This window comes from Sapajus apella, unplaced genomic scaffold (genome assembly GCF_009761245.1).
Source record: "Sapajus apella isolate SASKATOON/1434 unplaced genomic scaffold, GSC_monkey_1.0 scaffold18, whole genome shotgun sequence".
In the NCBI taxonomy this organism is placed as follows: Eukaryota; Metazoa; Chordata; class Mammalia; order Primates; family Cebidae; genus Sapajus; species Sapajus apella.
Genome location: NW_022436958.1, coordinates 20,565,576 through 20,709,754, shown reverse-complemented (window position 1 = coordinate 20,709,754; position 144,179 = coordinate 20,565,576). Strand labels below are relative to the sequence as shown.

General features: G+C 36.2%; 1 pseudogene across 1 annotated transcript; it reads left to right on the top strand.

Annotated features, from left to right (window-relative positions):
• The first annotated feature begins 58,748 nt into the window (after nt 1-58,748).
• Nucleotides 58,749-107,655, top strand: LOC116557030 (annotated as a pseudogene). Its single transcript, XR_004271326.1, has 3 exons — nt 58,749-59,036; nt 102,478-102,726; nt 104,002-107,655. The product of XR_004271326.1 is annotated as a U5 small nuclear ribonucleoprotein 200 kDa helicase pseudogene (transcript).
• Nucleotides 107,656-144,179: the final 36,524 nt, after the last annotated feature.

Genomic DNA, 144,179 nt, shown 5'->3' with positions numbered 1-144,179 from the left:
CTGCTGCTGAAGAAGAAAATGTTTGAAAGCTACTGCACTAAATGAACATGGCCAGCATGATTTTCCAGAATGAAGGTTAGAAGTCAAGCTGAGGCATCACTCCCCAGAATTCATTATGTAAAAGGAAAACTTCTTTTCTTTGTGCAGTCATAGTTCTGAAATGAAAATGTGAATGAGTAAACACTGAGCTCCTACTATGAGCTGAGCACTTTGCTAGACTTTATTTCATTAAATCCTTTGGAAAGCCACATGAAGTAGTATTATTATCACCATTTTACTGATGAGGAAACAAAGACTCAGAAAGGTTATGGCTACCTATTCTGTGAAGAGCAATGCAATGATTTGTACCTAGATGGGGCTAACTCCACAGTCTGAGCTCTTATCTACTACTCATAAGCACTGAACTGCTTTCCCACTATTTGAAGATGTATTATTATGTTCTGAAATGAAAATGAAATAAAATATATAGGTAGATTACTTTTCAATTCACCTGGATAGACAGAGGCTACTGCCCTCCACTACTCCAGGAAGGCAGGATGAGAGAGCATCCACTCTGAAGTCTGTGTTAATAGTATCTTCTGGAGCTCGTTGGTACGCAGCCTGCTCGGTTGTTCACAGTGGCCTTAAAAAGATTCCCAAACCATGAAACTGTTATACATATTGAATGCTTTGGAATTGATATTCTGCATAAAAGTGTATGTAAAATTTGTATGGTTTTGATATTTTCCGTTTACTCAGATTAGTGTGTATCAATTTTGATTTAATGCACAAAAATGAGAGGCATCTCCAGTTACAAAGTATAAAAAAGCCAACTCTTAGAAGACAGAGGATGTTAATTTTAGACTATTTAGCTTGTTCCATGTAACATCATTTGGGAATATGGTAATCATAGCAATATTTCTTTTTAGATGCTATTTTTCCTTGCTTGTTCAACTCTAGGAAGAATTCCAACATGCCCTCTTCAGTCTTTTCTCTTTTGCCTTGTGACTGCTAAACCTAAAGATACTCCTACACCTAAAGATACTCATAAAGGTAGATGATATGCTGTCAATCTCCAAATAACATAAGGCTCACTTCCTACTCTAGGAAAGTATGCTAGGTAAACTAGGGTCGGATGGGAATGAGAACATTTTCTTCTTTCCCAGTCTGATCTAGGGCCTCTTCATTCATAGCGCACAATACACAATCATTTCCAAATGAATATCATCATCCCTGTTCAGGGATAAGACTGCTGTTTATCATGAACAGTTATTTCTTATGAGATAAAAGTGAAGTTAAATTTGGGACAGATTTCAGACTGCCTTATGTGTTGCGTTACTATAAGTAACAGCAACAACTAAAGGCCCTTGAATGCATACCATGTGTTTCAAAGTATTCAAACCTCATAATAAATGTATGAGTTATATATGATTATTATCCCCATTTTATAGATCAGGCAACAAAATCACAACAAGATTAATTAACTGCTAAGTAACTAACCAAGTTGGGATTTTAGTAACGTGGGGCTATGGAAAAATTCGAAAGAAGAGTGTGACATAGAAATGTAAAATGGGACTATCGGAATATTCACTTGGTAGAGATTATAAAATGAATTGGATGTGAAAAAGGCAGAGAGCCTGCCTAGGAGGCAATCTCAGAAACCAAGGCATGAATGAGGGCCTGAATGAAAAGCAGACGCCAAGGCATGAATGAGGACCTGAATGAAGAAGAAAGCTGTGTCTCAATATTGGAATGTTAAAGACAAAGGACCCAGACATTCATCCAAATTTCCAACTGAGAGAAGTGTGGAAAGATTAAGAACAGGGGGTGGGGGTGGGTGTTGCAGGAGAAGGAAGCTTGAAGGCAGGAGTACTAATAGTTGTAATCATGGTAGTATTAAATCTGAAATATTAATGAATAGCAGAAATCAAAGAAGAATCTCAAAATAATGGTAAATACTATAGTAGTCAGCTCTTGATATCTTGCTTTAAGCTTGCAAGTGCTCTTTAGTGACCAAATTTGACCCTTACTATGATAAATAATTGTGAACAATTGGCTTAAGAGGTTACCTGCATTTTCTTCCATATAATGTGTATGGCTCTGTGTGTGTGTGTGTCTATTTTTCACACCTCAGCTTCAAAATCTCTTTTACCTAGAGAATGCTGTTTTACAGAATTATGGTTCTGACTCCAGTGCTCCAATGTGCCTGCATGTTCACAAATTCTAAGTGCCTTGCAAACAGGGATTATGTCTGTTATGTTATATCAAGCACAGAGCCGAGCAACAGTAAGTGCAAAATAAGTCTTTATTTAATATTGATCTGACAGTATATGAGGACATCCTTTTTATAATGCAAACAATATGGAATCCACAGCAGTCTATCTTGTAATTTATTTGTTAAGTTGTATTCGATTTTCTGTGGCTAGAAACTGTCCCCAAAATGAAGCGATCTATAAAGAGATGAATAAGTTAACTCTGTAATAAAAATGGAGTGGAGGGGATATTCCTCAAGCAGAGATTGCAGGAGTGAATTCAGTTTCCTTATGATCTATTTGTGTTTTGCTTAGCAGCCAAACTGACTTTTGTACAGTTAAAGGATTGATTTTTATGTCTCCTAGGGTATAATTATTAAACTTGGTGCCCTAGTACAGAACAAGTGCTATAGAAAGTTCAAAAGGAGTAATGCAATATAGATTGAATTAGAATCCTGAAGATTTTATGAATTGCATTACTTAAGAAAATACTTTCTGTTGGCCGGGCGTGGTGGGTCATGCCTGTAATCCCAGCACTTTGGGAGGCCAAGGCGGGTGGATCACGAAGTCAAGAGATTGAGACCATCCTGACCAACATGGTGAAACACCATCTCTACTAAAATTACAAAAATTAGCAGGGAGTGGTGGCACATGCCTGTAATCCCAGCTACTCGAGGTTGCAGTGAGCCGAGATCGTGCCATTGCACTCCAGACTGGAAACAGAGCGAGACTTTATCTGAAAAAATACAAAAATTTAGTCGGGTGTGGTGGTGGGTGCCTGTGATCCCAGCTACTCAGGAGGCTGAGGCAAGAAAATCGCTTGAACCTGAAAGACGGAGGTTGCAGTGAGTCGAGGTCACGCCATTGCACTCCAGCCTGGGCAACAGGAGTGAGACTCCGTCTCAAAACAAAAACAAAAACAAAAACAAAAATTTCCTGTTGTAACGAATCTAAAAAAAAACATTGATTTTTTATTTAGAGAAGAGGGTGTGGAGATTGTATGGTTAACCTTTGCTGCAAGGCTGAGACACTTTCATTCAACTAAAACTCTTACTGAACTTTTAATGCTCAAACTTTGTTCAAACTTACCTTACTTTTTGAGGATCCAGAAATGAACATTATTGGTAAATAGGAAAGGCTCTTGACACTATTTTATTTCATCTCAACCTACAAACAGTTTCTTGCCTGAACTCACCTTGTTCTTATAATTTCTTGCTCTAAACAGCATATAACATCCTGACATTTTCCAACAACTCCCCTAAAAGCTATAATCTCAGGAGGCACATATTCTATCTTCCAGATTGTCAGTTATATCAAATGTATTCCATCATATAATGTGGGTTGTCAACTGTTCAGCCTACTGTGTCCATTTTCTTGACTTCCACTACCTGACTTCGAAGTCAATGTCACACATTTTATATTCGCTGTTGTAGTAGAACCCTATAACTGGTAAAAATTTCTGTTTTAATTGGGATGAGTAATATTAGTTGTTTAACAAAAGTCTGAATTTCAGTGACTTGAAGGTTTATTTCTTGTTACTCTTGTTACTTGTTCATAAGAATGATCCACTCCAGCACAATCAATCTACTTGTCCATGTGTCTTTCGGTTCCACAGATATTTCCCCTGTCTGATATTGCTTTTTCCTTCCTTCTATCTAAATTATATACTATAGAGTGGGGGCGCTTGTCACCCAGTTGTTTAGAGAAGCCTTAGACATGTGGATCCAGTTTTGTCTTTTCTTTCTTTTTAAACTTTTATTTAAGGTTCAGGGGTACATGTGTAAGATTTTAATATAGGTAAACAATATCCTGAAATATGTGTTCCAAGTTGCTTCCTTTCTCCGCTTCTATTTCAGGGATGCTAAGGAGTTGTAGATTTGATCTTTTTACATAATCCTAGATTTTTTGGAGGTTTTGTTCATTTTCTTTAATTCCATTTTCTTTAGTTTTGTCTGACTGAGTTATTTTGCAGAGCCAGTCTTTGAGCTCAACATTCTTTCTTTAGTTGGATCTATTCTGCTGTTGATAATTGCTACTCCATTATGAAATTCTTGCAATGTGTTTTTCAGCTCTATCAGTTTCATTCTTTCTCATAATGGCCATTTTCTCTATCAGCTATTGTATTATATTGTATTGTCTTTTTTTTTGTGGTCCTTAGCTTCCTTAAATTGGGTTTCAACATTCTCCTGAATCTCAATGATGTTTGTTCCTGTTTCTGTCACTTCAGTCATTTTGACCCAGTTAAGAACCCTTACTGGGGAACTAGTGCAGTTGTTTGGTAGAAAGAATCCACTCTGACTTTTTGATTTGGCAGAGTTCTTGGGCTGGTTCTTTCTTACATGTGTGGGCTGGTATTCATTTAATTGTGTTGTAGTTTGAGTACATCCGGTACATTTCTGGATGTTTTCGGATAGCCAAGGCTTTATGCAGGGTCTTTATTTGTAGCTACATTCTTGTCCTTGGTTTACAGAGGGGATATTAGTAAAAGTATTTTTGGTGTTAAGTTGTGGGCTGTGATCCATTAGATGGCACTTAAGTGAGTGCTGGCTGCAGATCTTGGCTTGAGACTCCTGGGCTGTACGCCATAGCTCTGAGCTTCCTTTCCTAGCTAAGAGGCAGCATGGGCAGGGACCTTAGCAGTGGTTGTGGCAAAGGGCCTTTCACTTATCTCTTAGGGTGTTCACCCTAGAGAGATGTGGAGCCGCTGTTAATGATGGAGGGTGTCCAGGTTCTTGGCGTCTTGAACAAGGAATTGGACAAAACACACAAACAAAGCAAGGAAGGAATGAAAGGTTTTATTGAAAATGAAAGTACACTCCACAGGATGGAAGTGGGCCTGAGCATAGGGGATTAAAGACCCTGTTACAGAATTTTGGGGAGTTTAAATACCCCCTAGAGGATTCCATTGGTTACTTGGGGTATGCCCTATGTAACTAGAGAGGATGAAGTAAAGTTACAAAGTCATTTATGGGGTACACCCTATGGAGAGGATATTTCCTGTTATAGCTTAAGTGTGAAGTGATCATATGTTCCCTGCTGCCAGACCCTATTTTCCTGCCTTACAATTATCAATTAGTGCAATCAACCTGGGATGAGGTGGCTGCACTATGGGCCCAGGCCAAGGTGCCCTGCCTGGCGACAAGCCAGTGGATAATGGAAGAGATGGACTGAACTCTTCTCCTTATGGCAACTGCAGCTTGCTGGATATGTGGTTAACAGACTCAGGGTCTTTGCTCTTTCCCAAGTCCAAAGACAAGAGGACAATACCATTGAAGTGGTTGCCTCTGGGAGTTGCTCCTCAGGGAAACATGGGGCCACTGCTACTGGGAATGTTCAGCCAGGGAGTGGGGCAGCTGCACTGCTGGCCCAAGCTGGGAGTTCTGCTTGCTGAAGTGCAGGGATTTGAGGGCTCTCCAAGGGGTGAGAGTCTTGCTCCTCTCCACATGGTGACTGTGGGATGTTGGAAGCTCAGGTGAAGCCTTCAGGCTCTTTGTTTTCCTAGGCCAAGGGCAGCAGGGGCAGAACTGTTGCTGTGCCATGGCAGTGGGGCTGTCAGTTGCCTCTGGAAGCCTCTCCTCAGGGAAACACCAAACCACTACCCATGGGTGTGTTCAGCCACGGGCAGGTGGCTATTCTATAGTCCTGAGCCAGGGCCCTGTTTGGTGAAGACGGGGGTGGGGACTCTCAGGAAACAGAGACTGGACTACTGTCTGTAAGGTGGCTGTGGTATGCTGAAAGTCCCAGTGTTTTGACCAGACCCTTGTAACCGCCCAATGGGTTCACCTTGCCTGCTGCCTAGACAGAGCTGATTTATCAAGACAGAGGAATTACAAGGGGAAAGAGTAATTTTCATAAAGTTGCCTGTCTGGGAGACCAGAGTTTTATTATTATTCAAATCAGTCTTCCTGAGCATTCAGGGATCAGAGTTTTTAAAGATGATTTGGCTGGTAGGGGCTCTGGAAGTTGGGAGTACTGATTGGTCAGGTTGGAGATGGAATCATAGCGGGGTCAAAGTGAGGTTTTCTTGCTCTCTTCCGTTCCTGGGTGGGACTGAAGAACTGGTTGAGCCAGATTACCAGTCTGGGTGGTGTCAGCTAGTACCTTGAGTGCAGGGCCTGCAAAATACCTCAAGCACTGATCTTAGATTGTACAATAGTGATGTGATACCTAGGGGCAATCTGGGGAGGTTCAGACTCCCTAAACCTAATTTCTTTCTTTTTTTTTTTTTTTTTTGAGACAGAGTTTTGCTCTTGTTACCCAGGCTGAAGTGCAATGGCGCGATCTCAGCTCACTGTAACCTCTGCCTCCTGGATTCAAGCAATTCTCCTGCCTCAGCCTCCTGAGTAGCTGGGACTACAGGTGCACGCCACGATGCCCAGCTAATTTTTGTATTTTTAGTAGAGACGGGGTTTCACCATGTTGCCCAGGATAGTCTCGATCTCTTGACCTCGTGATCCACCTGCCTCGGCCTCCCAAAGTGCTGGGATTATAGGCGTGAGCCACCGTACCCGGCCACCTAATTTCTAATCTTGCAGCTAATTTGTTAGTTCTGCAAAAGCAGACTCTTTCCCAGGCAAGAAGAGAGTCTTTCTGGGAAAGGGCTATTATCAATATTGTTTCAGAGTCAGACCATAAACTAAATTCCTTCCCAAAGTTAGTTTGACCTACACCCAAGAATCAACAAGAACAGCTTAAAGACTACAAGCAAGATGGAGCCAATTAGGTCTGTTCTCCTTCACTGTCAAAATTTCCTCAGCTGTAATTTTTGCAAAGGTGGTTTCACTCTTTGTTCCTTTCCCTGCTTGAGGGAGGTTAGGATAGTACAACTGCAACTGCAGTGGAGGAAAGATTGTGAGCTGTCTCTGGGATTTCCTCCTCAGACAAATGCAGAGCTGTCACCGACTGAAGTGTTCAGGTGGAGGAAGGGTGGTTGTCCTGGAGTCCCAGGCCAGGAGGCCCTACCCAGTAAGAAGTATGGATGGGGGCCTGCATGGAAAACAGTCTGGCTGTATTTCTGTGAGGTAGCTGTGCTGTGTTGAGGATCCACTAATCACTGTGCACTCTTCAGTGCCTGAAGGCTATAGCTGCAGGGCTTTGAGGCAGCAAACATAGCAGCTTGCCTCTCCCTCTGGGAGCTCCATCCCAGGGAAGTACAGAGCTGCTACCATCTCAAGAGCACTAGCAGGGTGTGACTACAGTCCCAGGTCTGTGGGTCCCGCCCAGTATGGATAAGTGGGATAGAGGCTCATATAAGAAGCAGTCTGGCTGCTTTTCTGTGGGATGGCAGCATTTTGCAGGGGATCCACACCACTTCCTAATCATTGCATACCTTCTGGTATTTGAAGGCTATAGTGGTAGTGGCTGTGAGGCAACAGAAAAGGCAGCCTGCCTCTCCTTCTAGCAGCTCTGTCGCAGAGAAGTACAGAGCTGCCACCAACCCAAGAGCCCAGAGTGGAAGTGGCTGGAGATCCAGGCCATTGGCACTTAGCCTGCAAGGTACAGTGGAAGTGAGGCCTGCCTGTAGTCTGTTGCTATTCAGCCTGCTGGATTCAGCTCCTTTCCTCAGGGTAGTCAGTGAAGCTTGAGCTCCCCTGCTGCTGGAGCTGCAGCCTGGAGATCCAAGACTCCTGGGACTCTGCATGTGCCTGAGTGGCAGCTCTGTCTAGACTCCATGTAGCTCTCCATGTCAGTCTGGAGGTCCCAATGGGGTGACTTCATTGGGGGATCACCTGAGCCAGTGTTGCAAAGGTCTGCAGAAGAAGTGTGGGTCCCTAGGGATTCTCACTCCCTCACCACTTCCCTGTGGTGGAGAAGCCTCCCTTGGCTCTGTGCCACTCTTGGATGGGTGGTCATCCTGTCTTGCTCCTCTCCATTCTCCATGGGTCGAGTTGTTTCCTTGATGAATCCTAATATGTCCACCTAGATGTTCCACTTGAAGATCTAATAATTACTCACCACTCTTTCTCCTCTCTGTGAGAGGTGCACACTAGTTGCTCTCAGTCAGCCATCTTGGCTAAACCTGGATCCAGATTTGATGGAGCATTGGGTGAAGTAGCAACTGTAGATCTCTTGCAGATCTTAACACATTTATGTCCAAATTCTTTAAAAATAGATGTGAACATCTTGTATATCCTCCCATTTTCTTTCCCTGCTTGTTCCAACATTTTGAAATGAAAGATGGATTAATTATTAAGCATTTTATTACTTTTATTCTCATAGAATGACATCTAACAGAAGATAGCATAAGGGCTTAAGAAGGGAAGGGCGATAAACAAAGGGAAGCAACAGATAAAAGCATGGCTTGTTTGCCTGACTCTTTATTCCAACTCTAAGCTGGACCCTCTAGTGCTGGACATGGTGACTTGCCCAGAGTATGGACTTAATGCATTGTCCTTGGGGAGTGAGGAGCACAGACTCTGAAGTCAGATTCTCATTGCTGTAATTCCTACTCTATGTTTCCATGAATCTTGGGCCAATTACTCTGAATCTCGTACAAAGTAGTTAATGTTTTTCTGCCTTAATCAGATTTTCTGAAAAACTGGGAAAATAAGAATGTGTAGATCATAGAGTTTTTGCATGAGGCTTAACTGAAATAATAAATGTTAGGGGTTTAGAATAATGCCTGGTTCAAGGGTGTGCTTTCAGTAAGTATTTAGTCACAATTTTAAGGTACAGCATAGCATAATGGTTGAAAGTAGGACTCTGAATCCAGGCTAACTGGGCTCCAATTCCTGTTCCACTCATTCCACCTACTTTCTCCAAGATGATGTTAACTTTTTATGCTGGTTTCTATGTGAAAAATATTCAACAAACATTAATATTATTATTGGATGATTACAGAATAAACTATTTAAAAGGCAGCATTCTAAGACGAGTAGTTAAAACAATGCTATTTCCTACATCTGATTTTGACTTTTGGTCTTGCTTTTTATATTGATATTAACATGAAATACTCAATTTGCTGTCCCCACTGCGTAAACAAAACAAGTCTATGTCTTAGTTTTCTTTTCCATTACTGCTTTCCCCTCCAACACATGTAATTCAAATGACAAGAAATCACAATATCAGGAGGAACCCATATTAAAACGTCTTAAATCTAAACACAGCAACCATTTCCCTAATTAGCCAAGTCTTAAAAGCAGAGTACTTGGAAAAAGGATGGATTGATACCATCTGACAAAGAAGGAAGAATTATATTTAAGAGCTTTGTTCTTTTACTTCTCACATTACCTAAAAGAAATAATAAAGTAAAATAACATCTCAGGAAACTGCATGGCAGTTTCTAATATGATAGACATTTAATGACTTCTTGCTGTTTGCCGTAGTGTTTCATAGTTTTCTGACAGCATAAAGCTCGCTTAAAGAAAAAAAAATATACCGCCACCCACATTTTGTCTGGAGTTAATATGTATTTTTCTACTTGTCAGGGTGTGGGAGGCTCTCGGTTTATGTAATTACAGCTTTCAAAAATCACTTAAATAGACATGAGCAAAGAAGTGAAATTGCATGTGGAATATTCGAATGACACTAAATCTGTCGGGTCTAAGGGATTTCTCTTAGAAAAACTGAGATGTTTTTCAACTCTCACTTGGATGGAACTGTGCTTTGCAAGAGCCTCAGAAACAGCTTTTTCATGTTGCTGACAATCCTGACAATGGTCCTGATGAATTATCTATATTAAACATGCTCCCAAGCCAACTGAATCCACTCTGTCAAGCAGATTTGAAGAAAAGTAATGAACTATGTCTTTCCCTGCAGCCTAGGGCTTGGTACCTCCAAGGAGATCTGGAAGAAAAAGAGAAACCCTGACCAAACTTGATACCGTTTTTCTTCTTTTCCTAGTGGGCTATCTTTTACCAAATTAAGAGTTAAAGTGTTAGATATAAATATGAGTAAGGAATGGAAAGCTAGGAAGAAATTGGGCTTGTATTTGTTAGGGGCAGGTGTTCATCTTTACTTGCCTCACTTACTTTTGAACAAGTAAAAAATAATTATAAGTGCCTTCTTCAATATTCTTTGTTTATATCTCACATTCTACATTTTAATATTTAGTTTTTCTATTTCTAAACAGCTTTACTTAAATAAAATTGATATACACTAAATTGCACATTTTTAAAGTGTGCAATTTAAGTTCTGACATATGTATATACCCGTGAAACCATCACCAAAATCAAGAAATAAACACATCCACTGCATCCAAAAGTACCCCCTTTTAATCTTTCTCTTCTACCCACCACTACCTTTCTGCTTCATCCCCACATCCCCCACATGACCCAAATGTCCCATCCTCTGGAAGCCTACTGCTCTCATTTCGGTCTTCACAGATTATTTTGCCCTCTTTATAATTTTATAGAGATCAGAATCATACAAAATGAACTCTTTTTATAAGGATTCCTCCAGGATAATTATTTTGAAATTTATTCATTCTGTTATGTGTGCATTTTTAATCTGCATTTCCCCAGTGACTAACAATGTTGAACGTCTTTTCATGTGCTTATTTGCCAACTATATATCTGTACAAATCTTTTGCCCGTTTTTTATTGAGTTGTTTGCTTTCATAATATTGAGGTTTAATTTCTATTTATAAATGTATTCTATTTTTTAAAAATTAACATCCAGTAAAATTAACTTTTTGGTGTACAGTTCTGTGAATGTTATTTAAATGTATGATTTTATGTAACTACCATCACAATCAAGATACAAAACAGTTCTATTACCCCTAAAAGCCCTTTCTAATGATACCCTTTATAGTCGTATACTGTCCCATCCCAACCTTTGTTCTATTCTTCATCACTACAGTTTTGTCTTTTCAAAAATATCATGTAAATTCAATTTTACCATATGTAACATTTTGAGACTGGCTTCTCTCACTCAGCATAATGCCTTTGAGATTCATTGAAGCTGTTGTCTATACATAGAGTGCTCCATTTTATTGCTGAGTAATATTTTATCATATGAATGTAGCACAGTTTATCTATTACTTATCCAAAAATTCTTGAATTGTCTCCAGTTACTTGTAATTATGAATGCTTTCAGGTACAGGGTTTTATAGAAAAATAAAGTTTTCATTTCTTAATAGAAAATACTTAGGAATAGAATTGCTTAGTCTTATGGTAAGTATACGTTTAAAATACGCTCAAAGAAGCTGCCAAACTCTTCTCCAGAGTGGATATACCATTTTGCATTCAATAATATATGAGCTATGCAGTTGCTCCTTATCACCACTTACGATGAAATGCCACTATACACCTGTAAGAATGACTACAGTTAAAAAATCTCACCATTCCAAAGATTAGAAGAAGATTCATCTATGACAAACCTATAGCCAACATAATGCCGAATGGGTAAAAGTTGAAAGCATCCCCTCTGAGAACTGGAACAAGACAAGGATGCCTACTCTCACCACTCCTCTTCAATATGGTACTGGAAGTCCTAGCCAGAGCAATCAGACAAGAGAAAGAAATAAAGGGCATCCAAATTGGTAAAGAGAAAGTCAAACTGTCACTGTCTGCTGACAATATGATCATTTACCTAGAAAACCCTAAAGACTTCTTCAGAAAGCTCCTAGAACTGATAAAATAATTCAGCAAAGTTTCCAGATAGAAAATTAATGTACACAGGTCAGTAGCTCTTCTATAGACCAACAGCCACCAAGTGGAAAATCAAATCAAGAACTCAACCCTTTAACAATAGCTGCAAAAAACAGAATAAAATACTTAGGAATATACCTAACCAAGCAGGTGAAAGACCTCTACAAGGAAAACTACAAAACACTGCTGAAATAAACCATATATGACCCAAACAAATAAAAACACATCCCATGCTCGTGAATGGATAGAATCAATATTGTGAAAATGACCATATTACCAAAAGCAATCTACGAATTCAACACAATCCCCATCAGAATACCACTATCATTCTTCACAGAATTAGAAAAAACCCATCCTAAAATTCATATGGAACCAAAAAAGAGCCTACATAGGCAAAACAAGACTAAGAAAAAAGAACAAATCTAGAGGCATCACATTACTTGATTTCAAACTATACTATAAGGCCATACTCCCCAAAACAGCATGGTACTCGTATAAAAATAGGCACATAGACCAATGGAACAGAATAGAGAATCCAGAAATAAATCCAAATACTTACATCCAAGTGAACTTTGACAAAGGAAACAAAAATATAAAGTTGGGAAAGGACATCCTTTTCAACAAATGGTGCTGGGATAATTGGTTGGCCACACATAGAAGGATGAAACTGGAGTCTCATCTCTCACATTAAACAAAACTCAAGTAGCCGAGTGTGGCAGTGTGTGCCTGTAGTCCCAGCTACTCAGGAGGCTGAGGCAGGAGAATTGCTTGGACCTGGAGGCAGAGGTTGCAGTGAACTAAAATTGCACAGCTGCACTTCTTCCTGGGTGATGGAGCAAGACTCCATCTCAAAAAAAAAAAAAAAAAAAAAAATCAACTCAAGATAAAGCACTTAAATCTAAGACCTGAAACTACAAAAATTATGGAAGATAACATTGGAAAACCCCTTCTAAACTTTGGCATATGCAAGGAGCTCACAACCAAGAACCCCAAAAGCAAATGCCATAAAAACAAAGATAAATAGCTGGTACTTAATTAAACTAAAGTGCTTTTGCATGGCAAAAGGAACAGTCAGCAGAGTAAACAGACAACTCACAGAATGGGAAAAAATCTTCACAGTTTATACATCTGACAAAGGGCTAATATCCAAAATCTACAATGACCTCCAACAAATCAACAAGAAAAGAACAAACAATCCCATCAAAAAATAGTACAATTCTCAAAAGAAAATATACAAATCACCAACAAACATATGAAAAAATTCTCAACATCTCTAATGACTAGGGAAATGTAAATCAAAACCACAATGTGATTATCACCTTACTCCTGCTAAAATGGCCATAAAAAAAAAAAAAAAAAAAATAGATGTTGGCATGGATGCGGTGAATAGGGAATACTTACATACTGCTGATGGGAATAAAAACTAGTTATAACAACTATGGAAAACTGTGGAAATTCCTTAAAGAACTAAAAGTAGGACTACCATTTATTTGATGCAGCAATCCCACTGCTGGGTATCTATCCAGAGGAAAAAGTCATTATAAGAAAAAGATACTTGCAGATGCCTGTTTATAGAAGCACAATTTACAATTGCAAAAATGTGGAACCAGCCCAAATGCCCATCAGTCAGCAAGTGGATAAAAAACTGTGGTGTACATACACAATGGAATACCTACCTAGCCATAAAAAGGAATGAATTAATGGCATTTGCAGTGACCTGGATGAGACTGGAGATGATTATTCTAAGTGAAGTAACTCAGGAATGGAAAACCAAACATTGTATGTTCTCACTCATAAGTGGGAGCTAAGCTATGAGGATGCAAAGGCATGACAATGACACAATGGACCTTGGGAACTCAGGGGAAAAGGGTGGGAAGGGGGCGGGGATAAAAGACTACAAATTTGGTGCACCCGTAACCCACTGTATACTGCTTGCGGGATGGGTGCACCAAAATCTCACAAATCACCACTAAAGAACTTATTCATATAAGGAAACACTACCTGTTCCCCAATAACCTATGGAAATTAAAAAAAAATTGGAGGATTGGAGGAACTAGAATTCTCAACACTCCTAATTGGAGTCTAAAATGGCATAGCCATTTTAAAAAGCAGTTTGTCATTGTCTGTAAAAGTTAACCATATAATTTACCATGTGAACCAATCATTCTACCCTTAGATAATTATCCAAAAAGAATGAAAGTATGTATCAATACAAAAGCTTAAACACAAATGCCATAGTAGTATTTTAGGCATTATAAAATGTATGCAGTAGTATCTGACTACTGTTTTAATATGCCTTTTGCTAATAGCTAATGATGTTTAACATCTTTTCTTGTGATAATATATCATCTGTATATTGTCTCTGGGAAAGTATCCATTTAAGTCTTTTGCCCATTTATTTAATTGCATGTATTATTTTCTTAGTGTTGAATTTTTAGAACTATTTATACATTCTGTATACAAGTCTTTTGTCAAATATGTGATTTGTGAATATTTTGTCCCAGTCTGTAGCTTACCTTTTCCTTTTCTTAAGAGTATCTAATCAATTTTTTCTTTTATGAATTGTGCTGTGTTATAAGGTCTAAGAACTGTATGCCTAACCCCAGGTCATAGACTTTCTGTTGTTTTGTCTTTTAAAAATTTAGGGCTTTTATACTTTACATTTAGATCTGTGATTCATTCTGCATTAATTTTCATATAAAGTGTCACACTTAGGTCACAATATATTTTTGTTTACGGTTGCACGATTATTTCAGCTCCATTTGTTGCAAAGGTTATCTTTCCTCTATTGAATTGCTTTTGCATTTTTGTCAAAAATTAGCTGAGCATATTTATATGAACTTATTTTTGGGTTTTCCATTCTTTTCCATTGATTTATGAGTTTATTCCTTCACCAGTATCCCACAATTATAATTATTATAGTTATCAAATAAGTCTTGAAATCAGTTAGACTGATTTCTCTCAGTTTATTATTCTTTTACAAAAATTGTTTCAGCTTTCTCATCCATTTGTCTTTCCATATACATTTTGGAGAAGTCTTGTTTATATCTATAAAAAATCTTTCTGGGATTTTGATAAGAATTTTGTGAAACCTGTATGTCAGCTTGTAGAGAATTGACACCTTTACTTTTTTTTTTTAACTATATAAGTTGTCTCAGACTTTATTATGAATAAAATCCATCTTCAGATGCACTGAATGTCACTTTTCTTCATAAATATGTGATCATAAAGATATGCAAATTAAAATAACATTGAAATACCGGTACATACCCATTAGCATGGCTATAATCCAAAGACAATACCAATTTCTGTATTAGTCCCTTCTCACGCTACTATGAAGAAACACCTGAGACTAGCTAATTTATAAAGGAAAGAGGTGTAGGCCGGGCAGGGTGGCCCACGCCTATAATCCCAGCATTTTGGGAGGCCGCGTTAGGTGGGTCACCTGAGGTAAGAAGTTTATGAAACTAGCCTGGCCAACATGGTGAAACCTCATCTCTACTAAAAACTCAAAAAATTAGCCAGCATGGTGGCAGGTGCCTGTAGTCCCAGCTACTTAGAAGGCTGAGGCAGGAGAATCACTTGAACTGGGAGGTGGAGGTTACAGTGAGCCAATATCACACCATTGCACTCTAGCCTGGGCAACAAGAGCAAAACTATGAAAAAAAAAAAAAATGGAAGCAGGAGGAAGGGAAGGAAGAAAGAGAGAAAGAGAGGGAGACGGGAAGAAAGGGAGAAAGAGAGGGAGACGGAAAGAAAGAGGAAAAGAGAGGGAGAGAGAGAAAGAGAGAAAGCAAGCAAGCAAGAAAGAAAAAGAGGTTTAATTGACTCACAGTTTCACATGGCTAGGGTGGCCTCGGGAAACTTAAAACCATGGCAGAAGCCTCCTTTTCACAAATAGGCAGAGGAGAGACTCAGTGCCAGCAGGGGAAATGCCAGATGCTTATAAAACCATCAGGTCTCGTGAGCACTCGCTTACTATCGCGAGAACAGCATAGGCGCCACTACCCCCGTGATTGAATTACCTCCACCTGCTCCTGCCCTTGACACGTGGGGATTATTACAATTATTACAAGGGCAGGACCAGGTGGAGGTAATTCAGTATCAGGTGGTCCTGCTCTTGACAGTAGGTATTATTATTACAATTTGGTGTGGATACAGAGCCAAACCATTTCACAAATGTTGGCAAATATGTGGAGAAATTGGAATCCTCACACACTGCTGATAGTAATCCATAATATATGGCCACTTTGGAAAGCAGTTTGTTTCCAGTTTTTTAGCTCTTACAAATAATGCTATAATCATTCCCTTACAAGCTTTTGTGGACTTAGGTTTTCTTTTATTTGGGGGTAGATTCATAGAAGTGAAATTGGATTGTTTGGGTAAGATTCTGTTTAGGTTTTAAGAAACGACACCTTTACTTTATTGAGTCTCACAACCCATCAACATGATATGTCTCTTTATTTACTTAGGTCTTCTTTAATTATCCAAACAGTTTTTGTAGTTTGAAGCACACAGATCAGCTTTATATTTTGTTAGATTTATACCCAAGTATTGTATTTTATTGAATCAATTACATCTAACATAGTTTAAATTTTTATTTGATGTTTGCATATTGACCTTGTATCCTGCAAATCTGCTAAGCTTACTTTATAATTTTGGAATTCGGGGAGTAAATTTTTTAGATGATTTCTTTTGGGGGTAATAGTGTCTTCTGTGAATTGGGACAGATCTATTTTTTTCCATTTAAAATTTTATGTATTTTGTTTATCTTGCTTGCCTCATTGCTTTCACTAGAATTTTTACTACAATGTTGAATAGGACTGGTGAAAATAGACATGGCCATGTTCCTACTCTTAGAATGAAAGCATTTGATTTTTTACCATCAAGTATGACATTGGCTGTAGTTGTTTCCTAGATGCCTGTTTTTTTTTTTTTTTTTTAATTTTTTAATTCTTTCCTCATGCTTGTGCCCCAAGTATGTAGTGGTATGTTTCTATTCTTTTCTTTTTATCTTTTGTGTATCTGTCGCCGGTTTCTTTGAGATTATCATGAATCTCATGTGTAAGTGTCACTGGTTTCTTTGAGATTATCATGAATCTTACATTAAAAAGTCTTATAGCAGCCTATTGTAAGCTGATAGCAACTTACCTTCAATCACATACAAAAACTCAATTGCTTCTCCCTTCTTATATTTTATGTTATTGATCTTAAAATTTACCTTATTTTATAATGCATTCCATTAACACATTATTATAGGTGTATTTTAAATATTTTGCTTTTTAAATTTTATGCTAGAGTTAAAAGTGATTTGTGTATCACCATTAAAGTATTAGATTATTCTGAATTAGATAATCTACATACATTTACCAGTGAGTTTCACATGTTTTCATGATGCTAGTTAGAATCCTTTCATTTTGGCCAGGTGCAGTGGCCCACGCCTGTAATCTCAGCACCCTGGGAGGCCAAGGCAGGCGGATCAGGAGGTCAGGAGTTCAAGACCAGCCTGACCAACATGGTGAAATGCTGTCTCTACTAAAAATACAAAATTTATCTGGGCATGGTGGTGCATGCCTATAATCCTAGCTACTCAGGAGGCTGAGGCAGGAGAATCACTTGAACCCAGGATGGGAATGTTGCAGTGAGCTGAGATTGCGCCATTGCACTCCAGCCTGGGTAACAAGAGCGAAACTCCGACTCAAAAAAAAAAAAAAAAAAAGAATCCTTTCATTTCAACTTGAAGAACTCCCTTTAGAATTTCTTGTAAGATAGGTCTAGTGGTGATAATCTTCCTCAGCTTTTGTGTGTTTGAGAAAGTCTTTATTTCTCCTTCATTTCTGAGGCAGAGCTTTGCCAGGTATAGCATTCTTAATTGACATTTTTTCCCCTTTTATTACAGCACTTTAACTTTATTATCACACTGTCTTGCATCCTATAAGACTTTCAACTGAGAAATACATCAATAGTCTCACTGCAGTTACCTTGTATTGATGAGTTTTCTCTTGCTGCTTTCAAAATTTTCTCTTTCTTTGACCTTGACAATTTGATCGTAACACGTCTCAATGAAGACTTCCTTGTGCTTAACTTATTTGGGGTTCTTTGGGCTTTATGAATCTGGATGTTCATTTTCCTTTCCAGATTTAGGAAATTTTCTGTTATTATTTTTTAAAGTAAGTTTTCTGCTTCCCCCTCTTTTTTCTTTACTCCTTCTTGAAGTTTCATAATACTTATTTTGGTTCACTAGATGGTGTCCCATAAATCATGTAGGCTTTATTTTCTGCTTTTTAAATTCTTATTTCTTTTGGCTCCTCTGACTGCATAATTTGAAATACTCTATTTTAGAGTTCATGAGTTTTTGTTTTGCTGGAACAAGTCTGCTGTTGAAGAACTCTACTGGATTTTTCAGTTTAGACATTATATTAGTCAGCTCCAGAATTTCTATGTGTTTTTAAATAGTTTCTATTTCTGTTGAACTTTTCATTTTGTTCAGGTGTTCTTTTTCTGATTTTGTTTAGTTTTCTATCTATTTTCTAGCTTAATGAGCTTCTTTAAGATAACTATTTTGAACTCTTTGCATCCAGTTCATAAACTTCCATTTCTTTAATTTCAGCCACTGAAGCTTTATTTTGTTCTTTTAGTGGTGTCACAATTCCATGAATATTCTTGTTCCTTGAAATTGTACATTGTTGTTTTCACGTTTGAAGAAGAGTCACTTCCTCCAGTCTTTTCTGATTAACTTCAGGGGAGAAAGACCTTCACCAGTAAACCTGGCCTGAGATTCTGGGGATCTCTCAGAGTTTTTCGATGAATGCACATGCTTCATTCCTCCTGTTTCTTCTTAGGGAGAATTCTTAGAATTGTATGACTTCTCTCAGTTCTGAAAAGGTAGGCCTGGTGCTGCGAACCTCCCATTTATTTTTTCTAGGGTCCTGATGTGTTTTAGGTTTAGCATCTTCTCCTAATCCAACAGCCAAGCCAGCTGCTGAGCTCTGCATCTGCTATTGAGATATGCATGCAGTCTGTGGAGGCTCACATGTGCTGTGTGGGATATCACACATGGGTAAGCATGAGCTGCTGGCTGTGAGGATGATGGTATGTTAGGTCTTAGGAGAATGCATTGATTTCCTAGGTGAGTTTTCAAGTTTTACAATAGGTCTTTTGATGGAGTCCATAAGCTAGTTATCAGGATCTGTGGGCAGCTGTTGAAGCATATCCATATCTTCCCAGAAAAAAGGAAAAGATAAATTACCTGCCTGAGAATTTGTGGTTTTTCTCACTTGATACAGAATTCAGACACTTTTAATTTCCCAAAGAGGGCTTCTCACACATACACTGTTCTTACAGTAATAAAGAAGCCTCTACTTGGTAGATGTAAATCATATTTCTTAGAGGAAGTGGAGTTTCAGCCAGCAATTAAGTTTTTAGTGGGCCCAGGAAGCTTCCCATGCCACACTTGTAAAGATTTGAAAATAAGCTAAGTGTAGTTCAGAATGAAAGCACATTTTAGGTCAGTGTCAAAACAGCAAAGTAGCTCTAGTGTCAACCTGTGCATTGTACCATAAAACAAAGTCAGTTACCAGAAGTTTTCTCTGTAGCTGCCACTAGAAGCTAATGATGACTAGGCCTTGAATGGGAGCATGTTTGGGAGAAACTTGCAATCTCCAAGAGCAGATTTGGAAAATCTTGGCACAATGACTACATACAGTTAAAAATTCTGCAGAAATTTCTCAAAAAGGGAGTTTAGTCCTTCCTCACTAAGGTTAATAAAATACAAAAAAAAAAAAAAAGAGATAGAGAAAGAAAACTAAACTTGAAATAAATAGGATACAGGAATTAAATAGCTGCAGACATAGTCATTCTCTATGCTCTCAGAAGGATAACTGGTTGATTATTAATTCTTAACCTTATTTCCTTTTGCTAAGTATAAGATTCTTCTCTGGAAATCAGGAAACCCATGTAGGTGATCAACTGAATCACTTCAAACTATGAAAAACTTATGTTCCCTATAAAATGAACTAACAGGCTCTTGATTTACCATTCCACCAAAAACAACTAAAAGCCAAACAGCACTTTTTAAAAAAATGATTTGCAAGACATTTGACCTTAAGAAACATGGAAAGTGATTTATATGAGATGGGAAGCAAAGAAAGTTGTGTCTGTCATTTTCCACCTATTAGTTGTGAGAGAGTTTCTAGGGTAGTGCATAAAAGAGAAACCGTACAGAATCCAATGGACTCACTGAGTTGACGAGTCTGGGGAAAACAATGCCTCTGGAGTTCACAGGGCAGATTACTAGAGATGCACAGACACAAAACTCTAGGGATATTTAGAGGATTCCCTTCACACATTGATCAGAGTATTGATCAGGGCACTCATGTGAAGGAATTATCCAATATTAGGGAAAGAATGACTCAAATAACTAGAAGAAACTCCATATATAGGGCTTTGAATATTGCTTGTTCAACCAGTGTCATACTGGAAAACCTCATAATTTATGGGTTATTGAGTATAATACTCAGGTGAGTCTCATTTTAGTAGTAGGAAATAAGAAACCCCAGATGAATAGATTATACTAAACACATCTTTAAAAGCAAGACCTGAAAATATGGCTTATAATGAAAATAAAAACCAATTTAAAAAAAAATTGATAAATATGGTTGAATTAGCATACAATGACAGGAAAACAGCTATTATAACCATACTTTAAATATTTTTTTCAAATCTAGAGGATATATTTAATATGTTAAATAGAAACATAGAAGTTATATAAAAAGAATACCCAAATTGGACTTTAGAGATTAAAGGCAGATTAGACATTGCAGGAGAAGAAATTAGTTACCTTGAATATAGATCATTTTAAAAAACCTAAAATGAAATACACTGGAAAAAATCACAAAAATGTATATAGATTATAAGTAAATAGTTGTGGGTCAACTTCAATAAGTCAAAATTTAGTTGGGGTCTCTAGAAAAAGACTGAAGAGAGAACATAATAGAAGAACAATTGAAAAATAATGACTGAAATTTTTTCTAAATTTAATAAAAATACAAACCTATACATTCAAAAAGGAGAACAAATCCCATGTTCAAGAAACATGAAGAAAACTATGCCAAGGTATATTTTAATCCTAATGCTAATTAAAAAAATAAGAGCAGTAAGAGAAAACATGAATGTTATGACCAAAATAGTTCTTGTTGAAAGCATTGCAAGTGAGAAGATAGGTCAGAAATATCTGTAAAATACTAGAATTCTATACCCATTGAAAACATCTTTGAAAATGACATATGAAATAAAGTTTTTTTAGACACAAAAAAATGAAGAAATTCATTACCAGCAAATCTTTCTACAAAAAAGTAAAATAAGTACTTTCAGTTAGAAGAAAAAAAAGATATTAACTGGAAATACTTATCTACACAGAAAATAATGATCATGAGAAAACATAACTACATGAAAAATGTATAAGAACTGTTTCTTATTTAAATATTTTAAAAAGGTAAATGAATATTTATAAAAATAACAATATGCAGTTTATAACATATTTAGAAGTAAAATGTATGGCAATAAAACCACACAGATTAAAAGTAACAAAATGAAAATTTACTGTGTTAGGCTTCTTATATCTTAAGTATAATATATCTTGCAGGTAGACTGTGGTAAGTTAAAGATGTACACTATAAATATAAAGCAACAACTAAAACAGCAAAGAGTTGTTGCTAATAAGCCCACAAGGAAAATAAAATGTAAGTATAAAAAATAATTAAGCCAAACTTTTTTTGGAAAAAGGAAAATGAGAACAAAGAATAGATGGAAAATAAAGAAGTGCCATGATACCAGTCTTAAACCCAATTATACAAGCAGATTAAAAGGGATGGTCTAAGCACTTCAGTTAATAGGCAAAAATTGACAGTTTGGATTTAAAAACAAGATCCAACTATATGCTACCTTCAAGAAACATTAAAATATAAAGATAAAATTATGTTAAAATTTAAAGGATAGGAGGAGAAATGTCATGGTAGCACTAATCTAGTAAGACTGAAATGGTTTTATTAATATCAGACAAATTAGAATTGAAGAAAAAAATGTTACCAGAGAATTTAAAAATAACTTCTTAATGATAAACAGATGAATTCATCATCATAAAAACATAACATTGGCACATAATAACAAAGCTTCAAAATACATGAAGCAAAACCTGATAAAACTGTAAAGAATAGAAATATCTACAGTTATAACCAGATATTGCAATATTCTTCTTTCAATAATCTATAGAAAAAGAGACAGCAAGTCAGTAAGAGAACAGAAAAAAATAAAAAAACATTATTTTTCTTAATTGATATTTATAGAATCCTACATCCAACACTATAGTATTCTCCCCTTTTTTTTTTTCAAGTGCATATAGTATATTTACCAAGATAGCCCATGTTCTGGGCCATGATACAAATCTAAATACATTTTAAAAGATTTACATTCTAGAAAGTGTATTCTCTGATCACAATAAAATTAAGTTAGAAATTAACAAAAAGATCTCTGGAAAAATCCTAAACAAAGTGAAACTAAATAATATACTTCCTAACATTGCATGTGTTGAAGAAAAACATTAAAAGAGAGGTTAGAAAGTATTTTGAATTGAATGAACATAAACGCAACATATCAAAATGTGTAGGATGCTAGTAGGCAATACTTAAAGCTAAATGTATTGCATAAATCACCTATATCATAAAAAAAGTGAAGTCAAATCAGTAAGCTGAGGATCAAATTTAAGGTATTAGAACAAGAAAAGCAAATTAAATTCAAAGTAAGCAGAAATAATAAGTATCAGAGCATAATAAATTAAATAAAATAATAGAAAAGCAATGGATAAAAATCAATGAAACATAAGCATAACTTTTTGATAAGAACACTGAAATTGATGAAATTTCTTGAAAGATATAAATAACCAAAGTTCACTCAAGAAAAAAAATCTGGACTAGACATATCAATTAAAGAAAATGCATTGTAGTTTATGACTCCCTCCCCACCAACATTAATAACTCTAGGTACAGATAGCTTCACTAATGTGTTCTAACAAACACTTAAAAAAGAAAGACTACTACACAAGCTCTTTCAGAAAATCAGAGAGGAAGAGAAACTTTCCCCAAACCAACCTATGAGGCCTGCATTAGACTATACCAAAACCACTAAAACATTGCAAGGAAAGTAAATGACAAGGCAATGTACCTCATGAACACAGATGCAAATATTCTTAAAAGAATTGAACAAACTTAATTCAACAATAGATAAGAAATACAACGCATCATGCAAAGTTGGATATATACCAGAAATGCAAGGTTGGCTTAACATTTGAAAATTAATCAAGACTAATGTCAGAAGATGGTGGAGTAGGAGATCCCATCCCTCAACCTCTCATACAAATGCTGACTTTGAGAACCTACCACTGATGAGAATAACTTTGTGGGAACCCTAGAGTAAAACGGAGAGGTTCCAGGACCCTAGTAGTGCAAAAAATCTGAGTGGACACATGAAGAAGGTAAGAAGAATAATTTCACTTTATCTGAGTCACCCCTTTATGATGAAGGCACAGTTTGGGGGTATTCTGCCCAGAAGACCACTCTGTCTTCCACACCAAGAACACTGAGAGGATCATGAAAGCTGAATCATCTGGAGGCAGGCAGGAGATAGAAGAAAGAGTGCAAACCCACAGCAACCTAGTATTCACAATGTCTAGAATATAATTTAAAATTATTTTAAATTAACATTATTTAAAATGATTCTCCAATAAAATAGACAATCAATGGAAACCAACCCTGATGTGCCCCAGATGTTGGTATTGGCAGAGCAGGATTTTAAACTAAATGACGTTCAAAGGAGTAAAGGAATATGTACTCAACAATTAAAGAAAAGATAAGAAATCTTAGCACAGAATGAAAAACTATAAAAAAATGGAAATTCGATAATAGATGAGGCCAAGAAGCATACAAAAAAATGCTCATCATCGCTGGTCATTAGAGAAATGCAAATCAAAACCACAGTGAGATACTATCTCATGCCAGTTAGAAAGGCAATGATCAAAAAGTCTGGAGACAACAGATACTGGAGAGGATGTGGAGAAATAGGAACACTTTTATACTGTTGGTAGGAGTGTAAGTTAGTTCAACCACTGTGGAAGATAGTGTGGCGATTCCTCCAGGATTTAGAAATAGAAATACCGTTTGACCCAGCAATCCCATTACTGGGTATACCCAAAGGATTATGAATAACTCTATTATAAAGACACATGCAAATGTATGTTCATTGTGGCACTGTTTACAATAGCAAAGACCTGGAACCAACCCAAATGCCCATGAATGACAGACTGGACAAGGAAAATGTGGCATATATACACCATGGAATACTATGCAGCCATAAAAAACGATGAGTTCATGTCCTTTGTAGGGACATGGATGTATCTGGAAACCATCACTCTCAGCAAACTGACACAAGAACAGAAAATCATTCAAACACTACATGTTCTCACTCATAGGTGGGTATTGAACAATGAGAACACATGGACACAGTGAGGGGAGCATCACACATTAGGGTCTGTTGCGGTGGGTAGGGGAGGGACAGCAGGGGGTGGGGAGGCTTGGGGAAGGATAACATGGGGAGAAATGCCAGATATAGGTGACAGGGGGGATGGAGGCAGCAAACCACTTTGCCATGTATGTACCTATGCAACAATCTGGCATGATCTGCACATGTACCCCAGACCCTAAAGTACAAATAAATAAATAAATAAATAAAGCACAAGAACTAAGTTTTTAAAATTACTGGGTGGGCTTATCAGAAGAATGAAGATGATAGAGAAAACAGTTAATTAAATTTGATAATTATAGAAGGCAGAAATTATGAGAGGTCATTGCTGAAAGATCTGTTCTATAAAACATGATAAAGGAAGATCTTTTGGCTGAAGGGGATTAATATGAGATAAAAATGTGTATGTTTCAGAAAGAATGAAGAGCCACAGAAATGATAAATTCCTGAAAAAATGTAAAACACTATTTTTTCCACTTAATTTCTTTAAAATACATAAACTTTTAAATAAAAAATATAAATTTTTATAAGATTTATAATATGTGCTGATAAAATGATTATAGCATAAAGGATGGGCATGAGTAAAAAGACCGGAATGTTTCCAAGTTGTTCACGTTTTACATTAAGTGGTAAAATATTAGCTCAAAGTAGGCTATAAAAAATTAAGGATGCATACTGTAATTCCTACAGCAACCACTAAAAAATAATGCAGAGTATTTATAATCTATTATGTCTTGCATATCCATGTACTTCCAATAGTAGAGTAAGTCTTTCTTCTATTTATTCTTTCCACATTTTCCCTACTCTAGCCCTCTACTTTCATTCCCATGTGGGAGGAGGCTTGCTTAATGTATTGGTAAGAACTCAGGACATTAATTGAACTATGTTCACTAATTAACGTGGTTACTCCTTTAAAAAGTGATGCACATCTTTGTGTGATCTTTTTCTACTCCACTGTCTCTGTACCTTTCCCTAGACGTGTTTATTGGGAGGGGCCTTCTCTAAAACCTACTTGTTTTAGATTTAAGGAAGAGGAAACTTAAGGTTTTACCTTCATCTCCAAGTCAAAGTCATGTTTTGCCATTCAGTGATTTTTCAGTAGATTTTACGTTTGGAAATATCAGGGGCTTGCCAGACGCTAAATAAAGTGGTATTTTCTTCTGATTTGGCTGTTATTGTTTTTTGTGACAAATCCTGCAATGTGTAGAAAGACAGGATTTAGACATCCTGAAGCCTTCCTAGCTTAAAGTCATTGTATATAACTGCATGAAACCCTCGAGATTAGCATCCAGCATATCATAGAACCTACCACATGGCAGCAAGGACATTAGCCCAAGTACTGGGCTTGCCCCCACAGAGGCATAACATTAAAATTAAGTGAGCATGATACCATTCATGCTCTCAGGTTGCTCACAGTCTTAGAAATACTGCTCAGCCTGTCACATAGGGTTAGAAGGAAACCTCTAAGAAACAGGTAGATAGATATCAGGACCCCTGGGTTATTTTGTTGGCCCAAAAGATGATCTACCATTAATCTTTTCTTTTCTCTTTTTTGAGATAGAGTCTTTCTCTGTTGCCCAGGCTGGACTGCAGTGGCACAATGTCAGCTCATTGCAAACTCAGCCTCTTGGGCTCAAGCAGTCCTCTTGACTCAGCCTTTGGAGCAGCTGGGACTATAGGCACACAACACCACACCTGGTTAATTTTTGCATTTTTTGCAGAGGTGGGAGTCTCACCATGTTTCCCAGGCTGGTTGTGGACTCTTGGGCTCAAGCAATCCACCTGCCTTGGCCCCCTGAAGTGCTGGGATTACAGGTGTGAGCCACTGCACCCAGCCTATCATTGACTTTTTATTATTGTTTGCAGAGGTACTTTGTCTTCTCAAAGGGAACAAAAAGAATTTCCAGTTTTTCATTCACTTGTTAAATACGATTCTCTAATTTCTCCTTTGAAAAGCAAAGAAAGAACTGGACACTTAAGATTGGTTGTTGCTAGTGTTGCTTTATTTGAGAGGAAATGGTTTTCATTTTATAGTGTCGTCTAAGTAGAAATATAAGGCAGAAATATGATTCTGCCTTTCTGGATTCAAATCTTGGCTACACCACAATGAGCTGTATGGCTCAAGTTAAGTTATGATGCCATTTAAGATTGTAAAGATACCTTTAAAACACTTGGAACCATGACTCAATAAGCATTCATTATTGTTAAAATTTTTAAAATATGATTAATCTAAGATGGATACTCTAATATCAATTTAGAAACAAAATAATTCAAAATGACTTTAATTCTAATAATTATATGTACACTTTTTAAAGTTAATTTCAAAGGAAACAGAATATTACTTCAACAAAAATGAGAGAGGCTTCTTGCATCAATGGGGATGCAATTCTGTGCTCAGATATTATGCAAAAGCAACTTGGCTTAGATATTCATATAATATTTACTCATTCTTTTGCACCTCTGCCTAAACAATTTAGAGACAACAAATCATGGCTGAATAGGAGCTTCCTAAATACAATTTAGGTGATAAATTGTTACTCATTAAGCCCTGAACAGTGATGGCTGAAATTAAAGTTTATTGCTCAAACTAAGGTTTTTTTGATTAATGAAGACCCAGCATATAGTATTGTGAGCTATAAGTATGATCATAATGTTGACCCTTTGAATATTTGTATTTATTTGATTGTTTTTAAGGATTCCCATTTATAAAATCATAAACCAAAATCAAATGTCATATTAAGTGTATGGGGGAAGTTTGAATAAATTGGGGAATCAAGGTGGTTGTTTTCTTTTCCCCACATCCAGTGATGCAGGTTGAAAATAAACTCCAAATAAATTGGACTTTCTGTCACTTGTATTAATTCTACTATGAGAAGAAAATGAGAACTATATTTGGGTTTATAAAATGTGTGTTTTTTAATGTTATTGAAACCTTCAGTACTATTTGTCAGTATTAATTTTTAAATGCCCTATTTCCATTTTACTGTATATAGTGCCATTTCTAAAATTAAACTACACATCACATCAATTGCTTCTATCCCAATTAGCAGAAATCATCAAGTTCTTTTTTTATATCATTGAGTATGTTTTAGGAACTAATTCCAAAATATTTCTTGATTGGTCATTGATTTCATAGAGTTAATGTGAGGTTTTTCTGTGAATTCATTGGGACATGGAAGGAACAACTTTGGGATTTTGACAGATGGTAAAACAGGGCAGAGACATTGCTTTTTGTCTTGAAAACCCCTCTCCCACAATTCTATTTTGTCTACCTGTGGGGACTACTTCAAATGGAAGAGAGAGAGCAAAAACTCAGAAAGGTGAATTGAACTGGCGGAAGAATATGTTTCCTTAATATTTGAGTTATTTCTAACCTTCTGTGAACTGCAAACCTAGCTTAGATACTCCCCTTTCTGATCTTTGTCATTCAATCACACCTTTCTTTTGGATTGATATCATTCTGGTTTTAACTCTGTTATCTATTACTTGCTGCTTACCATTTTTATATTTGGATTATTAAGATTTATAATTAGTAAATCTTGAATTCTGGTTTTACATGTTGATGCATTTGGTACTTTCGCCTACTTTAATGGACCATCACTTTTACTTTGTTCATAAGATAAAAATGGAACTTTATACAGTAGTGGAATGGCACCAGCTTTTTATGCTAGGGAATTGCAAAGCAGAGAAGCTACCAGCTCATTGTGGTGACAAGGTATGTTAACTTTTCATTGTTTCTTTTCTGCTTAGGAATTCAGGACAGACTTGTCAGTAATAATTTACAGAGTAATTTTTTAAAACCTGTGATTCCCTCTCTTATTACTTTTAATAAAGAGTCACTACTCCCTAAGCTTGCTTGGAAAATTATTACCTATCAGCAAGATAGAAGACAAACATATATGATATTGACAGCAGTAGAAAGTCAGTCCCTAATGATGGCTATTAAGAGGTGAAAGTTACTTTTTAAAAAATATAGTCAACCTTAAATTACGTTCTTTTTGAAAACATACCTTGAGTTTGAAACTAATGGTGAGAAACTGTTTCATAGTAAAAGTCAGAAACAGAAGATCTGCCTTAATGAATAGTAAAATTATGAACCAAAAAAAGATTCCACAATATTTGAACCAACTCAATACATGCATCCATTCACTGATAGAATTATTAACAATAAATTATCATAAAACATAAATACTTCCTTATCGAGAGATAGTATAAGGACAATAGCATTCTCCCTGTGTACTGAAATGGGAGTGGAGTCATTATCTTATTTAAAACAAATGCTTATGTTCTTCCGGTTATCTGTAATCATTTTACATTTTTAGTCCACCTATAAAGATATGTTCTGGGATTTGTCTGATTTGTGTGATTACGACCATGGAATCTTTTTACTCTTTAGATCTGTTTTAGAATTCGTCAGATTTATATGGCTATGATAGAAGCTTAATACAAATACATATGTTGGGAACAAGCACAACATTGTGTAATCAACTTATAGTACTATGCTTCATTATGTATATAGGCAATGCAATTTGACTTGCAGTGCAATAAATCTTATAATACAACAGGACATTTTATAGTGTTGTCTAAATAGAAATATAAGGCAGAAATATGAGATTGGAATGAATAAATGGCTAACAAGCTTGCTGAATGAATGAATGGAATTCGTTTGCCTTCATCAGGTCAGACTTACTTTTTAAGACCTTGCATAACTATAGGTTTCCCTGAAGTCCATCTTTGATATAAACATTGGGTGCATTATAGAGAAATTACGCTCCTAGTGTATTAGTTTGTTATGTAAGGTGCATGCATTAAAGTTGGGTAGTAAGTCAGACGCCATCCAGTGGTAGCGGAACTTGTGAGGTGGAAAATTCAATGATGAATGATTCTGTGTATTAGCAATGTATGAAGAAGTCGAGATGACCTCTAGTGTTAAGACCAGGAAAAGGAGAGGAGACATGGGTCTGCTGTCACTAAAGCCATGTTTTATAGCTTTGACTCTTCCCTGTGGCCATGCAACTTAGCAGTAGATAACACCAATTATTGCCAATGTGTTATTCAATTTTTTAAACCATCAGCTCATAGAGAAATCATCTCAATGTCAATGTTACTTTTGGAAGAGATAGACAGGGAGAGATAATTCAGGTCTGAAAGCTATCATTCAAATTTACAGCTGTATGTGGTCAAACGACTATTGACGCTTGAGAGTTTCCAATTGCTGGTAATAGACTGAAAAAAAAGATAATGTGTTTGATCGATCAGCATGAACAAATTTCATTTAGGGGATCAATAACAGTTTATACTTGACAAAGCTGAGGGACCACATTTATTTTTCCTTTTGATTGAATAAATGTTTTCAATGGGACTGAAAATGTAAAGCAATCCTAACCATTTCTTAACTTGAGGCACAGCTCCAGCTAGTGTTATTGCAAGCAATGTGTATTTAAAACTAATATACAGAAAAGTGGATAGCCAGGGGCTGGAGCAGTTAAATGAAACTATTAAATGCACAGTTTATTAAAACACAGCATATAGTAAGAGGAGGGTTTCATTTTCTTGATGTCAAGTAATGGAAAGAATAGGAGAGAGATGTCACATTTCATGGTACTAAGGTTTTTGTGTTTTGTTTTATTTTGCTTTTCTCCCCTTCTTTTTTTATTAAGATTAAACCCTTCAATGGATAAAATAAATTATGGAAAATATTAAATAGCAGAAAAGAGTCAAACACCTGTGTCTGACAACCCCAGGGTGAATCTTTACACGGCATGTGCAACACTGCCTTCTGTGGCAATGCATATGTCCGCTTGGCTGTCTCTTTTTCTGCAAAGCCATCTTCAAACCAACTGTAATGCCTAGCTCAGTAAATTTGTGTTAAATGAATAAATGATTGAATTAATGCCTATGGTAGTGACTTTCTGCCACATGGCCTTGCAGCTGATGCCTATTTGTGGCATTTCATTTGGACTCAGTAGTTAGGCATGAGTTCTTGGATTTCTGCATACCATATAAGATGGAAGCACTCTTCATTTTGTGGATGGCATCACAGGCCACATGTAACTCAGCTGAAGATTTTAACTGAAGGAGTGAGATCCTCCAATTCTCTCTAAAAGTAATAGACAGATTACTTTGGTAGCCCTGTATACAAAAAGATAGTCTCTGATCAGCTTATTTTTCTTTCACATTAAAAATAAATGGCTACTCTTTTTAGAATATGGATTTCCAACTGACAAGCTGAGACTAATTTTCATTAGTTTTCAGGATTCTTTCCTCTAAAGGGTATTCATTTTTGCCATCTTAAGTTTTCCCTGCTGGCATTAGAAAACACAGATTCTAGATCCACAGCTTTTCCCACGCCTTGGTTTTATCAGTATCAAGTTTTCTCCAGAGGCCCTGAGTGATTCTCAATGAGACTTGAAATTATCGATAATTTGTGCCTCTCTTCACAAAAACTTATTGGCACAACTTAAGGGAACACAGTGATCAAGACATTTATGCAAATGGCTTCAATTCAGGTTTTACTTAGAAAACAAGAGGGTAAAGTTTTCTCTGCAAAGAGTTTTCTTTCTCTGAACGATGCCTAAAATTTTCTCCCAAAGGGGCTGGAGTTACATCACCCAGTAATTAAGTTTCCGATGATCCAGATGACAAGCGTGCCTTGAAATGTGGGGGAAATGCCAATAGTACGTGCAGCTTCTCGTTCCAGCTGCCTTAGCCAGCTCCACATTCCCCAGCATGTGCCTCCGAGTGAGAGAGCTGAGATGGCGAGAAGCTGCTCCTGAGGAGAGTGCTGTGCCAGGTCTATTTTAGGCACTGGTGCTTTGAGTTGTTTAAAATGCATATTGTTTGTGTACATCTCACAAAGGAAAATGCCAGCTACAAATGCCCCAGGCTGCTTGTATGTCAAATGATTAAGTCTTCAAGTCCTGCAGCTGAGGGGTCGTTATCAATGGTACTTCCAGGTCAGGGTGTACACAGAAGAGTTGGAGGCAATGGTTGACCTTTTGATGGCACTTCAGGGTAATACAACTTCTTAGGGCATAAATAACCATTTTTAAATTGTTTGTCTGAGTTCTATTTGTTTAAGAATGCAAATGTATTATAACATATGTGACTTACAGATATTCTTTTGGGAAAGGAAAAGCAGTTTCCACGGATAGCATTTCTCTCTCTAACTTTCTAATCAAAACACTTAATGAAGAGAAGTAAATGACAGAATACATAATAGACATGAGTCAGTTATACTTTGCTATTTGGTAGTTTGGGATGATCACTAAAGTTGTCCATTTTTTTTTTTTTTGTAAAATGTGAGCTTCTTCAATATTACAAAAATAATCTGTGATCTTCCACATATATTAGCTAAACTTTAAATGGCTTGATGATGCTTTAAAAGTCTTCCAACTATTTATGCACTGTATGTCTTTAAAACAAAGATTTTTGAGGGGTGCATCCTTGAGGAAATAAGTATCCATACTATGTTTATTTTGGACTAAATTGACTTCTGATGTCACTGCACTCTTTTCACATTTGTAGAAGTATAAAAGATGAACATGGCGTAAAATAGTAAAATTTCAATAATGATTTCAATCAGCTTTATTCTAGTGATGCCTCCTGAGCTTCTACTATTCTTAACACACTGTGAAAGGTTAAAAAAAAACTTTCTGAGCTTATAACTACAAAAATAAAGCAGAGAGTATTGTGGATATATACTGGTGAGCAATAATTATGTATTTTCTAAATTAATTATTTCAAGTGACTATTTGACGGTGCATGAGTGATACATTTCTATTTTAGGGAAAATTCACATTGGCCTTTCAGATGGTACAAGACCTCTGAACAATTTTGATAAAACATGGCTTTATATGACAACAACTATTGCAATAGTTAAGGTGACATTAGGTACTTTAACAACAGCAATGATAAACGTGTAGTGGTACAAATATAATTGAAATTTCTATTTTGGTTCTATAAAATCCTAAATAGCTGTGTTGGATTGGTGGTTGGCTGTCTTCTAAGTGATGATTCAAGGAACCAGAGTCCTTTCACTTTGTGGCTTTGCCTTCTGAGGCATAGCACCAAAACACAACTGAGCTACCCTACTGCACTGGCAGAAAGGGAAAGGGCATGGAGGGCCTTGTGTGGAGAAGGCTTTTGTCTGTGAGGTGCTTTCACTATAAAGTGTTGGGCTAGAACTTAGTTTACTGGCAGCAAATAACAACAAGGAAGAGAGAGAAATACCGTGTAGTTGAGTATAGAGGAAGAAAAAGAAGAATATTTGGTGAACAGCTAGCCAGTTCCTGGCACAGCTGTGATTCTTCAAAATGACATGGCATCACTATTTGTTCCGGCAACAATAAACTCCATGGTTAATGTGATAACGTGCATGGAAATCCTTAGAAGAATGCATTTATTTCTTTCAAAGTAAGAAATTTTGAATAACTGCACTTTGAACTGTCTGAAGTGATGCATATACACTCTTGGAAGGAGTTATGGCAAAGGTCCCAGCCCTCTTGGAGAATTGCTGCAACTGTGGAGAGAAGTGATAGAAGCAGATATCAGCTCTACCGCTACCTTATGTTGGGTCTCTGGCTTCCAGACAGCCCTACTTTCCATCCAGACCCAAAGAATGGTCATGCTTGAAAGTGATCCTGTGGAATATGTTCCTATTGACTTGGCTACTGAGCTATTTAGGCAAGAAGTGGTAAAGCATTTTAAAAAATCTCTCTTTAGTGATTCTGTTTATCTTTTTATCTTTAAATGTCATTTAGTATAATTAGTTTTATATATAGGCAAACAGCAGTGGCATGGGCACACTTAAAATAATGCATGTAGCTGGATCATTACTATTTAGCATCTTTTATTTATCATTTAAAGAAATGTATACTCAAAACAATTCTGAAAGTCCTTATTGCTATTGTTAAATCTCTTATATTTGCAATTCCACATCTCTGTATTGCCCCAGCCAAGAATTGTCCTGACCTTTCTTTTCTCCTTTCTCTTCTCTTTCTGATGTTCCTTAACCCCTGTCCCTTAGACTAATAAATTTGGTTCCTGGTATGTGGAGGTGCTGTCTGTTCCTGAACTGTAATGAATGCCTCCTCATTAATCAAAGAGCAAAGGTCCTAATGGAGATGTCCCCTTTTCTCCATGAACCAGGTGACACAATGCCATGTCAGAGGCTTGTACTAGGTCTTCAATTTCTGTTTCTTGTCTATAGCAACCAAGTAAAATACGCAAGAAGAACACAAACATTATGTAAAAAATAACCAAAATGAAATCAGTGAGAATAAGAGTATATTCTGGTTTCATCCATTTAAAAATGTTAAGCTATATTCTTTAGAGCAATGGGGGTCCTTAATAATTCCTCTTTATGTATTTCACTTGATACACAGAAGGTTATGAAATTTCTTTGAAATACTGAGAAATACAATTAGCATTTGTTAGATGATTTAGTAACATGCTAAATTTATTTTAACCCTCCAGACCTCAGGGCAAATAAATATGAATATCTGTTGATTCCTTGATTTAAAAATATATAATAAACAACAAATAAAAATTTAAAAAGTAATTGTTTCTCTAATCATTTGGTTAAGGTACTCTTAAAATAATTTTTTGGGGGAGGGACAAATTTTGCTCTTGTTTCTCTGGCTGGAGTGCGATGGTGTGACCTTGGCTCACTGCAACCTTCACCTCCTGGGTTCAAGTGATTCTCCTGCCTCAGCCTCCCAAGTAGGTGGGATTATAGGCACACGTCACCGCATCTGGCTTTTTTTTTTTTTTTTTTTTTGTATTTTTAGTAGAGATGGGGTTTCACCATGTTGGGCAGGCTGGTCTTGAACTCTTGGCCTCAGGTGATCCTCCCGCTTCGGCCTCCCAAAGTTCTGGGATTACAGGCATGGGCCACAGTGCCTGATCTTTAAAATAAAAACATTTCTATTTAAAACTAAGTGTATGTTATGTGAGTGAAAATCACAGACTCCTAAACATGCTGACACTGTTTGCATGGATTCACTTTCCCCAGAAGTCCAGGATGCTGTATGGCTGGTGTCTGCTGTGACTTCAGGTTGCTAAGAGGTGATTGGTTCAAGTGTTGCCATGCAGAAGTTTCTTCCTGGTATTTCTTGGGAGAATTACAATTTCTCTGAATTCCAAACCCTAAGAAAAGTTAGTTCAGAAATCAGAAAAATGGAAAAAATATAATTCTACAAAATTAAAGCTAAACAATCAACATAAAACATTACTGAGACAACTTGAAAGTGAAGTGCAGAAAATGCTGATATGAGAAGTCCAAGAATAAAGTTGACATTTCCTAGAACCAGGATGGGTACCAGGAGGAGAGAAGTGGCAAGATTAATAAATCAGTATTGCTTAGTTATAGAATTGCCAGGTTTTAAAAGTGTGTTCATGGTCCTGTTTGTAGCTTTGGTGTGTCATTGTTGGCAAACAAAAATTTGTAAGTTCATACACATAGTATACTTTATATAAATCCTGTGATTGATGCTACAAAAATAAACAAATTTGGGAAGCAAAATAAGTCCTAAACTGGCCGTTTTGCTTTTGAGTCTGTGTAGTGCCTTTAACCTTGTGTAAACCAAAAAGTATTTGAGACAGGTCTCAATCAGTTTAGAGGTTTATTTTGCCGAGGTTAAGGACCACGGTTTGTGACACAGCCTCAGGAGGTCCTAAGAATGTGTGCCCAAGGTAGTTGGGTTACAGTTTAGTTTTGTACATTTTAGGAAGACGGAAGTTATAGGCATATACAAAAGTCAATACATAGAAGGTATACATTGGTTTGGACTGAAATATGGGACATCTCAAAGAGGGGACTCACAGGTGATAGGTGGATTCAAAGATTTTTCTGTTTGGCAATTGGTTGAAGAAGTGAAGCTTTGCCTGAAGAATTGAAATCAGCATAAATAAATGTTTGAGTTAAGATAAGGAGGGCTGTGGAAGCCAAGGTTCTTGTCAAGTAGATGAAGCTGCTAGATAGTAGGATTCAAAGAGAATAGATGGTAGAGGCCTCTTATTAGACCTTAAAAGGTGTCAGACTCTTTGGAAAAGACCTAATAAGAAAGGAGATTCTCCATAGAATGCAAATTTCCCCCAGTAGAGACAGCTTTGCCGGGTCATTTCATAATATGCCAAATAAATATATTTTGGGTTAAAATATTTTAATATCCCTCAGGGCCTGCTGTCTGTCATGTGATACTGAACCAGAGTCAGGTTGAAGTTTAGTGTCTTACTGCTACAAGGAGTCTGTTTTGTCAGTCTTATGATCTCTGTTTTAATGTTAATGTTGATCTGCTGTGCCTCAACTCCAAAGGGAGGTGGGTATAAAGAGGCATGTCGGATCCTTCCTCCCATCATGCCCTGCACTAGCTTTTCAGGTTCTTTAGGAGCCCCTTGACCAAGATGGGGATCCATTCCATCAGTTGGGGGCTTAGAATTTTATTTTTGGTTTATACTTGCTAGGAGATGAGAATGGTATTTTTTCAAATGCCATGTAATATAGTCACTGTGATTTTCCAGTGTTTGAATATACTCTATAGGTTACAGTTCTCTGTAAATAATGTTAAACTTTATAATTTTTATTTATTAACATTTGAATTTATAATATCAAGTAAAGAATAAAGAATGTTGGAAGTATTTTAAGAAAAATAAAGGAAAGCAGTTAGCTTGTCTGATGTTTTAAATCACATTAACACATTCATTCATTATTATATCTTTTTAACAAAAGTTTTGAAACTTTTGATGTAAACCTATCACAGCAAAAATGATTTATATTTATAATTATGGTGATTCATTACTATTACATAAATAAAATGTTATGAAAAATATATAAGAACATGATTTTGAATATTCTTATGAACTTGTAGGAATTCAAATTTTAAATTCTCAGATTCTAAAGATGAATGTCTATTGGAAATTTGGAAATTTTATTCTGACAGTAAATTGAAGTGAAGAAGTACATCTAAACTCAGCAGATAGATTGAGCAATTGAATTTCTATGGTGCAGATTGAATATTTCCTAAGTGCTCAGTGCAAATTAATGTTTTAACTCTTGTGATACCATTCCAGAGGAGTGGAGGTACTATACTTTTCTGTAAGGATCAAGCTGATGTGCGGTGCTGGGAAGGAAGGTACACACCATTTAACTCACAAGAGGTTCAAGTTAAATGCACCAAGCGCATTTCTTAGAAGTACAGAGATCTTTCTGCTCTTGATGCCCTTAGGAAACATTTCTCTGCAGGCCTTGCTCTTTTGGATGGAGCTACACTGGCATAACATTACATGATTGGCTGATACAGGGCAGCTTTATAGACCTGAACTCAGTCCGTGAAGTTATTCTAAGGTTGAAAGCACTGGGAAATAACAAGCAGTTTTTAGCTGCATGGACATGCTTTAATTCTCCAAGTTGTTTCAGCAAGTCCCATCAGGCTTGAGTGGGAATCTCTAAGAAGACCAAGAGAAGGATTCTATGGAAACTTGGGGTGCTTTACAATTCTCTCACTATGTGAAGTAGGTTAAAGATAAAATGAGACATTTTGCCATTGCGGCAAGTAGGCTGGAATGAAAATGAGGAGAGACCTGAGCTCTAGCTTTGGTTTGATGTGCCGTGGGCTGAGGCAGGTACTCTCTCTGACTTTGAAGATCTTGTTCACAAAATGAGAGGTTAAGCTAGATTCTCTTTTTTGAGTGATTATATCACATAAGGACTTTAATTTTAAGTGCTGTGGCCTGGGTTCAGGGGGTTCAGTTCCTTAGTTTTTCGATCTTGACTATGCCAATTATCTCCTGTTTTCCAGTCTCTCATTACTTCATCTTCCATATTTCTGTAGATTTCACTACTCTGTTTCCAACTCTTTAATTATTTCCAAGTTCCTATAAAATAAATTTCTTTTGTGTGGCATTTAAAGCTCTTTATAATTTGTTCTCATTTATATCTCCAGCCTCATTTCTCTTTACCTAGTGTAATATGCCACAGTTACACCTTCCCCCTCCACACAAAAGTTAAAAATATGTGAAACTAATTTTCCTCCAGCCCTATCCTTTATTTTATCTTGCATATAATTATATCAGCTACTAAAATTGAAAATAATTTCTTTATTCATTATTTGCCCCTAATATTCTTTCATTCATTCTACAAAATCCAAATGAAATCTTTTATTTCTTTCCATAAGAAGAGTTGATTATCTCTGATGTTATGACACTGTTATATCTAGTACATACTTCTGTGTGATTGCACTATATCAACCTTCTTTGTTCACACAGGTTTTTCCTTATAGGCAGCCATTGAATCATATTTATTTTTGTGTATCTAGTTTCCTATTTATCTAGTGGTTGCTACATAATGGGTACTCAATACCTGTTGGTTTAATGGAGCTAGCATTCATAGGTATAAGCTTTGTAAGGGCAGAGTCCATGACTATTTTCTTCACTCTTGTATGCTCAGTACTAAACACAACATCAGAAACAAAATAGGTGCTCATTAAAAATCTATTAAACAAATGAATGATAAATGGATTAACAAATGGAATAATAGTTTTTGTTTGAGGGTATCAACCCAAGTTTTTTTTTAAATCTCAGTTATAAGTATTATCACTATTCTCCTGTGATACCTTTTAATTACTAGATTATGTTAATGTGATGGAAATATAATTTATTTTGAAATACAGTATTCGTTTAAGTTGAAAGAGGAGAGAGCTAAATTTAAAAATTTGAGTTCTCCCTTTAAGTCATTCATACTTAGAAAATTGTCGTCAAATCTCATCCTTTTATGTCTCTCATTATGTACCACATTAAAGGTCAAGATTTTAACCCTTGTTCTGCCAGGCGTATGGTTTATTACCAATTTCTTAAGCTTCTCTTAAACCTGTGTAATCTTTGATCAATTTTCTTATTTTAGAAATGGAGATGCTAATTCTTATTCACTTTGTAGGGAGGTTTTGTAGCATAGCAAAGTAGTTTATCCATAAAGTGCCATACAAAGAAAAGAATTTTTTTCTAAACCTAGATGTACCCAATTGTAAAGTTGCTCTTTGTGACCAAACCACATCTGCTTTCTAAACTTTAACATTGTTTCAAGAAGTTCTTGTCCTTTGAAAATGAAAATTACCTTTTGCTTCTATATGTGAAAGAATGGTATATTCTCTTTAATACTGAGTGATTCAATGCTTTCAATTTCCTCTCCTTCACATGTAGTAGTCATCTCAGGCTGCCATAATGAAATACCATAGACTGGCTGGCTTAAACAAAATAAACTTATTTCTCAGTAGGGCATGGTGGCTCATGCCTGTAATCTCAACACTTTGGGAGGCTGAGGTGGGCGGATCATCTGAGGTCAGGAGTTCAAAACCAGCCTGGCCAACATGGGGAAGCCCCATCTCTACTGAAAATACAAAAATTAGCCAAGTGTGGTGGTGGACTCCTGTAATCACAGCTATTCAAGAGGCTGAGGCAGGAGAATCACTTGAACCTGGGAGGCAGAGGTCGCAATGAACTGAGATAGCACCATTACACTCCAGCCTGGGTGGCAGAACAAGACTCCATCTCAAAAAAAAAAAAAAAAAGAAAAAGAAAAGAAAGAAATTTATTCCTACAATTCTGGAGGGTGGTAGGTCCAGGGTCAGGGTACCAGCATAGTCAGGTTCTGGTAAGGGCTCTCTGTCTGGCTTGCAGACTGCTGTCTTCCTGCTGTGTCCTCACATGGCAGAGAGAGCTAGCAGCTCTCTGGTGTCTCCTCTTATAAGGACACCAATCTTGTTGAATCCTATTGATTCATAGGCCTCCTTAAAGGCCTTATCTTCAAATTCAGTCACATTGTGGGTTAGCGTTATGAATTCAGAGGTAAACAATACAGAACGTATCACCACAATGAAAAAATAAAGAAACAAAAAAAGTGGGATTTTCCCATGCTCCGCCACTTACCAGATTTTCAGTGGATACCTACGCCTCATCCTGTACATATATTTTAGTGAATTGGCAGAGTGTGTGTTTGTGTGTGTGTGCATATGTCTATACATACACACTCATTCTACCTATGTATATATGTGTATATATACATATATATGTTTTAATTTTATATTAATTTGTATCTCTTATATCTATGAACTCCAGTATTCCCATCCCAAGTTATCAATGACTATGCTTAAAGTTTAATCAGAATTTTTTTTTGGGGGGGAGCAAAGAAGAAAAAAAATCTCTTCTACATTTTTGTTAATGTTATGAATTAGCAGGAGATATTCAGAAATAGAGTTGCCTACATGTTGTTTGAAAATTGTTTACAGCAAATAATGAACAAAGCAAATCAGATTGCCAAAGGCCTTGCTGTTGAGAAAGTGTAGCACATTATTAATTAAAATACAAGTCAGCTTTTCCAGCACTTGTAGCCTGTGGGTATCAAATGTACTCCACTTGATTGAATCAGGTAGTGGCAGCACAGGCATTTTTTATTTTGTGCTGGAAGGGATAACAAAAATGTAAAGCTGCTTTCTGCTACTTCATTTGAAAAAATATTATTTTGGAATGAAAGCCTACCAGCTACAGCAGACAGGCAGAAATAATATAAAATCTACATTATACCCTAGCACTGTGATTTTAAACAAGTGGTCTACAACCTCAGACACGCTCATGGCATTGCATTATAGGCAGACCTTTGTCTATGGTCAAGGAAACAGTTTCCATGGAGATGCAAGGCATTTGACAATGGTCACCGTTTTGGTGGAGAAAATTAATCAAAGCAGGAGACCAGTTTATAGTTATAAGGATTTTTTTTCTATGTAGGAGGAGGGGAAGAAATAGTTGAGAAGTAGCAGAGAGGAAAAACAAATCTGCCTTTTGGGTATTCTTTGTAACATGCTGAAGTCAGTGAAATTTTGAAAAACCACAAGCTATGTTTCCAGTTTCAATGCTGATGGGAATTTTCAGGTGAAAGAAAAAACAGTAAAGAGAATATGATCTTTACTAATACACTTAAATATTTAGCTCACCCCTAGGATAAGTCAGGAAATTATGCTGAGAATGTTTTTTTTTTTTTTTTTTTTTTTTAATTCAGACACTATGGATTAATTAAACTAGGATTTAGTACTTTTTAAGTCTGCCTTGGTTCCAAGGTCTTTATGGAAAGAGACCACTCTTTATTCATTCCCACATCCCCTTTATCTCCACATTTGGGAAAAAAATTGAAATAGTGTTTAACATAAATGTTTGTTGAATACTGTGGACCCATCAAACTGTGATGCTCCATGCAACAATAAATATGGTAATTTGAAAGGACTTTGGCTGCCAAGAGGTCAGCTCCACCCAACTCAGAGTTCCCCTTTAGGTTCAATTTGGACAACATTGAAAGATTCACCAACACTTTTAGGCCACTTATGTTGAAAAGAATATTTTTAAATGTTAGGGCTGTTTTTAAAATTGCCTAGTGAAGAAGTAGCCTTTGTAATAATGGGCAGAATCACAACTGATAAAAAGTAAAACCAAACAAGTCAGATGCCTCTCGACCTATGGGATATTGGTCCAGTAATCCCATTTCCATGGTCAGTGTCCCTGTGAGTAGATTTACTCATCTCTGGCCATTGGACTGAACTTCTTCCTCCCTCATTCCACTCAAAGGTTTGAAATTTCTATGGTGGGCACTAATGCACCAGATTCACCTCTCACCCTTGTCTGTAGATTTCCTGGGTTTAAATTAGTGCATTACTGCAGCTTTCAAGTTGAGCTCTTAAAATAAGCAAATTGAGTAGTACTAAATTCACTCAGTTCAACTCCCTGTTTCATTCTAGGTCTGCCATACGCTAATTCATAATCATGGTTTAGGTGGTAGTTCTTACCTTGAGAGTTCAGTGGGACTTTGTTCGTCATTTAAAAAGCTTTGCCTGAATAAGGAAGCTCTTCACTAATTTAGGTTGATAATGGCTTAACATGCTCTTTTGGCCTCAGATAAATGAGTGTGTAGCACATAGCATACAACTATGTACTATGTACCAATGGTAGGATGAGGAGCTAGATTCTGCCTCAATTCTGGAAGCAACACCCTGTCTAGCCTAACTATATTTTCCATAGAAAGGATGTTCTATAATAGCAAATTACATATTCTTCTACCTCCCTTCTTCCCTTTCTCACTTCTTCTTTGCCTTCTTCTTTTCTTCTTCCCCTTCTTATAAAATATATGCTAAACCTACATGTGTCTTCCCCATTTTGTCTTCTCTCATCCCTTCATTCTAATTTTTCCTGTCATATTTTAGCCCCTGCCTCATCAACACATCTTCCCATACTCCCTTCTCCCCTTATTCCTTTGTTCTGTCTGCCTTAGGTACAGAGTGGGTTTTCTTCCTTTCAAATCCCTCTTTTGCCAAAAAAATATTGCCTTAGGAATTAACATAAACAAGATTATAAATTGGCTAGTGATATATCAATGTTCACACTTGCTTCCTCTCCTTTCTCCCAGGCTTTAAAGCTGTTTGCATGGCCATGAGACAGTTTTCAAAGCTATCTTGGACTGTCTTGTTTTTTACTTCTTCCCTCGTGGGAATGTAAATCTTCATTGCTATAGCAATTGGTTGTGACCTTATATGTTAGCGGATCTGCTCCTTGAGAACTAAACATAGGGCCTTAATCTTCACAACACGTGAGGATCCAAAAGGGGCTCTTTGATTAATAGCTGCCTGTGCATAGTGGCATCAGTGTCCTCCTCAGAGCAGACTGAAGGTGGGGAGGGGTGCTAGAAGAGAAGGCAGAGCTGCAGCATTAATGTTTGTCATGGATGACTTGTTTTGCTCCAGAGTCCAGCTTTTTCCTGACTTCTGTGTTCCATTGAGAAGGCCACACACCACCATACATAGGATAGGTAATTTTTATTTGATTTTGAAACTTAATTCAATTTTTTATTGCATACATCCGTTCTCACACATTGTATACAGCTGCAATTTACTGAATAACGTAATTCTAAAGAACCTAGTACTTAGTGGTGCTCCACAATTAAACAAATCCCTTTTTCTCTCCCACAAAATGACCTAAGCACAAGATTCCAAATTATAATCTCTCTGTCTCTCTTTTTTTTGAAAATCACTGGTTGCCTTTGTAGAGGTGAATAGGATTCCAATTGCTGGTAGTTCTGATAGTCAACACCTGCCCATATTTGAAATCCACATTCAAGTACATGTTGGGTCAAACCTCACCAGATGTAGGTACACAGCCAAGTTATTGGATTTCTTGATAATGAATAGAAAGCAGACAATGCACCTGTCTGGTTGTAGAAAGGATTTGCATAAAAATGAAGACATAATACATATGATTATATAAAGTGTTGATTAACTGGATCACCTATATATATATGTATGTATGTATATATGTATGTGTGTGTGTATATATATATATATATATATGTAAGAAAAACAACTAACAATATAGTTTTTCTTAATAAAACCTGGAATAGCATTACAAACATACACATACATTACCACACATTAGGAAATGTGTTGATAGGCTGGAGTCATGCTAGAATGATTTGATTTTCTAGCATATTTATCCTCTGAAGAAGTGAAACACTGTTAATATGTCAGTCAATTAGATATTTGTGAGGTTACTGATTATAATAAGCTGTTGGCCATTTGACCCTTTGTGCTTACAGTGAAAGGAGGAGGTGAAAATTATGAAACAAACTACCGACAGAGACATGAGATACCCAAAAAGCAATACATGAAGCCTTCGTGATGGGTAATACGGCTCGTATAAACTCTTCTTTTGATAATTCAACTGGAATTAACTTGAATTAACTGACTTAAAGAGGAATTCCCCGCAGGATAACTATAATATAGAGATAAGTAAAAGAATATACCCTAGTTTTGTTCTATTTTGTTTTTAAATGTAAATATTTCTTGGATTTTTTTCCTGAATCTCTCTTGTGTGGGCTTGTCTATCTGGAAGACTCCTCCTTAGCCTATAGCCCCTTAAGCTGTTTCTATTTAGCTCTTTTCTGAGAAATTTTCTTTGTTGTAAGTCATGAGTTTTCTACAACATCTTGTAATTATAATCTAATTCTGGTTGAAATGTTTTTAAATTATAGGCTTTATGTTTTGAACCTTATTTTTAATATGAAAATATATCCAATAATTAGACCAAGTGTGAAAGATAATGTAAAGGTTAAAATGATCATTGTACTCAAATATAACTGCCCTCAATCACCATAAGCAAATCAGTAGACTGGGTTGTTCATATACAGAGAGAATTGATATGAAATATTTGCTTTACATGTGACCTGAGCAACATAGGGAACTATCTCTTCAAAGATAATTTTTAAAATTAGCTGGATATGGTGGTGCACGGCTGTGGTTGGGAGGCTGAGGTGGGAGGATCATTTGGGCCTGGGAAGTAGAGGCTGCAGAGAGCCCTGATCTTGTCACTATACTCCCACCTGGTTGACAAAGTGAGATTCTGTCTCAAAAAATAATAAAATTAAAATGATAAATAAATATATGCTTTAAAGTTTAGAGTATGAATGGAAGCTCCATTATAGTGATCCCAAATATCACTTAAGACTCCAACAACCCAGATGGTGTAAATTTCATTATCTCTCTGCTATGGGCCAGTGCCATGATATAGTCAGAAAGCTTTCAGATAGCCGGGCATAATGGTATGTGCCTGTAATCCCAGCTGCTCGGGAGGCTGAGGCAGGAGAATTGCTTGAACCCTGGAGGCAGAGGTTGCAGTGAGCCAAGATCGTGCCACTGCACTCCAGCCTGGGTGACATAGTGAGATTCTGTAAAAAAAAAAAAAAGAAGAAGAAGAGGAAGAAGAAGAAGAAGGAGGAGGAGGAGGAGGAGGAGGAGGAGAAGAAGAAGAAGAAGAAGAAGAAGAAGAAGAAGGAGAAGGAGAAGGAGAAGGAGAAGGAGAAGGAGAAGGAGAAGGAGAAGGAGAAGGAGAAAGAAGGAGAAGAAGAAGAAGGGGAAGAAGAAAGCTTTCAGACCACTTTCTTGTTACCAAGGACAAGTAATTTTTTTTTCTCATCTTACAGACACAGATGTACTTCTTGTAATGGGAATAATCTTGCACTCCTATCTGAAGATATTTCCTAATATTTTCATAAGTGAAGATATTTCTGTAAGTGAAGGTGTTTTTCTAGAATAACTTGTTTCATCTTAGTTGCCAGCTCTAATGCTTAAGGTCACAGGGTAACAGATGAAACCTGAAGGGTGCAATAATCAATCCTCAATTCAGTGATGCTGAAGTGTGTTTTTCTCTGTTACTAATAGCCCATCTATTTGTTCCTCTTCACTGCTTGGTCGAGAGTCCAATAGTGGAACCACTTGGTATTGAAGTTACTTACTTCAGGCGGACCTCCATTTGCCCTCACCAGAGGCAGAGTTTTGGGGAAACAGGTCAATAATGGACAATTGGAAAAGTCCATTTACTGTTACTGCTGCCACTGCTAGTATGGAAGGCGTATTTCTACTTTTCTGCCTCAGTGGCTTATCTGATTGACCCTGAATATATATTACCTGTTCTTCTCTGCCAGGTTCTGTGTCTGGGATGCTAATATCTATGGATCTCATACAAAGCTGCTTTGCTTTTTCCATTCTACTGGGTTTGAACAATAGGAGGCAATGGTGGGAAATTGGGAAAATAAGAAAACAGAAGGTTCAGGGTATTTGTTTCTCTTTACCCTACTTCCTTCCATTGAGAGATGGGGCTTCAGTACTGACTGCATTCATCTACATAATATCACAGTCTCCTTTTGGTAGCTCTTCTCCCATCATCATAGCTTTCAGTGGTTTGGGGGAAGACTGCATCCTACTCTTAACACTTCAGGCCTAATGGTGGTAATAGTTTGATATTCTTGCTGGTTTCTGGGTGCTTCACGATTCTTTGTTAGTTCTCTTAACTATGCCCACATCTCTGTAAATGGTTCTTTTATTCAGCCATTTTTAATTACTTCCTTTGAATAGGGCCTTTTTTTTTCCTGCCAGTATCCTGATTGGTAAATGCCCAAACACTTATGGTTAGGACTGAGACTCTGTCTTCCATCTTAATAATGACTCCATGCAACGGTCAGTCCACTAAGACCATTTCACTCTCATAGCAATTTATTTTTGGACTCTATTAGTTTCCCCTGAACTTCCATTGTAGACTTCCTGTGCAACCCTGACTGTTTCAATAGTTTTGAATTAAATTCAAGTGTTTTTATTTTCCAGGGGGGCATGGGGGTCAGTTGCCTCTGTCCTTTACCTCTCAATTAATCCCTGTGTTTCTTATACACATGGGCCCACCCCTTTCAACAACATTTAGGTTATATCAGTTATTTAGTGTGTTAAAAATAAATAATATTACTTATTAGAAAAACACAAATAAAAACTAAAGTGAGATATCACTTCATAGCCAATAAAATAACTGTAATCAGTAAGGTAAATAACAACAAGTATTGGCAAGGATATAGAGAAATCGGAGCTTCATGAGCTACTGATGAGAATGTGAAGTGGTACAGCCACTTTGCAAAACAGTTTGCAGTTCCTCAAAAGGTTAAGCATAGATTTATTATATAACCCAGAAATCTCACTTCTAAGTATATACCTAGGTGAAATAAAAACCTATGTCCATATAAAAATCTATACACAAATATTTATACCAGCATTATTTATAATAACCAAAAAGTAGAAGCAAGTCTAATGTCCATCAGCTGACGAATGGATAAATAAAACATGCTATATCCATACAATGGAATATTGTTTGTCAACAAAAGGGAATTAATTACTAATACATGCTACAACATGGGTAAACTTTGAAAACATTATGCTAAGTGAAGGAGGTCAGTCTCAAAGGTCACATTTGTATGATGCCATTTTAATAAAATGTCTAGAATAGGCAAATCTGTAGAGACAGAAAGTAGATTAATAGTTTCCTAGGTCTGATGGGAGAGGGGATGGAGAAAAATGAGGAGTCATTGCTAATTGGTATATCATGTTTCTCTCTAGGGTGATGAAAATACTTTAATATTGATCATGATGATGGTTGTACAGCTCTGTGAGTATACAAAAAGTCATTGAATTACACATTTGAAAAGGTAAATTATAGTACATGAATTGTATCTCAGTTACAAAAACAGATAAATGAATAGATATATAAATAGAAAAATAGATTAATATGAAAAATTAGACCTCATAATTATCTTACTACAGATATAATGGTGAAGAGTAAAGTCATACTAGGCAGGAAACACTGACCTGTGGAGGAGAAGCATAAATCTAAATGAGGTAAACATGAGTGGGAAGGAAGGAAGAAAGAATGGAAAGAAAGGAGGAAGGAAGGCAGTGGGAAAAGAGGGAGGAAGAAAAGAGGAAAGATAAAAGGAAGTTAAGGATGGAGGAAGAGAGGGAGGAAAGAAAGAAGGAAACACAAAATAAAAAGCAGATTTAAAGACCCTGAATCGGATGCTTTCCTCAGGCACTTAAGTCATTTTTTATCACGTTGTCCTAGATCACTGCTATGTATTTATTTTTCTCTTTTACACACCCTTAAATACAAATCACTACATAAAAGTAGCTAAGGATTTATGAAAACAGAAAGGGTATGAATTTATAAAACAGTTATGAAAAACTAATCTAATAAAATATATGCCACCATGTAAATACGATCTATGTAAATCTTCCACTCCTTACACTGAAAAGCCTCAGAACCCTTGGGTTTTACATTTTCTACCAAATGAAAGGGTGAAAAGCTGGAAAAAATTTGAACCAAGAATGCTAAACAACTTCTGCAGTAATTTCATTCTTACTCAAAATAAAACTAGTGTTTACAACACAAGAGTTTTCCAGATGGCCATGCAAATGAAGGCCCAGGAACGCACTACATACCATATTATTGTTGTTTAGTATTTATTGAGCACTCACAGCATGCAAGGCACTGAAAAAATAAACTATTTCCCCAGCTATTCAAATTATAACCTAAAAGTGCATAAAGTCATATTACCTATGTCTTCCATGGGTTAATAATGCATGCGACATTCCAAAGGTCAGGGCTCAATCGTATTAATATTGGTGCCAGAAACATATCTCATTCAAACTAATCTGTTTTCTTTATTTCCTCTCTTTTCCAGGGTATTTTTCCTGATGCATTTTAAGTATTTTTTATCATAGTGTTATTATTGATATCAAAATTCCACCAATAAAGGTTTTTGCAACATATAGCATTATGTATGACTAAGATTTTTTTAGAATTTCATTTTTACCAAAATAATTCATTGTGATGATGCTTCTAAATCTCCATCATTGACCTGGACCCTTCCTTGAAAAAGGGCTGGTTAACCAACACACTAGTTAAAGATCTTACATGTGGTATTGCTAATTAAGAGAGCAACAATTTAAAAATTTTGATGAGTCTCTTGACTGAACTTAAAAGTGGAAAATTATTTACAAAATTGACCCACATCCCATTTTCATTTCTTAGCCTCAGGCTGACTCAGAGACTGACAGGAAACTTGTAAAAGGCTGGTTAGGAGGGATGAATCTTCATAGGCCTCTACATTACTATTCATTATAACAAGGAAAGACAATTACATGCTTTTACACCCATAACATACCTAAGCTGCCATGTACTGAAATTGTCTACATGGGTGCATATCTCTTGGAATTTGAGGCTTCCTCATAAGACATTGTGATGAATGCCTATATAGGTGAATTAGATTTTAGCCTGTACAGATTGTATAATAAGGATAAACAGAGAAAAAAAGTTTCAAAATTAATTAAAAGATTAGCAAAGAAGACAAACTCAGATGCCAAAGTTTAACTCTGTGATGTTATGCCTCTCCTATATTCTGACACCACACTTTGAAAGCTTACATCTATAAAATGTGTTGCAATGGATAAAGCAACTATTCTTCTTTAAGTATTCAGCTTAACATTAAATGATTTCTAATGGTAAAAGTGATTTTAACCAAGGCTTTTCTTTCAGTGGATTCCCTTTGCTATTTTTCTTGAAACAGAAGTCAGGGATTCCGCATTATGATGTTTTCTCTTACCATAACTTTCTGATGATTGTTACTGTTAAAAATAAGCATTCTTCTAATTCCACCATCCTTTAATTACTCATTAGAGAAACTGATGGTCTAAGATAGCTACTGTTTTGGTGACATGCTGACAAGTGGTGACAGTAACAGACAATTTACAGCAAAATTTGCATATATTTTTCTGGGCTTTCAGGCATATATTTATCCTATATTCTACATGTGTCTATCATATATCTTTGTATATGAACACTATATTTTTGGTAAAAGCTTTAGATTTTATTTTTTTCAAATCCTAACCAAGAATCAACAAAATAGTAAGTGCTGGGATATCAGTAAATTGAACGGGCAACATCCTTATATGAAGAGCAAGATTAAGAAGTTGTTCAACATTTAGCGTGTTCTTCCTTAAAATCTCTGATTCTCTAATAGTACTTAATTACTTGGAGGAGGCCCATTTCATCTCTAAAGTGACTTACTTTTATTTATTTAATATACTAATGATGAAAGACTACATTAATTACATAAAAATCACAAGGAAAACTGTTTAGTTTTATATTTTTATATTGAAAATAATTTGAGTAGCGTTTGCAGTTTAGACTCCTCAGCTGCACAAAAAGGTACCATTCTAGGGGAACATTCCTTCTGGAGGGGGAAAGTAAACGTTTACAGAAATGTTGAATATCCAGAATTCAGATACTTCCCTGGCCTCTTACTGCTTGCTGCCACTCCTTCCACATCACCAACTTGTTTCTTGATCACAGGTGAAGAGGGCCCAATACAAATCGGAACTTATTGGAGAGTACTATACAAATTGGAACTGATTGGAACTCTGATATACAGTAGGCACATGGTATTCAGAACTTGAAAATATAAATAAAAGAAGAAATTTTAAAAGCAAAGATAAGTGAGAAAGAGAAGGAGGAGGAGGAGGAGAAAAAGGAGGAAAGGAAGGAAGAAGAGGGCGAGGAAAATTTATCACAGCCAACTGGTATTTTCATGAACTTCTGGTGATCAGAAGAAAATCTTAAGACTTAATAATTCTTGTTAAAATATGGTATTGAATCAAGAACAAAGATTCTCTGTCGCATGTATGTTGCATATTTAGCGAAGCTTATTTTCTATTTTTCCTTTTAAGATAGGTTTTAAGGTTTTCAAGATTTTAAGGTTCATGCCAACCTCTCCATTCTACCAGTACTGTCTTTCCCCAGGGTCTTTCCCACTTATATCTAGTAACTCTCTTCCTGGAATGTCATCTGCCCTCCCGGAATTCTCACCAAATTTTATTTGCTTATCAAGTCACAGCTGAGGTGCTGCTTTCTTCATTCCTTCGTGAATCTTTCCTTGTGTACTTCTGCCATCACTGATTGTCAGAAGTCCTATGGCCTTAAAGTGCAACATGCTTATAGATTATCTACATAAATGAGGTAATGAATTCCATATTATTTTGGTTCCCAGTAGCCTCTTGAGCAATACTCTTGGTTTTATAAACCACCTGGTGCTATCTGAGTGGTAGCATTCTGTTTTATACTTATTTTATATATGAATTAATTCAGAGTACATAGTAGACTATAAATAAATGTTGATTAATTGTTTTATTAATGAACTTGTTCTGGACTTTCATCACCATAGGGTTCTTTGTCAACACAGAATCAACATATGGAATTGTATTACTCTATTGCATATATATCACTTATTCTGTTAATGTGGAAAAATAAGTATAGCTCTATAGTTTGACTTTCAAATCATCCCCAAATTTTTGACTAGTCGCCACCCAGACCCTGAAATCCAAGCAAATTGTTCCTGATTGTCTGCCATTCTTTGCCTGCTGAAAGTGCCTTTTTTGTCTTATGAAGTATAACTTAATGTCAAAGGGGTTTATGTAATATTTAGACTTGTATTACAAGAAATTAATCTTAACATGAAAAATCTTTTGATTACAGAGTATGCTTTGTCAGTGATTGATTAACTAACTCATTTATTCATATAATAATGTCACCATTTACTTCTATTTATATTCTTGAGCTGTAACAGAAAGTTTCTATTTGTGCTTTGCTAGTAGGTGGATTACATGGTTGTCATAATCTTTCTACCTGTTTGACTAGGCTCTCTGGAAATAACAAACTCTTGTTTCCTTTGTTAATGCTTCTCCCTCAAAATCACTTTCCTCATAATGAACCAAATTTTTGGAATGATGGGATGATGTTATCTATAGGGAATTCTACTCTTCTCCTACCCTACGCCTCTGCCCCCACCTTATTGGTATAAAGGTAATAAAATACTTATTTTCATCATGTCTTCTTCATGAACATTTACTTTTGGAGGAACCACTAGCCATGCATGGTTACTTAACAAAGTCGTGGTTGACAATGCTGGGAAAAGCAAGACAAATGAAAGGACCTAATTCCTTGGAAATAAAACTGTTAACATAGTGTAAGCATGAAACGTATGCCAGGTAGTATGAATTAGGTGTTAGAAGCATTGAATATTGAACAGATATTTCTCCTCCTAGACATATACATAATAGTAGCACATATTGAATGTGTATGCATTGTTTACAGGCTTTTGTATTCAACTGGAAAGCTATTCATCCTGAGCACTGTGTTGATATCAAGGTCCATCAAAGAGAAGCACATATTTAAAGTGAGTTGGTCACACTCACCTTCTGGCAGGTTCACTCAAACCAGCCTCACCCACTGACCAACAGAATGTGTTTCTTCATTTACCAAAGCAAAAATGATAATTGACAAAATGGCCAGGGCCACTTTAAATTCAAAATGGTGTTATATGCCTGAATTAATACAGGATGGAGAAATTCATAAAAATAACTCTTTAATTTTACAGTGATTTTAGGAGTTGAATTTCTGAAAAAGAGTTGACATGAACCTGTTATGAATACCCATCTAGTTAATGCCAAAAGACAGCTGCAGTCCTTTCCAGATGGGAGCGCTCTCACAGGGCACTTGCTGAGAATTCTTCAACACAAACATTGTTCTGCGGGTTTCTTGATCCATCTGTTAACTTCATTTTGCATAGATTTTCCAGAACTGAAAGCCTAGAAAAAGGATAAATTCCTCAAGATTCAAATTCAAATCAAAGTGTTTCAATAGAGGAACTTAGTCTTACACTTCAATGAGAGTAGATTTACTCTCTGTGAGAAGCTTGCCAAATACCAACAATCATAGCTTATTACCAGATGTGCAATTTTAAATTCTTTTATGAAGACAAGGCCATAAACTTACTCAAAGACAATGTCTCTTTACATGAACTAATGGTTCTCAGAAGTTTAAGAAATCCTAGATATGGAAAAATCCTAGATATGGAAAATATGAGAGAATGAGTCTTTGTTTCTTATTCCCCACCTACGTGCAGAATAGTGAACAAATAAGTACTATTAATAATTCTTAGGCTAGTCATGTGAAACTATAAAATTTGCACTTTATGGTGAACAAGAGAAGGTATTTTACAGAGAATAGGACACAATTCACTATTCTTAAAGGCATTTACAAATTGTTTTCAAGCCTAATAACTATCATTGGCTTTCCTCTCCACCTGTGACCTCCGTGGATAGTGCCCAAACTCACATTCTTCGTGATTTCTCTGTTTTATTTCCAATTCATGGGCACACAATCACCAGGATAGGAGGCTGAAGGCAATTTCCCTTCTCTCTCATTTTATAACCAGTTCATAAAATCAGTGACTATTAGAGGTAGAAGAAATCTTAACATCCATTTAATCTAAACTCCTCCTCTTAGAGTGAACAAACTGTAAGGAAGAATGAACAGTCTGCCAGAGAAAGAACAAAACCAAGAGTCCACGTCTTCAGATTCTTAGGCAGCGCTCTGACTTCTCCAAACCACATTCCCTGACTTCTCCAAACCACATTCCCTGACTGGCTCTTACTACAGAGAAATAGGGAATTCCCCCATTGTTCCATTTACCATGGCATTACACATTGGGCATAACACATGACATAATTTGGCCATAATGTACTCAATTACAAAAAAATTACTGGGAAGTTATCTTAATGTGAATTTTTACAATTTAAAAAAAAACCTAAGAGTGGTTATTTATACTTTTATATGGAAGGTGGTTTTTCTAATTCTGTGAAGAAAGTCAATGGTAGCTTGAAGGGGATAACACTGAGCCTATAAATTACTTTGGGTAGTATGACCATTTTCACGATATTGACTCTTCCTATCCATGAGCATGGAATGTTTTTCCATTTGTTTGTGTCCTCCCTTATTTCCTTGAGTAGTGGTTTGTAGTTCTGCTTGAAGAAGTCCTTCTCACCCTTTGTAACCTGTATTCCTAGGTATTTTATTCTCTTTGCAGCAATTGTGAATGGGAGTTCACTCATAATTTGGCTGTCTATTACTGGTGTATAGGAATGCTTGTGATTTTTGCACATTGATTTTTTTATCCTAAGTCTTTGCTGAAGTTGCTTATCAGCTTAAGGAGATTTTAGGCTGAGACAATGGGGTTTTCTAAATATACAATCATATCATCTGCAAACAGAGACAATTTCACTTCCTCTTTTCCTAATTGAATACTTTGTTTCTTTCTCTTGTCTGATTGCCCCCGCCAGAACTTTCAATACTATGTTGAATAGGAGTGGTGAGAAAGGATATTCTGTCTTGTGCCAGTTTTCAAAGAGAATGCTTCCAGCTTTTGCCCATTCAGTATGATATTAACTGTGGGTCTGTCATAAATAGCTCTTACTATTTTGAGATACCTTCCATCAATACCTAGTTTATTGAGAGTTTTTAGCATGAAGGGGTGCTGAATTTTATTGAAGGCCTATTCTGCATCTATTGAGATAATCGTGTGGTTTTTGTCAAGGCAACTAAACAGATGTTTGGGCCACAAGCCCTGCACTCTAGGGAATCCACAAAGCTTGAGTAGACTTGCTTTTATTTGCATTTTCCTGTGAAGTGGATGCCTTTCTTTGGAGAGCAAATGATTCTGTGATGCCCAGATGGAAAGTTTGAAATGTGTCATTAGGACACCTTCTCATTATGGTGGGATAAAGAGATAATGCTTACAGGCTTATGTCTCTTGGTATGAACAGGTTAAAAACCGAAACAGAACTTTCCTATTATTTTGATGATATGACCAACATGGCTTATTTTCTCTCTTACCTAAATAGTTTGTGCCATATAAAATCTTAATTCAATTTATTTTATTAAATTCACTTTTAAATAAAGAAAAGTGTTTAGTATGTTATTTCTCTGATATCTTTGGACTAAACATATTAGTACCTTTGGTTTAAGAAGTGAGATATTTGAGTTACAGTTGCTGGTGGATGCCACCAGCAACCATGTGGTTTTACAATGCAGAATTATGTAATTATAATGACAAAACATAGACTGTTCCAAAGGGCACAAAGTTAAAAAAAAAAAACTTTTATTGAAGGTTTTTAAATTGTATTACATGCATCTCCATTTGGCAGATTTAAAAGGAAGGTTTAAAAAAGTTATACAACTGCTCATCATTGAAAATAAAATGATATTATCAAAGGGGAAAAACAGATGTCTCTCTTACATTCTGATGCTGTTGCCTTTGTAGTCTTACAATAATAGGATCACTTGAATCATTGATAGTTCAGCACATATGCATAATTAGACTTGAAATCATGTGAATTCTATGTTAGAATTGCTTTCCAAATGTGGCATCTCCTCCTCTCCACCTTCACTATGCTCAGTTCTCATCAGCATCAGCCTGAATGATTGCAAGAATGTTCTTACTTGTCTTCCTTTCTCTTGCAGGCAGTCTTGGTGACAGTGTTACTTTCTCAAAAACAAGAAAACAAAGCAAAGCAAACTAGACCCATCATTGTCATTCTTCTCAATGACAAGTTTGTTGCATATGCACTTCTCTGTCTTTATCACATGCTGTTCCCCTCCCATGGCCCCCATAAATCTTACCCTCCCCCACTCCTACATTCTCACCCCTGGGTAAACATAGTGCTGCCTTTCAGAATTCCACAAACAATTGGTTCCTTCTGCCTGGAGTATCCTCATCAAGTCTCCCTCTCTATTTCCAAGTTCATCATTTGGGACCTAGTTTGAATATCAAGACTGTCCTCAGTGGTCATTTCCAACCCTCCTGGCAGAGGTAACTACTCTCTCTTTTGATTTTAGGGTTACTCTTCCACATCCTAAAAAAAAAGCACCAATCACACTTTGTTTTAATTCTATACTTGGCAGACTATTTTTTAGGGGTTGACGGGGAACAGAGTCTTGCTGTCACCCAGGCTGGCTGAAGTGCAGTGGCACAATTTCTGCTCACTGCAGAACCTCCCAGGTTCAAGCGATTCACATGTCTGGCTGATTCTTAACAGAGGCTTTTAAACTTTTTAAATTCAGCTATCATTAAAATACATTTTCTCATTGTGATCTGGAACACACACACATGCGCACATTTACACAGATGCAGACTGAAACACGCTCCATGAAATAATATATTCCCTTACCTATGAGTGACATACTTTAATATTTTCTACTCTAATCTGTTTTTGAAAAAAAAAAATGGTGGTCACAACCTATTGTATTGATTTAACGGCTCAGTAATGGTCCACTACTACGGGACTGAAATCTCTCTCCTAGATGACAAATGACTCATTTTCACATCCCCAATGCCCAGGAATAGAAGATATTCAATCGATGTTTGTTAAATGGTTGATTGTGCAAAGATAATATTGAAAATATTTTTTAAACTTTTTATCCTCAGCCACAATACATTTTACTGCATTTCTTCTCCGTCTTGAGCTTAACTTTGAGCTACCTTTCTGGCACTTTTGGCTGCTTAGGGAGAGAGAAAAGAATAAAGTGTACATGGGTCATATTTGGCGCCTGCAGGCTCTGTTAAAGACAAATCTGATGAGCAGAATGGGTCAAGTTGTGATCTAAATGACTTTTAAACTTCTTTAGTCATTTCATTGGTTATCACCCTCTTCCTTGTGCAGCAAAATCAGAAACTGAGTATAAGCATTTTCTGTACAAATTATTTTAATTAGTTGATTTTGAACCTTAAGATGGCCTTATTAGAACAAAAATATTTTTTTAAATAAGAAAAAAATTTCCAGCAAGTAGTTAACTCTTGTTCTTAGTCCACCTATGTTTTTTACATTTAGTTTGTTTCCTGCTTTTAGTTTGTGACTTTCAGTGTTTGACAGACTATAAATTTTGTATTATAAATTTTATGGTCACAATCCAGACTCTGGGTTCTTAACAGATATTAATAATCACACTAGAAACATTTTTCTTGGTCCACTGGCAACCTTGTCAGTTTGTAACCAGGAATAAATAGAACACTCAGTTCATTCAGTCCATGCGCTCATTATGAAGCAAACAGAGAATAAATCAGCCTTTTTCTTGATGCTGATAGCTGGGTGGAAGTGGAAAGCTTGTGAAAAATCAGTTGTAACTAACTTACGGATTTAACTGTCAATTTATTGATTTTTATGATTATTTCTGTAACGTTATCTTTAGATTATAAAATGAAAAGTGTGTCTGTGAATTTTAGGTCATGGGCTTACAAAAACATTAAGTTTGTTAATATCACTTGTTAACATTTAGATTCAGAGATTCTCATGTTTTGAGACACTCCCTCAACATCACACCTTTTGTAGGAGAAAGGGGAAATGAAGCTGGATACAAAGCTGGTTCAAAAAGATCAAACTAAGGCCATTAACTATATGGCCTTAGTGAAATATCTGATATTAATTCTGTGGTTGTGCTTTTAAAATAATTTTTCTTCTTTTTTTGCAGAACACTCTATCCTCAATATACCAAAAAAAACCAAACAAACAAAAAAAAACAAGCGTTATGTGGAATCTCATTTTTTTAAAAAAACAATATGCGTAGAGCTTTAGTAAGAGGGCTAAAAGGAAGTCTCTACCTATTTGGCCATACAAAAGGCCTGAATTTCTGGGGTTTCACCAAACACAGCCATCAAATCACAACTTCAGAACACTGCAAGGTCAGGAAGTGTTGCAGAAAACTTCAGCAGTTCTTACCAGAAACACATATTTAGTTCTTCCTTTTTCAGAGCTTCTGATTCTTTGAGTTTGATGTGGAATTCAGGCACACGGATTTGAAATAGCTCACAGGAGACTCTGGACTACCCCTTTCCTGGCTTCCTAGGACTGCTGGTCCTCAAAGGTTTCTTCAAGTACAGTTCTTGGGCCACCTGCTTTGGAACCACCTGAAAATTCAGAATCCTCTGGGCCCTCTTCCGGACCTTCTAAATCAAAATCTCTGGGGAAATTCTGATACACACTTGAGTTTGAGATCCAATGATGAAGGAGAATGTGGACAAATGCCTTTTCACGTCTTAGCACTACTAAGCTAAACAGTGAATCTTTTACAAACAGAACTTGGTCTAAACACAACATCAGAACTCCCAGGCACATTCATAGCACTTGTCTTTGCTTTTCCGTAACCCAGAAAGCACAAATGTTGCTCAAAATAAGCCTACTGGTTTCTGAAGAATGGACCTCCCTACAATTTCAGCCTTTATCTCTGAAAATCACTGGGGAATGATTCTGATGGAGAAATCACAGCGCTGTGATGGTGTATTGCCAGGACATACACAGAATCAAAATGTTTATTTTTATCATATATCAGTGTTTATTTTTCTCATTTTAGCCCCAGTTTCTACTTTAAAGCTGAAGGCTAGTGGGAAGAATCATTCAAAATTAATGACCACCAAAAGAAGGAAGAGTATAAAGAAATACTTAGGACAAGTTAAAAAACTTTATGATTTTATGACTGTTAAAGTCCTTATTTCTCAAATTCCACTTATACTGACATCTCAATCATATCATTGTATTAACATTCACAAATAAAGTTATCATCACTATCTTGTGACGTAGGTTTATTTGGCAAATTTGGAAATAGAATGCTGTATGTGACAATTTCCTTAAACAACAGTGATGGTAGTTGTAGCCCCTTGGCAAAACCACCTTGTAGCTAAATGCATAGAATAGAAGCTTTATCCAGACTGCCTGCAATTTAATTGTGGCTCTAGAACTTATCAGCGTGTGGTTCTGGGGAAGTTTCTTAACTTGCATCTCAGATTTATCTGTTAACATGATGATGATGCTAATGATACATTAGCTACCTCATAGGGTTGTAATAATGAGCTTTGAAAGGCTCTCTAGATGCTGGGAAAGTGTTAAATAATTATTTAAATGTTATTTATATATTGTATATAATATCACTTAAATAATTAAAATCATATGAAGAGCAGTCTTTTATTTCTGCGCTAGACACGACCAAATGCTTTGCAAGCATCTCTTCATGTAAGTCTCCTTATCACTTTTGTAAACCAAAGCACAGGGAGTTTATGAATCTCACCAATATTCCTGCAGCCAGATCAACTTGGGAAAGCCAGTCAAAGCCCAAATGACATGGCATACAAATCTTTCATTTCTATAATGCTTAAAATGGTTAAAATTCCAGTTTGCTGGCAAAGTTCTCACCTGAATCTTCTGATGATTTAGGTATAATTAAGGTGAGAGATCAGAAAGGTGGAGAGAAAGACCAGAATACTGGAGAAAGAATGACTGAGGCCATTTGAGCTCCTCCAATCTTCTCTTTCCTATTTCCTATTAGATATATAGTCATTTTAGTGTTAATATTTTCCAGTGCATTTTAGCTTGTTTAAATATTATCATTTTTTATATTTATCTTTGTATATACACGTTAGAGTACATTCAAGTGCTTGTGGTTAGAATTATAATTTGTTTTGTTTTGTGTTTGTTACCTTTTCATGCAACAATTTGGAAGACCCTGTATGACATCCTCACTGACATTTACCTTTGGGGGAACAGTGTTTGGTAGATCCCCTGCCTCTTCTGACTAGAGCCAACAGAGACCAGTCCTCCCAGAGGACAGCTCAACAGCATGTCATGTTGAAGGCTGAGGCGGGCAGATCACTTGAGGTCAGGAGTTCAAAACCACCCTGGCCAACATGATGAAACCCCATCTCTACTAAAAATACAAAAAAATTTAGCAGGACATGGTGGCATGCATCTGTAATCTCAGCTACTCAGGAGGCTGAGGCAGGAGAATTGCTTGAGCCTGGGAGGTAGAGGTTGCAGTGAGCCGAGATTGCTCCACTGCACTCCAGCCTGGACGACAGAACGAGACTCTGACTCATTAAAAAAAAAAAAAAAAAAAAAAAAGAATTCAGTCCCATTTCAATATCCCCCCAGCTAGCAAAGATGTGTCCTCTTGAACAACCTTCAGGGAGAAGGAAGCCTTGGCTTTATTCAGAATCAAGTGACATTATTTCCTCCTACCCAATATTAGTCATATGCTCATCCCCTTCTTTATAGTGGATGACCAGCTCTGTTTGCATCTCCGTGAACTTCAAAAAGCCCTTTGTATGCAGAGCTGTTGCAGAGAGGCCAATGATTATGGGATCATTTATTTATATTATTATGGCACAATAGAAGTCACTTTGGTCCTTGAATGTGTTCCAGTGACTCATGATATTTTTTCCGATGTTTTTTGACCTCTGCTTCTTTCCAAAGTCTCCCATCTCTAATAAATTAACTTCAAAACCACAGAAAAACCACAGCTGTGTTTGTTCGTCAGGGACTTGAAGAATGAAAGTAACTGTTTTCATGAGGAATCTTCAAAGGAGGTAAAATTAGTTTCCTGTTGTCTACTTATAACCAGATACTATGGGATTTAGGAAATGGAACTTGTTATTTCTTGTTTGGAAAATATTTTTGCATGATAAAAAATAGAAAGTTATGGAGACATCACCAAGGTCAGCTGAACTGTTTATTTTGTTATTACATTGCAGCATTGCAAATGAGATGACACACAAATCACAATGAATGCATGATGGATAGTAATAATAGATTAAATGTATTTAATCACTTTGAGACAAATATGATTATCAGAATATAAAATATTAAAAGTCTAAGCCAACAAAAATATGTAGAGATAACAAAAGAAGACATTGATTTATGGAAGGTATGCAAAGTGTTTCAGACCTCCAGAGGGTGCTATTGCATTTACACAGAAATATGTTTAATTATGTACACACTCTCCTGAAATTTAAAAAATGAGAATTTTGAGCATCTCTAATTTGTTTCTACATAAAACAAGGAAAGAATCAATAACCATAATGACAATTTGCCTTCTAAAATATTAACTGAGCTTTATCTCATTTAAAAGAACTTTTTTAGCCTAAAGATTAGTTACCTAATAAAAGAATGGAAAATATATCAAGTCATTTCAGATGCTATGTACAGTAACCTTTGTTTGAGCAAAATGAAGTTTGTATTAGTCACAGATATTAAACTGATTGTATATGCAAAAATATATTTAGAGATTTAAAGTCCTTTGAATTTTTTGAGCACCAGGAAATAAATCAAAACATAAAATCAATCTTTGGGGAAAAGCTGCACATTTTGAAAATGAAGATAAAGTCTTTAAGATAAATAATTTTCACTATCATAATCTAGCATTTCTTACGTATACTTATGGTAGGAGTGATATTACCTGATGAGGGAAATGAATCACAGGCAATGGCAAGTAAACAGTAAATTGGTTCTTTGCATTATTTCAAAGCTACCTGAAAATGGTGGATATGTGTATCTTAAAAGATTTTAAATTCATGTGACACTGCTGTAAATTTGTACACTGATTTTTAATCTGTACATATCTATTTCATATAATATGAATTTCTAAAAAAGCAATGATTGAAATTGATTCAAATAATCCTTTTTGAAATTCACTGACATATTTGTTTTGTTTTGAATTTTGACAGCTATTATGAATTCATATCATATTTATAGGATTGTTTGAATCATAAGATCATTAGTTGCTATTGGAATTTCATACAATGCCCCAGGAATGTGATAAAGAAAATATTTGGATTGCTTCACATCTTTAAGCCACTGATTTGCATTTTCCCTGATTTGAAATCATCCTGGTGTTGTTTTACCAAAAAGTGTATGTTGTTATTCAAAATAAAAAGGAACTAATGCAAATATTCAACTCTTGGCAACATTAGTAAAATGACATCATAAAATGCAGGCAATAGACAAGAAAGTAATTGAATCCAAAAAGTGTCCCCAAATATATAACATTTCTGTCATTAAGGGTAAACAATCTATTTGGGAAAAGCAGAATAATTGATGAGCCATAATTAAATTGAAATGATTAATAGTGAATCCAGGTAGGAAGTTAAGCAACATGTTTATTAAAATTTGAGGAAAAATGGACTAAAATGTGAGGATGTTACTAGAAAACTTGTAGAATTGCATGTAAATAACAGTGTGATGCCATATGCTATTTCTATAACATCTTTCTCTCAGGAGCACAAGCTAACATAGATCCATTCTCTTCACATTTCTGGAAGGGAGGAAGGTATTAATATCCCCTGTGGCTACAAGAGAACAAAACAATCAGGACAGGAGCAAAATAAAGCATAGGGAGGCAGATGGGTGGCAGTTTCCCATGTTTGTGGGTGACTGTGGACACAGATGGACCTGTCAAATGTTTTCCTTGGGCTGATCTGGATGACATCAGTAAGGGAAGAGTTTTAATCAAAAAGGCTCACAAGTAGGAAAGGAAGGCAAATGTATCTTTCTTTAAGACCTTCACAAAATATTCTCCTAGGGACCTGTAAGTCTTTCAATACATGAGCTCTAGAGAACAGGGTAGCTGCAGAAAACATTTAAACATTTCATACTCTAGAGGATAACTAGAAAAAAAGATCTCTTGGCACAAGGTAGAGGCATGCTGGTGATAAAGCATTCACATGAGCTTTTAGCCCTTTCCAAGGTATATATTCCCTTTCTGTTGAGCCATAATAGTCCCTAACTGAGGATATCGTATTCTACTTACAGTCTAAAAACTGTCAGCATCGTATAGAACCAGAAAATTTAAGACTGAAAATAATAGCTAAAAATAAAAATAACAAATAGAACATTTGTTAGATTCATGGCCTTGAAAAAAAATCTCCTTAGGCCTTATTTTCACAGTTCCCAAATAGAAATATAGGTGGTTAAATACCTGGATATAGTCTAAATGAGGTAATATATTTTAAAGTACTTTGGGACTATAAAGGCTCCACTGTGTTAGTCTACTGTAGTTTGTAGTTTTATCTCAGATAAGATCCCAGGTGTATTTTACAGTGCTAGATTCTTTTTCTTTTCCTAAAAAAAAAAAGAGACAGAGAAAATAGGACTAAAGAAACAGAATGATTTATTTCAATATTTACCCTAGATTAATATGAAAGATGCAGGTGAGTCTAATCTAAGAGCTCTTCATTCATGAAGAATGAGGTAGAGTTGATCCCTCTTCTCTCCAGCTCTTCAGTAGCATCTTACATGGACTACTAAAGGAATGCCTGGCAGAGACACCCCATTTCTCAAATGACTCACTGGATACACACTCTGCCAGAAGCTTTGTATGCATACCACAGTGCAATTGGTAATGTTTCAGACCAGAAACTCGGTATAAACTTCAAAAGTAGTGCATATGATGTTACTTTGTGTTATTTTATGGATCCATTGGGAATGTGATCCAAACAGATATATTACAAAAAAACAAATAGTTCCTTTTTTACAACATTGGTGTTGTAACCAGTGAGTGATTTTCATCCGAGAAGAGAATCGTCTCAAGAAATGAGGCCTAGACTGACACCATGAGGTTGGACTTTGGACCATATATGTTATCTGTTTGCTGTGTTGGAGGAAATAAGGGAAATCGCCATGACCCTGTCTAGGTATAGAAGAAAGAAATGCATGTTAGCATAATACCAAGCCAAAAGGTGAAACATAGACAATAGCTGTGAAATGAAAAAGGAGAGTGATATGATAGAAAGGTGAGTGACTATGAACCTGAACATCAAAGTTTTTGCCAGATTTTGCGCACTATGAATTGAGACAAGGACTCAGATTCTGTGATCCCAGTTTCATGTCTGCTAACTTAAGGCTGGAGTTTGACCAAACATCTCAGAATTTCCTTATAGCTCTTAAATGCTCAGATTCTCTAACCCAGGTGTGTGTATGTGCATGTGTATGTGCATGTGCATGTGCATGTGCATGTGTATGTGTATGTGTATGTGTACGTGTGTTTATGTGTATGTGTGTCTTCTAAACTGTCTTGGATTATAATTAAATGGAAAGCAAGTTTACAAGCAATTTATACAGAAAATCAAAAATCAAATGGTTCAATTACATGGGGTAATAAAGTAGGTTAGCAAAGGACTTTTTCAAAAGACAAAGCATTTGAAATTCTGTTCTAAGGGTGAACAGATGCATACTTACTACCACAATACCTTTTGCATCTTTTATTTAAATAACAAGGATCCTTGAAATTTTAGTGCTTCTCATGTGCCCATTTTGTAAGGAGGCTTTGTTTTTAAAAGCGAGATTCTAAACTTCTCTATTCACCCATACTTAAATGGTGTCCTCCCAATTGTATATGTGGTGGTTTTGGCCAAAGAGTTTTGTATATAACTAACTCCCTCTGCACATATTTAAGTATCTAAGACATTGTGCTATTGAGCTAGCAATGTAATAGCTTGGCTTTATATTTTATTGCAACAAATTCTTCCATTTCAGCATGCTACTTTTATTGAGAGAAAAATATGCTAAACAATGATTTAAAATGTACATAAAAGTTGCTAGATGAAAATGCCTATGTCTTTTTCTGTTATATTCAGTGTCTATAAATCTGAACCTGCATTTATACATAGATTTATGCAATTGGATAACAATCTCACAATCATATCTTAAATCCTATCCATTTGTGAGGATTAGCATGTTCAACTAATTCAGTGTGGTAGGATTGTAGTAATTTCGCTAGTCCTTTACTCAAGACTGCATCCTCAGGGAAATCTCACAGCATCTCCTCATCAGCTTGTAAACATTAGCAGTCAGACCACATCATTCAGATTCATTCTCCATTTGTACTGGGAGGTAGAAACTTCCCTACGACTATGGAAGTACCTCTATTAAAAGTAGAAAGAGTCAAAGATCCTTTTTATTTTTAATTTTGGTTATTTTTTAAGCAATTCATAGTTCTAATACAATGAATGTAATAGACATGTGTGTCTCTCTAACAACAGAAGCAATTAGCTTTGCTAAATCTTCTGCTCTACCTAAGTCAGCAATTTCAGATGCCTCAGGAAAAGAATATATGGGAGACAGCAATCGGATAGGAAAAGGGAAGTTCAGAGGGAAAGCGGTCTGCTCACTGTCTTGCTGTTCCCTAACATTTTGTGAATTCCGTCCTAAAATCATTAACATAATTAAAGATGTCTAAGCATTGCTTATTTATCTTACTTTTTAAGGAACTTTGTTGAGACTTGTTCCAAAAACAAATCAACCCTGGGATCAATTACTGACTAAGCCAATGCATGCTTTTAAATGTGAGAGCATAGACCATATATAATGAGCAGAAAATAAAATCTTTTCCATTTTAAACTCCTCATGGTCATACAATTTTCTCATCTTTCCTCACTCATAAAAATAGAATGAAAATTCTTGGAGGTACTCAATGCAGTATTAGGGTCTGTTAGAATTAGTGAACTCTCTTCCACCAATGTTTACACGCAATCACAGTATGTTGACAGTTTTTGTGTTTGAATCTGACTTTATCTCTTTTTTGAGTCTTTAACTATTCAGTGTCCTACTTATTGGATTACAGTTCATAATCTGAAAGTAAGAAAAGAAAGTTTCTTAGAAGTCAAAATAGCTATGCACATCTAACACTCGTGGCTTCAATAAGTACCTACTTTTACTTAATGTACATCTTGTGTGATTTAGTTATCTGCTCTCCCAGATCTTCGCAGATTATAGACATATTGATTATAGTACAATGATAATTTGTCAACTTGCACAAAGAAGATTCTTGGGCTCAGTAAGTGTGTAAGCAATCTGGGCACAAGAATGTCTCAGTGTTATAGCATTAATCATCGATTGTACTTGATGATTGTAAGCCATCAAGAAACATTAAATTATGATTAAAGTATTTGGCTTTAAGAAGATCAAATCAATATAATCAAATAAACAGCTATTGTTGACTACTATTCAAATTTTATCTTTAACATTTTCCTGTAACTGACTCTTTTCACCATTTTGTGGATGAGGAAACTGAGGTGCAGAGAAGTAACTTTCTCAAGGTCACAGCCAGTAAAGTGGCAGAAGTAGAGAGTAAAGCCTGACCACAAAGATATTGCTCTTTCTGCAACTCTGCTTTGCCTTAATAATAGGATTTTCTTTCTATTTGAAACATATTTGAAATTGCATAGTCTAGCACCTCCAGTTTACAAATGAAGACATAAGAGCAAAAAAAGAAAGCTGTTAGCCTAGGACAATGTAATAACTGCACCCAGAACCTAGATTCCTGCTCTCACAACCCAAAGTTCTTTGCAGGCTGCCATGCTGCTGACATTGCCCCTGTCAATACCAAGTTCTCCTCACTACCTGCCTTTTCTAATCCCCAGTCTTGGATTATTAAAATTGATCAATAGTGTTGTAGACCTACATACAATGGTGCTCTACGAATCCAAGGTCTTTCGCTAGCCAAGACACTCACTGTCCCTTGCAATCTTGTGATATTTTAGAACTGCTTTAATATCACAGTGTCCTGGGCCTCCGAGTTACTATAGCTTCATATTCTACTGGCACATTCACCTAGTTCACTGAGTTCAAAGTCATTCAATGTGATGATTGTAAGTCATCAAGGAACATTAAATTATTGTTAAAGTATTTGGCATTAAGAAGATCAAATCAATATAATCCAATAAACAATTATTGATGACTACTATAGCCATAGTATAAAGATGGCTACGTACTATATACATAGATGATGACTAGCTTTAGCCATCATCTCCATCCCAGAATTTCTGTATGGACCCTTCTGCCAGCTTATATGTAATAAAGAAGGGTTTTGCATCATTATCATATCTAGTTCATCCTGTTGCTCATTACCTTTCATTCTCTCTTGAAGGGATTTGCTCCCTTACTTTTTAAGACTCACCCCTTCTTCCCAAGCATGTAACATTCTCCATTTCCTTTACATGTATTCCAGCTTCACTTATCTCTAGAATTATGTCATTCCACCCACATCTCTTTTTTATTTGACATCAAAATTTCTCAGTAATACAATGAGTTCTCTTCCTCACTGTTCTTTCTCCTCTTCTCTTTTTAACCCTAGAAAATGTAGTTACCGAGCTATTCTAGTTCAGTAGAAATCTCCTATTCACCACATGAAATAGTCCTTACTCAGTTCTCAATATTTGTTTTTCTTAAGCTCTGTTGAGTACCTGCTGATCAAATCTGTCCATTGATAAGAGATTGATCTTCCTGGCTTTTCTCCTATGTTCTTGGCCACACGTTCTTCGTTTTCTTCTCATTTGCTCTTTCTCCCACTCCTTACAAGTAGGCATTTCACCTTGTCTTCTTCCTTATTTCTGTATTTTCTTCCTGGCTAATGTCAATCACTCTTCTAGCTTTAGCCATCATCTTCCATGTAGGTGACCAAAAAAAAGTCTATCTTTAGCCCCAACCTTTATCTTCAGCTTGTGAATTTCTAGTTACTGCTGAACATTTTCTTCTGATGTTTAATGGCACCTGAAATTTTCAGCACACCCAAATCTTAACTAATTTATTCTCCGAAACACTGTTTCGATGTCTCAACATCTGTCATTGCAATGCCATGTTTTGAGGGACCTAGGCTCTATGAATATGCGGAACCATCTTCAGGTATGTGACTTTCCTGAAATAAAGTGCAAAATGTTGTATTTGTATCACTTTTATATGATTTTATCTGAAGAAAGGTTTTAGAAATTTTTATCATCTTTTCAAAGGGTTCAGAGAGCAAAAAATATCTTAAGAATCACTGCTGGATTTAACATCTATTTTTCTCCTTGTATATCTTTTAAAAAATAAAAGAAATGCCTATAGGTAAGCTTATAAATTCAAATTTTGGATAGCTTTTGCAATCCATGAGCTTAAATTTCATATATGTCATAATAGATTATCAGTTGTTTGGTTTTGCTCAGGAAGAGAAAGTAAGCAGAACTTTCTCTGCCTAAATAGAAAGCACATATCTTAGATTATAGCTTAGCATATACAATTGTGATTTTATCTCTAAATTTTAAAACTATATCCATCACGTTGTCTTTGTTGCCAAATATGGAATTTGGCTATCAAAAGAAATTACACTATTTATATGTATGGACAGCCTAGTTTTGTGTTTATCTCAAATCAGGAACTCATGTGTAAAACTAAAAGGTCAATTTGAAATATCTAGCTGTTTGACATCAGATGGATGAGGAGAAATTACACTCTCAATCAATTCAACTGTTACAATATTAGGGTAACTATTTTAAGAAAATATAGTTGAACCTATGTTCGAATGAACTTGATTGCTCCTTGTATCAAGAGTGAAATCTATTCGCTGTTTACACGCAAATTATGCTCATATTTGGTAATTTTTTTCAGTTTGCTTCCTGAGGACTAATGGCATGTAGACATTGTGATTAGAAAATTAACCACACTGTTGTGTTCCTTGCTTTCCTTTTTATGTGGAGTAAGGCTGTTTTGCATTGGTTCTTACATTGTTTATCATTGTATGAAACAAAGCTTACAAATGAGACTTCATCGCCTATAAATTAGTGTATTTATATTTTCCAGGCCAGGGATTGTGTTAGGTGCCAAGCCAGAAAGGAGAACAAGACAGCTCCTGTTCTTAAGGAGCAGAGTCTAACAAATATGTATCCACCTTGAAAAATATTATTGTATTTATACTAGTATTATTACTACTATTCTTCATTTTTAATGATGATTATACTAGTTCCAGCAAAAACACTTATAACGTTTTTTACAAGAGTACATATTACTTAAAAAAGAAATAATATTCTCTAATATAAGCAAGTTTTCTTTATAAAGGTAGAGAAATGTTTGTCAATTTTCTCCTTGAACTTCTACCATCTTGCAATCAGGAACTAATTAATTAATTAGCTAATATTTTTAAAGTGCATTGAAGATGAGCAATGTCATACAAAAGCTAAGTATTTTAAAGCCTTGTGTTGCCTCATATATACCAAATAGGCTTTCCTAAAGTTTGTAAAGGACAATTTTAACAAATTACATTTTATTTAAATGAAAAAGCTAGGTGTATATTGAAGATGGGGGTAGGCAGGAGTAGGAGAAGTTGGATTGGGAAAGGGCAAATGTAATCAAGAGAAGGAAAATGATTCTTTACATTTCTCTCCATTTATCATTATCAAAAAAAAGAGATGTATGATCTTTTAAAATAAAAACAGAACAGAAATTTATCAAAATAAAATAGTTATTTTAATTTTTCTTATACTTGTTAGTAGAGTTAAGTCAGGAGTTCTCATACAGATGATTATTTTATAATGTTCTTGGAACTTTACTTCAAGGCCGAAACATCCCATTTGGAATATTGATCTATATCTGCACTGCCTAACTTCATGAGCTAATTATCAACCTCTTCCTTCACCATGATTTTCATGTTCAAAGACTGTGCCAATGCCTGGGGAGGACAAAGGAGAGAATCATGGCCAGTGTCCCCACATTGATTAATGTGGAAAACCAAGTCACAGCACTCATGCTCCAACATGGGATTTCAAACCTAGGGATTTCTCAAGTGAGGTAAATTGCTCAAATAATTTTTTAGACCTAGACTTACTTTTGTGATTTTTAAACATGATCATGTGGAAATTCAACTTTGCTAGAAATTATATTTGTTTCAGTTTGGTGCTGGTGGTGGTGGTATGCAAACTTTCTATTCTTTTTCTTTTAAAGCCAGTGAGAATGACGGCCCAGAACATAGAAACAGAAGGCAACACAAAACATTACTATGGAACTATCTTCACTCCTCAGCCATTATTTGCAGCGTTTTCAGATCACTGGTGTTTTCTCTTGTGAATGTGTGAGGAATAGACCTGACCCACAGAGGTAACTTGGCTAAGTGAGTTTCACTTGTCTAACTTGAGTTTGGCCTCAACTTGGCATCGTCACTGTGGGCTCAGTAAAGTGATTTATCACAAGTAGACTGTGCAATTTGCCTTTTTACCTCTTCCTAGGGCATAAATTATGGCCCCAATAGTATACAATCATACGGTTTTTTTTTTTTAAATATCACTTAAGGCAGATTAAATGTCCTCATCCAATCTTTCTTATCTTTACAATTCTCATAAGCCATGTGGCCAATGTAGAAACTGAGATGTAGAGAAACTGAGTAGTTTCTCCAAGCTCCCATAGGTAGCAAAAACTTGGAGTTGAACATAGATGTCTAATGCCAGAGCCAGAGTCCCTAACCAATATACCACACCCTCTACACATAATAATGATAATTACTAACTCTTATGTAGAAACTGTGCTTTTCCAGGTGATTAAATTGCTTGACTAATTTTATCTTCCCAACAACTATATAATGTAGCTATTATTATTAAACCACTGGTATGGATGCAAAAAAACTGAGACGTAGAGATGTTGTATAGTTAGTTTAAAATTCTATTAATAGTAAGTGGCAGAGAAGGGATTTGAACCAGGACATACTGACTTTAGGATTTCATTTCTCAAATAAATACCATGTAGAAATATAGTATTGTTCATGACAAATCTTAGTAAGATACTGGATTTTTCCTCCTTTATATGACCATAAGAGCTTCATAAGTCCTCATTTGTATGAAAATTTGTTCCTAACATTTGTTCCATTGTTTGGATTAACACATTGACTTAAAAAAATTCTTTCTCCCTTAAAAGAGCAATACACTATCATGTAAGCATTTATGAATGCACTGGTATAGATGTTTATCTGATAAGCTAGCTGTCGTTGTGCAGAGTTAAACTCCAAGTAAAGGAATCTCTTGTAAGTCTTTGATAGAGATGAGTTTTAGAAGAGGTCCAGTGCTTCTGAAAAAGTCATACCTGATAGGGAGAGAAACTACAGAAGGTCCTGAATAAATAAAATAAATACCACTTCGTATCCTGAGAAGAAAAGACATCAAAGAAGTAGAGAAATGCTCTTTGCCTCAGATTTGAACCTATAAACCAGCTTGACACATACAAACGCCAAATATGGAACGACCAGGGAAATTTGGCGTCTTCAGAGAAATCCCAGAAACCGCTGCTTGAACTCCACACCAAGCATGCATCCAGCCTGTTATTTCTCTTTCCACTGTGTTTCTACAGTTTAGACTAGAAATGTGAATTTCTGCTTTCTCGCTGTGATGCTCAGTGTACTTGGTTTGGGCTGTCCTTTTGTGCTAGTGCTTTATGTCCTAGTTGTAGTCTCCATAATCTAAATCAAGCTGTAATTGTTGACTAATACCTTGACAGGGACCAGCCAAGGCTCCCTGATGAAAGTTCAAAGGCCCTGAAGTTAGATGTGTATTTTGCTGATTTGAAGTCTTGATCAGCTCCATTGACTGTGGCTATGGTAGAATTTGTAAGAAAAGCAAAAAACTGTAGTGCCCCCCGACTATACCTCTTACCATCCTTACCACTCTGTTATTTAGACTTGTCCTCTACACAACTGTCCTGAAAAATTCTTTGCCCAATTTTATGGATCCTCTGCCATCCATTCAGTATTGAAAACTATTTGCTTTTTTATAGGAAAAAGATTAGCGATATTGTAACTATTGGGCAAATTGCATCAAAATTTGGGAGTGCTAAATAACCAAGAACATACCTTTACAAAAATCCTGTAAATTGCTGTCTATTTTCTTGGAAATTATGCTTATTTACTGTTTCCTGTTTCTAAGAAAGAATGTTTTGAAAACCCAACCCAACTCAATTCTATATTAAGAATATAAAGAAACAATGTATAAAATGGAGTATGAGAATTATGTTAGATTATATATGTAAATGATTATATACATGGTTAATATTAGGAATTATCTTTCCAATTTCCTACTTTCCTTAACTATTTCTTTTCATAGTTATATTATCTCATGGCCTATTAATATCTGGACGAAAGACATTGCCATATTCATGTTATAAATATCCAGATTGAGGACAGCGTTTTGAGTAATATAGTAACACCAAGTGTTATTATGTGTAGAGCATTTTCTCAACTCTCCATCTTAAGGAGTTTCCATGGCTAAAAAAGAATATTAAAGAAGCTATTACTGATTGTAGATTGGTGTTGGTTGTAAAGTAAGGTTTCTCAGGTGGAGATTTATTCCCGTTTGTAGAGCTTGCAGATTTCTGGAAAGCTGAGGCATCAGAGCCCTGTAACCTGTTTTTCAGCAGCTTCCAGTAAATGTGATTACACTCAATCTTCATCTTGAAGTTCTCTATGCAAATGCAGGAGGTTCTTGCCTTGAGAAAAATCTTTAAAAGTTGCACAGCTCCCCAGAAGCAGAGGTTGGGAGGGAGGCATGCTTTGTGTCATACACATTAATTCAGTTGGCACAGTACAATGTTAAACTAAATGACATTATTACAAAGCTGTGCTAAGAAGTGTTGACAGGTCCATATGGTAATTTTACAATGTATAATGAACACACACACTCCTTTCTTGCAGAAATTTATAGTTCAAATCTATACCCAGGATATCCAGTTTTATTTCCAGAAACTTAAATTGACTTATTACGATGTAGTGAATGTATAAATTAGTTCCAGTAGTTAAACTGAAACATTTCCCTACAGACTCAATTAGATTCATTAATCTGCTGTGTAGACCTGTAAACGGCCCATTGTTCTTTTCCCCCCAAAATGTCAAAAACTATTTCTCTAACTATAAAATATTTCCTACAAAAACTGTTTTAAATGGTCAGAATTATTGTATATTAGAAACCCAGAACTACAAATTATCTTATTGCTTTGGCACTTTTTTTTCCAAAGAAAAAGAGGGTCCAGCCCTTGCCAGGTAATTTAATGGGGTTAGTGACTGAATTCAGTGCTCTATCACACTGAAATTAAGAAAAGATCATCTTCTCTCTTCTCCTACTGCATAAATCAGCTGGCATGGGGCATATTGTGTATGTTCCTAGCCCCACAGCTTTTTCATTTTAAAACTTTTGTTTATGTGCTTCCCTCTGCCTGAAGTGTGGCAGCTTATCAGTCCATTGTGATGTTCCATGGAGGCAGAGCAAAATAATACAACCTGTTAATAAATTCCATTTCAAACGATGCACACCTGTGTCTTACCTTTTTCAAAATATCACCCTCTATGTGGGATCTAGAGAGGCCACCGCACAGCAGAGCTTTAAACACAAATCTTTTTTTTTTAAGCTACTGTTGTAGAATTTTTTAAAACTACCTTGTTTTATTGATTGATGAAGCTGGCTGCTTTTACTTACTGCATGATATTTTTTGCTTCTGTGATTTATTAAACATTATTTTTTTGAAAAACCTTTGCAACTGTTACCTTTGACTTTTTTTTTTTTTTAATGGCTTGGCTGTAATAATCTTTAGAGGGTTTAATTTAAGGCTAACTTTGATTAGGTTTTTAGTCCGGGGTAGACCTAGAACTGTTCTATTTTAAAGGTGAGAGGGTGCTACTGTGGTCATTTTCAAACAGACTGAAATTGATGTGATCTGAAATGGAAATACTTAGGGCTCGTTTAATTTTATTTAACAGAAAACAATTTCAGTTCTCCTTAGTGGGGAAAGGTACATATTTAAGGACATGGGAATGTCTCATAAGGCGAGTAATGGAAAACAAATAGTCTTTAGAAATGATTTGGAACCAAGGATTCAAATATTCTCTCTCTCTCTCTTCTCTCCTCTCATTATAGCAACATCATTCTTACTCTTTATTGCTTCAGTTCTAGTTTAGCTTTCTCTGCTTCTCTGGTTCATAGTGTGAAAATTTTGGCCAAAGGTAATATCCCAATTCTTACATTACAGAGCAAATATCCCATCTCAAGACCAGTTTTAGAAAGTTATATTCTCATTGGTCTAATTGCTTCAGTTCTGCTTCTTTCCTACTTAGAGGACAATCAGATGTGACTAGAGACTAAACTGACACTGGTTAATGGTAGCAAAGAGGGGATGCTCCACTTTGGACAGGAGTAAAAATCTGCCACTGTAGCTGAATTGGAGAGAAAGTTGAAAAGAGGCAGCTTTCAGGAAATGGTGGTGGTGGTAAGTGGGGGTTAGTGTTGGACTGAATACAAACATGGAACAAATATCTATCTACCCTATTTTAAAAACCCTTCCTCATTATCTTCAGTCCAAGATTATGTAGAAAGTTAGAGCCGTAGGTGCTCCAAAAGTAGAGATGTTGGACTTTTCCTCCAGGATGATATTTCCAGTGAGAAATATAATGTGTTGGAATAATCAGCTTCCTGTTCACAGTCCCATGTTCATCTGCTCACAGGACACGCACAATTTTCCTGCCAATGTAGAGCATAACATTTCCTTCCCCCACCCTTTTCATTTCATTAATATGGAGGTGGGGAAGGGGTGTGCCAGATTCTTCTTAAGAACATATTTCCCCCTAATTTTTCAACTTATCACCTCCCTTCTTGGAATCCTAGCTTTTCATGACAAATTAAAGAGTTCTTGCTTGTGCAAATCTGCTCAATGCTAATATCTGCACCTGTACTCCGGGGTTGTGGCAAAGCAGCCACACATGCACAATGAGTATGAATCTCCCACATCTAGAAAGCACAGGAAGACTGATACAAAACCAGCTCAAGTACTTCCTTGTCCTATAGGATTGGCAACTGCTGTGTTTGGAAAGACTTTCCTATGGCTCAGCACATTGCATTTGAACACAGATATTTATTAAAGAACTCCTATGTGCCAGGCACTGTATTGTATACTTACAGAGAGGCAAAATATGTAATATGCTGTCTCTTCCTTCAAAGAGAGTGCCATCTTGATGGGGCGACAAGATAGTCTCACCAATAATTATGGTATAAGGGGCAATGTGAATACACTGAATAAACCTGATGGGAGTAATCATAAAAAGCTTCTTGGAAATAAGTTTAGGAGATGGCTAGAAGTTTAATAAAAGGAGATATGGAACATATTAGATTTACTGGCATTCTCCTGTTTAAGAGTCCATTCAAAAGAGAATAGTCTTAAATAGAATGAAAATACAGAAGCCTTGCAGGAAAGTTTAGAAGAGGATTGGAACGAGGGAAATTTGACTGAACTCCCCTCTATTCTCAGTACAAGGAGAAATGAGGGAAGATATATGAAGGAAGGGGAAAGAAGGACAGAATAAGTAGGAATAGAGCCTCACGGTGAACAGGATCCCCAGTGTAGAATTCCTTGTTTTACCTGTACTTTCAAGCATTGTTTCTAGGGGGCCTACAATTTGGCAGAAACTATCACATGGTATCTGTGTTGTCCATTTTATATATGGGTAAACTGAAAGGAGATTAGCTTAAGATGACAAAGTTAGTAGGTAATGCAGCTGGGAATTGAACCCAGTGTGCTGAAGTCAAAAGACAGAAATATTCATCAGGAGAATTAAAGGAAGAGATGGGCAAGCACTCATGAACTTGCTTCTTTGTTAGCAACCTTGGTCTTCCTCTCTCTTCTCTATTGTCTTTGCCCTTTTAGGCAACTCTAGTTACCAGATTATAAATAAAGGTGCTTCAGCAACAGAAATTTGTTGATGTCTCCTGTATGTTCATTATTGTATCAGTGTGACTTAGTTTCCTTCTCTTTCTGCTTCTCGTTAGTCACCTTTTAGGTTCTGGTCCCATAACTAGATATTCCTGTTCAGACCACTCCCTGACAATCTCTTTCTTCACATCTTCATTCAGACTCTCTTAAAAGAGACTATATAATTGGTCTAAGTCATTATTACCATTTCTATGGAATAAGCCTTTGAACTAGACCTCTTCTAGATTGTGACCAGCCTTTATGTACGATGCCATGGGTCAGATGTTCACTTCAGTCTGAAACATTGTGGTCAAGATGGTTCAGTCACGCAACTTGGGGACTGGTTCCTCTATTTAAAAAAAAAAAAAATCTCAGCCAGGTGCAGTGGCTCAAGCCTGTAATCCCAGCACTTTGGGAGGCCGAGGTGGGCGGATCACGAGGTCAAGAGATTGAGACCATTCTGGCCAACACGGTGAAACCCCATCTCTACTAAAAATACAAAAATTAGCTGGGCATGGTGGTGCATGTCTGTAGTCCCAGCTACTCGGGAGGCTGAGGCAGGAGAATCACTTGAACCCAGGAGGCGGAGGTTGCAGTGAGCAGAAATCGTGCCACTGCACTCCAGCCTGGGCGACAGAGCAAGACTCCGTCTGAAGTAGCTGGGTATGGTGGTACATGCCTGCAGGCCCAGCTATTTGGGAGGCTGAGGTGGGGAGAACTGCTTGAACTGGAGAGGTCGGATTCATCGTAGTTTTTAGTTTATAAACAAAACAAAACATACAAACACAACACCTTTGTTTTTATACAACCTTAGAACCATGGGCTAAGAGACATAGTTCTAATTAGTATCCTATACATAGTTTGCAAAAGGATATATCCTGAATCTATATGCTTTGAATAAATATACCTTTCTCATAAAAATATCTAAAGGAGATTCTATGATTCTTAAAACTTAATGTGCTAATGACCACATGTAAAGATGAAATTAAATGTTAATGCCATAGTTGATTGAGCCAAGATTTTATGCATAAATACATGATAGTGGCGCATTTTAGAAATCTTCACAAACATTAAAGTATGAGGTTCATAAAACAAATTAGTCATAGTTTATTTTTTGGTGTATATTAAAAATGTCATTGATGACCTTTCAGAAGTAAAGACAAGAAAAAGCAGTAACACTTGAATTTTAAGAGAAAAAAAACACATTCAAAATTATCCTTTTTTAATATATTAGAACATTTCCATATCTAAAGCTAGCTTCTCAACAGGGCTGTGTTTTTTTTTGTGAATGATCAACTCTTTAATTAGCCAATTATCATTGCAAAGAGGGCAAGGGACAAAACTCACAAACTGTTAGTAACTTAAAATAGATATCTACATCCCTACGTATGAAAGGAGAGTTTAAGTAGAATAAGAGGTTGGGGTCAGAATAAAACTGTTTTTAAACCTTTGTTGATATAAAAATAACATTTTACAATATGGTGTCACTTTTCTCTGTTTGAGTAATGAGAGTAATTTTTGACATCTGCACGACTATTAAGAAGCAGTGTGCGTTCCATTTGTAAAATAATGCAAAGTAGCTTTGAAATGTTCCATAACGTTTATTAAGAATAACTTCAAAATGTCCAGATACTATTTATGGTTATAATTACTACTCTTGACTCTCTGTATTTACTATAGTCAATGTATCTGTATATCCAAATGACGAATGAGGCACACCTCTAACACTTGGAGACCAGCTGGAAATATCACCCACTGAAATTGTAGCTAGCAAGAAACTACAGAAAATTAATACAATAAGCCATCTGCAGAGTTAACCCACAATAAGAGAAGTTTTATAAACAAAACCAGGGTGTTACCAAATATTACCAGGCAGACGCCAATCAAAAATAAAACTAATCTGCAATAGACTGTAACCCTGGAAATTATTCTGTGCTTATGGCAGTCACAAACACAAATATAGTGTTATGTGTGAGTGTAGAAAGTATGTTTCTGAATAAGAATTTGTCAGTATTCCATTGCATTACTCTAAAGCAAGGATTTGGGGTTCTTATCTGCTTATTCAGCTAATTGTCCACTTAGAGAATTGCCACCTCAGCAAGTATACACCTGATTCCAAGGAATGGATAGTCTTAAAATGACTTTTTGGGTACCAGCTCTCCCTATTAAAAAGTTTTGCCCTATATACAAACAGCCTCAGTTATCTGGTTAGACAGATCTCCCAAGGTAAATGACCTCCTGACGCACACATTTGCTTGTTAAGTGTTGCTTAGTATAACTTAGACCCTGGGACATGTTAATTCCTGAGTGAAGTAACAAAATAAAATGCCTCAATGTGCATAACTCAGATGTGGACTCTGGAATAGGAGAGCTCTACTAAATTACAGTTAATCTACAAACACAACATCTGGTAATAGATGAATTGTCTTAAGGAAAACATGTAACTGGCAGTAGGTTAATTAAACAGATATTTATTTACTTCATGGCAAAGCTTCTTGCAATGCAAATACTAAAGGTATTACTAATTAAACATGTTGGACAACTAATTGAACAACATAAAATTTAGAGTTCCATAAATGCTTTTTCTACTTTTGTTATCACTTTATTTGCATTACAGATGTGGCACTAACCATATACTTCCTTCAATGTAGTATTTAGGTACAAGTCTTATTTTTGCCTCTAAGTTGCAACTTATTTTAGGACAGGTGTCAATGTCTCCCCTCACAGCCTAGCGTAGTGCCTTGCATATTTTAAGAATGTACTCAATAAATATCGAATGAACAAAGTGTCTTATTTCTATGTCTTATTGTGACAGATTGTCTCTTCTTTCCTGTATTACAGCAGTTGGAAGCTTTGGAACTGTATTTCCAAGATTCCCTATTACCAGCAGAATGCTGGTCACAATCCATTCATGAAAGGCACTTAGTCAATAGTTGGGAAGAGAAATGAAAATAGTAACCATCATTGCACTTGTGGCAGCAATGGGCAGGTGTGAAAGTTTCTGAGCATCCTACTAAAAATTATCCAGTTTGGTTCTACTATGATTATCAACATTGGATTCCTGCAGTTCCTTCAGTTCTTCCACTTCCCAGTGTTTCAGGAAATCCAGCAGTGGCTTTTCCTGAACACTGTCACAGTCTTTCCAACAATTCCATGGGCTCTCATTTCCTGTACTGAATTCCTTTCTGTTTAAAATACCTGTTTTCCTAAAATACTGACTGATAGACTCAAACTTAATTCTTAATTCTATTGTGATAAATTATTCATTCCAGTAGTTTTATGTAGATTACTTAGAACATTCTATACACATATTCTATTGCCTGAAAATAAGGAGAATTTTATTTTGTCTTTTTCAGTCTGCATACCTTGTATTTTCTTGCCTTATTCTGCTGGGGCTAGGAACTCCAGAAAAATGTTGCATAGAAGTGGAAAGTTGGTATGCTTGCTTTTTCTTAATCCTAAACAGACGTTTACTGGTATGTTACCTATGGATGTTTCATACATGCACTTTATCATTTAGAGGAAGTTCCCTTCTATTTCTAGAAGGAATATTTATTTATATAGATATTAGAAAGAATAGATAATATATACATAAATATTAGAAGAATCATTTATTCACTTATTTTTGAGACAGGAACTTGCCTTTCACCCAGGCTGGAGTGCAGTGGTGCAATCTCCACTCACTGCAACCTCTGCCTCCTGGGCTCTGAAGCTTTTGCTAATAAGTTCAACAACTTATATGAAAGGAACAAATTCTATGAAATCAAAAATTATGAAAACCAATGAGATTAAATGTCTATACTATTATCTTACTATGCTTTTACTGTGTGTAAAATTTGTAGTGATATTCTCTCTTCTATTCCTGATATTGGTAATTCATGTCTTTTCTCTCTTTTTTTTCCTTGATAAATCTAGATAGAATTTATCAGCTTTACTGATCTTTTCAGAAATCCAGCATTAAGTTTCATTGACTTTGACATTGTTCATCTGTTTTTTTATTTCGTTGCCGTTATTACTATTTCTGGTCCAAGTCATTATTTTGTGTATATCCAAGTTGTCCTCTGACATCATTTTCTTTCAGTCTAAAAAAGCTTCTTTTTGTAATTTCATATAATGAATTTCTCATGGCCAAAAATTCACTAGGCTTTTGTGTGTAAGAAATTTGTCTTTAATTCAATTTTTTAAGCTTTTCATTTTTAACATAATTTCAGACTTATAAAAATTTCAAGAATAGTGTAAATAAAATTCTATACAGCATTCAGAATCCCTAAGTAACACAACTTAACCATACTTGTTTTATAATTCAATCTTTCTCTCCATATATATGAAGTATATGTATGTATCTGTGCATGTGCACATATATTTGTAAATGTTGTTACAGAAATATAAATATGTTTGTGTATATACATATATACATATTTGTGTGTGTGTATACACACACCCATAGACACACACAAATATTAACCTAAAATCAAATGCCATCGTTTTGAAGAATATTGTCACTAGACGTAGAATTGTAGGTTGATAATTTTTTATTTCAGCAATTCAAAGATATCATCATATTGTCTTCTGGAATTCACTATTTCTGATGAGAAGTGGTCATTTTTATCTTTGTCATATCTTTGTTTGTCATTATTTTAGTTTGTTTGTCATATTTGCTTCTACTCTGCTACCTTCAAGATTTTCTTTTTATTGTTGGTTTTGGAAATACTTATAATGGGTCTTAGCAACTTTTCTTTATGTTTACCTGCTTGAGTTGTGTTAGGTTTCTCATATTTGTGAGTTCATAGTTATCATGAAATTTGAAAAAATGTGGCATATATATATAATAGATTGTCAAACATTTTTCTACATGTTTCTGAAGATCTGTTTATTTTTGTTTTAATCTTTTGCTGCCCATGTTTTATTCTGGAATTTTTTTCTTTGCAACATCTATTCAGTTTTTATTTCTCAGTGGATTTTTCTTTTATAGAAATGAGCCCACTCTTACAGGAAGCTGCAAAGCATCTCACAGTCCCTGAAGAGAGGGCTTGACATGATCAATGATAGGACAATTTAGACTCAATACAATAGTGGTTCCTCAATGAGATGATGTGCTTCTACATAAGGGAACTATGTAGTGATTTATGAAACATATTATTTATAAGTAATATATGTTTTATTTGCCTATTATTTCCATTTCTGTCTTAATTAATCTCTGTGTTCTCTTGACTATATTATTATTTTCCTCTAAATCCTTTCAGCTATTTACATTAGTCGCTTTAAAGTTAATTCTTCCAAATACATCATCTCTTTCATTTCTGGGTTTTTTTCTACCAGTTGATGTTTCTCCTAGTTCTGAGTCATATTTTCTGCTTTTTTACATGTCTAGTAATATTTTTATGAAATCCTAGGCATTGTGATATTATGATTTATGATTTTCTTTAAAGAGTATTGAGTTTTATTTTTGGTAATTAAGTCACTTGTGAATCACCTTATATTTCCTCCAATTTTTATGTTATATTAGGATACAACTTGAGGACCCTTTTTCTAGAACCAATCCAGCTCTATTAAAAAAAAATTACCACTTTGAAGCTTCTACTGAATACCCCAGGAGTTCAACAAAGTATTGCCATTTCTATTAGTCAAAACTCAAATGTCTCCCTGCCTTGAGAATTCTAGAATGAACATCTCCTTATTAGTCATTCTTTCCATTGTCGTCATTTTCTGCTTAGCCTCCTTGTAGAGCCTTACCCTATAAATGTACAAAGACTCATAGGTACCCTGGTACAGATTTATAGAGCTTTTTTTTCTGTGGAGCTCTGTCCTCTCTTACTCTACCTTAAAATTCTAGTTGCCTCAGGCTCTGCAAACTCAGAAACGATTTCCCTAATTCAGAAATAGTGCCATTCTCTGCTTGGTGTATCTTTTCCTCACTGTGGTCTGGAAAATGTCTCCAGGTAGAAAGCCAAGGTTATTTTAGGGATCATATCATTTGCTTCCCTTACCTCAGAATCACACACCTGTACTGCCTGTTGTCCAATCTCTGAAAACAATTGTTTTATATATTTTGTTTGGTTTTACATTTGTTTACTATGGGAGAGCAATTCTAGTCAGATTTATTCTGTCGTGGACAGGATTGGGAGTCCATAGTTTATTTTCTGGAGAAGAACTAAATTGTCTTTGAATAGGAAAACTTACTCTCTCTCTCTCCCCGCCCTTTCCCTCCCCCACCTCCTGCTCCATCTTTAATGAGCAAATGTGTTCTGCTATGTGAAAATCAAAATCCTAGTTTAATGTGGGTTGGAGGGGTTTGTGATAAGAAACTAAAATGTTCAGTGTGTTAATATAAAAACTTGTTATATTAACAAGTTTTTATATTATAAATATAAAATAGTTATATTGTTATAAATATTTTTGGCATAGACAGATCCTATAGACTCCAGAGCTGTGATGTCCAATATCTAGTTGAAACACAGTAGAAGGGCTTTCTTTGAGGAGTTAGATAATAAAATGTTCTAAACATTTATTTCACAAATTTTAAGCTCCTGTTGCCACAAAGATCTATTTTTTAATCTGTTGACTCTGGTGAGCAGAGTAAGATATCTGTTGATATTTATATAAGGCTGCTCTGTTCCCTGAGTTTTCATTTACACTCAGCAGATTATATTTATCCTAATACAAAGCAACTTGACCCAAGGACAAATCAGCCTTCCAGGTAATTTGCAATAGGTTTATTAGCCTGATTTGATTTTCTCTAATATTCATGGTACTTATTCTGCTTAATTTGAATTATTGGTATAAACTTTCTTAAAGTACATGCATAAAAATAAATGACTTTTTCCTTTGATAAAAAAATGGATCAAGGAACCTTGAAAAGCTGGAATATTTCTGAAAGAATAAAAGTCCTGAAGAGTGTACTATTTACGTAGGGATGACAAGAAGGACACATAGCATATCATTATTTCTTCCACTTGTACTCAAAGTGATTTTCAAAAGAAAAAAAATCTTGAACACACACATAGAAAATTTGAGTCATCGGACATTTTTTACTGTGACTGCCTACTTAATCCAGGAAGAAAGTGAACATTCATGAGTCAGAGCCCTCAGCATAGATGAATTCACTTAAAAATGACAATGGAATATTGTAGAAAAGGAATTTGCACCAAATAATTTGGAAAACATTTGCAATAAACAAGCACTTGGTCAGTCCTATTCACCCTCCCTGTGGATGTGCAAGAAATAAAGAAATAGGATTGTCTCAGGAAATGTGCTCTTCTTATATAGAAATAAGCTCACTATTACAGGAAGCTGCAAAGCATCTCATAGTCTCTGAAGAGAGGGCTTGACATGATCAATGGTAGGACAATTTAGACTCAATATTATAGTGTTTTCTCAATGAGATGATGTGCTTCTACGTAAGGGAAATATGTAGATCATTTACGAAAGTTGTTTTTATTTATTTAACCTTTGATGGTAAAGAAAGGTAGAATTAGTTACAGAATTTTCATATTAATTTATTAATGCTACAAATATTTACTTATGATAAAAAATCAGTTCTGCCATCATCAAGCTATGGTCTAAAAGAAGAAACAGACATTAATTAAATATTCACACAAAATAACTGAGTGATGTGCTCTTAGGAAAAAGAAGATGCTGCTCCAAAAATGACTAGAGGTGGGTGCAGTGGCTCACATCTGTAATCCCAGCACTGTGGGAGGCCAAGGTGGGCGGATCACGAGGTCAGGAGATCGAGACCATCCTGGCCAATATGGTGACATCCCATCTCTATTAAAAATACAAAAATTAGCTGGGTGTGGTGGCACATGCCTGTAGTCCCAGCTACTTGGAAGGCTGAGGCAGGAGAATCCTTTGGAGGATTCTCCAAGAACCCAGGAGGTGGAGGTTGCAGTGAGCTGAGATCAATCCACTGCACTCCAGCCTGGCAACAGAGTGAGACTTCAACAACAACAACAAAAAGACTAGAAAAAGGAATCATATTTAGACATGAGGTTGGGTGGACTTCTGTGAGGAAGTGGCTGAAGAATTAGTGAGAAATACTAAGTGAATGTGTGTGCATAGGCCTCTTTTGATAAACTGAGAGATGGTTCAGATAGAAAGCAAACATTAAGATGGTAAATATAAACTCCAACAGATTACTAATTATACTAAACATAACTAGGCTAAATAATAAAAAGATAGTTTATATAGCATATGTAGTGTAATTATATACTTCTTGCATATGTAGTATATATGTAATAGCTATAGTGTATATATAGTATAATTATATACTCCTATATAGTAGAATTATGTACTCCTTGCAGTTGACACACCTTAAATATAAGGACACAGGGAGGTTAAATATAATAGTAGCCTTAAAGACGGAAAGCATTATTAGAAATAAATAGAAAATTTTAAAGTGATAACAGGGCAATCACCAAGTAAGCTCAAAAATGTTTAAATTTCTATATTCATAATAAAATGGAAAATAGGACAAAAGTAACCAAATTAATAGTAGAAATAAATAAATGCAAATTCATAGAGAAATATTTTATCACATCACTCCAAATAACAGATAGAACAAGAAAAAATATTTAGTAGAGATTTAGGAACTCCAAACATTTTTAACACATTTAACCTAACTGTGCAAATATAACTTTATACCCAATAATAATAGAATATACATTTTCCCCCTTTTTGAGAATTCCAGGCTGGAGTGCAGTGGTGTAGTCTTAGCTCACTGCAGCCTCTGCCTCCAGGGTTCAGTGATTCTCCTGCCTCGGCCTCCTGAGTAGCTGGGATTACTGCCACCATGCCTGGCTGATTTTTGTATTTTTAGTGGAGACAGGGTTTCACCATGTTGGTTAGGCTGGTCTTGAACTCCTGACCTCAAATCATCTGCCTGCCTTAGCCTCCCAAAGTGCTGGGATTACAGATGTGAGTCACTGCACCCAGCCAACAGAACATACATTTATTTCAAGAGCACAGAAGATGCTTACTACAATTGACCATATACTGAAACATGAAGCAAGATTCCAATAAATTGCTAGAAAATGAGAAGCTGATTTTTATGCCAAGCAGAATTCCATACAGTTCTTCACTGATGGAATTTACTATCTAGAATATAAATGAAGATTTTAAAAGAGATTTCCTATGTGTGATTAATAATCTGAGAACTCGTTACAACAGGAAATACCTGGTATATTAATGTGCATACAGTTTTTGGGTTTGTGAGCCACTGTTGTTCTGAAGAATGTAAGTTAGTCATACATGCCTTCTGGCTGTGTGAATAGTGAGATATAAAAGCTGAGTGATCTGAAAACTAAACAGACCCAATAACTCATTGATCACATAAAGTTAGTGCTTGTCATTTAGAATCTAAACAATATCCTGATTTAGAAAAGGTGTTCCAGGGAGCTGTATTTAATGGATTGGGGTCTCCTAGCTATCAATGTGACATTTGTTGTGACTCTATCTTATATTTTTTGCTAATTACTCAAAGCTTGCTGCTGAGTGATACTCAAATTTTGAGTAACTCTGATAATTTGGGCATTTGTGGAAAGCAAAAATTAAACTAAATTCAATACAATAAGAAGTCAACACAGTTTTAAATAACAGTTGCATAAAATCAGAAATTTCATAGAATTTATATACGTTAAATTCAGTGATAAAAATATGACATATCAAAACTTGTGGAATGCTGTTTAGAGAAACAGTAAAAACATTAAATCATACCTTAGACAAGAAGGAAAGTCAAAGTTCAGTGCTCTAAATATACATCTCAACAGGAGAAAAAATCAGCAAATACAGCCTTTAACAAGTAGATAAGAGGCAAATAAATACAGTCTTAAAAAGGAAGTAAGTGTAGAAGTTAATAAATTAGAAATAAAAAACATATTAGAGAAAACCAACAAAGTCAAAAGTTGACATTACGGATTGAATTATGCTATGCAAATTATGTTAAAATCCTAAATTCTGATCCTAGAATGTATTTATTTGCAAATAGGGTTGTTGAGCTATAATTATGTATCTTACTCCAGTTGTGCTGTTATAACAGAATAGCAGAGACTGGATAATTTAAAAAGAGAAATTTGTTCCGTGCAGTTCCAGAGGCTAGGTGCTGGCAGGTTCAGTTGTCTGGGGAGGACCACTCTGCTATGCCTTACGTGGCAGAAGAGTGGAAAACAGGATAACTAGCTAGCCTAAAGCTGTGTGAAACCTCTTTCATGAGGACTTTCATTCCATGGATGAGGAAACATCTCACGACTTACCCATGTCTGAAAGGCCTCATTTCCTAATACTATAGGTTGAGTATCTCTTATCTGAAATGCTTAGGACAAGAAGTGTTTTGGATATCAGATTTTTTTCCCAGATTTGTAAGTACTTTCATTTACATGATGAGATATCTTGGGAATGGTACCTGAGTCTAAACATGAAATTCATTTATGCTTTATATACACCTTGTACACATAGCCCGAAGGTAATTTTATGCAATATATTTAATAATTTTGTGCATGGAACAAAGTTTGACTGTGTTTTCCTGTGAACCATTGCATGGGTTCAGATGTGGAATTTTTTTATGTGGAAGTTTGGGATTTTGGAACTTTTTTAAAATTATACTTTAAGTTCTGGGATACATGTGCAGAATGTGCAGCCTTGTTACATAGCTATGCACATACCAGGGTGGTTCACTGCACCCATCAACCCATCATCTACATTAGGTATTCCTCCCAATGCTATCCCTACACCTTACCCCATCCCGCTGCAGGCCCTAGAGTGTGATATTCCCCTCCATATGTCCATGTGTTCTCACTGTTCAGCTCCCACTTATAAGTGGGAACATGTGGTATTTGGTTTTCTGTTCCTGTGTTAGTTTGCACAGAATGATGGTTTCCAGCTTTATCCATGTCCCTCCAAAGGACATGAATTCATTCTTTTTTATGGCTACATAGTATTTCATGGTGTTTCATGTGCATGTGTGTTTATAGTAGAATAATTTATAATCCTTTGGGTATATACCCAGTAATGATATTGCTGGGTCAAATGGTATTTTTGAAGCATTTTAAATTTTGTATTTTTGAACTTGGGATGCTCAACCTGTATCACTTTGGCAGCACCTGAATTTGGGAAGGAATTTACTTTCCTTTTTTTCTCTTTCAACTTTTATTTTAGATTCAGGGCATCCATATGCAGGTTTGTTTCCTGGGTATATTTCATAATACTGAGGCTTGAAGTACAGATGATCCTGTCACTCATGTACTGAGCATAGAACCTAACAGTTCTTTAAACTTTGTCCCCTTCCTACCTCCTTCTACTTGTCCCTAGTGTCTACTGTTCTCATTTTTGTGTACATGATTGTCCAATGTTTAGCTCCCACTTATAAGTGAGAACATGCAGTATTTGTTTTTCTGGTTATGCATTAATTTGCTTAGGATAATGGCCTGTAGATGCATCTGGGTTGCTGCAAAGAATATGACTTCATATTTTTTATGGTTGCGTAGTATCCCATGGTGCATATTTACCACAGTTTCTTTATCTAGTCCACCATTGATGGGCATCTAAGTTAATTCCGTTTCTTTGATATTGTAAGCACTGCTACAATGAACTTACGCATTCATGTATTTTTATAATAGAATGACTTATATGCCTTTGGGTATACACCCAGTAATGGGATTGCTGGGTTGGATGGTAACTCTGTTTTGAGTTCTTGAAGAAATCTCCACGTCGACTCAGTGATTGAGTCAATTTATGTTCCCACCAACAGTATGTAAGCATTCCCTTTTCTCCACAGTCCCGTCAACATCTGTTGTTTTTTGACTGTTTTAATAGGCATTCTGACCAATGTAAGATGGCCTCTTATTGTGGTTTTAATGTGCATTTCTCTGATGATTAGTAAAGATCTTTAATTTTTTAATTTTTAATTTTTGTGGGTACATAATAAGTATATATACTTATCAGCTACATGATAAATTGTGATACAGGCATACAATGTATAATAATCACATCAGGGTAAATGAGATATACATTACCTCAAGCATTTACCCTTTGCGTTACAAACAATCTAATTATACTCTTTTAGTTATTTTTAAATGTACGAATAAATTATTATGACTATAGTCACCCCATTGTGCTATCAATACTGTATATTACTCATTCTTTCTATTTTTTGTACCTATTAACCATCTACACGTCCCACCCACCCCTACTACCCTTCCCAGCCTCTGGTAACCATTCTTCTCTCTCCATGAGTTCGATTGTTTTAATTTTTAGCTCCTACAAATAAGTGACAACATGTAAAGTTTATCTTTCTGTGTCTGGCGTATTTCACTTAATGGCCTCCAGTTCTATCCATGCTGTTGCAAATGACAGGATCTCATATGTTTTTATGGCTGAATAGTACTCAATTGTGCATATGTATCACATTTTCTTTATCCATTCATCTGTTGATGGACACTTAAATTGCTTCCAAATCTTGGCTATTGTGAATAGTGCTGCAATAAACATGGAAGTGAAGATATCTCTTTAATACAGCAATTCCTTTCTTTTGGGTATATACCTAGGAGTGGGATTGCTGTATCATATGGTAGCTTTATTTTTGGTTTTTTGAGAAACCTCCAAAGCATTCTGCATAGTGGTTGTACTAATTTACATTCCCATCAACACTGTACATGTGTTCCATTTTCTCCATATCCTCACCAGCATTTGTTACTGCCTGTCTTTTGGATAAGATTTATTTTAATTGGGGTGAGATGATATCTCACTGTAGTTTTGATTTCCCCTTCTCTGATGATCAGTGATGTTGAGCATTTCTTCATATATCTGTTTGCCATTTGCATGTCTTCTTTTGAGAAATATCTATTCAGGTGTTTTGCCCACTTTAAAATCACATTCTTAGATTTTTTTCCCATAGTGTATTTGAGCTCCTTAGATATGCTAGTTATTAATCTCTTGTCACATAGGTATTTTGCATTAGTTTGTTTATATTAAAACAAATCTTCTAGATATTAAAAACAACATCACAGAATATGATACACAATTTCATGCAAATAAATGAAATGGAAGAACCGAAGAATGATGATTAAACATAGAGTAGTTGTTCTGTTATTTCTGGGTGACCATGACAGGCCAGTGGCATGCTTTAGTGGTATTAGTAATGCTCAATTGTTTTTTAATCTGAGTGCTATCTATATAGGTGTGGTTATCTGGTAAAAGTCTCTCAAGGTGAACATTCATTATTTTTACCATTTTTATAAAAATTTATATTTTAATAAAAAGATTTACTTGAAAATGAAAAATATGAGACATTCAAACACATTAGTTTTCTTCATCATTGAATTACTGGGCTTTCATTGTTGATATTGATTGTTTAAATTCAGGAGTATGTAATACTTCAGGAGTCAGTGATGTAAACTGAAATGTCAAAATAAACACCCATGAGCCCATGGGTGTATAAAAGATGTCTGTATAACAGGGAATTCTGTGAATTAACTTCCATGCAAAATACAATTTATAATCAAAGGATTAGTGATTAAAACATGCTAAAAAATTGGTGGGTGGTGCTGACAGCAGCCAAGTCATGGTCTAGGAATAACCATTCTTCTCAGATACCTGCAAGCCAGACACATCATTATCTCTTAGATCATGAGATTTTCCTAATTAAAAACCTGGCATTGGAGAAGAGGATATGAATATTATTTCTCTTCTTTTTTTCTTCAACATCAACCAAATAAATATTAAAGCCTATTTTTTATTTTTAAAATATCTGGCATTGAATATCCAATTTCATTGAAACATGTTGGCCAGAAATAATTGGGATAAAATTTTTGAAAATTGCCAAGCCAGTTCAGAATCTTTCTGTAAATGGACAAAACGGCAAGATGTGAATAGTTATCCATGTCCTTGCTGTTCATAGAGCATATATACAGAGATGAGTGAGCATGGAGTAATGGTGATGGAACAATACAATGGGGAATAAATGGGCTCTGATCCCTCAACCCTTCTCTGGTAAATTTGCAGAAGGAGAGAGCAGGCCAGTAGATACTATTTAGGGAGGTATATTAGACCATTTTTACACTGCTGATAAAGACAACTTAAGACTTGGAAGAAAAAGAGGTTTAATGGACTCTCAGTTCCACATGGCTGGGAGACCTCACAGGCAGAAGGCAAGGAGGAGCAAGTCACATCTTACATGGATGGTGGCAGGCAAAGAGGGAGAACTTGTGCAGGGGAACTCCTCTTTATAAAACCACTAGATCTCATGAGACTTATTCACTGTCACAAGAAGAGCATAGGAAAGATTTGCCCCCATGATTTAATTACCTCCCACCAGGTTCCTCCCATATGTGGGAATTCAACATGTGATTTTAGGTGAGGACAGAGCCAAACATCATTCCAGCCTGGCCCCTCCTAAATCTCATGTTCTTACATTTCAAAACCAATCATGCCTTCGCAGTGGTCCTGTAGAGTCTTAACTCATTTCAGCATTAATTCAAAAGTCCATAGTTCAATAAAATTTGTTACTGGAGGTGAAAAAAGCAATAAGACAAAGTAATCTGAAAGTGTATACTGGTAGAGAGGAGAACAATAAGTGAATAGAGTTTTTTTTTAATAGGAGTAGAACATAGCATAGTAGAAACATAATTGGTTGTGTGAATCTCACAATATTAATTGCAAAACTGGAACCATTTGCTTGTATGCCATTTGCCTTTATACTGCATTTGGCTTTTGGTTTCTACATTTTATGAGAACAGAAACTTAATCTTCATCTTAACATTTTTCAATACCTACCATGTAGGTAGGCATGCACATATTGGAGAGGTAGTAAATTGTAACAGAACATAGATTTTACCCTAAATTGTAACAGAACATAGATTAAAGCCTAAATATCTGTGTCTAAATCCAGAATTTGTTGCTAGTTATGTTGTTTAATTTTATATGTCAGCTTGACTAAGCTAAGGGGTGCCTAGATAACTGCTAAAACATTATTTCTGGGTGTGTCTGTGAGGGTGTTTCTGGAAAAGATGAGCCTTTGAGGTGGTAGTCTTGGGGGAAAAACAATCTTCCCCATCAATTTGGGTGGGCATCATCCAGTTACTGAGGGCCTGAAAAGAGCAAGAAGGCAAAGAGGAGCAAATTCACTTTCTCTGCTTGAGTTTGAATATCCATCTTTTTCCTGCTCTTGGGCATGGAACATTGGTGCTCTTAGTTCTTGGGCCATTGGTCAATTGACTTTCCTTGTTCTCAGGCATTCAGACTCAAACTAAATTACCGCACTTGCTTTTCTGGTTCTCCAAGTCACAGATGGCAGATTGTGGAACTCCTTGGCCTCCACAATCATGTGAGCCTGTTTGCCAATTTTAATAACTCTCTCTCATCTTTGATTGAATTGCAATTGCAATGCATTGGATTACAATTTAAGGATTCTTTGTCTTTCTTTTAATCATTGTTTTTTAGATGGAGTCTCGCTCTGTCGCCCAGGCTGGAGTGCAGTGGTGCAATCTTGGCTCACTGCAACCTCTGACTCTTAGGTTCAAGTGATTTTTCTTCCTCAACCTCCCAAGTAGCTGGGACTACAGGCACTCACCACCATGTCTGGATAATGTTTGTATTTTTGGTAGAGATGGGGTTTCACCCTGTTGCTCAGGCTGATCTCTAACTCCTGACCTCAACTGATCTTTCCGTCTTGGCCCCAAAGTGCTGGAATTACAGGCATAAGCCACTGCACCCAGCTTAATAATTTTTACTTTTAACCAATTATTTCTCTTTTCATAAGAACATGTACCCTTTTAAGACTTTTAACATGGAAACTCATCTTACATTTAAAATTTTTTCCTAAGTTGAACTTACTACACTGTCTTAAAATTCATTATATTTAAAATATTATCTTTATCATTGCATGCTCAAATTTCTAGCAATTACCTCTCAATTTCTTTGAAATGTCTACATTCTTAAACTAAGCCCAAGAAGAAGTTAAAGATTAATTCTGACTACATAAAAATGCAACATCTCAGTCTCATTGTTTCTAGTTTCTAATGTATCAGGAATCATTGGCTTGTTTGGGATGTTACAACACTAACTCAATTATGAGAGCCATCCTATATCCAATTGTGCTTCTCTTTTTGTCACTGCACATTATATGGGGTGGACATAAAACAGGCCTGAGATGAGCAGTTCTTCGAAAGAATCCTTCCTTTTGACAAAAAAACACTGGGCAAATTCCAGCTACAATTAATTCAGTCCATGACTAGAAGAGACTAAAAGGAATAAAACACTCACAATCAACAATAACATCACTTGGCATTCATTGAAAAAACTGCCCCTATTAATTTACATAATCATATTATGACATTTTTGCAAATATGTTTCTGAGTTACAGTATAAGATGGAAAATTAAGGTGAGTAAAAACAAGCAGTTTCAGGAAACAAGGAATTACTGATTCCTTAACTCTGTGGTCTAATTAGTCCTCAGAAAAGACAGCTAAAAACAGAAAAAGAGAGGACATGTTCTCAAAGTTATGCTTGCTTTTTTCAGAGAAATGCCTTTATGTGCAGTCGATCTCTGTGTTGCCTCTGCTTGCACTATGACCTCAATTAGAGCAGCAATAACCCATGTTAGTCTAGCATCAAACATCAGAGATTTTTCTGGTTGGTAGAACAAAATAAAAAAGAATATAAAATAATTGGGATGGGTAAAGAAGTATCAAGAATCTTCCTATATTACCTTAAAGTCATTTCATGTATTTAGACAGAAACAATTGAGGGAAATCTTGAGAGATCACAATGTTAGAAATACAGACACCACGAAACTAAACACTGTTGTGGGACATGAGGTATTATAGATGAGCTGGAGAAAATGTGGTAAGTTTTTGTTCAGTATTCTCCAATACCCTACTTATCAGATTTTTCTTAGTAATTGTCACTGTATTAATTATATATATCTGGCATAGCAACAGATTATAAACTTAGAGGCATAACCACCACCACACACACACACAAATCTGTTATTTTCCACTTCTGGAGGGAGGAAGTCCAACACTGGTCTCATTGAGCTAAAACGTAGATATTGGCAAGCCTGCATTTCTTTCTGGAGGCTCTGGAGAGGAACTTGATTTCCTGGCTCTCCAGTTTCTAGAGGCCACCCACATTCCCTGTTCTGTGATCCCCTTCCTGAATTTTCACTGCCAGCGCTGCCACCCCTTTCTGACTCTTCTGTTACCATCTCTCTCTCTGATTCAGCTGGGCATTCTCCACCTTTAAGGAGCTGAGTTATTACATTGGACTCACTCATGTAATCCAGGATAGTCTCCCCATTTTAAGGCCTTGACCCTTACTCACATCTGAAAAGTTGATTTACCATGCAGGATACCACAGTAACAGCTTTCTGGGACTACAGATTGGCCATCTTTGACTAAGCGATTATTCCGTCTATGATGGGCAGGGGGTGGGGGGCTTCTGTTTGTTTTTTTCTTTTAATGTTCTCCCCCTGAAGCTGCTAAGGGGTGTGTGGTTTAGTTGGGGGACTAGCTTTATTTCTGACCATGAACAAGACATGTCTGGAAATGTACACTTATTATATCCTTTTGGTGAATTTAATCTCTTTATTATTACTGAATATCCCTCTTTATCCTTGGTAATATCCTCTGCTCTGAGATCTACTTTATCTATCATTAATATATCCATTCCAATTTTCTTTTGATTAGTATTGTCATATTATATCTTTTTTCATCTTTTTATTTTTAATTCATTTGTGTCATCATTTTTGAAGTGGATTTCATCTAGGTAGCATATAATGGAGTCTTGCTTTTTCATCGAGTACAAAAATTTCTGTCTTTTAATTAGGATATATAGATTATTAATATGATTGGGTTAAACCTACCATCTTGCTCTTTGTTTTCCATTTGTTCTGTCTGTAAGTTTAACTCAAAGAAGATTAAATAAGAAATCAACTACCTATATAATATCTGATAATTCATATGCTATGTTAGTACTTTTCTCTTTTTCTACCTTCTTTTGGATTTGCTTTTGAAAATTATATTACATACTTTTGCCTCATTATTTTGCTCTGTTACCATCTATATTATCTGATAGTATATTCATAGCATAGTTGTTATTTTAGTGGTTGTTTTAAGATTTCTAGCATACATCATTAACTTTATGAAAGTCTACCTTTAAGTAATTTTATATCACTTCACTTCTAAAAACCTTAGTATACTTCTATTTCTCCTCTACACCATTTGTATTAGAGTCTCCAGCACATATGGTTTTAATTTTTGTTTAGTCAATAATGTTTTAAGGGATGTTAAATAATAAGAGAAATATTTAATATATTTATCCACACATTTTTTTCTGTGTTATTCATTCCTTTGCAAATCCACATATAACTCTGGTATTATTTTTCTTCATCTCTAAGGGAATTTCTTTAACATTGTTTATAATGCAGGTCCACTAATGATAAATGTTTCCAGCTTTCATAGGCCTTTATTTTATTTTTATTTGAAAAATATATATGCTATGTATAGAATTCTGGATTGACAATTGTTTTGCTCACTTTAAGGAGTTGCTCCACAGTCTTTTTGCTTTCATTGTTTCCAATAAGAGTTTGCTGTCATTCTTATCTTTGTGTCTGTATGTGGTACTCTTTCTTTTCTGGCATCATTTGTGACGGTTTATTTAATACAGGTTTTAAAAAAATTGTATTAGATATATAAATTGCTATAGTTGAAATGTCCTCTCCAAAACTCATGTTGCAATTTAATTGCCAATGTGACAATATTGGGAGGTGGGGCCTTTCAGAGGTGATTAGATAACGAGGGCTTTCCCATCATTAATGGTTTAATACATTATTTGGGGAGTAGTTAATTATTATAGATTATCACAGGAGTTTGGCCCCCTTTTTCTCTCTGCCTCACACTCTCACTTCTGCCTTCCACCCAAATGCAATGGGATTGCTCTTGCCAGATGCAAGCACCATGCTCTGGACTTTCCAGCCTCCAGAACTATAAGAAATATATTTCTTTTTAAATTAGTTACCCAGTCCATGGTATTCTGTAATGGCAGCATAAAGTAGACTAAGACAGAAAAATAGCACCAAGAAGTGGGGCTGTTGCTATAACAAATACCCAAAAATGTAGAAGCAGATTTAGAACTGGGTAATGGATAGAGGTAGGAAGAAGTTGGAGAAATTGGCTAGGAACAGCCTAAATTGCCATACATGAAGTATTAAGGGAGACTCCAGTGAGTGCACAGAAGAAGAAAAGGGCTGTAGAGGAAGTCTGGAACTTCTTCAGGATTACCCAAGTGAACGAAATGCTGGTAGAAATGTGGGCAGTAAAGAATATTCTCATGAGGGCTCAAATAAAATGCCAACAAGGCATTGGAAACTAAAGTAAAGGCCATTCTTGCTATAAATCTCAAAGAGCTGGGCTGAATTGTGCGTATGCATGAGGGCTTTGTGGGAGGTAGAATCTGAGAATAATAAACTAGGATATCTGATGGAATAAATCTCTAAGCAGCAAAGTATTTAGGCTGCTTTGTGATTACTTTTAAGCACATACAGTGAGATAAGAGCAGAAAAGAATGGCCAAAAACAGAATTTATAATCAATAGAGAAGCAGAGTAGAAAGATCTGGAAAATGTGCAGCCTTTCCATGTGAAAAGTGAAAAAGCATGTTTGGGAGAAAATATTAAGGGAGCGACCAAGCAATCGTTTACTAAAGACATTTATGGTAGAAGGGAGCGAGATCCTACTCATAAATGGAAGAAAGATCCCAAAAGCATTTCAAAGATCTTCAAGGCTACCCCTCTGATCACAGGCCTAGAGCTCTAAAAGGGCAGACTGGTTTCAACGGATAGACCCAGAGTGCCCTCTGTGGGCTCACTACCCTAAGCCACCTTGGATCTCTGTTGTCTGCATTCCAGTGCAGTGACCCACAACCACCCTAGCCATAGCTCAAGCAGGTTAGAAGAAGAAGTCTGCATCAAACTTTAATTATTTGTCTGAGGATGCTAAGAGGCTATAAAAATGGCTTGGATTGGGTGTCCTTACATCGCTGAGGTCAATAGAGGCTAACTGTTAAAGCACCTGATTCTGGCAATTAAACTATTATAAATTGGTGCCATATACCTATCAGAATTGCAGCAGAAATTTAAAATGGAGCTAGACACTTTCACAATTAGTTTCAAAAGAAACTTTCTGTTATTTATTTTTTATTGAAATATACAGCAAAATATGTGTGCTCTTCTATTTAAAAAATACTGTTGAAAAATTCCCCTTATAAAAGTAAGCAATGTGACTTATATTATTTTTATGTCTGCATCACTGTATCATCTCCAGCGATACATTTCTAAGTTGATGTCCTTCAAATAATTAGTGCCTAAATATTTGGTGAGTTAAATAATTGCAGAAAACTATAAACAAATTTATAAAGGAAACCCACAATGTTAAAACAAAAAAAGAGTCCATGGTCTTTTAGGTTACATCTCTAAAGGTATGTTTCTAAGCATTTACACATATTAGTATACATATCACTTGTAGCTCTAATTAGTTATGTAATACAATACAACATATTACCCCCAAATTTATATGGGCTTCAAGTGACAATAATCACATATTATTACTCATAATTTCTGTGAGTCAGGAATTTTGGGGTGTCTTAATTGAGCAGTTCTGTCTCAGGATACTCATATGAGATTGTAGTTAAATATCAGCTGGGGCTGGAGTCATTTGACTACACCTGCAGGATTTACATGCAAGGTGACTCACTCACATGGCAGGGAATGTGATACTGGCTGTTGGAAGGAGGACTCACTTTTCCTTTCAAAGGGCTGTTTGAATGTATCTGAATTTCCTCAACGAGTGATCCAAGAGACTATTACAGAAGCTGTGATGTCTTCTATGACCTAACCTCAGAGGTCAGATATTGTCATTTCTGCACTATTTAACTGGGCCCATAAGTCAACCATTATTTGATGTGGAAAGAGATCATACAAGGTATGGAATATTGGGAGATAAAGATTGAGCAGGCATCTCGGTAGCTGACTATTATAGTATCGTTGGTATAATATTTTTGTAAAGTTTCATGACCTAATGTTTTACATTTTAAGTCATATCAAGAAGTCCTTCTTTGCCAATAATAAATGGTTGTAAAATCTATAATTGAATGATAGATATTTAAGTCACTTATAATTTTTCATGGTTCCAAACAAGGCAAAAATTAACATTTTTCTAATTTTCCATGATTTTTTAGGAGATGTTTCTAAAGGAAATGTTATCAGATATGCAAATTGTAAGGCATTTGCTCCACATTACAAAATAAACTTCAAGAAATTTACACTGCTAAAACTACATATGAAAGTGTCTTTTAAAACTATATTCTAGCCTGTAATGGGTACTCTCGAGTTATTTTTTAGTCTTCTAATTTTACTAGTGAACTAGAGAAGACTCTTGGATGTAAGTGACCTAAACCAATTCTACTTAACTTAAGCAGCAAATACTTTAATTGAAGTTTAACTAGGTAATTCACAGAGTCACCATTAAAGATGAAGAATCTATACTGTGCAGAAGCGAAGGAAAACAATGTATAATCAGCATTTCACCTTAGTAATGATTCAACTAGGTTCTCAGCACTGGTTCTGTCATCGCTAAACTTTTCCATAAGGCACAAACCACTTTGCTGCTATATTACACTGGACAGACATCCCAATGTCACTGAACTCTCACCTCTAGAGTAGCCTCCAAGGAAAAGTCTTTAACTTATCCGTTTTAAAAAATCATTTTCTAAAATCCACCATTCTAGCTGGGAGCATCTGATGGGACATTCTTCTGTCCCATGCCTATACTACAGCATAGGAAAAAGAATATCTTTCCAATTTGTCTTTTGTAATGGAAGATAGGGTTTTTCCCCCACTTAGATTTTCTCCTAGAGCGTTCAAATGCTACAGCCAAAACAAAAATGACCACTAGAAAAGGAGAAATTATCACATTTCTCTAAAAATGACAGGTTTTTAAAATTATAATTGATATTTGTTCCCATGTTTTTCCCATTGCATTTATTCCAAAAATTATATTTTAAATCCTTTGACAACTTGACTATTTTTTCAAGAGAACATTCAGCTGTTTTTCAATTGACACACTTACTCATTCACTTGTTTTCTTAATACTGTGTTGTGGGTCAAAGTCAGCAATTTTCAATTCCTAAAAAATATAGTGTACTCACTTAGAAAGTGGGAAAAAGGTTTTGCAGTCCATCGACTGAAAAAGGTCTAATATCCAGAATTTACAAGGAACTTAAACAAATTTACAAGAAAACAAGGAAACAACCCCATCGAAGAGTGGGCAAAAGATACAAACAGACACTTCTCAAAATAAGACATTTATGGGACCAAGAAATATATGTAAAAATGCTCAATATCACTGATCATTAGAGAAATGCAAATCAAAACCACAATAGTTGCCTATTTCTGTATTCTTCACATCACAGCAACCAATATTTTAATTACACAGATGTTTTTCTAAGTTTCCAAACTCAGATAGAAAATCTCTTGCCTAGACTGATTCCTTTTCTACACCTTCAATTGAAATCATGTTATTTCAATTGAAGTATTATTTTTCTAAGTAAACGTTAGTTTCCAAGTAAGCACTCAGCTTCTTTTGAAAGGAAAAAACATTTCATAATCTTTTAAGCTGGTTTATAAATCTCATCTTGATACTTTATGCTTATAATTTTTCTTTCAAAAAATCAATTTTAGTTTTCACTATTTTAAATAAAATGACTCAAAGGGAATACTTCCCTTAAATTAAAAATTGAGAGAAAAATTTACAGGGAAATATTTTAGTCGTTATTTTTAGGTATTCAGGATACCTGATATTCACAGATGATATTGAAGACAGACACACGACTTGAGGAGATAAGTAGCTTAAAAATTCAGATTCACTCAAGTCCCTTTGCCAAAATCACATAACTTTATTTTTCCCCCTAAAATATTAGGGTAAATTTTTGCAAGACCAGGGATATCTCTCTGTGTTATGTTGCTAAGTATTCTGCATGTAATCAACAATCCTATGTTTTCAGTCTTTTTGTTCTTTTCACTCACTGGAAAAGGTAGGAATTTCAGATGGACTCTCTTGTGAGTAGGATGTTCTATGCTTTAGAAATTATTAAAGCTGAAAACACCAATGACAAAGAGAAGCAGGATTAGATGCTAATATTTCAGAGCAAGAGTATGGCAAGGGAAATGAGACAAGAGCCTCAGCATGACTTGAAAATTCAACATTCCTGACTAGTTTTGAGACAGATTTATAGAGAAATGTGCTTTTTGACCTTAAATAGCAAACCAGAGGTGATCCTAACTTTGGGTTTTATATTATTATTCCTATTTACTTAAGGCTAGCTTTCACTGTCTTAATAGAACAGTTCTGTTTAACTGGGTTATATCTTCTTGGTACTGGACATGACCAGGGGTTTGGTAGAAGTGTAATCATGTGACCATGGAAATGCTATTGCAACGTTATCTTCCCATTCTATCTGCACTGCTATTCTCCGAAAGCATGTGAATGATACAGAAAGTGACAAGTGCCACATGTGCAATGCTGGGCATACGGTCAACTGCGAAGGTTTGACATTGGGCTTTTGATTCTAGAAGGGCAAAAATTTTCAAGGCTGTGGGTGATAATTAAGCAAGGCTACAGAAGAGTATTAGGTTGCTGCAAAAGTAATTGCAGTTTTTGCCATAACTTTCAATGGCAAAACCATAATTACTTTTGCACCAACCTAATAGTTGTTGAAACTAAGGTTGTAATAAAAGGCAACAAAGAAAGAAGGAAGATATCAGCAATTTTATTTTATTTTAGCAATGTTCATTATTTGCATATACTTCTCTGGGCTAGAGAGAAATAAATTTAAAAACATGAAAAGTTTAGTTTAGTTGAACTGTACTCACTAATTAGAAAACAACAATAAAAGTAGTATTGAAGTTCTATAATATATTCTATCAACACCTGTATTGAAGGGACGTGTGCAAATTACAATGATAACAGGGTGGTGTGAAGATGGAAATGTTTATATGGGAAGTAGATTTTGAGCTTTTTAATCTCACCTTGAAGTATCTAGAAATAAGTAACAATGATATTATAGATCTGATTGTCTTTTTTTTTATTTGAGGCAGAGTCTCACTGTGTCACCCAAGCAGGAGTGCAGTGGTGCCGCCATAGCAGGATCGGCAGGGTACAAACCTCTGGAACACCGAACTAAGAAAGGAAGTGGCTTTTTATTCAGCCAGGAGCTGTGGGAGGTTAATGCCTTGACCACCGAGGTCTTCAAGAAGCAGCATCTTTACTTTTTAAGGGCTTACAACTTTAAAGGGGGAACAGAGGTAAAACTGTGTTATTGCCCTTTGGCCAGGGCAGCTGACCTCACAGTCTTTGGCTTTCATTGATTTGCTAATTCATATGCAGTGGGTGTGGGAATAGGCAGGGGAAGAGGCTTACAGAGACAAGACAAGGGCAGTAAATTATTAGTTGGCAGAGTATTTCCAGGAGGGGGTCTGGGTCATGTAAATGTGGAGGACATGACCCAGTGCTGGGCTCTGGCCAGTAGGGATAACATCCTTTGCAACACTTCAAAGTTTATAGATAGCATAGTCTCTGAGAACTGAAAAGGGAGTTATTTTCCCAGTCCTTGGGCCTCATTATTCCCTGGTCAGTGGTGTCAGCAAATCACTTGAACACAGATTCCAGCTCTTTGGTATTTTATCTCTCTTTACCCTCCTTCTCATCCAAAAGGGAGGAAGTGGAGTCCTGAGAGGAGGGAGATGGGGAAGAGGTCTCCCCTCTTATTGCAGTCTCAGCTCACTGCAACCTCCTCCTTCCGGGCTCATGCCTCAGCCTCCCAAGTAACTGGCATTATAGGTGCCTGCCACCACACCTGGATAATTTTTGTATTTTTAGTAGATACGGGGTTTCACCATGTTGGCCAGGCTGGTCTCAAACTCCTGACCTCAGCTGATTCACTCACCTCAGCTTCCCAAAGTGCTGGGATTACAGGCATGAGCCACTATACCCGGCCTGGTTGTCTGTTTTTTAATAAGCCTCCTGGTTGGCCCAGTTCTATGAGAAAGTCGGATATGATATGAACGTCTTTTAGGTTTCTTAGTGTTTTCCTTTAATAAATTACATATGTATGAATAAAATTATGCATTTCTCAAAGGTAAGAATACTACTCTTGTAACACACTATGCATAGTGCCTAGATCAACTTCACAGTGGGATAGAAAAGACATGCTCTATAGCTTAAAAGAGTCAGCTAGATAAGAGACATATGTAAGAAAGCTAGAGGTTTCCAATAGTTGGGATTGACCTAGAGGATAGGCATCACAAGAAATGTTAACATTTTAATAAGACAATGCTCCTCAAACCTTGAAAATTTGAGATATAGTTTTGTGTTTTGGCATGCTTCATACTGTCTACATAGGCACTTACTTAATATTTTTCTTTGATCAGTTTAATCACGTTATTTATGTACCTTCAACACGGTATAACCAGTGTCACTTGCCATGAATCAAAGTAAACATGAAAATAAACACAACACAAAGCAAAATGATTAATTTGAAAATAAAATATAAAATAGAATTAATATTGAATATAATTATCTTCTCAACTAAAGATGTTTGTCACTAAAAATAATGAAGTTATTGATCATATCATAGTATAAAGTATTACTTGACTAGATGACACTTAATTTAAGAAGAACCTGGGTTCTATATTAGGAAAATGATTGCATAATTTTGTTTGAGGTTAATCAGTAATGAAAATTCCATCTCTGAGTATTTTCCCAGGTCATTAAATTATTTTAATAATTTTCACAGTAATTCATCCTATGCACATACCATCATTATTTCATTCCACCTCTACAACTGGACGTTTTGTTTGCATAGAATTTTTCATCATAATAAACAATTATTTGAAGGCCAAGAAAAGAAAAAGAAAATTCCATCTCACACATGTATCTCCTGAGAAAAAGCAAAATATTTACCTTCTCCAACAGGTTTGGGAACTAAGAACCAATTTTCTAACCATATTGATTTGTGATTATTTTTTAGTACAGCTGTATTCCAAGAAATCTTATGAAGAAATTCCCTAAACCTGAATTCTGTCTGAATTCTTCTGAATCTGTCCTATTCATGAACTTTTGAAAACAACCATGTGTTATCCATTTGCTTTTATCATTTGGTTTGGGAAAACATGCATGACATCTTTTTCTAATATTTAAAGATATCCTCATAATATACATTCTATTTCTAACTTTGAAGTCAACATCGATTTGTCTGTCTCTCTGTCTGGCTGTCTGGCTGTCTCTCAACCTTATTTCACTTACAGTATACACCAAAATCCTTACAATGGTCTACAAAGCCCCATAGAATCTTATTTATTTGTCCCTCTCTTCCTTTTCCCCCATTCTCAATAAAAAGTTCCTGAAGACCAGGTAATTGAGTGTTCACTGCTTTATCACCTGAGCCTAAACCTGTTTTTAGTATGTGTACAATAAATATTGATTGAATGTATGAGTACCTTTTTAGTGAGCTCTTATATGAATTCCTACCAAGATTGCACAATCAAGAGACTACAACACCTTATAGCGCTAGTGTTACTATCATTTTGTTCACATCATTCATATGCTCTTTAACAGAACACTACTGTAAGCATCATGCCTTGTAAGAATACATTTTTGTTATTCAAATAAACATGTCGATGTGCAAGATATATTCTCATTTTAGTCTTAAATGGATGTGATTTTTCAGATTAGAAGTTTTATTTGGAAAAACCCTGAAGTCGTCTCACACCACATATAGTTGAATGATGACTTAACGTCAACATAAAAGCTTATATTCACTTTCTTTTTTAAAAAATTTTTATTATACTTTAAGTTCTGGGATACATGTGCAGAACATGCAGGTTTGTTACATAGATATACACATGCTATGGTAGTTTGCTGCACCCATCATCCCATCATCTACATTAGGTATTTTTCCCAATGCTGTCCCTCCCCCAGCCCCCACCTCCCAACTGGCCCCAGTGTGTGATGTTCCCCTCCCTGTGTCCATGTGTTCTCATTGTTCAACTCACTTTCTACGCTTCATGAAACTGAGGAAAAAAGTTGAGAACACAGTTACTTGAACCTAAAGAAAGTGACAAATGGAACCCTTTTACCAGCTGCTTCTAAATCTTGAAGCACATCAGATTTTCCTGTAACTAAACAAGCAAGTTTTCTTTTCTCAATTTATAGGTATACATAAAGAGTATAGAAATAAATGGTGATCTTCAAGAAACTAGCAATTGGAGTCATCAGCATGATTAGTACTATTTCTGAACAGTTAATAAAGGAGGGTTTGTGGTATTGATAACTGCTGGGTCTGTGTGAATAGCACTATCATGATACTATCTACTTCATTAACTCAAAGCAATACTATGTATGAAACAATGTCAGTTGCATTTTTTGTAATGCATTAAAATACATGTATAGGCAGGGTGCAGTGGCTCACACCTGTGATCCCAGCACTTTGGGAGGCCAAGGCAGGTGAATCACCTGAGATTAGGAGTTCAAGACCAGCTGGACCAACACAGTGAAACCCCATCTCTACTAAAACATACAAAAAATAGCCAGGTATGGTGGCACGCACCTGTAATCTCAGCTACTCTGGCAACTGAGGCAGGGAGAATCGCTTGAACCCAGGAGTCAGAGGTTGCAGTGAGCAGAGACTGCACCACTGCACTCCAGCCTGGGCAAGAGTGAGACTCCATCTCAAAAATAAAAATAAAAAATTAATTAAAAAATAAATAAAATATATGTATAACAATTAAAACTTTAAAATCCCTTTATCACCTAAAGTTGCCCAAATTGCCACCAGTTCCAATTTTGTCATGTCTAGGGCACTAAACACTAGACAATAGGCATTAGGCACTAGACAGGCACTAGGAGCTAGGTACAGGACACTAGAAAATATGCACGAGACACCAGACAGGCACTAGGCACTAGGTGCAGGACACTAGACACTAGACACTAGACGCTAGACAGGCACTAGGCACTAGGTGCGGGACACTAGACACTAGACAGGCACTAGGCACTAGGTGCGGGACACTAGACACTAGACGCTAGACAGGCACTAGGCACTAGGTGCGGGACACTAGACACTAGACACTAGACAGGCACTAGGCACTAGGTGTGGGACACCAGACACTAGACGCTAGACAGGCACTAGGCACTAGGTGCGGGACACTAGACACTAGACACTAGACACTAGACACTAGACACTAGACACCAGACAGGCACTAGGCACTAGGTATGGGACACAGACCCTACATACTAGACAGGCACTAGGCACTAGGTGCGGGACACAAGGCACTAGACACTAGACACTAGACATTGTCTAAGACAGCCCTATTCAAACAGAAATATAAGCCACTAATGTGAACCACATATGTAATATTAAACATGTATTTATAACATATATAAATATTAACATATATCCTTTGTGTAAAAAGTCCACAGATTATGCCATTTTGAGAACTACCATTTTGAGGGATCACTCACAGCCAGAAGCTGAACTCCACAGTACAGTTCTTTACTATAGCAAATGCAAGTCTTCTTTTGTACATGAGTACTATGAAAACATCTTCCAAGAATCACTTTGTGCATAACAGAGAGTGTGGTGAGCTGGAGGCTCTAAGGAGTAAAAGAGGAGACGCACAGCACCCGTATAAGAAGTGGAACTCTCATGACATTCAACAAGGGTAAGGAAGGTTAGACCTCTTTGAAGCTTACTAATTTACAACTTAATTTCATCATTAATTTAACTGTAATCAAAAGAGAACAATTTATTCAATAAAACAACTGGGATCCTCACAAGACTCACAGAATTTGTTCAGGGAACAAGAACTTTGAAGATGTCCAAAGATCTATAAAGTGGTCGTGATTTTTGTCAAGGGGAACAAAACATTAAGAATCCCTTTGGTAGCTGAATTTTGAACTTTAGAATATGTGGCATGAATTTCTCTTGATGATGAAAGCTTCTCTGATGTGAACTGCACATTCAGTAATATATTGATGAGGAAAAATATTCAGTTACACATTTTAATGAACGTGTCCAATACCAGGTAGCCCCGCTATAAGGACTCCAGTCTACTTGTAATTTCCTAAAAGTAAATTTACCCTGGTACGGATGTCAAAAATACAGCTCTATGAATGTCACCTTTATGTCAGCAAACAGATTAAATGCTCCTAATATCTAGCATAATGACATTCTGTATGGTCTAGATCACATTTGTGATAGTATATTTGATACAGTTGTAAACCTTGGAAGAATATGCCTGCCTAAGAGAATAGCTTTTTTTCTAGTCTTAAACACATTACAGTTGCCAGTGTAAATCACTTGTCAGTCTATGGCAAATGTAACAGTGTTTTAATCTGAGAAAAAGGGAGAAATAAAGTACAGATAATCTTTTTTGGCCATTTTCTTGGCACCATCACACATCGGAGACTGACAGGTCCTTCACTTGAGTGACAGGTGTCCTTTGAAATGCCTGTGAATCAGTATCTGTACAGACTGTTGAAATGCATATTTCCATCCTTATCGTAAAGGAATGGATGGGCAAGATAGGTGCTGTTAACATTGCAAATAGCTCCAGAATTATTCATTGTAAGCTCCAGGCAAAGAATAGGGGGAAAGTTTTATTATTCACCATGCACAATAGCAGGATGCTTAATGATTCTCAGTTACCTTGGCAGAATTGTCTGTCGACTTCAGGCACTAGCAGTGGGTGACACAGGTCTGGCCAAGTGTTAGAGCAAGATCATACATTCTGGTCCCATTTTAATTTCTAATACATTAATCTTTCCCTCCCAGATGCACAATGAATATTCCATAGACTCTTGTTTGTCAGAAGCTGTCTGGCTTTCATCTATTCAGGTGGTTTCATTGACTGTGAAAGCGTGCTTCAAAGGCCTGATCAGTCAATGACAACTGTCTCACAATAGCATTGAGTAATGCTTTCCTTTTTTCTTTTCAGGCATCTGATAGACAACTTTGACACCTGATCTCTGGGGACCTTACAGAGTCACTCAGAGTTCTTAAGAGACTTCCCTTACTTTATCATTCCAGAAAGAATTGTCACAGGTGAATGTATCGCACTTTCTCAGGAGCTGAACCTGACCCTTGAATCCATCTCATTTGCACTGCAGGTTTCACAATGAATTAAAATGGATTAAGTTGGCTTAATGCTGTTTTACAAGCAAGCGGAAAGCACTGCGCCATTCATTTTTAATTTTAATCCTTTGTCTTAGCCTGCTAATTACTATTGTTTTAAGTTCATTATCCTGGCGTGCACATTGTTACTAGTTGGATACTAATGCTTGTAAGCAGTGTTCTTACTTTTGCAGGTACTGACCCTTCAATTATCAAATTAGTTCATGTCATTGCTGAACAGCTGACTTTATAATCTACAATTCCCCTTTAAATTTTTATTCTTCTCTTGTCTCTAATTAATTAAGCAATAACACTATTAAAGCATCTTATGCAGAGGCTCAACTCCAAGAGCATTAAAAAGGAGAAAAGAAACTAAAATTGGATATGTGATTCCTCAAGTTTCTCTGACAGCCTTGGGTCCGAGGAATTCTATGATACCACGTTTGTCTGTAAAGCTTGCAAAATATGACCATAGAAAGTAATGCGAGCCCTATTTTCTGTCTCATCACCACTTGTTTCAAAGTCTCCACTAATTACAATTCAGATGCTACACTATAATCAAGAGGAAAGCATAAGGAAGTAAAGACATTGCTGAGAAATGATATGAAAAGATGAACCAGTCACAGAATTCAACAAACTCACTTCTCGTACAGATTGAAATGTCTAATACAATGTTCCTTCTTTTCAATGCAAGGATTATCTCCACAATGTCTTCACAAAGTTCAGTTAGCTCTCTGAACATTTTCTGTGAAGGGAACTCCACAACTTCAAATGACCAAGTTTTGATCATTACAAAGCTTATTTTTATGAATTGCAATGTATCCTCCTTTAACTTTCATCTACTGGTCATAGTTCTCTGTTCTGAAGCTGCACACACATGCTCACAGGAAAGACCACTGCCTTTGTTATATGACAATATTTCAACTATTTGAAGACTTCTAATTCTCTAAGTAGCAAAACTTTTAGACTCTTTCATACTCCAGTCAGTCTCTCCTGCATATGGTTCTCTTTAGTCCTCTTCAGTGTAAACTTTCTTGTCAGACATTTAAAATAATTTGGAAGATAAGCCTATCCTCCATGTAGACTAACAAATCCAACCAAAACATAAATTCTCACCACCAGTTGTATCAGCCTCCATGAATCTTGACTCACTGGGTTTGCTTTCCTTCCTCTTCACAGTGGAAGCAGTATCCCTAATTCCATGGACTCTAGATTGTTTCACCTCTTTTCTGTCCAAAGATGTTACACTTGGAGTTATACCTACTCTCTTCTACATTAGCAATTTATCCCTTTCTATAAGATTAGTGTAGGCCAGTCATGGAAGCTCATGTCTGGCAAGCAGACCCACCTCACTGCCATTGACATCCTTACCACGTGTGTGGCAGACATCCAATGGCAGAGATTCTTGCATTGCACTGAGAAGAATCTGATTCCATACCTGGAGAAGCTGAGTGACACCACACTCAAGAAAATGCTGCTAAATGGGGTGGGCTACCTGCATGAGGGGCTCAACCTGATGGAGCGACACCTGGTGGAGCAGCTCTTCAGCTCAGGGGCTATCCAGGTGCTGGTGGCTTCTCGGAGCCTCTGCTGGGGCATCAACATGGCTGCCCACCTGGTAATCATCATAGACACCCAGTACTACAATGGCAAGATCCACGTCTATGTGGATTACCCCATCTACGATGTGCTTTAGATGGTGGGCCATGCCAACCACCCTTTGCAGGACAATGAGGGGCACTGTGTCATCATGTGTCAGGGCTCCAAGAAGGATTTCTTCAAAAAGTTCTTATATGAGCCATTGCCAGTAGAGTCTCACCTGGACCACTGTATGCATAACCGCTTCAATGCTGAGATCATCACCAAGACCATTGAGAACAAGCAGGATGCTGTGGACTACCTCACTTATACCTTTCTGTACCGCCGCATGACACAGAACCCCAATTACTACAACATGCAGGGCATCTTCCATCATCACTTGTCCGACCACTTGTCAGAGCTGGCGGAGCAGACCCTGAGTGACCTGGAGCAGTCCAAATACATCATCATCAAAGACAAGATGGACGTGGTGCCTCTGAACCTGTGCATGATCGCTGCCTACTATTACATCAACTACACCACCATTGAGCTCTTCAGCATGTCCCTCAATGCCAAGACCAAGGTGCGAGGGCTCATTGAGATCACCTCCAATGTGGCAGAGTATGAGAACATTCCCATCCGGCACCATGAAGACAACCTCCTGAGGCAGTTGGCTCAGAAGGAATCCAAAAGCTGAATAACCCTAAGTTCAATGATCCCCACGTCAAGACCAACCTGCTCCTGCAGGCTCACCTGTCCCACATGCAGCTGAGTGCTGAGCTGCGGTCAGACATGGAGGAAATCCTTAGTAAGGCAATCTGGTTCATCCATGGCCTGCATGGATGTCCTTTCCAGCAATGGGTGGCTCAGCCCTGCTCTGGCAGGTATGGAACTGGCCCAGATGGTCACCCAAGCCATGTGGTCCAGGGACTCATACCTGAAGCAGCTGCCACACTTCACCTCTGAGCATATCAAACGTTGCACAGACAAGGGAGTAGAGAGTGTTTTCGATATCATGGAGATGGAGGATGAAGAACGGAACACATTGTTTCAGCTGACTGACAGCCAGATTGCAGATGTGGTCTGCTTTTGTAACTGCTACCCTAATATTGAAATGTCTTGTGAGGAGGTGGATAAGAACAGCATCTGCAGTGGTGGGCCTGTGGTGATACTGGTGCAGCTGGAGCAAGAGGAGGAAGTCACAGGCCATGTCATTGCACCTCTCTTCCCACAGAAATGTGAAGAGGGCTTGTGGGTGGTGATTGGAGACGCCAAGTCCTATAGCCTCATCTCCATCAAGAGGCTGACCCAGCAGCAGAAGGACAAGGTGAAGTTGGACAGTTGGACTTTGTGGTCCCAGCCACTGGTGCCTACAACTACACTCTATATTTCACGAGTGATATTTACATGGGTTGTGACCAGGAATACAGATTCCGCGTGGATGTGAAAGAAGCTGAGAAGGACAGTGATTCAGATTGAGTCCTGAGGCATTTACTCTTGGCTAAAAGGAGAGTTGAGGCTGAATTAGGAATGTGTACATTGCAGGGATCCTGGTTGTGGGAACCAGGTTTGTGGGCCTGAGGACTGGCTAGCCAGGGCGGGTGCTGTCCCCGCCCACCTCCACTTCCTTTTCTCTTGTTCACATTCTGGATGCAATGACAGCAGGTGTCATGTCAAGCATAAATCATGTATAGCATTTTCAGGCATGTTCCTGGTAGTTCCTTTTGAGTCTAACATTCTAATAAAATAATTTATAGAAAAAGTATTTTTTTCAAGGTTGAATTATTTTATTTCCTCAAGGTTGGTTGGACACTCATTCCAATTAAACTTCCCCCTAGCAGAAAAATCCACTAAGGAAATGGAAAACACAGCTCTCACCTTCCAAGAATTTGCCATGTGCAGAGAAAAAAAGATGTGTAAAAATAGATACTTAGAGTAGGTAAATGATCCAAATCCTAAATACAAAAAACTAAAAATTTGAGAATCCTAGTAACGACATCTGTGAAAGGTGTTCTTAACATGGGCTAAGATTTCAAGATCAAAAGGGCAACAGGATGGAAATTGGTTAACAAGACCCAACAATGCTAGGGAAGCTGTCTCTGAGAAACAATGTCTCCAGAGACAGGTGAGTTTTAAAGTGATTCTCAGGTAGTCAAACGTGCATTCCCAAGGAAGCATCTGGTCCTGTGTCTGGTCCTGCAGCTGGTCATGGTGGGGAAGTCCTGCAAGCTGGAGTTGGGGTCCCGGGTAAATTTTGGGTAGGTTAATGCCTCTGAGACCCCCCTCACACATTTAATAGGGACGATGACATCCAGCTAAATCACAAGGCAGCAAATGAGATGTGGGATACTGCTTTGAAACCTATGAAAGGTTTTACCTGTGAAAGCTCAAATTAAAGTGAATCAAAGAGGAAGACTATAGCAAAAGTGGGCATGGGGCTTTACCCAAGGAAAATGCAAGAGACGGAAATGAGTGAACTGAAAATATGGTGTACCAGGAGAGTGGCACATGCCTATAAACCCAGTTCGTTTGAAGGCCAAGGGAGGAGGACCACTTGGGTCCAGGAGTTTGAAACCAGCCTGGGCAACAAAGCAAGACTCTGTCTCTAAAAAAGAAAATTAAAAACTAAAAAAAAATTAAAAATGAAATGGTGCCTCAAGAGAGGGAGGGAAGCAGGACATACACAATGTAAATTGATGGAAGCTTGGGATACCACCAGGTGGAAAAATAACAATTTGACCCAATTGAAACATTTTGCAAAATGCCATCTCTAAGGCAGAGGTCTGGGGATTTTGAAGAAAAGGTGAAGTTCTTAACCCAGTGTAATAGCCTCTGATGCCTGTCTATGCAGCCATGTAGGAGATGAGATCTTCAGGGCTGGAGCCCTCAGCAAGAGGTGGAGGCCTCTGTGACTGCTGCCCCTCCTTCCAGAATCATGGTAATTTATGTTTCTTCTCTGCACAAGCCTGATGCCCCATGTTTCAAATGCTGTCTCTTGATTTAGCCAGTTCACAGCTCTGCGGTCTTTTTCATTTGTCAATCACGGCACGTCAGGAGGCCAAGGCGGGCAGATCTCCTGAGGTCAAGAGTTCAAGACCAGACTGGCCAACGTGGTGAAATGCACCTCTACTAAAACACAAAAATTAGCTGGGCATAATGAGTGAGCCTTATACTCCCAGCTACTCAGGAGCCTGAGGCAGGAGAATCGCTTGAACCCAGGAGGCGGAGGTTGCAGTGAGCTGAGATCGCACCATTACACTTCAGCCTGGGCAAAAAGAGTGAAACTCCATCTCAAAAGAAAAAAAGTGTAATAAGAAATCAACTACATCATTTTCCATTTAAAAGTACTCTCCATCATGACCATAAATTCTTCTTTACCCACTGCCCAATTGTTACCTTCTTTTTCATAGACAATAAGTATGGCATTGTCAGCACTCAGTGTCACCACCTCTATTACTCCTCAGGCTACTTCATTAAGGTTTTGTCACAAAACTCCCTGAAAATGTTTTTGTCATTGGGTTCCATATTGTCAATGATTTCTTCTTTGTTCTTTTTCTCATTTATTCAGTTTCCCGGGAGAATTTGGATGTCTTCCCTTCTTGAAACACTTTCTTTCTTCTCTTTAGTTGTGCCATGACATGTTGTTTTACTTCAAACATTACTGGCTTCCTTTTCTCATTTGTTTAGTTTTCTTTGCTGGCTTCCTTTTCTCATTCTGACCTCTGCATTCTGGAGTCCCTGATCCTTGGCCTTTGGCCTTCTTCTCTATCTACATTCACATCTTAAGTAGTCAATGTCTCCCTAAATTATACCTCCAATACTGGACTCCCCTGAGAACTTTCTCACTTAACCTCTCCGCTAAGTTGTATAACAGACATTGAATCCCTTCGTTTTCACAAAGAAATATTCCACTTTGTTTCCTGTAATGATTAATTACGTAATTGAATCAATTTCTCTCCTTCCCTAATCCCAGATAGTTAAAAGCAGTAGATAGGATAGCCGGGCGCAGTGGCTCAGGCCTGTAATCCCAGCACTTTGGGAGGCCAAGGCGGGTGGATCACGAGGTCAAGAGATCGAGACCATCCTGGTCAACATGGTGAAACCCCGTCTCTACTAAAAATACAAAACATTAGCTGGGCATGGTGGCACGTGCCTGTAATCCCAGCTACTCAGGAGGCTGAGGCAGGAGAATTGCCTGAACCCAGGAGGCGGAGGTTGCGGTGAGCCGAGATGGCGCCATTGCACTCCAGCCTGGGTAACTACAGCGAAACTCCGTCTCAAAAAAAAAAAAGAAGTAGATAAGATATATTAATATTTCAAGTCCTCTGAAAAATGACAGAAATCTTACAAGACAATATGAGATTATTGGGTCAAAAGTGGAGATAAATTTGAAACTGAGAGAGGCAAAGGAGCATGCTAGTTGGTGCAAAATGAGAACAGCAATCAAAACTCAAGACCTATAAAAATTTGGAAGGGTAATGAGAGATTTTCTCAAGAATGGCCTAGGATACCAAAAAACTGCATTCCCTGGGGAGAGGATAAAATAGAAGAAAACAATCTCTCACATGGAATTCCAGCATAATTTTGAATTCACTGAGTTATCTGGAGGAGACTTCTGGCATTAAATGTAGTTTAAGTTGATCTTCGATTGTTATTACCTCCAGAATCCTGGCAGAATAAATCATAAACTCTCTCTAGAATGAGTTGTACTCACTCTAAGCCTCAAATTATAGCTACCAATATGTTTTCTTGCCACATGGCTTCAGATAACGAGGAGCACAAGGAAATAAAATACCATGAAAGAAAAACACTAAAACAAACAAACAAAATACTATCCATACTTTAGGGGATGGACTTGCCAGAAACAGATTAAAAACAGCTTACAAAAGAGGAGCTTGGGCTTGAGGTTTTCTACAGGTAAAACTTTAAAAATTGACAAAGCAAATTAAAAAAAAAATGGAAATACATAGGATTACTAGAAATGAAAGAGGCAAAAATTTACATTAAACTTACAGAATTAAATCTCAGTTCTCTCTTTCCTGTTAAATTCCTCTCTCCACCCAAATCTGTTTCATTTTAGGTAATAATAATATCCTTCATTCTGTCACGCAGATGGCATTTTCCTCATCCCTAACATTCAGTTCATTGACAATGCTATTGATACTTCCAGAATTTGTAATAATCTGATAACTTTTCAGCATCTTTATTGCTATATCTCAAGCTACTACAGTCTGGCACCTGAACTTTTAAAATACCCTCTTAAATGATCTCCTTGATCCTACCTTTGTTCTCTTCTAACATTTCTCCATATAGCATCCAGAGAAATCTTTGAAACATTTAGATCATATAGATGCTCCTTTGCAAAACCCAATGACTTCTCCATGCTTACAGAGGCTTACAAAGACCTATATGATCTGACTCCGAAAATATTTTCCTTCATGATCTTGCTCTTAAAATATTTTCCTTATACCATACTCTCAGGTGGCTTTCTTGTGCCATCTTGTTCAGATGGCTTTCTTGCTTCCAAGAATCTCTAAGAGAGGGTACATGGAAGAAGAGAGGAAAATTTTTTGGACAGGGAAAAGGCTTTCTTACTCAGGAATAGAGAAATCTAAATTATATGGAGACTTGGGTCACGGAGAAGGAGAAACTAGAACAGTACTTGAAAGGCAAGGCAAACCTACCTGAGAGTTAAAGATAGTGCTTTAAAGGAAAAGTAAAACACATTTGGAAATTTGTACCATGGAAACAAAGGAATCATGTTAATTGATAATTGCTAGCACATGGGAAGTGCTTCCTCCACTTTCAGCTCAGTTGTTTCCTAACAGCCCTAGACACAGAAACTGTGCTTAATACCCATTTTAAAACTGAGGAAATAAGCTTAGAAAGTGAAAGAACTTGTGCAACATAACCAATCCTTTTTTGATAGAAGGAAGACTTTGTCCTCTTTCTGATTCTAAAATCTATTTTCTAGCACATCATATCTTACTGAACATTTTCTGTAACTCTCTTCGTCAAATTCTAGGATGTGGAATTTCCCCAGCAAAACTCTAAAGGTTTCCTTTCTCAAATTCTTTTTAGAAATTTGCCATTGCTTTCTCATGTGTGTGCATACATGTGTGTGTGCACACCCATGTGCACCAGGGATTCTATTTGTAATAACACGTTGAATTTATAGGGCCTGAGGATTTCTTGGCAGGCAGCCATCTATTCTCACCTTCTCAAGCTTGTGGCTACAACAGTTGGCATTCTGTTTTTCTGCCTGCTCCTTTTAGATATTTCTTCCATCTGATTAGTCATTTAAAATCTTCCTGCAATGTTTGTTGATCTTCACCTGTTTGTTGCTTTTCCTGTGTTTAGAGGTTAAAATGCTATGTTGGTGCAAACTTACTAAAGCTTAACAAGAGATGAATTCACACAGCCATTTGAACTAAGCAGATGGCAAAGCATAGTTTGAAGGTTGAATAGCTTAATGGTGTGCCTGCTTTTAAAGAAGGAGAAAATTTCAATGGGTTTAATCTATGGCTAAAACACTATGTCAGTGCAAGCTTCCTAAAGCTTAACAAGAGATAAATCCACACAACCAATTGAACTAAGCAGATGGCAAAGCACAGTCTGAAGGTTGAATATCTTAATGGCATGTCTGCCTTAAAACAAGGAGAAAATGTATCAAAGGAATTAATCTATAGACTAAGAAAATCAACAAAAAAAAGTTACAGGCCAATTATATTAATAAATAATGTTTTCAATAAAAAAATTATTTTAATTTACTAACAGCAACCCCTGTGTATGACTGAATTCTATCAAGTCTCAGAATAAATTTGATTATTACTGCTAGCAATAACATTTTTAAACAGTGTATCTGAAAGTCTTCAGAAGGCAGCCTACTTGTGACTTCTAAATGTATAATGGGATAAACCAGGCCACCTGGATCCGCTAAACTCTGAGAATCAACAATCTGAATTAAGAACTACTTGGACTAAATTTTAGGCTGTTCTACTTATTGAAACTATTCAAGAGCGATTAATAAGTGTTCAGTACATATTGCAGTCATGCACAGCATAACAACATTTTGGTTAATGACAGATTGTATACATCATGGTGGTCCCACAAGAGTATAATGAAGCTAAAAAATTCCTATCGCCTAGTGATGCTGTAGCCTTCGTAACGTCATAGTGTAATGCATTATTCACATGTTGTGGTGATGCTGGTGTAAACAAACCCATTGTGCTGCCAGTCCTATAAAAGTATAGCACAGACAATTATGTATACAGTTATATATAGTATGTAATACTTGACAATGATAATAAATATGTAACTGGTTTATGTATTTACTGTACTATACTTTCTATCCTTATTTTAGAGTGCACTTCAGTGACTTATTAAAAATAAAAAGGTTAACTGTAAAGCAGCCTAAGTTGGGTCCTTCAGGAGGTATTCCAGAAGAAGGCATTGTTATATAATCATAGGCAATGACAGCCTCCTTGAGTGTTACTGCCCCTGAAGACCTTCCAGTGAGACAAGAGATGGAGGTAGAGGCAGTGATGTTGATGATTCCAACCGTGTGTAGGCCTAGGCTAATATGCATGTTTGTGTACAGTGTTTATAAAGCCTACAGCAGCATGCAGTCATGTCCTAGGGCTTCACATTTCCTCACCATTCACTCACTGACTCACCAGAGCAACCTGTAGTGCTCAAGCTCTATTCATGGTAAGTGCCATGAAAGCAGGTACAGGTGTGCCATATTTTATCTTTCATATCATATTTTTACTGAACCTTTTCTATGTTTAAATATGTGGAAATATACAAATATTTACCACTGTGTTACAATTGCCTGCAGCAGTCAGTACAGTAACATACTGTACAAGTTTTTAGCCTAAAAGCAATAAGCTATACCCTATAGCTTGGACATATGGTTGGCCGTACCACCTAAATTTGGGTAAGCACACTCTGTGATGTTCACACAATGACAAAGTTGCCTAAAGACACATTTTTCAGAACATGTCCCCATCGCTAAGCAATTCGTGACTGTAATACAATGAAGGAAATTCTAACCTCCAAAAGGAATCAACAATGACCCTAATAGCTTTATTGAATAGAGATAAACTTGCTTTAAAGAGTGTAGCTGCTGTGGTTTGAATGTGTCCTCCCAAAAGCATGTGTTGAAAACTTAATCCTTAATGCAGCAGTATTGGAAGGTGGGCCTAATGATGGGTGTTTAGGTCACGAGGGCTCTGCCTTCATGAATGGATTAATGCCAATTATAAAGGACTTGAGGGGACAAGTTCAATCTCTTTCTCTCTCTTGCCCTCTCTTTGCCCTTTCACAATGAGATGATGCAAGAAGGCCCTTACATGATGGTGACAGCTCCGTCTAGGAATTCCCAGCCTCCAAAATCATGAGTCAGCAAATTTCTAGTTATTATAAATTACCCAGGCTGTGGTATTCTACTATAGCAGTATAACACAGAATAAGACAATAAATAGCTCGTTGTTTGTTTTATACTAATTGATATCCTCTTAGATCACCATTTCTTTCTTTTTTTTTTAAACAAATAATTAAACACATCATAGGGCCTTCTTTCTTCTTGCATAGCTTATCAAAATGTGGCTATAAAAGTAAGTTGTGGCCCCCATTTCAACCCTAAGTACTGAAAATTCCTCTTCATTCACAACATGCCTGCCCTTGGCCGGGAACATAAGATCAGTGATTTTCTAGCTCTTTGTTTGAGCTACCACCTTTTCTTTCCAATAAAACCACTCTTTATCATTTATTTACTTTATTTTTGGCTTCCCACAAACTTTGGTAAGCTTGGTATCAGAATTAAGGTATTTTATCTTAGAGTTTTCCCCATCATTTTAGGAGACTCCAAAAATATTTGTGAAGCTACCACTTTAGAATCACAATTCTTCACCTTTTCAGCTCAAATATCATTTTTTTTTTCTATTCCACTTTGACAGTTTGCATTCATGGCCACCTTAAAAGAGAACATGTTTATTTCTGAAATCTTAAACTCATCCATCTTAGCTGTTTCTGACACCCACTGCATCCCTCATTTATCTTGGCTTCCTCCTCGTTTCCTGTCTAAGTCATTTCTCCTTTTGTTTTATTGGTCATAATAAAATTGTCTGCTTCTTATTTTCAGATAAATGTTTTAGTAAATTTAAAGGAAAGAATTTCTCTTATAAGAAATCCTATGGAATGTCTGCTCCCTCTCTCATTTCTCCCATAGTGTTTTCCAGAAAGTGTAGGAAAATTCTATAGTCATAGTTTATTATTTAATAACTTAACTTTATTTTTAGAAATCTATATTATTTTTATCTTCCAACATATTGAAACTTCCTATTCATCCTTTTGTGCACCATAGGCTGATTTCTGCTATTCCGCCTCAGCTGAAACCCATCTCACCAAAGTCACCAATGACATACTCAACATGAGCTTTATGTGGTTACAGTTGAGTCTAGATATTTAAAGCAGTTAATCACTCTTTCTGTCTTGGATTTTTCTACTATTTTAACTTCCATAATGCTACTCTTTGCATAGGTCTGTGCTACCTCTTTTGCCTTTATCTCTCTTGTTCCTTGATACTCTTAGTTTGTTTAATTTCCCTTTAAATATTGGCACTCCCTTCTTCTCACTCTGCACACTCTTCTTGTGAGGTTTTATCTAAATCTTTTACTGAATGCTATTACTATTTATATGCTAAATATTCTTCCACATCCCTGACTTCTTTCTTGAAGACACATCTACACAAACGCCTACTGAATATCTGTTCTGTACGTTTTAGAGGCATCAAACTTAATGTGTAAAATCATTGTCTACATACCCCCTCTCCTTCCTGTAATAAACTCCTAAACCTGTTCCTCCTTCTATATTCTCCAGTTTGGAGATTAGTTTTACTACCTGCTCAGAATGGGAGACATCCCAGAAAACTTCCTCTCTACTTGACACCTTGTCACCATATTTTCTCTTTTCTTCCTTTTACACATCTTCTCTGTCTTTCTCCACTGTCATTGGTTTTCTCAAGTTCCCTTTATTTTTCAAATGTGAACTGCAGCTGTGGCTTCCTATAGCTTGTCTCATTCTTACTCACCCACCCCCTACACTGCTGCTGTCTAATTGTGTTACTCCTATGATTAAAATCCTCTAACGCTTTCTTGCTGCTTGGATAAAAACCAAGACAATATATAAAGCCTTCAAAAATCTGCAACTTTGCCTTCACTTCTGTATTAATCTACCAAACTGATATTCAAGCCACATTAGCTCCAATTCTTCATTTTTTGTATGATGTTCTCTTACCACCTTCAAGTTTCTCCCATCTTTACTCTCTTCTCTACCAAGAAAGCTTCTACTGATTTTTCAGAGTTTCACTAAGTTATGTCCTTTTGAGTAACCTGCTGTTTGCTGCTATAACTTTGTGTACCTGTCTCTAGCATAATTCCTATCATTATAACTGCCTTTTTTAGTATACAGTATTTTTGTTGCAGCTTCCATGTCAGTCATAGAATTTCAAATGATGCATAGCAAATATGTGCTCAATTAATATTTATTGAATATACAGGTAGATAAAATTATGAAAGGTGAATCTAGTTTATGCCATTTATCCCTTTAAACTATATTTAGATACAATCTTAGTCTACTGCCTTTACTGGGGAAAGAAGTGTAGGTCAAAAACAGACAAATTATCCAGTATAAGAATATTTCTTTTAGAAATTAACATAAATTACAATGAAAATCTAGTAGAAAAAAATAGACCCTTCAAACTGGAACAGGAAACAATTTATCTAAACACCTTTATCTAAAGTGGGTTATCACACTAGTGCTTTTATCAAAAATATGATAAGGCTCAGAAGAGACTGGCTTATTATTTAACTTAGATCCCACTCACATTTCCTAAAGTTTATTCTGACAATATCTGATGATATTGTTAAACTCTCTTTCTTTCATTACAGTCAGCAGGGCTTGCCAGTGGACAATTTCAGGAAGTATATTTAATTTCTCAAACCATGTGTATTATAGTCTTCAATCCCATTTTCATAGGAGAGTTCTAATGGAAGTAGAGAATTTTAGCGTCCTTTAATTTGGGATGGTGTGAGCCAATGAAGGGTACAGGCAACCTTCTTTTTGCAGAGTGATGTTGACACACATCTGCTCAAACACATTAACATTTCCACTCCAACTGACTCAGTTGGCAGGAAATAGCTCACTCCTCTTTGTGACTAAAGAACTAAGGAGGGGGCACTGGAAAGGGGATAGGCATTTTGCAATTTGTCAAGATATGTATTCCAGCACTTATTTTTGAAAAAAATTAGTACTGAGTCCAACTTAAGCTAATAAGGTAATGACTGCTTATCCTTTACTATTAAGCTTCAAAGGAGCTCCTAAGTAAATGAGCCAATTATTATATTGCCATATATTTTTTATTCCTTCCTGTTAAATCATGCATTTGGTGTTATATAGAAGTTTTATGCTTATTAGAAAATAACCAGTATGTATGAGCTTATGAAAGGAAACCTCACTCAGATTTTTAAAAAGCAAATGAAAACCTTCAAAACTAACTGGTGCCATATGGTACACTCAGAAACACTTGTAAAAGGAAAGTTAAACCTTGAATATATTAATGATTTCTTACTGAAAGAAAAAAAAGCCTCTATTTCATCTTTGCATGTAAAATGATTTCTGAATAAGGCATTATAGGACACTTTTCTTTACAAAAAAGTAAATTCGGTAACATAAACCTTGTCTGGGTTTTTTAAATTATTATTGTGTTTATAAATAATGCATGGTTTTGAACAAAACAAAACATTAACATTGTGACTTAATACTGCCCTAGATACTGAAAAGATCTCATAGGTGATTTTCCACTTACATTTTTTCATTCTGTTTCACAAAAACTCTTTTTTTTTTATTTTTGAGATGGAGTCTTGCTCTGTGGCCCAGAGGAATGAGGAAAACAGGAAAGCAATCTCTGCTCACTGCAAACTCTGCCTCCTTGGTTCAAGTGATTTCTCCTGTGTTGGCCTCCCAAATAGCTGGAACTACAGGCACATGCCACTAGACCAGGCTAATTTTTGTTTTTATTAAGAGTAGGATGGGGTTTCACCATCTTGGTCGGGCTGATCTTGAACTCCTGATCTCAAGTGATACATCTACCTTGCCCTCCCAACGTGTTGGGATTACAGGCATTAGCCACCGCCATGGCCCTCACAAAAACTCTTTCATCTGACCTTGATGTAAAGACACAGGCACAACCAGCCAGTTGTTATACACAATAATGTGCCTTTAGAGGAGGGAGTCTTGGTTCCCTGACCACTCACTTTTTGCCTCCACACGAACTCTCTTTCTCTAATTTATGCTAATATCTAGATAATTTACTGAAGAGCCTGGTTTGATTCTTTTCCTTCTCTTAAAATGCCAGTGTCAACCATGCAGAAAGCAATGAAAGCAAAGAATTGTTAGGTTCATGGAGAATGCCTGTACCTATGTACCTATGCCTGTACCTTTTTTACTCTATACTCCTTTCTCTATGTCAGATTGTCAGGGTTAAGCTGTTCTATCACTTAATAAAGTCAAGATAGTTCTTTAATTTTCAGTGTATTGAATACTGCATACACTAATATACATACCTTCTTATTTTATGTATTAACACAGCTCATTTGTTGAGATGGGATTATATTTTTTCATAAAACTAAGAAACACATATGAGACTGGATTATTTTTTCTTGACCTACTGTACACTGAGAGTTTGTTCTGCTATGGAACATAGCCTTCACTGTGGGATAGAATCAAACTCTGTTAAAGGGTCTCACATAAACAGCCACTCACCATTCCATTTTACTTTAAGCTGTGTGTACATTAAAATTATACTTTCTTCCATTTTTCCTAGTAACTTCTTTTTTACTCATGATCCATGTAAAAATGTGTGTTTTCCAAAACCATTGGGTATTTTTTCCCAGGTCTTTTAGGCAATGATCATTTTCTGAAGAAAGAGGCAGTCAACACCTTCAACACACTTAACTTGCGCTAAACATCTCAGTGAGTTGCTACTCTTCCTTACATTGGGAATCAAACACTTGACGTGATAATTCTTTAGTTAGCAACATGATTTGAATTTCAAGGAGTTGCTTTATATTTTAACACTTATTTTCATATATCAAGAAGATGTAAATTTTTAAGGTGATAAACCAGATGGCATTAAAAAAATGTTTAATTTATTTCTAAACAACAATAGTTAAGTATCAGCAGTAGAAGTTAAGTACCAAAGGATTCATTTATTTAATCATCTGTGTGCCTCCAGAGTGGGACTCTATAGTTTTTTGCATGTATGCGTGCTTTAATGAACCTAAAAATGGAATAAAAATGATAACTGAGAAAAGTAAAGTGGTAGTGAAATATAGTACATCGTATGAGAACTATAAAAAACTAACAATTATACTGCTTATTTTGAAGAAAAAATATATTAAAATTATATTTCTAAATCAGAATGTGATTTAGTTGCCTAGGTATAAACTGAAATCTAGTTTTGTCTACAAAAATAAGAATTATTCAATTTGTAGTCATTTGATAGTTTATAGGGCTTCCCCACAGGCCCACAAAGAGAGATACCTAGAGGTTAAATCTTCTCCTGGTAAAGATCTGGAACCCCTCTACTTCATAATATGACCTAAAACTTAGCTTATATTGCAAAAACTTCAAAGCAATACATAGCTATGTAAAAAATATAGTAAAAAGGGATATTTGCAGCAAATATATACTAACAATAGCTAAAGCTTCTAACTTTGCAGAAAAGTGCCTGGCAGCAAGTTCTGGGTTTTACCTAAGGACAGACGCAGGGAAAAAGAAGAGGATTAAGGATGTAGAAGAGTCAATTTCTTATGGAACATTCTCTGGATTGTCATTCAGCTCTCACTGCATCATTAATCAAACATTAAAATAGAGCAAGAGTGTATGGGGTTCCATATGGGAGAGGCAAGAATTCACAGGAAAAGAGACTGGTAAACCTCAGGTGATCAGATGACATTTTTTAGTTCGTGAGTTTTTTTCAGGCTTAGCTCACAGCTGTCTGTATAGCTTCATACTATGATTGGGCAAATCAGAAAACTTAGAATTGGACTCTTTCTACAGCAGGAATGCGACTATCAAATCCTTGAAAATAAAAATCTTGTTTAATTTTCTGGAATATTACTAATGACTAAAAGGTGCTCCTTTTTCACCACTGCTAACAGAAAAATAGCAAAGGAGGAAGAAAGAAGGACACTTAAATGGAAACACATTTAACCAAATGAATGAGGAAAACAGGAAAGCAAAACAGAGCAGTAATAAGCTCATTCTAATACAACAAAAGCCATTTGATGGCAGTTTGACAATGAATGTATCTGTGGTTATAGAGAGAGGGTACTTTGCCATTACCAAATAAAATTCCTAGGGGTGAGATGAATTTCACTCTCTCTTTGTCTGCACAGGAGGCTTTACTCTTTCTTTATATGTAAATTCATACTGAAATATGTTTATAGAAATGGTGTGACTGTTCAAAATTCCACTTGTTTCTGATGTTCAACTTACATATTAAGTTGGAGGGCCTTTAAAAATCTTCCCAAGTATGTTTATACATAAATTTAAAGTTGGTTTCAATAGATAAAAATCTAATTCCCTAGATATTAAAGGAACGGTGTGGTATCGTTTGGCCCCATGACAGTTTGTGTTCTTCTTGTTACAGGATGCACAAGGACCAGATGACTTTGGAAGGTATCAAAAGATCGTATTTCAAATCATGCTTTGTGAAACACAATCACATTAGCTTTTGCTGTGTCCTCTAGTATTTTTGTAATTGTCTCATTTTATTACCAAGTTGTATATTTAATTTTGCACTCTACTTTTTTTCACTTGCTATTAAAGCACAAATGTTTCCATGACATTACATATTCTTGGTAGTCAGGATTGTTAACAACAAAGCAACATTATATTTTGTAGATTTGTCATAATTAACAGGTGTTTTATAATTATATATTTAAATTATTTTTAATTTTTCAAAACTAAAATATTTTCCTGAGGTATTTTTATATATGACATTTGTTTTATTTTTCAGCTAGAGAGAGAATAATTAAAGAATATTTTCAATAATAGAAATATTGTGTGAAAGGCTATGACTTGCATCTTATTTTTAATTAGTTTAAAAAATTACACAAGTAATACAGGAAATTCAGAAACAAGAAAGCAGGGTGAAAGTACCGAAAGTGAATGTGATGGTCTCTTTTTGTTTTCTGTTTCATCTCTCCCCTCTCATTGGTCATCTTAATTTTGTGTTATTCTTTCCATTTTCATGAGCACATGTACATTTGAAGATAAGGTTTTTGTTACAGAAATAGTTACAGACATTATTATGTAACATTGTATCTTACTTTACATTATATCTTCAAAAAAATTTAATCACTCGAAATACTCTCATCTGGTTATCTCTTTATTAATGAATTTATTTTCATGTTATAGATATAGGAAGTAAGAATTCTAATGTTGTGAAGTATAAAGTCTCCTTCAGTTATCATCCCTCCTCCCTTCCCTATCCCTCTCTTCAAAAGGAAATGCTCTTAAAAATGTTCTGTGATTCTTCCAATTAAAAAAGCATTAATTGTATTTTAACATTTTATAGCTAATTATCGACAATACATTAATTGATTATTACTCCAACTGTCACTATTTATTATACTAAGAAATAAATTGTAAATCAGATAGATGCTGATTTTTTAAGTGGTTTATTAGGTTATGAAGGGTGAGACTTTCTCCCAATTAAGACAGATTAGGCTAAGATTTGAATTATTAATATGTTCTATTTATTGTGCAGAGAAGCAAGCAACATGGCTCCCAAAAAAAATGGCTTGAACAGAACCCACGAGAGGAAGGCTGCCAGTTCATGTAAGGGTTATTCATGCTGAGATTTGCTTGAGAGATTAATCCCGTGCAGGATGCCCCTAGTGTTGCCTTCAATTAGATTAGAAGCCATAAAGCAGCTTGGGAGTATGGTTTTCACCAGAGTGAATGTAAAGGACAGAGGGTAAAGGGTAATTAGCTCCTGACCTGAAAGAGCTCATAAAAGAAGGAAATTCCAGTAAAACAGCTTTATTTTGGCCATTTCAATAGTGTGTATGTGTGTGAAGCAGTATGTGCTCATCAGAAATAGGAGTCTATTTTTATTAGAATACAGCATGGCAGGTCCCAAACTCAAATGGCCACATGGGTAGGCAGTCACACAAATGAATGTAGTAGGCCTGAGCTGATGAACATGAAAATGCACACACCATCCAAAGGCATGAGTGCAGCTCCACTCCTGTCATGTGGAGCAAGGTCAGAACATGGGCTGCAGGTTACTAAATCATATGATGTTTTAAGAGATCTAAAAATTAGAATGTTCTTGTGAAATCTACTGTGACATAAATGTTGGCTACTATTCTGTTTTAAAACAATATATGAGCCAGTTAATATGAGTCTATGTAACAAACCAACTCTGAGAACTTACCTCTACCTAAAATATTTAGTCCAGCTGCTACTTATGCCAAGTCTTTTAAGCCAAGCTAGAGTGGAAATAGTTAATTTTAATGACACAGTACCTTATTCATTCATTCATTCATTGAGGATTTTTTGAGAGAATATTAGCCTATAATATACATTCTATATCCAATGCCAAAATAACAGCAACTTAAACAAATAAAATATCTTTCTGTCTCCTCTAATCATGTAAATGTAAGTAGTACTGATAAGACTAATATGGTGGCAAAGATTTCATGACGAAAATATCAAAAGCAATGGCAGCAAAAGCAAAAACTGACAAATGGAATCTAATTAAACTAAAGAGCAAAAGAAACTATCATCAGAGTGAACAGACAACCTACAGAATGGGAGAAAATTTTCGTAATCTGTCCATTTGACAAAGGTCTAATATCCAGGATCTATAAGGAACTTGAACAAATTTCCAAGAAAAAAAAAACATTAAAAGTGGACAAAAGACATGAACAGACACTTCTCAAAAGAAGACGTTTATGTAGCCAACAAACGTGAAAAAAAAGTGCTCAACATCATTGATCATTAGAGAAACCATCTAATGCCAGTCAGAATGGTGATTATTAAAAGGTCAAGAAACAACAGATGCTGGTGAGACTGTGAGAAATAGGAACGTTTTTACACTGTTGGTGGGAATGTAGATTAGTTCAACCATTGTGGAAGACAGTGTGGTGATTCCTCAAAGACCTAGAACCAAAAATATCATTTGACCCAGCAATCACATTATTGGGTATATACCCAAAGGAATATAAATCATTGTATTATAAAGATACATGCATATGTATGTTCACTGCAGCACTATTCACAATTGCAAAGACATAGATTCAATCCAATACCCATCAATAATAGACTGGATAAAGAAAATATGCTATATATACACCAGGGAATACTATGCAGCCATAAAAAAGAATGAGATCATATCATTTGCAGGGATATGAATGGGGCTGAAAGCCATTAACCTCAGCAAACCAATGCAGGAACAGAAAACCAAACACTACATATTCTCACTTATAAATGGGAGCTGAATAATTAGAACATGTGGATACAGGGAGAGGAACAACACACACTGAGGCCTGTCAGGGGGATGAAGGGAAGGAGAGCATCAGGATAAATAGCTAATGCATGTGAGTATTAATACCTAGGTGATAGGTTGGTAGGTGCAGCAAACCACCATGGCACACATTTACCTATGTAACAAACCTGCATGTCCTGCACATGTATCCTGGAACATAATAAAATAAAAATTATCGGGCATCTTTCCAAATTAGTCAGTAGAACTGAACAGTTTAGCTAATCACTTATAGGACAAAAATAAGACTTTGAAGGGTCTGAGTCTGGCCTTGCCATAAGTAAACAAAGAGGCACTCGTGAGTTTCATCTAAGTCACACAGGAAAGGGTAGCTCCTTGCAGAAAGCCATTTCTTAGGACACAAAAAGTTAGGGGTAATTTCTTAATCATGACTTGTGATGGTTCATATTAGGTGTCAACTTGACTGGATTGAGGGATCCCTAGATGGCTGATGAAGCATTGTTCCTGGGTGTGTCTGTGATGATGCTGCCATAGGAGACTGACATTTGAGTTAGTGGGCTGGGGGAGGAAGACCCAAGCTCATCAAGGGTGAGCACCATCCAATTGGCTGCCAGCATGGCTAGAACAAAGCAGGCAGAAAAGGGATAAGTAGCTTGTTTGCTGAGTCTCTCTCTCTCTCTCTCTCTCTCTCTCTCTCTCTCTCCTCCCTTGCACATCAAACTCCAAGTTCCTCAGCCTTTAGTCTCTGGGACTTAAACCAGTAGCCTTGCTTGTGCTCAAGGGGTTTGGCCTCAGACTGAGGGCTGCACTGTCAGCTTCCCTGGTTTTGATGCTTTTGGACTTGGATTGAGCGACTACCAGTTCCTTTCTTTCCCAGGTTTGCAGACGGCCTATCTTCAGGCTTCGCCTTGTGAGCTAATTCTCTCTAATAAACTTCTTTGTGTATATATAAAGGTTCTGTCCCTCTGGAGAACCCTGACTTATAATATCACTGTTCTCCAGGAGCACAGTGCTCAGGTAAATTTTAACATTGTCAGGAGCATTCAATCTAACTGTTCCTTTCAAGGAGTAGCAAACTTCAAGTTTTTAAAATGTATTTCAAAAGTCAGTAATTATTTCTGAAAATTAATAACCCACTTGAGAAACTAGAATATTTTAGCGTATCATGTTTAAATCATTGAAAAGCTGAAATGCAAAAGACTAGATAACATCATTGTGATAGTAAAAGAAAATTTGACTCCCATCGTTTTCTTCATAACTTATATTGCTTATCAATTTATTAGGTGATGACTTTCCTCCTCTCCACCTGTCTCTTTCATTATTTCTTTGAGGTTACCTCTTTGAGCCTCTTTGGATACCACTCTGGCTCTTCCATACTGAGGTATTTGTGATTTTTATCTCAGTCCCAAATAAGCCATCTAATAATGGCAAGAGGACCATTTTCAATGGAGTGTTATTGTGATATACTAGGTCTGCAAATGTGTTATGTAGGTAAGGGAAAGAGAATTTTCTTGTACATCACACAGAAGTTGGCCCATGCACTCAATAAAAGCTCATTATAGAAAGATTATAAACATATAACAATACATTTTAAGTGAGATGCAATGATCCATAAAATTGGTGTGGCTAATTAGCAGATCAAATCTCTGTAAGAATTGGATGTCTTTAATATCTTGCAGTTGCTTAATTCTATAGGTATATTACTATCCACAAATGTTTAGTAAAATTAAATAATAGCATAAATGTTAAGTGGGATGAAAGCAACTGTAAAATGAAACCAAACAAAATGAGTTTATTTTGTTAATAGAATAAAGAGAATCCCAGTGTTAATATAACATTACACAAAATCTAGAGCAAACATCCTCTGAATCCCAGCCACATTTTACATGTAATTAACCTTTCTCAATCAAGCTAAGCATCCCTCACACCTCCTTCTCAACCGCTGCACATCCACATCTCTCCTTATACATGAATAAAAGGCAGGTGTCAACTTAGATTAGTAATACTGCTTTATACTATGCCTCCAGAGCAGTGTCATCCCAAGAATATTTTGAATTCCAATCATTTCTCCCGGTTCATATGTATATTTTTACAAATCTTGTTTCTTCTTGAGGAAGTAGGAGCCATTTGATGCTAATGGATAATCTGTTTTAATAGTAAAATCTTCCCAACTATTAGTCACAACTGAGGTGGACGTTGCTTGTATATTGGTCTTCTAGCAAACACCAACTGCTTTCTGATAAATGCCCACAATTTGAGTGTGGTAATCCATTCCTTTGGGTTGGATTCCATCCAGTGTATGCACAGAATATATTACCTACGCTTAGGTCAATCATCACAGTTCTCCTGGCCTCAGCGATTTGTAAACAAACAGGTGTAAGACTCAACTTGCACCAATTAGGGTGATTACAATGGCAAATGTAAGAGCTACTAGGAGGAGAATCTTTCTCTTTCTCTTTGGACTTAAACTTGAGAGAATGTGAGGCTGACACTGCTGTGGTAATTCTGCTACTAAGATCCAGAGATTAAAGCCAGTACATGGAGGAGAGTTCAACCAGGAGCAGGGAGAATCTGCATCTTGCTGATTTTTGAGTGTATATAGAGCAACTCCTGAAGCCCGTTTTACTCCAAGTTTTTCCAGTTACATGAGTCAATAACTTTTCTTCCCTTGGTTTGTGCAGTGTTTTTTACCATAACCAAAAGTGTTCCAAATTATACATTAGGCCAATGTGTGGTAGTAATATAGCTAAAATTGTAGACTGAGAAATCATACAAACCTGGGTTTTAATTCCAGTTCAGCTACTAACTTCCTGAATTTTCTTTAGCAAATAGCTTAAGCTAAGGGTATGATAGTTTCTTCCAGTGTTTAAAAGTGTCTCTGAAAGCTTTGTTGTAAGTATTAAATGACATGTACATGAATTTTGCCTAGAAGACATGTGAGTACTCAATGAATAGTAGTTATTTTTATAACATTGATTTTGCAGAGATTTTATTAAAAACTAAAAGCAATGGAAGTGTTTTTACTTCAATAAAACTAAATCTTATTCTAGATTATTGATTAAGTTTACCTGCATACTAAAGTATAGTATTTCGGGTTCTAGAAATGTGTTTAACCTTGCAATTTAGAGGCTTGGAAGGGTCAGGAAGATGAAATAAAATTCTGTTCTGAAAAACAGAAAAAGTCATAAGCTTAAAATGGACATCTATTGTTACCAGCATTGCCCAAGTGTTAAGAAGTGAAGTAAAATGAAATGAAGTAACTTACCACTGGGTAGATCAAATGGGATTTGCAAAAAAGGATACACAAAATGCTAAACAGGAACATCACTTCAAACTGTCCAATGAGTTTATATTTTAAGGCACATTTCTAATCTACTCATAATATTAAGCAATAACCTATAAGATTAGGCATAAAAGTTAGCACTGAGGTATGCATCGCTAAAGATCAGAAAAGGAAAAACTAATAATGATAAAGCCACAAGATTTGTCGGCTGCAGACCCAGAAGTATGCAAAAGCAGTCAGAGTTTGGCATCCACGGCTCAAAGAAAACTGAAAGTATTTCCCACTAGATTAAGAGCAAGAGTCAGACTCACTTTTTAAAATTTAAAACTAGTAACTATTGCTAAATTCCATTTGGATTCTGTTGTAGCAAGTTGGGCCTAGAGATGAGTCCTAGAAATTGGGCAAAGTAGTTTATTAGAATGATGACTGCATATACACTATCTTTTACATTATAATAAAAGAGGAATCCTTAAGTGTTGTTTCAGTAATAAGGTCATAGGAGCCTGGTGAGAAAACTTCAAAAACCACAGCCAAAAGAAAAGTGAGGAGAGAAAGAGAAAGGGAAAAACAAACAAAAATTTCATTCGCAATAGCCTTCTGTTATTACATAAGTTGATCCTAAGTAAATTTAACTTTATGTCACAGTCCGAAAAGTAATTTGAAGTAAAAATGTTGAGTGTGCGCAGAGATATAGTTATGACTTTCATTTTAATAAAGCAAACAATTATAATACTAAAATAGGTGTTCGTGGGGCAAAAACGAGTGGATATTAAAAAAAATAGAGAATTTGGAATTGACATAGATGGTTACTAAGTTTTTAACTTGTCACAATGGACACTACAACTTTACATTAGATACAATTTTTAAAAGCCTGCATTGGAATATTACACTGAAAACTTATCTGGATTGTAACACAGAAAAATTGAGTTAAAAGTTGAAAGAGCGGTTCCAAAAGCACACAGAGAAGCTCCAATATTAATTCCAGAATAAAATTTTGAAAAATGTAAAAGAATAATACTTAAAGAAATAACAGCTAATATTTTCTGGAATTAAAAGAGTAATTGTAAGACTTACCAAGTTCTGAGTAGGACGAACAAAAATAAATGCATCCTTAGTCATATTTCAATAATGACACATTGTCAAAGATCAAGGCAAAAAAGTTTAAAAACCTTTAGAAAATACGTATTATTTACAATGGTATTAAAACAAAAATCACAGCAGCAAGAATATATGTCAGGAGATAATACAGTAATATCTTTAAAGTGCCAGGGAAAATTATTGTCAACCTGGAATTCAATATAAAGTTGAATTATCTTCAAAATTAGGAAGAAATAAACATTATTACAGACATTCAGAAAATTAATCCCTTACATATTTTTGCTGAAAGAACTAGTATTAATACAATTATTTGCTTAGGAAAACATTAAATGACTTCAAAGGGAAGAGGTGGGAAAAATAATAATGAGTACAGAATTTTATTAAAATTATCAGTAAATTGAAAACAAGTTGAGCTTTTGTATCAAAAGAAAAATAACATGAAAATTTCTAGGCAACGTTGACAAGATTGAGTGTTAATGAGATGCTCTGTGGAGAACTCAAATGTGCTAAGGTCTTGTCACGCTTGGGTGAATAAAATGATAAATAACTTCAGACTGTTATTAAGAAAAATATACATATGTATTTATGTGTTTTTTAAATAGATATAATAATTAAAATAATGGAAAAACATTATAAAGCTTTCAAAGTAATAAAAAATAGCAAAATTACTCAATTCCACTGAAGGTAGAAAGAGAAAGAAATAAAATAGAAAATTAAAAGCAAATATAAATTTAAATTAAAAATCAAGTAAAAATAAGTGCAAACATATCAGTAGGAAATGCATTAAACTTACATATTAAAGGATTGAGGAGAGATAACATCTGAAAGATGGAATAATAATCCTCAGCCCTCGTTCTCTCATAAAAAACATGAATTTCACAATATATATTAAATAAAATACCTTTATGAGAATTCCAGAATCCAGTTAAGAGGCAATACCTCAGACATGCACAAAGTCAAGAACAGTCACAATAAAATAAGCAAGAAGAGCAGTTTCATTTTGCCCACATCAGTTCCTGCCCCAAACCAGTACAGCTCAGTACCAGGAGGGAACATCTTGGTTTGGAGAGTGAAGAGTGGAAGGAGTGTCCAGTGTTTGGCTTTTGGAAGGGCTGCCTGCGGGACTAATTTCTGTCTTGCTTCATTTGACGTGCTGATGGAACTGGCATGTTTGGATGCCTGGAAGAAACTGAGAACAAAGAAGGGGGAAAAGTGATGGAAGAGGCTTAATGTGGCCAGCACAGTTGGACGTAATTGTTCCATAACTCAAGGCTTCCTCCATAGAAGGGAGGGAGATGGGTGGAGACTGTATCTGACATGCCAGGTCTTTTGAAGGATGCCTAAAGGACTGATATTTGTTTTGTCTGACTTGGGGCACTGACAGGGAGCTGGTATACTTTGGGTGCCTGAACAAGGGTGAGCAGGGAGGCTTGCTGCGGTAGAATCATAGAATTCGCAATACCATAGACAAATGCCAGAGGAATTGAGGGATTAAAATTTCCCATTAAAAGACATAAGAGACTAAACAAATTTAAACAATAATCCAACTATGTGCTAACTACAAGAGACTCACTTTGTATTTAAGGACACACAAAGCTGGGCACAGTGGCTCACACATATAATCCAAGCAGTTTTGGAGGCCGAGGCTGGCAGATCTCTTGAGGGCAGAAGTTTGAGACCAGCCTGGCCAACATGATTCAACCAAAATATTAAAGATTAGCTGGGTGTGGTGTCTTGCGCCTATAATCCCAGCTACTCAGGAAGCTGAGACAGGAGAATCACTTGAACCTGACAGGCAGAGGTTGAAGTTAGCTGAGATTACACCACTGCCCTCCTGCCTGGGTGACAGAGAAGACTCCGTCTCAAAAACAAACTAACTAAATAAATAAATAGATAAATAAATGTAAGGACAAATAGGCTGAATGTGAAAGGATGGATATAGATATTCTATGCCAATGGTAACAAAAAGAGCAAGAACAGCTGTGCTTACATAAGACAAAATAAACTTTAATTCAAAAAATGTCAAAAGAGACAAAAGAGGAAATTGTATAATAATAAAAGGCTCAATTCTCTAAGATATAACAATTATCAACATATATGCTTACAAAATCAGACAACAAAATACATGACACAAACATTGGCTGAACTGAATGCAGAAATGGACAATCACACTTAATAGTAAGGATTTCAATATCTCACCTTCAAGAAAAGATAGAACATCTAGATAGAAGATCAACAAGGAATCAAATAACTCAACACTACAGACCAAAGAGACCTAACAGAAATATATAGAACATTTTACACAATAGCAGCAAAATACTCATTCTTCCCAAGCGTACATGTAACATTATTCAGGATAGATCGTATCTGAGCTCACAAAGCAAGTCTTAGCAAATTTTAAAAGATTAAAATTATTATCAGGTGTCTTTTCTGACCACAATGAAATGAAACTAGAATTAATGGCAGAAGGAAAATTGGAAAATTCACAAATATGTGGAAATAAAACAACACACTTTTGAGCAACCAATAATTCATCACATAAATCTAAAGAGAGATTAGAAATAACCCAAGACAAATGGAAATGAAATTGCAACATACCAAAATTAAGTGGATGCAGAGAAAGTAGCAACAAGAGGGAAATTTATAGTGATAAATACCTACATTAAAAAGATTTTAAAAACCCTCAAATTAACAACCTAAATTTATATTTTGAAAAATTCAAAAATAGATGGAAATAAGGCCAAAGTGAGCAGAAAGAATGATACAATAAAGAACAGAAATAAATGAAATAATAGAAAAAAAATCAACAAAATGGAGTTGGCTTTTTTTTTTTCAGATCAACAACGAACAAAACTTTAGCTTCATTAATTTAAAAACAGAGAAAAGATGCAAATACATAAAATCAGAAATGAAAGAGGAGATATTACAATTTTTGCCACAGAAAATAACAATGATTATAAGGGACTGCTTTCAATAATTATATACCAGCAAACTGGATAATATAGAAGAAATGGATAAATTCCTGAAGGCATATAATCTACCAAGACTGAATATCGAAAAAATAGAAAAGTTGGGCACACCTATAACAAGTATTAAGATTGAACTAATAATCAGAAATCTCCCAACAATGAAAAGCCTAGGACTTGAGGGCTCTACTGGTGAATTCTGTCAATCATTCAATTCTTCTCCAATTCCTCCAAAAATCTGAAGAGGAGGCAACACTTCTAAACTCACTGCACAAGACCAGCATCATCCTGTTACCAAAGCTAGAAAAAGATACTGCAAGAAAAGAATACTACAGGTCAATATCCCTAATGAATATAGAGGCAAAAATCCTCAGCAAAATATTGAAAAATCAAATTCAACCGCATATTAAAAGGATTGTATACTATGACCTAGTGGAACATATTACTGGGTTGCAAGGATGGTTCAACATGTAAAAATCAACTTCTGTGATATACTACATCAATAGAACAAAGGACAAAAATCACACGACCATCTCAAAACATGCAGACAAAGTATTTGACAAAATTCATATACTTTCATGATAATAACATTCAACAAACTAGGAATAGAAGGAAATTACCTCAACATAATAAAAGCCATATATGAGAATCCCACAGCTAGCATTTTACTCAATGATAAAAAATGGAAAGCCTCTCCTCTAATCTCAAGAAGACAAGGATGTTCGCTGTCACTACTTCTATTCAACATTGTACTGGAAATACTAGCCAGAGCAATTAGGCAACAAAAAGAAATAAAATGCATCTGAATCAGAAAGGAAGAAGTAAAATTATCTTCTTCACAGATGGCATAATCTTACACGTAGAAAACCCTAAAAATTCCACCAAAACAATCTGTTTGAACTAATAAAAGAATACAGCAAAGTTGCAGTATATGAAATCAACATACAAAAGTAAATGCTTTTCTATACTCTACCAACAAAAAATCTGAAAAAGAAATTAAGAAAGTTTCATTTACAAATGCATCAAAACAAATAAAATACTTAAGAATAAACTTAACCAAGGAGATAAAAGACATGTATACTGAAAATTACAAAATGTTGTTTTTAAAAAAGAGCCAAATAAATAGAAAGACGTTGTGTTTATGGATCAGAAGGCTTAATATTTTTTAAAATGTCTGCACACCCAAAGGAATTTACAGATTCAATCTGGTCCCTATCAAAATCCCAATGATGCTTATAGAAATGGAAAAAAAATCATAAATTTTATTTGGACTCACAAAGGGCCTCAGACAGCCAAAAGAATCATGAGAAAAAACAAAGCTGGAAGCTTTGCATTTTCTAATTTTAAAACACATTACAAAGTTACTGGCTTAAAGACAAACATACAGACAAATGGAACAAAGTTGAAACTCTGAAATATACTCACACAAATGTGGCCATAATTATTAATTTTCAAAAGGCTTAAAATTTATCTGAAAATACAAAAAAAGTACTCAATGTCAATACTGACATTTGAAATTTTAGTAAATCAGTTAAAAAACAGAAATTAACACAATAAAAAGAAAAATACTTAGCAAAATAGTAATAATTAAATAACTTGAATTGAGAATTCTGCTACAGTAGATTGAGAATGAATTGAAGACATGCTTTTAATGCTGCTACTTCCACATTCTCCTACACTGATAGTGGAAGAATAAAGTAAAAAACTTAAATAGAAGCAGCAATGGCAGCAGAATAGATAGTTCAACAAAATATTAACAGCTGGAAAGCAAAATGTATAGTGGTGATTAATTTGACAGAATATTGAGAAAGCCTATTTGTGTCTCACAGCTCCCTGAAAAGTCTCAGGAACAAAAGGCTCCTGACATTCCCATATGAGAGAACATGGGCTGAAAACAAGGAATGGCTGAAAGGCTGGATAAGTTAAGTTAGTAATCCAGATGCCTTCTTGCTCATGTACAATTACAGGTTTAGTATAAAGAAAGGCTGAACAAGTACGGAAACCTTGGGTATTGATCCCACTTTTGGAATGTGGAGATTAGGAAGTAGGGAGAAGTCATATGGAACACAGTGGGTTCTAGCCAAAGCCCCTGCTTCCCAACCTGGTACCAAGAACCCTGCTAGCCTTCCTATAGAGAGATTGATCGAAGGGAAGATATTTGACCCTACCATCAGCAAAATGGCCATGTCCCACTCAATCACTCTCCAGTGAAGCCTGCTAGAGGGTATCTGAGCTTCTAATCAGATCAACTGTCTAGTTTTTTGCCCTTAAAAATGAACCAACTCCAAAGATGTCTCAACATTTGAAGAAAATCTTAAAGATAAAAACAGAAACCAAACCAAACAAACAGAAAAGCAACTCAGAGAAAGCAGAGGGCAGACAAATACACAGAGATGGAGAGTAAAAAATATTGAAAGCATATCCTTACAAAATATGGAAAGCTTTTAAAATATCCATGGAAGAAGTTGTACAAAAGTAATATTCACAAAGCAATACCCTTCAAAAAAATCTTGAATATTAAACATAGGATAGAAAATACTTAAAAATAAGTAAAAAAGTTGGAAGACAATATAGAAAATATCTCCCAGAAACTAAATGACAGATTCAAAATATGAGAGAAAATTTGATAATTGTTTAAGGAGTTCTAATACATGGACAATAGGAGCTCCAGAAGATAGGGACAAATAAAATGCAGAGGGTTGTAGTTATCAGAGAAATAACAAAATAGAAATTTCCAGGACACAAGGCCGTGAATTTCAGTATTGAACAGTCCACTGAGGGTTTAGCATGAAAAAGGGGGAAAAGATCACGTCAATGGCTGTTATCGTGAAATTTCAGAATGCTTGTAGTAAATCAAGTATACCAGATACCCTGGCCACAGGCAAAAGCAGAGTCACACTGAGAGGTGACAGTGGTGATAGGGACCCCACAAGGATAACTGTGCTGCAGGCTACAGAACAACAAATCCAGATGGAGCAGGAGGACCCACACGTATGCATCAAAGAAAAAATATATATCACCCAATAAATTTGTGCATTGAGAGTCAGAGGGTGCATCCAGGAGAACACCGAAAAGCAAGCAGGCAAAGAAAAAAAAACCCAAGAAATTGTTAACTCTAAGGATGATAAATATTGGATTCATAAGCTAGTCATAGTCCATTATGTGGCTCAGCTGTGAATAATATTTACAAAGATAAAATAATGTAAACACTGAAATAATGGATTAGACTAAGATAATGATGTAACTGGTGTGTATTAATATATACTGTATATATTAGAGACGGGAGGAGTTGACGCGAGTGACAAAAGTAGGCATGGGAATGGAGAGGTGGGGAATGTAAGAGAATTAAATCTCCCTCCTACATAGTACAAAGATAATAGATAATAATCTTCAACTCAGAAACAGCATTTTATTCCCCTTTCATCCTCACTTGCAAAAGCAGTCTTATTGCAAGGGCCTTTAGAGGCACCCAGTAGTCTGTTGGCATCCCCTCCTCAGAGATCAGAGTTCTAAACCCATGGGACCCCTCTTCCAAACTTCTAACAATTCTAACATCTTCAATCTGTTCCAATAGCCCTAGGGTGGGTAACTGCTTCGTTTAGTCCCTATCTTTTCAGTAACTTAACTTTCTTCTTAGCCTTTGCAGTTACTTAGCTGATTGTTATTTATATCTGGTTAATAATTCTTTAAATTTTTTTCTGATGGACCAGTTGGTATGATTTCTATCTCTTGACAAAACTGGGCCTTAAAAAATATCTAAAACTGAAAATGAACAACAACAATACACAAATATAGAGTTAAATATCAGTTAAAACTACTAAAAAGTGATAGGTAGTTACTGTTGGTTGTTTTTGTTTGTTTTGTTTAGTATGGAGCAGAACACCTATTTCAAAAGAAATCTTTCAGGAAAACACTGCATTTAAAAGATAAATTGAAACTTCTCTCATGAATAGGTTGAATCTGGCCATTAACTAGAGATCTCCAACCTAAGGTACCTTCTTGGAAACCTATGGAGAGAAGCCAGAAAATATTTATAACATGGGTAATGAAATAAGGCATGTTAATCTCCAAGTTCCATTTGTATACATAATAGTATAGAATCCTAGTTATGCAATTTACTAAAAATTAATTTATCTGTTATCTTGTAATAATAGAGTCTATTGGTGTCCTCAAATAAATATGAAAAATTTGAAGTCAAATGGAATATCACATTTATTTAAATGTCATAAAAACTGATAATTCAGAGAAGGCAGTCTCTCAGAGAGACATGGTGATAGCTAAAGTGGACCTTTCACATTAGAAACATGGGAAAGGAATTAGAGCATAGTCCCTCAGAAATAGTCATAAAACAGGAGTCTTAAGCAACCAAGTATTCAGATCTTAAGACCAGTCCACCATTTTACAATTGACACTTGCAAGCAACATGGTTTCCTGCAATCATTCAAACATCAGTATTTTGAGTCCTGAGGTTAGTTTGGACACAGAGCAATTGCATCTTGTTTCCCAGTGTTTGTCTTAGCTTTCTCATGCCCTACTGATCCATTGACTCGGCCCCACAGGCTACTGACTTCAGTTTTCAGCGAAGAGCATGCTGAGATAGGGGCTTTGTTTCCTCCACTCTACCAATAGAATGATGCTGTCCTGTAAAGTCAGATTTCTAGGTACTTCAAGTTTCCTGTGGAAGTAGTTAATTATCCAACAGCAACTTTTATATTTCTAGGAGAATAATCTTCAGTCCTTGGAGTCCCTGCAATGCTCTTGTGAATCAGACTTGAAAACAAGCTTTGTCAAGCAGCGGGGTCTGTGTGAATGTAGGTCAAAAATAGAAAACCTTTCAAAAGATTAGCAGCAACTGGTGAAAGACAAGACAGTACCAAAATTATTCACAATCCGTTTCCTTCCCCTTAAAGCTCATTAAGGATACCATTGTTGCTGAAGTGGACTACATTTTAACAGTTTGGTGCACCTCAGACAATATCTCTCTTTCCAGTCTTCCAACCGTTACAAATTTTAAGCCCTAAATTTCCTTTTTATACACCACAGGAAGAGTATGGAGTGGAATATGGAAAACTTTTTACATGCCTAGGTTGTATTAGAAGCAATTTGAACAGACATAGACTCCATTTTAAAGCAATAAAAATTAATTCCAATAAAGTTTTGGTACAGAGCTTAACACAATATGAGGCAACTGCCTTTGCAGAAGTTGTGTACATGATTCAGTAATAATGTCTGGCTTTTGAAAGTGTCTTCTCAATTTGTGCTTTTCTTCTAGATATAGATCTTTTTTAAACACATAAGAAAAGAAATTTTGAACTTCAAGTGTCCATTCATGTTTTTGTCTGCAAAGTACAACTCATGTTAACTAAGGAATGAGAGTGAATTTCAATTTACCTAAGGACTGGAGTGAATTATTTTAGTTGTAAATGAATTTAGTGCTAAATCCACATAGGATCTACTTTGGTTCTAGAGCTAACATTTTTTGGCTTTTTACTCATACCTCACCAAAATAAAGACAGTGTTCAGTGCTAATTAATATTAGAGTCTACTAACCTCATTATTTTCTAATTTTTACAATAATCCTGTGAGATGACATGATTAACCTTACAATATAGAAGCTCAGCCTCAGAAGATTTAGCCTCAACTGTGGTAGAGGAGAGCCTGGAACTCTCTTTTTCCAAGGCAGAGTTTATTTTCTTTCCATCACGTCGAGATGTCTTCTGTGGTTAGGAACACATAGATTTAAATTGGGAACACAATTTATAGTGCCTAGTGGTAGGAAACAGTAAATCATATGTGGAAGATGAATTAGTTCAGACTTCACGTAACCTCTGGATGAGAGTTCCACAGCTAGAGAAAAAAAAAAAAAAGGAGGGGGAGAGTTGACAACTGAAAATTGGGATTACCTCAAAAAGGAAATTGCCACAATTTGTTTGGGGGAAGAAATAAAAAATTTTTGATCTTTTCTTTAGGAAAACTGCCTTTTTTGTTGAATATATAATGTTACGGAAACATGTATGGATGTTATCAGATACTCTTGGTACAAAATAGGATCTATTCTTTACAAAAATCCCCCCATGTTTTTGTCAGGCACATTTGTGAGTGTAAACCGGTAAAGACTTTCTGGAATGAAGTTGTTTCCAGAATCTATGAAATTTCATACCCTTTTACTTTGAAATTTTTCTTTCAGAAAATTTTTCTAAGGAAAGATTAGAAATAAGGACCAAAAAAAGTATGTATAATAGTGTTTATTGAGATGTTATTTATAATACTGAAAAACTAGAAACAAATCCAGATGTCTTACAAACACAATGTAGTTGAAGGAATTTTTATGGCTTGGGGATATATTTAATATAATGTGAAGATATAATATAAGCATTTGTTATGCTTAAGTAAACCTAGGAATAATAAAATCAATGCAGAGTATGATCTTAATTTTGGTGGGAAATTATATTTCCAAAAAGAAAAAGGACAGGAAGGAAAATGATCAATATTTTTATAAACAATATATAGCATCATCAAATATAACAGTGAGATTATGAAAGATTTTTTCATCTTTATGCTTTTTTATTTTCGAAATTGTAGTAATGTACATATATTTCTTTGACAATGAAAATATAAACAATAATACCTATATATAAAATAGTTTTAAATATTCTCAATGCTCTTTTAGACTTGTCCATTTAAGTACTTTTTCTTTTGTTCCTGTACAGATGTTTCTCAAAATATGCCTGATAACTTTTGCATCATTCTGAATATTATTGCTTTTACAGATCCATTCAGCATTTACAATGGTATACCAATCTAAACCATTGGCAATAAAATGCAGCTTGATAAATTCATATTTTGTTATCACTATGGGTCTTTTTTTTTTTAATTCAGGTCTGGTTTTAGGAAGCCAGAGGTAATTCAGATACTACTGTGCTTCATTAAAAGGATTTCAATTCTTTAAAATTTATGATTGGTTTGGCCTAATCATTTAAACTATACATGAATGGTTTTTTCTTCCTCATTCTTGGACCTATTCTTGAACCTATTGCTTCACAAGTAGCTTTTTGTTTTCTTTTAAAATAAAGCAAGTATGCATGTTTTTTATATTGGTGATTGTAATACTAGAGTTTAAATTTGTCTAATTGCTTTCTTGTCGAGATAATTTATCATTGAGAGTGTACTTTTGCTTTATATCATTCAAATATTAAAGCAACTCTTTATATTTTGATGACTTAAAACTCTTTCATGTATGAATGACCTATACCTCTTACACACAAATAAAATTTGAATATAAAAGCAGTCAAGGTCAAGTTAGCATCAGGACATCAATAGCTATAAGCTTTCACATGTTTAAATGCATTCATTTTATTCACAATTCGTTTCAGATATTTCCAGGAATATCCAGGGATAATAGTTATTTACATGACCTCAGGAAAAACATCCTGCCATGTACCTCTGCCCTGGCCTCCTCTTCATGTCATAATGTCATTTCCTTCTTAAGAATGCTAGAGTGACACTTTTGAAATACATTGAATGGAGTTAAAGACGGAGCTGGAGAAAGGAGAAACAGATAAATGACGTCCTCATTACTCTCAAATTATACCAATACCAATAATATTTTTATGATTATAAGTGGTATAGTTTGGATATTTGTCTCCCCTCATCTCATGTTGAAATGTAATCCACAGTGTTAGAGGTGGGGCCTAGTGGGAGGTGTTTCGGTCAAGGAGTTGGAGTCTTCATAGCTTGGGACTGCCCTTGCTATAGTGAGTTCTCATGAGATCTGATCTGATTGTTTTAAACTGTGTGGCAACTGCTCACCCTCATTCTCTCTTTGTTTTTGCCCTGGCTACATGACAAGCCTGCTTTCTGCTTCACCTTCCATCCTGAGTAAACGCTCCCTAAGGCTTCCCCAGAAGCCAAGCACATCCTGGCACCATGCTAGTAAAACCTGCAGAAATAGAGTCAAACTTCATTTCTTCATAAATTACCCAGTCTCGTGTATTTCTTTATAGCATGAAAGAACAGCCTGACACAATAAGACTAAAAATACTTTATTGTAAAAGTATCTGAAAGTATAGAAAGAAAATAAAGCATTTTCATCATCTCTATCATATGTACTCTCTTTTCAGTCTTTTAAAAATATGTAATGCTTATTTTAACTTTAAAAGTGGAATCAGACTGAAATATACTGGTTTATACACTTACGAATACAAAGTAGACATCTTTCCCTTTCAAAAACTGTATATTTAGATCACGTTTTTAATAGCCATAGAATTCCACTGATAGATTTTCATGATTTTTTTTCATGAATCACTAATTATTTTCACTTTTTGCATTACAAACAAGACAGATAATTATCCTGGTATATATATTTTGAGATATTTTCTGATTCTTCCTTTTAGGCTAAATTCTTATATGTGAAATTTTGGAATCAAAGGAGATGCATAATTTTAAGTTTTGTTAAACATTTCAAGTAGAAATTCATTGAGACTTCAAAAGGGATTGACAAATAAATACACACACACACACACAGACACACACACACACACACACAGCTACATTTAAACCTTTTTTCTATTTCAACAATAATATTAATTTTTAAATTATTTTAACTTATATTTTAATAGTTAGCAGATATGTCCTCCATCACTCTTTTTATCCATATTTTCCAGTGATTTTCAAAGTTTAACAGTTCCTTTATAAAATGGCTTTGTCAAGTTATCTCTTCAACCAAAGGTTTTTGATTGGGAGCATATTTTGAATGCAGATTTTTTTGTTATGCCTGTGATTGTTCTTGCATTACACAATGTGCCACCTTAACTGATTCTCTATATAAACCACCATAGGAATCATAAATGTTAACATTTAATTATATGTTTAATATTTATATCTCTAATTTTATGTTCTTGACTAGTTACGTTAGAGAACAATCCTGGGATTATGTTAAATAATAGTAGGGCTAAACTTCTATATGTTTCTTATAATTCCATTTTTTTTCAAAGCATGATGCTGGCTTCCAGATTGAGATAGATTTTTAAAAATTCTTTTATTCTTATTTTAGTGGTTTCATTATTTTGTTTTTTATCAATAATGATTATTGTATTTTCATCCATTATATTTTCTACTGTGTAGTAAATAATAAATATTTTTTCTATCAGTCTGATAAGTCTGATGAATTACTGATTTCTTAATGGCAATTAGCTCTACCATACTGACAGCAGCAGCAGCTCCCAGCAGCTGCTGCAATGATGCCAGATGCAGTGAGGGAATCACTGCTAAGGCCATGTGCTCCACGGAGCCAGAAGCTGTTGGAAACAGGCAGAAACCCCACCCCCTTTTGAGCTGGCAGAGTGGGAGCCTAGCATTTCCCAGTCACAGCTGCAGCTATTCAGCCACAGCTGTAGACCCAGGCATCCCTGTGCTCTTGGGGGCCAGGAGCAGGCAGGGTCCCCACCCTCTCAGACACAGCTGCAGCCACCCAAGCTGCAGCTGCACACCCAGACAACTCTGTACTATTGGGGTACCCAGGAAGGCCCCCTCCCCCCACAGGCTCAGAAATGCCTGTTTTTGCTGTCTGGCATCTCCCTGGTGCCCACTAGGATCTCAGAGCAAAGTTGAGGCTGAGCCTGGGCACTGTCACAATCCAGCTGCATGTGCACACACTCAAGGCAGCACTGACATGATAGCCCCCTGCTGCTTTGGTCCCCTCCAGACTTGGGCACAGAGGAGCACAGGAGGGAGGCTGAGGGGGTGCTGAGGATGGCTCAGCCCTGGCCTGCCAGCACAAACAGTGTGGACACCATAAACAGATGAGAGAGGCAGATAGGTTCCTGGGCAGAAAGGAGTGGGTCCCTGGTGAAGCCTCTCCTTCAAGCTAGGGAAGGCCTAAAGCCTGGGAGCCAGACTGCCAGCCTCACAGACAGGAGTAGCAACTTATGGTGCTTTTTCTGGGCACCCCCATGGCTGCACAGGGGCCAATCAGCATGTACTTCCTCCCCTCTGAAACCCATAACAACCCTGGACTCAGCCAGATTTGAAGTGATGTTGGGACTTCCTGCCTGCAGAGAAGAGCTACCCACTCCAGGGTCTCCTCTCTGCTGATAGCTGAGCAGATGAAGGGACTACCAGCTGTAGAGAGGAGCTAACCACTCCAAGGTCTCCCCTACTGAAAGATGAATACTCAATGGGACAACCTGCCTGCAGAAAGGAGCTACCCACCTCAGGGTCTCCTCTCTGCTGATAAATGAGCACTCGATAGGATGACCTGCCTATGGAGAGGAACTACCCATTCCAGGGTCTCCTGTCTGCTGAGATCTGAATACTCACAATGACACCCTGGCTGTGGAGAGGAGCTACCCACAGCAGGTCTTTTCTGACCTGTTCTATTACTCAATAAAGCTCCTCTCCACTTTACTCACCCTCCACTTGTTCATGTACCTCATTCTTCCTGGACATGGGACAAGAACTTGAGACCTGCTAAATGAATGGGGCTGAAAGAGCAGCAACACAAACAGGGCTAAAACACACTCCATGCCTGCTACATTGTGGATGACAAGAAGAAGAAGAGAGAAGAGCTGCACCCTTTCAGGAATCCCAGACCTAGGAGCTCCCTGAGCGAGGGCTGTGACACTCTCCTTGGGGCTCTATGGTTCCTGGCATCTCCAAGCTTCCAGGTGGAAGCTGTTTATGGTACACCTCGTCAACCCACAGCCTCTCAGTAAGCTGGCACTCAGGCTGGCACATGGAGCTGCCCACACCACCACAGCCAGCATGACTTGCTGTGTGCAGTAGCCAGGCCCAACCTTCACTTGCTCACACATCTACTGCTTGCTTGCCTATGGCAAGTATGGGATACAGGCTAGTAGCACATGCCAAGCAGAGCCTAGTGGGCCTAGTGGGCCCATCAGGCCCGAGCAAAACTCAGGTTAAGGTACCACTGGCCACAGAGATTTCTGTCTGGCAAAGTAACACCCCAAAGATCCTGTAACAATATTTCAAGTAAATCTTACATATTTATAGCACATTATATTGATAAAATTTTTGTAAGTATTTAGTTCTTTTGCTAACATTCATAAGTAATAATGATCTACATGTGAAATTTGTTCATGCTAAATTTCTAAGATTAAATTCTGAATTATACTAATTTCATTTTTAAAACTTCTTGTAGGTTTTTAATTAAATTTCTTAATTTTAAATCTTTATGGATTTAGGGATAAAATTATAGTTGTGCTACATGGATATATTGTGTGCTGGTAAAGTCTGGGCTTTTTGTGTGCTCGTTATCCAAATAGTGTACATTGTACCCTATCCTACCCCACTGCCACACTCACGCCATCAGGTGTGTCTGATGTCTATTTTTCCACTCTGTGTGACTTTTGTATCCATTGTTTAGCTCCCCGTTATAATTGAGGGAAAAATAACTTGGAAAACCTTTCTTTTTTTGTACTTGTGCAGGAAACACTTAAAACATCTAGTAGTTAATCTATTCTTGAATGTGTGAGGACATTATATTTGAAATTTTCTTATTTCTTTCTTGGAAGTAGTTCTTTGACAATTTTAATTCTTCCTGGTTAAATTTCTTTAAGCTATAATATATTTGGTCAAAATTCTCTGCCAGTTTTACTGATATGTATAGTTTTAGAAAAGTCTTCATTTTTTAAGACTTCCAAATTTGTTATGAAGTTTTGCATAGTGTTCACTTACAAATATATGTAAAGAACAGCACTTATATTCTCTTCCTAACTTGCAACATTGTTAATTTATGGCTTCTTTTTCACTTTTGTTAAAATTTTTGCTGAACATATGTCACTTTTAAAAATCTCTTCAAGATCCTGTCTCAAATTTGTCAATTAGGTTTTTCATTACTTACTGATCTTTAAATTAGCCTATATTTGTTTTTCTACTACATACTGTAAGTTTATTTTCTTCTTCATTTGATTTTTACATAGAATACTATACTTACGTGTTAATAAGTATAACATTATATAATGTGCTATAAATGATTATACATTATATGATCATGTATATATTCAATAGTAAATTACATAATGATGTTGCGTTATTTGGATATAATTATATAATAATAATAATTAACTCTATTTATTTGTATTTATGTCCCATTTTAATGTTAAGAAATTTCTTTTGACTATGGTTTCAAACACGTTCTATAAATTGTGATATATAGTTTTCTTATGGTCATACATTTCTAAATGGTCTTTTTTTTTGTCTTTTGTGTGCTTTAAATCCTTTTTTACCAATATTGCAATAGTATTTTTTACAATCCTAATTTTCATGTAATATTTTTATTGCTTAAGTAATTAAATTTTAGCTTTACTGCATGGATGTAGTGAAAATCACTGTGTTGGTTTTGTTTTAGCTGTTTAACATATTGAGTTTTTTTAAGATCTAATAGATGATTAATTTAAAACATATCTTTCACAGAGGTTTGAAAAGATATAACAATTTAATATAGCTAATAAATAACTTATGTTAGTATATTATTCAAATCTTTTATATCTACTTCAGCTGTCAAGAATTAATTCACCAGCTGAGCATGGTGGCATATGCTTGTAATCCCAGCTTCTCAAGAGTCTGAGGCAAAAGGATCAATTAAGGCCAGGAGTTCAAGACTAGCCTGGACAGCATAAAGAGACTCTGTCTCCTATGAAACAAAAAAATAAGCAAAAGCGACAACAACAACAACAACAAAAAAAACTACTAGTAAATGAATCTAGCATATTTGAATTTTCTTTTTTTTTTTTTTTTTTTGAGACAGAGTTTCACTCTTGTTACCCAGGCTGGAGTGCAATGGCGCGATCTCGGCTCACCGCAACCTCCGCCTCCTAGCTTCAGGCAATTCTCCTGCCTCAGCCTCCTGAGTAGCTGGGATTACAGGCACGCGCCACCATGCCCAGCTAATTTTTTGTATTTTTAGTAGAGATCGGGTTTCACCATGTTGACCAGGATGGTCTCGATCTCTTGACCTCGTGATCCACCCGCCTCGGCCTCCCAAAGTGCTGGGATTACAGGCTTGAGCCACCGTTGAATTTTCTACTGTTAAATTCTGTAATGTATTTCTATAGGTGCATCTTTTTTTCTTTCCTTTATATATGTTATTGGATTGTTAACTAACTAATTGAGTGAGGAAAACTTGGTTCAAAATCTTGAACTCAGAACTCGCTATATGTCATCATGTGGCCGTTAGTGTTCCAATGACTAAACTAAAGGATTACCAGATCCCAGAGAGGAGAACACTGGCAAACAGCCCAATGATGGCACCTGTTTGATTATGAAGATATTGGGGCAGAGAAGCCCTCTCTGCTCCACATGCAGGAATATCTCCAGGCATTTAGAGCACTGCTCAACTGGATTAGCAGCCTGGCCTGCCCCACCACTCCTGTGCAGAGATCTTGGTGCAGGGAGGCTCTCTCTTCTCATGCCCAGGCAGCTCCCTAGCCATTAAGAGGACCCGATTGCCTCATTTAGCAAGACTGAGTCACCCCACA